The sequence below is a fragment of the Trichosurus vulpecula genome, chromosome 4, assembly GCF_011100635.1.
Source record: "Trichosurus vulpecula isolate mTriVul1 chromosome 4, mTriVul1.pri, whole genome shotgun sequence".
NCBI classification, from domain to species: domain Eukaryota; kingdom Metazoa; phylum Chordata; class Mammalia; order Diprotodontia; family Phalangeridae; genus Trichosurus; species Trichosurus vulpecula.
The window spans coordinates 306,118,343-306,262,521 of record NC_050576.1 but is presented as its reverse complement, the minus strand read 5'-3'; the positions used below and the strand labels follow the sequence as shown (position 1 = coordinate 306,262,521).

The following is a 144,179-nucleotide window of genomic DNA, read 5'->3' as shown; positions in this document are numbered from 1 at the left end:
CCACAGTGGGCATGCTTACTAAATTTTCAGATGACATAAAACTAGGAGACTGACTGGCTAAATCAGTCATCTGAATCCAAACAATGAATAATAATTTAAAAGTAAATATAAAGTCTTATACTTGGGTTCAAAAATCAATACCACAGGTATAAACTGGCAGAGACCTAGTTAGATAGAAACTTGTTTGAAAAAGATCTGGGAATTCTAGTAGACCACAAGCAAAATGAGTTAACAATATTATATGGCAGCCCTAAAGCTAATTCCATTTAGTGCCCTAGTACTCAAATCTGATTAGACCATGTCTAGATATTGTGTTGGGTCACATTTTGGGATGGATGTTGATAAGCTGGAAAGAATCCAAAGCAGGGCTACCAGGATGATAGGTCTTAATATCATACCTTGTGGTTTAAGAGAATTGGTCAAAGCAGATGAAGAGAAAACTTTAGGCTAAAGAAGAAAAGACTTAAAGGTTTGGGGGGTTTGGAAATGATACATGTTCTCCAGTATTGGAAGGACTGTCATGTAGAAAAGGGATGGAAGTTGTGCTACTTAGCCCAGAGGGCAGAATTTGGATTACTGGTGGAAGATGCGAAGAGCTTGATTGAGGTGTGATGTAAGGAAATTCTTCCTAATGACTAGAGCCATCCAGATGTGGGCTGGCCTGTGTGGGGAGATAATTGATTCCCTGTTATTAGAGGTCTTCAAACAAAAGATGGGCATCTTGTTCTTGGGTATATGGTAGAGAAGATTCTTGTCTGGGTATCTTTTGTAGTTGGATGGCCTCTGAAGTCCTTTTTTGCCTAACAAATAGAAAACAGCATAATATAACATACAAGCAAATGCTTGACCAAATGGTATGGATTGTAAATACTACATGTAAAAGAACAGCACATGCAAAGGAAACCTAGATATAGGAATAAGTATGGTATGTGTGGGAGACTGTGAGAAGGACCTAAGTGGAGCAGAGGGTTAACATCGGGGAGAATTAGAAAATCAGGTGGGTTGGCCTGGTAGAACCTGCTAATAGAAGACCTTGAATTCCAGAATGAAGAGTCTGGACCTTAACTAATAGGGAGCCACTGTAAGTTTTCTGAATGAGAAAATACCATGACAAAAGTAGTATTCTGGGAAAATGTGGGATTTTGTAGGTCAGGACAATGTATACTTCCCCCACTTTCCCTGCCTTATTCATATTACCTCTCTCGATTACTCTCTGATATTCAATATTCTTTCTGCTATCACTTACAGTACAAACAACGCTCTTGTACCCGAAGTTTCCTGCAAGAATCTCCTTCTTATGGTTACTGCACCTTCATTCTCTCTCAGTCTCCAGAAGTTGCACAGTGGCCTTAGGTTTTGTGTTAACAGTCATGTGTTAATTTATGTTTGCTAAAGTGTTATCTGTGACAAGTCTTTTTACAACTTCAGGATTAAAATAATCATAACGATTAATATTCATACAGTATTTTAAATTTTGCCGAGCAATTTACAGAGGTGGTCTCATTTGAATTACTAAGCATGAATTAGGTCAGGCCTTCTTAACCTTATTTCATGTTTGACGGACCTCCTTGGCAGTCTGATGAAACCCATGTAGTTCTCAGAATAATATTGTTTTGTTTTGTTTTGAATTCATAATTGAAGTAAATGATAAATTTTAGTTAAAGGTAGGTGAAAAAAAAAGATGCGATTTCTTTCCTATTTAAATTCATTGCCCTCCCTGATATCTTGTCTATGGAATCCAGGTTAACAACTCTTGATCTCTGTTCACTTTGGATTGATCTTAGATCATACCTTTGCCATTGACTTGTGACATGATATTTCACTTGGTATTTGTTAGACATTAAACCTCTGAGCACTTCATATTTTTTTTCCTTCTGCAAAATGAGCATAAAATATATTTTCTACTTAGGGTGTTAGTAAGAATGAAATATATTATAATTCCCAAACATATTGAGCTTCCTAAAAAAGAAATTCAATGAATTTATATCGTTTTCATTTTCCCTAATGTTATTAGAGCTCATGAGACCACCATGCTAGGCACAAGCTACATTTTTCTCCTATAAGTCAGGCATACTATATAACACAAAATATGATTTTAGTAGAATCTGGATACAGAACTCCTTTCTATCATATATACATCCTCAAGAATGTATAGCTCTCATTTGTACCACTTCTGATAGTAATAAGCAGAAGTGGGCCAATTCTTAGTACTTGGACTTACATTAAAATAGTTCCATTCCATTTCTAAAAGCATCTTATTTATTATTTTAAATCCAACATTCTTTCTATGAGAATTTCTTTTAAAATAATAGCCACTTTTTTGTGACTCCCACAAATAACAATCCTCTGTCTTCTTGCTGCTGACTCTGCACTCAAGAGTAGTTAAAAACACACCAGTTCCCAGGGCTCTCTTGACAGTAGGCAGCAATGTTAATATGACACAGGCCAGATTTTTTTCCTGTAACAAAGCATTATATGAGCTGTAGCCGTTATGCTTAAACAAACTCATCGACCTGGTTGGTGTCAATTGCATTTAAAAAATGCAGGAAGCTTCATATTTTCCAAGGGCGAAAGATATAATTATTGTGTGCTTACTTTTGCACTTTACCTGAAGGGAATTATACCCGGTGAAGGGTGCATGCATTGCAAGCTATAAAAGGTAACCGAAAGACTCTTAGGGTGAATACAACCATTAGTTGTAATAAAAACTTGATTGTTTACTTGTGTGTGTGTGTATGTGTTTAAATCTCTATTACCCTGATTCTTCCTTTGAACAAGAAAGTATGAGTTGTTACAAAGCCATGGGTGGAAGGGACACTACTCTCCTATGTGGATTTATATAGCTGGTAAAGAAACCCTCCCAGAACTAGGCACCGTATGTGGGCATGTGAAGATGGGAGCGAGGGGAGGCTGCATTTCCCATACTGTCCCCTTCTGTGGTCTGAGACCGGTCAAGGATTAAATAGATTGCAAATTCTATTGCTGTTGCATTTCTGAAATAATAATGATTTGAGCCATGTAAAAGTAGAATTGGCTGCCTTAGGAGATTGGTTCTTGATCCCTGGAAGTCATCAGTTGGAGACTAGATAACCACTCATTGGGCATATAGTAGAGGGTACACTTGGGCAGTTTATGGGTTGTACTGCCTAATCACTATAGTTCCTTACAACTCAGAGATTCTGTTGTTCCTTGGACATACCACTAACTGTTGGTATGCTAGTTGTGTTTTGCTGCTCACAGCTAAGAAATGCTCTGCCCTGGATCCTAACTGGACCAAGGATGAGCCAGGTCCTCTGACTCAGATTTGCCTCCAAGGGCAAATCTGAAACCGGAGTCAAATGGTGATAGTCAAAGAACCCAATCGCTCTCAAGGTAGTCTTATGGGCCTTGATGACCCAAGGCTGTAGTGAACCTCTTGGGGCTACTCCAGACTGAATTCTCCTCTGCAGGCCACCCCAACAGAAACATCCACACTCAAGACTGCTCCAAAAGCAAACCAACCTCTGGGGGTGGCTGGGATGCTGTTTGACTAAGTGCATGTTTTAGTGGACTCAGCTCACATAGACAGAGCAAGTTCTTTCTCATGTTATTCCTGGAAGACATAATCTTGGCAGACAATCACCATGAGTGCTTTGTGGTCTCAGTTTCATTGTCTACTAGCTTACACGGTTTTCTTTTGTTTTTTAGGATTAACTGCTGTATGATCCAAGAGTTGACATTATACTTTCTACCCTGGAGAAGAGGGTTGCCAATCAAGAAGCCACACAGTAGCTGCAACAATATGATGGTCCTGGAATGTAAAATAATACTAGCTATCAAATCCCAATATTTGCACCATCAAAACTAGCTACACTTTATCAGGTATTTTTGTTTTTTGTCTCTTCAGAGAATAGAGGACAACCAAGTTATAGACTTAGAGACCTCGATAAAACTCGTGCCCGGTTTGAAAGTATCTTGATTTCCAGAGGGTTTAGTGTCAATTACCATCCAGGTCCCCTTCACTCTATATGCTTCTTTAGGTTTAAGTAATTCTGAACCTCATAGAAAGTATTCTACTGTAAATTATAATGGCACCAAAGTAGTTGCTTCACTGAAGTAGGAAAAGACACAATGTAGCTTGGGCTCCTGGCATGTACTCCATCTAAAATGCCTTCTGTCTGGTTTACTCAGTATATGTTGCAAATGAAAAAGAACATGTCCATGATATGTGTATATTTGGTTTTACATACAATCTTTTTTATTGTTGTTGTTAGCTTTTCCCTGGCATCCTTCCAAGATATCTTACAAGTTATCAATCTTGCCAGGACAGGCAGAGTTGTCTGACCACTTCCTCTTTGCAATTAAGGACTGTAACCACTCGCTTACGCACAGACTGAGACCATTATCCCTAACCCCAAAGGAGGCCAGAAACTCCCAGAAATTCCCACTGAAGGAGGGGGACCAAGCTGAAAACAACATACTGTGTATTTTAAGGTTGAAACTCAACACCTTGCTGTCACTTCCTTGGACTCCAATAGTTATGGAGTATGGAGTATAATTGCAGCATGTTTATAAACATTTTATCTATATGTTGATTTTTTTTCACAGGGCCATATTTCTAATATTTATTGTCAAATCACTAGCCTGAACTGGAGCAAAAAAACCTGAAAAAACAACTCCTTCCCCCAAGCTCCCCTAAAAAAAACCTCAAAGAAACCCAACATCAACAGCAGCCTGGATTTATTTTCAGTGAGACCAACAAATAACCTGGGTTGGTGTTGGTTGCCATGAAGGTATATGTTTCCGGCCTTGTTCCTAGAGTTGGTTAGCTGCCCCACGAATAAAACTCGCTCTAAATGCACAGTGGGCAGGTTTTGTTCACATAGGAAACCTGCCAATTTGGTGACATAGATAAAAGCCAGGTCACTGTTGGTGTGGTGAGGTTTTTTTCTTTTTTGAGTTTGTCTTTTATTGTCACAGAATCTTAGAATGTTAAAAATAAGAAAGAGCCCTGGGAAATCACGAAGGTCAGCCTTCCCTTTTGTCCTCTCTCTGTGTCTTTCTCTACTGCGTTATCCTTTTCTAGGTTGGGAGTCTGAGTTAAATCTCCTAGATTACTGCATCTTTCTTTCTTTCTTAGTGGTTTTAACAAAAAATAGGGAAGTAGGACAAACATAGAGTAATGCCTATTGTGGGTACGAGAGAGCTGAGGAGCTGGGGTTGATTTCAGTTGGAGATAGGAAGGTCAGGTTATACTGCTTCAGGGGCAGCTAACCAGGCAGGAAGACACACACACACACACACACACACACACACACACACACACACACACCCTGCCTTATTTATAGAGCTGGAAGGGACTTTGGAGGTCATTTAGCCTGATCCTGTCTTTTTACAAATGAAAAAACCAAGGCCCAGGGAGCTAAGGTGTACTGTCTAGGCTTACATGCCTAGTTAAGGTAGACCTGAGATTCAAACCCAGTTCTCATTCTGTATGCAACGATTTTTTATACCTTGTTGCTTCTTTTGTTATACCCCTTTCTACCTCTTGGACAAAAATGAAAGCTTTCCAAGGTATAGTAAGAGAGAAGCATTAACTAGAACCAGTACATGGAGTGTGGGATATGGCCCATACTATAACTGAATGTACAGTATAGATAAGGAAGACACTTTCACTGTATTAAGATAGTTTTGAGGTGTCTATGCTATTTCTGAAGTAAGTTATAAACTCTTTGGAATATGAAGACTATCTTCTCCATGAGAGGGGATTTGAAGTTTAAAGAAACTAAAAAAGATTGGAAAAGAGAAGGCTGACATTCATTTCAAGAATATGAAAAATGTGCGGTATGGTGTTACATACCTGTAATCCCAGCTACTGAGAAAGCTAAGACCAGAGGATCTATTTATCTCTGAGTCTTGAGCTGAAGATATGTCAGTCAGATGTCTGCATTAAGTTCAGTATCAATTTGATGTGCTTCTGGGAATAGATGGTCACCAGGTTGCCTAAGGAGGGGCAATCCTAAATTTGCTTTAGGTCAGAAATTAATCAAGTCAAAGCTACCATGCTGCTTGGTGGTTGGACTGGGGAAAGTAGCCTCTGTACTTCCAGGTTGGGCATAATAGAGAGACTAAATCAGAAGGAGAAAGAGACAGAGACAGAGAGAGACAGAGATACATAGACAGAAAGGGGGTGGGGGGGAGAGAGAGAGAGAAGGCTATGATCTTCTGATGGTTGCATATAGTTCTAAAAGTTTGACTTACAGCCTGAGGAATTTAGGTTTACTATAAGGAAGAATTTTTGAAAGTGTTTTTAAATTATGAAATGAATTCTCCTAGGGAGGGATAAGTGGGTTGGGAGGGAAAGGTTAGAAATAGGATACACATTTATCTGTCTGGATGATATAGGACTAGAGGGTTGGACACTACTGGACCTCTGAGCACTGTGGGTTTAATAAATAGTAATTAAATAGACGGATCAGGGTGAAGATAAGCAATGGTAAAATAGCCCAAAAAAGGGAAACTTTTACCATTTGTCTTACTCTGAGATCCTGCACAGTATCACCTTCTCTCTATTTTCACTGTCACCAATCAAACACTAATCATCATGATTCATCTGTTTGGATAATCACAGAAATCTATTAACAGTTATTTTCACTGCTATACTGTCTTTCCCTTTTGATCCACTTTTCTTATTGTTGCCAGAGAAGTCTTCCTGACATATAGATCTAGAATTATCATTCTTCTGATCAGCGTGGTGTAGGAAGGGGAGAAATCTGCTGAATTTTGGGGTCTAAACTTGGAGTCATTGAGTTTGAATCCTGACTCTGTCGTTTGCTACTTGTGTGACCTCAAGCAAACCATTTAACTTTTGGGGGCCCCTCATCCGCAAAATAAGAGGATTTGACTAGATGACCTCTAAAGTCTCTTCCAGATTTAAATCTATGAACCTATGAATAGATGTACTACCTGCCTATTGGGTAGAAAGAAAGCACTTTGTAAACTTTCAAATGTTATACAGTGTTGCTGCTCTTACTACCAATCTTCAGTGGCTCTCCAATGCTACTAAGTAAAGTTGAAACTACTTAGCCTATTATTCAAAACTCCATCTTAATTCTGTAGGCAATCTGTGTGTGGATTATTTTGACTGACACAGGTGATTTTATGTGTTCAGAAATTCTGGGCAGTTTTCTTGTGTTATTTCTTGCATGGCTGTTTAAGGTTCAGTAAGTTTTGCTTGTATAGAGATGATGTTTTCTATCAATATTATTGATTATTTGCTTCTTTTCTTCCAGATTGTCTTTGGCTTGTGTGCATTTGGATTCCCAATCAGTTGTTCTCTTTTGTTTCTTTTATGAGGTTTGCCACCATGGAATCAAATTTTTCTCGATTATTTCTGCTGTGTAGGCCATAAATTCTGCTTTCACAATTCTTATTTCTCTCTTAAACTGTTCAGGAACATTCTTCTATGGTTCCATTCTGTCTTGATTTTGGGTAATGGGACCTAGTTATAAAATGGCGGGAGAACCAATTAAATGGGGTCTTCCCCTTCTGGTAAAATCTGAGTGCATGTGCGAACATGAGGGCATCTGAGTCAAATTCCACAGTCTATTGCTCTAAACCAGGGGAGGGAAACCTGCAGCCTCGAGGCCACATGTGGCCCTCTAGGTCCTCAAGTGTGGTCCTTTGACTGAATCCAAACTCCATAGAACAGATCCTCTTAATAAAAGGATTTGTTCTGTAAAACTTGGCCCTGGTCAAAAGGCTGTACCCGAGGCCCTAGAAGACCATGTGTGGCCTTGAGGCCTCAGGTTCCCTACCCCTGCTAAATCTTGGACAGCCAGACATGGAGGAAGGAGTTATGGTGAAGCATCTGGGTCACAATACAAGTGGGGATTTGAATCCCAAGGGCTCTTAAGAGATGTAGTTTGCAAAGTGTGGTCTTCAGACCACTGATGATTGGGAGGCTAGCCATCATACATTGTTATTAGGACAATATGGCAGATTACAAAGGAATACAAACCATTCATTTCCTCATAATCTTTAATAAGAATAATCAGATATAAATTAATAATAGTAATAATATTAACAGCTAGCCCTTATATAATGCAAAAAAGTTTGGAAAGAGCTATACATATTTTGTCTCATTTGATCCTCACAACAACTCTGTGAAGTTGTGCTATTTTTATCCTCATTTTACAGATGAGGAGTTGCCCAGGGTCACACCACTAGTAAGTATCTGAGACTGGATTTGAACTCAAGTCTTCTTGACTCTATATTCAGCATTCTTACCTACTACATTACCTGGTGGCAGCATCATTTTTCTCAATAGTAAATGTAGTGAGGTTTTGTTTTTAATGTTGAAAAATTGGAAAAGGAGAGATAGATAATCTTTGGGGGTCCTATATTCTTGTCAAAAATAATGCCTGGCTTATAATTAAGTTTCATCTCAGTTTCTTGGGGCCGTCCTAGGACAGCTCGAATCTTCTAAGATTAATCCATAATATCCCCTTTGAAACTGGGTGTGGTCCCTGTGGATGCTGCAAGGCTCTGATTGCTTTTTGCCATGACCAGTGTGAATTCGTTTAGGTAGCCCAGTTCAATCCTTGGACAGAAGAAGAGCAAAGTGTTTTGAATGACTCTGTTCTTCTAAAAGCCTTGTTTCCATTGCAGTGAAGGATGAAACATCATGTCCCCATTAAGCAGGCTGTGGCATCACAGAGGAGGAGTCAGCAAGTGGGTGACCAGTTCATTCCAGACCATGGACCTTGCCAAGATGGTAACATTGCCACAGCCTCTTTTGGTTTTTTAGGGACTAGGTGTCCTCAATCTTTTTCAAAAGAGGGGAGGGGGAAAAGACTTAGGAAGAATCCAGGAGCAACTTACCACACTTTTGTGCAGATACTGTTTGTTCTCCTCACCCATTCCCAAGAGAAATCTGGATGAATGATCATTCTACTAAATGTAGAAACAGCAAAGTCTTTCAATTCTACCATGGGTCTAAAACAATTTGAAATCATGACACTGCCCAGTCTGACTGGGCAGTGGAGCCCAGTATTTACAGTGTATCACAATTATATTTATTTGTCTAGACTCTCTTTGGTGTTGCAAAACTGACCTCCATGGAGATTTTTTTTTAAAAGTGAGACATTATAGCTTTATTCATTTCGCTATTCTCTGTGGCTTCAGATCTTGTGGTGAAGAAACTCAGCCAGACTGCAAGAAAAACCCAGCCATGGTGGAACTAAGCCGGCAGATGCAGAATCCCACTAGAAGTGGAGTACAGTGTGGAGTGGTCACTAAGGGCCCTCCCTGCCTCAACTGGATTTCCTTCATGCAGCTATTTTATTATCAAGATAGGAAGAGTGTCTGAGTCACCTGGGTGGAAAGGATCTTCACCTATGAATGGCCTTACAGGGTAAAACTACTAAAGAGAGAGGGGGAAGGGTGAGGGAGAGAGGAAACAGCACACACAAGTCTTTCCTAAATATCTTTTTCCCCTGCCCAGACTGTGGTAAAATAGCATGGAGACCAGCCAGCCAGCCATGTTTGTCTAAGCTATTGACTAATCTCTGAGTTCATGTGGTAAGCTAGTTCATGAAGTTCTTGAACTTTTATTATCCTGGGGCTTCTGGCTGGGTGAGAGTGAGATAGGAAATTGGCGCCAAATGAAGAAGGGGACTTTTAAAAAGAGTCAGTGTGGCCTTGGAGATTGAGAGATCTGAATTTTTCTCTCCAACTCTGCTAAGAACTCTCTGAGAGAGCTTTCAAAACCACTTAGCCAATTTAGGCCTCACTTTCTCTGTTCCAGAAATGAAAATAAAATCATTTAAGAAGACTTGGGGACCCACGCACATATATTTCTGCTCATCGCATCATATTCACCCTTTAATATTTAACTCAAATTTTACCTATTGCACTGAAACTTTCCCTGATCTTTCCAACCAGGTATAATTTCCCTCCCTCTCTTAAGTTCCAAAAACTTTGTTTAATACTACTTTTATAGCATCTATAGCACTCTGCCTTATATTATAATCATTTGTTTACTTCTCTTATTTCTCACTAGAGAGGTAGGTAGATAAAGCATTTATTAAGCACCTACTATATGCTAGCCACTGTGTTAATCATTACTAGAGTGTAAACTCCTTGAGAGCAGGGACTGTCTTTCACTTTTGTACCTTTTCTAATTCTTTACATAGTACTTTTCATGTATTGGCTGCTCAATACATATTTGTTAAATGAACAAATCAAAGAATGAAGTATTATTGACATCAATTATTACACTGGGTTATAAGGCACTTAGGTGTGTTTGGCTTTATGTTAAATGTCCCCAGACTACTATGACTTTCAATAGAGCTTTTCTTCCTAATCCCCCCACTCTTAGCAGTACCTCAGTGCTTACAAGTGTGAACCTTTTTGGTCAGTATGACCTTCCTGCTCCTAATCTGGTGCCTTTATTTTTTTTTAATTTTGCACACCATTGCCTGGGTAAGGGCTTGGGAGTGTTCCTTCTACCAAGTAATGTTCACAGTCTTGGTGAAAGCTGTTCTCCATGATACTCAATGTTTTTCTAAATTAATTCCTACTCCTGGTTGTGATTAAAATAGTCTGTAAATAAAAACAAACACTTCTTCCTAAACCCTTGAGGAGTCAGGAAGGATGAAAATGGTGCTGTCTTTTGGTGCAGACTCATTTGAGGTTCTGGTTGTTCAAAATTAACCTGCTTCCTGTTGTCACACACTAAGAAAGATCATAAATTTTAGACTCAGGGACCCTAAAAGAACATTCCCTCCTTCTTAGGAAGGATGAAGTTCATTTGGCTTAGATGCTTCGGATCTGCTTTTGGTATTGCTGTCAGAAGTACGAAAGGATTCACCCTCATTATAAACTTCTTGCTTCTGGACTTTGATGACTCTGGAAGAGAGAGTGGGGCTAAGTGGTTTTGCAACTCTGCCTCACTTTAATCCAATTCATGTGTAGTCAAGACATCACCTCACAATGTCATGGGTCCTCTTCAAAAATGAAGAACAAACAACAGAGCTCTTTTCACTGGGAGATTCCCCTGAGTCTGGTGTCCCAGAAAGTAGAACTGTTACTATATGTTTCTACCATTTTAAGACAGTAAGAGTGGTTTGAATGTGTGAATATTCAAAAAATATTTGTTGAAATGAATCAACCAGAACCTTCTTTTGAGGGAAGCCACTGATCTTCATCTTCTGTTCTGAATGTGAACCTTTGGTGTATTTCAAGAATATATATAGGGAACAATATAAGGAAGTCATATGATAATCCAGTCAATGTTTCTGGATGAGTGTTAAGCAGCTACTAATAGTCTCACATGCACGTAGGTGCTTCTTAATCTTGGCTTGATTATGATGTTATCTTGTAAGCTTATTGATTCTGTAAAGTTTTTGTTCAGTAAGAACCTACTCAGCCTGTTCCTATATCAGAATTGTTGGTCCAATGCTTTGGATCCAAAAGGACCCCATCTGTCACTACTTAATATGAGACAAGTACATAAAGAAGCTTAATATTTCATGATCCTTTTTATTTTTGGAAAACAAAACTGATCATCTCCTAATCACCTCTCTGTATATTTTCTTAATGTTTCTTCTACTTTTCTCAAGACTAGGCTAAACAAAAATGGCTGGTGAAAGTAGCTGCTTGCCCTGGATAAATTGGCAGAGTCTTAACTCCTCCATCAGTCTTCCATGATTACTGAGAAAATGGGTGTTGTAGTCTTGAAGTGGTGTCAAACTCAAATAGAAATAATTCCATCATCTGCATATTGACTTAAAAAGTACAACCATTTATCTACGTTATATTGTATTTTTATTTATTTTGTTAAACATTTCCCAATTACATTTTAATCTGGTTCCTACAGTTCTCTGGAATTTTGCTAGCCCCAAACAGGGGCTGTAAGTTTGACACCTCTGGTATAGTGGATAGCATTCTAGACTTGGAATCAGGAAGACTTAGGATAAAATCCTGTCTCTTCCTAGCTGTATAGACGCAGGGTATGTCATTTAACTTCTGTCAAGCTCGGTGTCCTTATCTGTAAAGTGGGGACAAAAATAGTGTCTACTGCAAAGGGTCATTGTGATGATCAAATGAGAAAATATGCTTTGTAAACCTTAATGTTTATACAAAGTATAAATATATACAGCAGATCCTGTATATATGTAAGCTGTTTTTATTATTATTATTATCTCCAGAAGTTCTCTGTTAAATACTTCCCAAAGGGGTAACACACTAACAAATACTTTAGTTTGGATCGCATGTATGTGTGTATGTGTATGTTGGTGTGCGTGTATATGTGCATATATATTTTACATACACATACATACATATGTGTGTATATAATTATGTGAGCAGCTAGGTGGCACAATGGGTAGAGCTCTGGGCCTGGAGTCAGGAAGACCCATCTTTATGAGTTCAAATTTGGCCTCAGACCCTTACTAGCTATGTGACCCTGAGCAAGTCACTTCACCCTGTTTGCCTCTGTTTCCTCATTTGTAAAATGAGCTAGAGAAGGAAATGGCAAACCACTCCAGTATTTTTACCAAGAAAACTCCAAATGGGGTAATGAACAGTCAGACACGACTGAAACAACTGATGAACAAAAATGTAACTATGTCTATATATAACTATATATGTGTATGTGTATATAGTAGGAATGGTTGACTTACAGCAGAAGTAAAAGGCAAAGGGAGACATGTGCTTGTATATGCCCTCAAAGGAGACCTCAAGTGTCCTTCCTGAACCTCAACTTGCCATGCTGAGGGGAGAGATTTTGAACTTCTTAAGCAACATGAGCCCAGAATTGAAATGAGAAAGTTCCTATATAAGACTGGCTTTAACCCTGTGGGTAACTTTAAGATTAAGACTTCCCAAATTTTTGAATTTAGGCTCTGGACTTTCCAGAAAGATAAGACTTACTATTCTTTGGAGAAGGGAGAAGATAGGTCACATGGTTCCCTCGCAGCATCCTGCTTGGAGAACAAAGCCTCTTAATTACTCACACAGTGCAGTTCTGATGATAAAGAGGTTGGATTATTCAGTAAACTCCAATATTTATGTGCAGGGGATTTGGCAGGAGTGGAGGAAGGGAAGTCTCAATGACAGAGTGCCACAATGAGTGCCCTAGGGAAAGGGGGATTCACTGGAACAAAGAAGATTTCCTCTAACAGCAACCACAAGTTAGGTTCTCTTGGGCTGGGGGGTGGCGCAAGGCTGAAGAGTTATTTGATTGCTTTATGGTTCTGTATTTGTTCATGAGCTCTGATAAGTCCTGAGCATCTTGTACATTTTTTGTGGAACAGCATTGTCTGCTCCATACCCAATAACCATAACATATGCTGAATGCTGATTTGGGTATGCTCTAGATATAAGCTGTACCTAACTTTTATTTTTAAGGTTTCTCTGGAATTTTTCTCTAAGTTTAGGGCAAAATCAGAGAGAAAAACCTGACCCTCTTTGAGTCAGGCCCCCTGGAATGGACCTAGGTATGTGTGAACCCCAAACCCAGAACCTCATGGCCCCCTGGGCTATGTTATCTTAGTGAACACCATTAATAATAATAACTAATAATAATTAATATCACATCTACATTTCACTTGTAAGTGTCATCTGCTTTCACACGTATTATCTCCATTCCAGTTCAACTAAATGACTAGCTGTTCTCTTATCTAGTCCAACTAAATAACTAGCTGTTCTCTTATCTAGTCCAACTAAATAACTAGCTGTTCTCTTATCCCATCCTGCACTCTCCTACCTCAGTATGTTTGCCCGATTCATCCTCTATTGCTGAAATGAATGAGGTCAGTCCACATCTCTACCTTTACATAGGCATGGAGGGGATCTTAGAAATTATGTAGTCCACATCCTTCTCACTTTATAGATGAGAAAATGGGCTGATATAAGTTATGTGGCTTGTTCCAGGTCATACAATTAGTAAATAGTGGAGCCAAGATTTGGACCTGATTTTTTTTAAACTCCAAATCTGTTTCTCTTTCTGCTTCATCACATAGGTGCAGTAACACTGTCAATTCAGGGTAACCAAATCCTATTGAAACATTGCTCTTTCCTATTATAATAGGGCTCAGCCAATGGCAACATTGCTTTTACAGAACCATGGAACAAATGACTCCCAGTGAACTGTTTTACCTAACACAGTATTTTCAAGGAACAAATGAAGTGTATCAGTCAGGATATGCTTTCAGTTCATTACGAGTCTTTGGTACATAGATCATGGGGCAGCTAGATGGCACAGTGGATAGAGCATCGGGTGTGGAGTCAGGAAAACCTGAGTTCAAATCCAGCCTCAGACACTTACTATCTGTATGACCCTGGGCAAGTCACTTAACCCTATTTGCCTCAGTTTTCTCATTTGTAAAATGAGTTGGAGAAGGAAATGGCAAGGCACTCCAGTATCTTTGCCAATAAAACCCCAAATGGGGGGTCATAAAGAGTTGGACACAACTGAAATGACTGAACAACAATAACAAAACACAGATCATGGAGTTAAGAAGAGACTCAATGTGTCAAATAGTCAAACCGACCCTTTTTAGAGATGCTCAAGGTCAAAAAGTCATTAGGTGTCAAAGCCAGATTTGAAACCAGGTCCTATAACAATAAGTCCAATACCTTTTCCATCATATCACTTTGCCTTCCAAGATCTAAATAGACTCTTTATTGAAGGAACCTCTTTTTATTTTTTATCAGTATTATGTAGCTAGTTAGTTCTAGGGTTATTTAGCAGACGAAAATAATACACTATATGAGGGGGTGGATAGTTGGGGAGAGAAGGAGACAGATAATAAATATTTAATCATAAAACCTAGGCCTTAATGAAAGTTTGTCAAAAGTTAGGATTGAATCGGGCAATAAGAAAAAATGACACAAGGTTTTGTCCTATTTCCTGTGAACTATAGATAGTTCTCCAAAGAACCTCAAAGGCAGAGACTTTTGCAAGACTCACATAAAAGTAAGAGTAGCTAAACTCTTCTCTAACAACCAGAGCAGAACAATATACAAAATCCTTTAAAATAAGGAAGTCTATGTGATGCAATACATGTTTCCCACAGAAAATGCATAAGATTCATGTGCATATTGTCACATTACAAGCCCAATGTGGGATTAATTTATGATTGATTTCATTAATTTATTAGTGACATGTTCCATCTGCTTCTATAATTGATTGGAAGTATCTTTCGATTAATTAAAAATATCTAAAAGGAACCCAGGTTTCTGGGGTCAAATCAGAGCATGGGTTGTAAAACAGAAGAAAAAAAAACTTTATAGATTATGAATACATACACAATAAACTTTGTGAAATCAAATGTGAATCTTTATGATTAATTTTAACCTTCATATTGATAATATAAATAATGTAATAATAAATAAATCATTTGCTTTTTTGTAAAAGTCTCCATAATCTTGTTCCAAGCTATCTTTCCAAATTTATTTTACATTTGTCCCCTTCATGTAAGCTGTGTTCCCACCAGACAGTCCTACTTTCCATTCTCCAGACTCAGCTTTCTGTCTGTGATTTCTGTGTCTTTACACAGGCTGTGCTTCATGTCTAGAATGTACTCCTTCCTCACCTCTATCTCTCAGAATTCTCAGCTTCCCTCTAGGTTCAGCCTAGATTCTACTTTTTAGAAGAAGCTATTCCTTATACCTCATTTACAATTGTTCTTCAAATTAGCTTGTATTTAATTAGCTGCTTTCACATTGAATCCCTCCATAGAATGTAAGTTTCTAGAAGACAGGGGTTATTTGGCAGCTTCTGGTTTTGCATCCCCACACCCTACCGTAGTATTTAGGGCATGATAAATGCTGAATTAGATTGAAAAAATATGAATGGAAAGTATGGAAAATACTAACAACTTTCAAATAGGAATAAATGCAAAAGGCCCTTTAAGAGCCACTGAGTTTTAGATAATCTTTTGAAATGTAAGGGTTGAATAGATTTTTTCCTACTAAATTACTAAGATTCTTCATTTACATTGCCACTAAAATCTGATATCTGAATTGCAATGTATTTTGTGAAACACCAACACAAATAGAATGTTTTTGGTGATTGGGGCATAATAGGACAAAAAAAAATAAAAAATAAAGGTTAAGCCAAATATCTTTATTTCTTTCCTGCCTCTCCCCAAATCATCTGTCAAATCACAAACATGGAAATATAAGAACATATGTTAAATCCTTGACAGAATACACACGTACACAAGCTAGTTTCCCTGAAGTGCTCTGGCATTAAAAACAATGCATATTGAAATTATATTAAGCTGATGAATCAATAAGCTTAGAAACTGAATATTGGAGTTGATAACTCATATAAAGAGAAGAAAGGTTGTAATATCAATTAAGGTGGGATTTTTTTTGCTGTTTTCTCTTTTAGAATGCTAAAGTAGTCAAGTGCCTTTGATTAAGTCTTACTAGGTGCAAAGCCCCAGGCCCACACCCTTTTGCTGATTAGGTATGAAGCCTTCTGAGCTCTAAGAAAGCTTTATAAACTCAGAGGTTAGCATTTTGTTTGGGACTCTCACTCACTGGAAGGGTGTTGATGTGGAGACTCTGGGTAGCTGCTGGAGCCTCTGGCTTTGAAGAAAACCCAGATGTTGTTTCTTCTCTTTTTGGTAACTATGTATGTGATGTCTTCATCAGACAAAGCCTGTCTGTTGAATTGTGTTATTTGATCTGTTGATATTGTATTTGTCTTGAAGTTCAGGGAGCTGGCTTTTCCTCCTGAACTAAGTGAGTTATATATGTATGTTTGATTAAAGTGAGATTGTTAACCCCTTAAAGTTGCTTTCCTTAGAAAAGCAGATCAAAGGACCTGTGCTGACAGCTCTTGTTGCTGGTCTTGTTGGTTCTTACACCCCCATAGCAGCTGCTAGCAACATTGTTGTTATGCATGGTAAGCAAGAATGCCATTCTGTTGTCTTTATTGAATAAGCCTAAAAGGAAACCAAAATATAGCTGAGTGTGGCGGTTGCTGTTGTTGTTTTTATTGTTGGCAGTCCTTCTTTATCAAAGAGGACCAATGACCTCACAGGTGATATCTTGACTCACTTGTGAATTGGGTTTAAATGAAGCATAGTTGTACAAGTTGTCAGACTCCCTCTTTCTTCCTGAGTTATTGAAGTCCAGTGGCAGGACAAAAGTCAAAACAACCGGCAATGTCCCTGGCATCTTTGATGTCTGACCAAACCCTAAGTGCCCCTCAGTGCCTTCTTCAGCTGCCTTCATGGTGTTGGAGCAAAATGTTCTCATCCACCCATTCTGCCGGGGGAAGTCTTCACATGCTCAGGATAACATGTGAACTATCTCACCAACACATTTGAGGCCTGTCAGTTACCTTCAACTTGGTTTAGCCTATCTGCCAAGAGGGTTTTACCAGGGTGTGGCTGCTACTCATGCTACAGCTTCTTGGAACCACTTGGTGAGAGGCGGACACCAAAGATAGATGAGCAGCCTTGAAAAGGGCTTGGCAAACCCTCAAACCAGAGGTGCTAGTGCTCCCTTACCACCCCATACACCTTGTGTAGTAGTATATGCCTGTCAGGAATATGAGCTGAGCTAGTGGATTGCTTGAGCTCCAGAGTTCTGAGCTGTATGGCTCAAGTCAAGCTGGTCTTCACACTAAGTCTGGCACTAATGTGGTGAGCTCCTGGAGGTAAGAAGCTATCAGGCTGCCTAAAAAGGAAGAATAAATGCAGGTCAGAAAGAGAGCAGATCAAAGGCTCTGTGCTTATAAGTAGTGGGGCTGGGTCATGAGTAGCTACTGCATTTCCAGCCTGAGTGAGATACAATTGAGAGAGACAGAGACAGAGTGATAGAGACAATGAAACAGAGACAGACAGAAACAGATGGAGGCAGAGAGACAGAGACAAAGAGAGAGAAAGAGAAGAACAGACAGACAGATATTGTATTAAAAGGCAGCATGGTGTATTGGGCAAACAGATGACCTCTGAGTTAAGAAGACCTAGATTCAAGTCCCACTTCTGACACATATCTCTGTGTCTTTGGGCAAATATGTCAACCTCTCTGTATTCTAGCCAACTCTCTAAAGTTCCATGTCATATGGTAGCTGCCTCTCTGCTTAGCAAGAGAATATTTACTCACTGGGTATTCTCTATATCAATAAAATCACAGACATAGTAAAAGAAAAAGAAAAAATAACAATAATAACTTATTTCATACAGTGTTGTAGTGTTTGTAAAGCACTTTGTATATATTATCACATCTGAATCTCCCAACAACCCTGTCAAGGAAATACTACAGGTTTTATCCCACTTTAGAGATGAGGAAATAGCCTCAGAAGTAAAGTGACTTTGACTGCAATTTTGTCATACAGTGGCTGAGCTGGGGCTCACCCTCAGGTCTTATGACTCCAAATTCTTCTAGTGCACTAACCGACCAAATTAGGATAGCTTGCTGTTCTTTTAAAAATATTAATGGAGGGCTCACAACATGTTGGTTGGTATGTAAAGCATATATCAGGTACGATCTTTGCTCTCTGGGAATGTATAATTGGCTCTTGGTAGTTCCAGAGTTCTGTTACATTGGCAGCGTATTATCAGGGTCCTATAACCCTTGACTGCCAGGTTCTGTAACCATTTAGTATGTCATTTAGTCATTTATGTCATTTAGTTAATGACATAGAGATACATTGGCCCATAATTCCCTTGGCAGTTATTTCTTGGAGGAGGTGAATCAAGTGCCTATAGGTATGCCCCAAATGGGTAGGGAACAAGCTTCAAGATTATGATGAAAAGCCTTTTCCGCAAATCTCATCTGGCTCTTGAACTTGCTCCATTTACTCTGCTGTTTTTAAACACCGTGGCCATAGCTAAAGGCTGATGTTATCAGCTGACCTGGCCAAAGCTCCTCTCAGTAACTAAGTCACAGTGGAAGTCTCCTGGAGATGTCTTCTATCCTGGCATTCCATAGGATTCTACCTATACTTTCTTCCTCCTCTGTTGACACACCCAATAAAAAGATGCCCCAATGGAAACTAAAGAGATTATAAAAGGGCACAGGCCTCTATAGTTCTCGAGATGCTGTTAAATATCATACAATATATTTAGTGTAATCACCTCTATTAATGTCCTATTTCAATAACTCGGGGGCCACCTCCAGTCTTCCTAATCTCTGTCTTGCCACTGGACCCAGATGGCTCTGGAAGAGAAAGTAGGGCTGGTGACCTTGCACAGCCCTCCCTCACTTAAATCCAATTCACTTGCAAATCATAGCTTCATCTTCCTGATGTCATGGTCCTCTTCAAGAACAAAGAACAAACAACAACAATATTTCAATGACTCATGGTGACACTTGAAAGCTATTCCAGTGGGACCCTGGCAGAGCGCATCAATTTGGAAAAGCTTTGTGTATTGGCCTGGTGATCGACTGGATGTCTTTCATCCAAAGAGCAGCCAGGGTGAGTTTAGAGAAGCCAGAAAGTCTCCAGAAAGTTTGCCTCAAGCAATGATTTCTTTTTTCCCCTTGCACAAAGGTATAGAAGGGTTGCAGTGAAGAAGGGATAGCGTGTGATCATGAAATCCTTGATCTATGGAAGTTGAAGTCTTGGACAGAGACTAAAATAATCCCTCTAACAAGATTTCTAACAAGGGGGAAAAACAGTTGCTACAGATATAGTGGACAGTGCAACAGCTACCTTATCAAGACAACAGGGAAAGAACACTGACATAGCACTCAAGACCAAACCTAAAAAGTTCAAAACAGACATTTCCCTCCAATTTGTTCACAGAAAAGGGAAGCATGCAAGAAGTAGGACGGTGCTTTCCAGAACCCAAGGAAGATGCTAGAAGACCCAAGAAACTGAGAGTTTGAGTATAAAAATATTGCAGCTCTGGGTAGACAGAGGAGGAAAGGGTGACCATGAAACAAATCTTCTGTCATTCCATTTTGTAATGAATTCATTGCCTGTTTGGAGTAAATTTTGGGCAGCACTTTTTGATGCAGTTTTGTAGATGGGGAAATATGAAGTCCATTATGCTATTTGTGTAATAAACTTTAATTGCTAAATTGTGTTTTTTTATCATCTATATTTCCCCCTGTATCCCTTTCCTTTCCCTCTCTCAAAGTCATTTCTTATAGTAAAGTTTTTTTTAAAAACCAGGAAGAAGAGAGACAAAAAACCGATAAGACATATCAACACATGGAAAAATTCTTGACTATTTGTTTTCAAGGGGGATTAGAAGCCAGTAATAATGGGTGCTTTCTATTTTGGAACTGATCATACATTTTGGTGGGCATTATGTTGAAGACATATTAAATAGCAAAATGATACCACATGACCCCAAACTATGCAATAAAAGGAAGAAAGATCAGATTACTTGGTCAACTTGAGAAAATACCAAAAATAGAAAAAATAAAAAGGAATGATGGGTTGCTCAAATAGCTGGAATTAAAGGAAAACATTTTCTTAGGACATATTAAGGAATGATTTTTGGTTGACATTGATTATATCTTAGGAGTTATTTTTGAGTTCGAGAATTATAAAAATTTGTCAAAGCCATTTATTAACACATCCATTACTCAGCAAAACTACTGAGAATTCAACAGATCACAGAATCTTACTTGCTAATTCCTCAGAATCCTGTTTCCTTTTTGACACCTATATCTTCCCTTCTGCTAGATTTCTTGTCTGACCTTCTTTAGACCTATGGCCCATGATCCTTGCTGTATCCTTTGTCACTCCTGTGGACTAACTCTTTGGCTACCTACCATGATCTGGAACTGGTAAATGCATCAGCCAATCCTACTCTTGTCTTTTCTTCCACAAACTGATTCCTGGCAAATATCAGGACTTGGGATTCAGCACCAGTGAATTGACCATTAGTCTTAGTAGTGGCTGGGCCCATTCAGCTCATGGTAAAGCACAAGAATCTTTAGCATTTCAATAGCAAATGCTAGGTAGAAAGAAGATAGAGTTCCCATGAGGAAGATGATAAAGATATCCATGCCATTTTCTCTAAAATCCATTAACAGTACAAAGTATTTTTTTCCTTGTGGAAAAGAACATAGATTCAAGGACAAAGAGAATGTGATTAGAATAAAGAGAAAGAAAGCTTCATTTTGTTAGAATTTACATCATTTTATAGAATTTTAAAGTTAGAGGGACTTGACAAGGTATAAATAAAAATTTGTTTTTACAGAACCTGGAACCTCACACTTAAGTGATTTTTCAGGTTTAATTTCATAGATGGTGATGGTGATTTTATTGATGTATATAATGGTCTGTATTGTAGTGTATTTCACCTCAAGAAGGTTACTGCTAAGACCATGAAAGTATTTTAGTATAACCAAGTGATATTAATCTATCTCATGGAACCTAGACTTCTCACTATGATAGCAGATTGGAGTGTGTGAGGCAATCCAGTGAATGAGTAGGTGTCTATATGTCTAGAGGAGAGATGTAAGGCTGTGCAAAATGGGAGTAACTGTTCCGCCTGAATTATATTCTGAAAGCTTGTCCACTGGTAATCTCGCCCCCCCCCATTCTATGACATTTACAGGCAGCTAGGTGGTGCAGTGGATAGAGCATTGGGCCTGGTATCAGGAAGACCTGAGTTCAAATTTGAACTTGGACACTAGTTATGTCATCCTGGGCAAGTCACTTGATCTTTATTTGCCTCAGTTTCTCCATCTATAAAAAGAAGATAATAATAGCAGCTACCTCCCAGGGTTGTAGGAAGCATTAAATGAAATATTTGTAAAGTGCTTAGCATAGCACCTGGCACATAGTAGGTGCTCTATAAATGTTAGCGATTGCTATTATTTTTAGTATGGGAGTTTTTTTGAGGTTCCCTTTGCATGGAAAGGGCAGCTAGGTGGTGAAGTGCATAGAGCACCAGAGCTGGAGTGAAGAAGACCTGAGTTCAAATCTGGCCTCAGACACTTACTAGCTGGGTGACCATGGGTGAAGCACTTGACCCTGTTTGCCTCAGTTTCCTCATCTGTAAAATAAGTTGGAGAAGGAAATGACAAACTACTCCTGTATCTCTGCCAAGAAAACCCCAAATGGGGCCACAAAAAGTCGGACATGACTAAAAATGAGCGGCAACAACAACATTGAAAGGAACTCATTGGAGAGAATTTTTTATTTGGAATTCATTGAACACTTGGTGTCTCAGGGATCAGGAAAGTTAAAAAGCACAAAGACAGGAGATGAAATACTGTGCATGAGGAACAATAAGGAGGTCAGTATGGCTGTACCATAGAGTGCATGGATGGGAGTCATGTGTAAGAATAAAGAGCCAGGTTGTGCTAGCTCCCCTTCAATAAAAACTCCTATGTTTGACATTTAAAGTTCTTCAAAACATGGTTCCTTCTTATCTTTTCATTATATTTGCAGATGATTCCCCTCCATGTACTCTATGGTCCAACTATACCTGGCTGCTTGCTGGTCTTCACCCATGGTGCTCTAATTCCTGTCTCTGAGCTTTTCTACCATCTGTTGCCCCATTCACAGAATGCACTACCTCCTCACATCCACCTCTTAAACTCCATGGTTTCCTTCAAGAACCAGGTCAAGCACCACCTTCTACCCAAAATCTTTCCTGATCCTAACAGCTACAGGTGCGCTCTTTCCCCAAAGTACTTTTTGCAGCTTTGTATATATTATGTACATATGTGTATGATATATGCACATATACATGTAATATACATGTAAGTATATGTTTTATAAATTTACATACACACATATAATATATATATGCTACTTTCCCCTTGAGGGAGCTGTCACCTTTCCAGCTTTCCAGTGGCCTCCTGGTGGAGACTGTTTTTTTTTTTTAACCTATGAGCCATAAGGCCAATACAGTCAAAAGGCAGATTGTATATGTTACTCTCACCTTTTTTTTAAGATTCCTTTTTAATATTACCATTTTAATAAATGGGGAAAAGAGAATAAATAGAATAATAGAGAATAAAAGAAAAAGAATAAGGAACTAATCTGAAGTTTCATCTTTCCCTCTTAGAATTATGAGAATCATAGTATGAAAGGGCAGTTACCTTCACAAAAACTAGAAGAGAAGGAAAGGGAGCAGTTTGTGAAAAAAGATAGCAAAGATGCAATAGTAGGGATAAAAAAGAGGAATGGTAACTCTCAGAAACTGAAAAAGACTATTTACAGTTATCAGCCTGATATTAGTTTATGGGAAGCTCAGTGTTGAGTCAATATCATAATGTGTTTGCAACATATAAGATGTGATCGTAGCCCATGTTAATAAATGAATGGATAAAATACAGAAGGTTTTTCATAGCAGGACTGCTTTGGGTTGGCCAAGGGCCCCTGAATCACTAAATGAAATATCACCCCAAAGCACCTATCATCAGGATCTAAATGGCACCTAAAGAATATTTCATATGCTAGGTTATAGTACATTTCTTTTTTCTCTCCTTTTTTATTCCATTAATACATATTTATGGAATAAAAAAGCATTTCCAAAACACAGTATAATTAAAAAAGATGATTGTATGTGAAATTGTCAATCTACTCTGTACAACTTGCTATTCCTTTCAAATATAAAACATAATTATCATCCAAATTTCTTTTTTTTTCTTTTTTCTACCCTCTCCTACCCCACCCTGGAGATGGCTACCATTAGACACAAATATGTACATTATATAAAGTATATGTACATATATACAGTTATATTATATATACGCACATATACATAAATATATATATATATATATAATTATTCTATATGTACTTCTATTTATCTGTTCTTTCTCTGGATGCAGATAGCATCTTTCTTCATATGTCCTTTGTAGTTAATTTTGATATTTATAATAGTCAAAATGTCTTAGTTACTCAAAGTCATTCTTAAAACAATATTGCTATTTCTATATACAATGTTTTCTTCATTCTGCTCTTTTATTATTTCATGTAAGTCTTTCCATGTTTTTCTAAGATCATTGAGTTCATTATTTTTTTTTTAGTTTACAACACACGGTTCTACATAATTTTGAGTTTCAGATTTTCTCCCCTCCCTCCCACCTCCCTCCCCAAGATGGCATGGAATCTCATATAACTACCACGTATAACTTTGCATTGAATTAATTTATACACTAGTCAAGTTGTGGAGAAGAATTATGACCAATGGAATGAATCATGAGAAAGAAGAAACAGAACCAAAAAAAAAACCAAACAAAAAAACCCCCAAAAACAAAAACAAAAGAGAAGAAAAAAGGGGGAAAAAAGGCAAGCATGAAATGTGCCTCAATCTGCATTCAAACTTCGTAGTTCTTTCTCTGAATGTAGATAGCATTCTCCATCGCGAGTCCTTTGGAGTTGTCTTTGTACCTTGTGTTGCTGAGAAGAGCGAAGTCTGTCAGGGTTGGTCCTCACGGAATCCATATATCTGTGGTTGTGTATAAAGTTCTCCTGGCTCTGCTCCGCTCACTCAGCATTATGTCGTGTAGGTTTTTCCAGGTTGTTATGAAGTCCATATCATCCCCATTTCTTATGGCACAATAGTATTCCATTACCTTCATATACCACAGCTTGTTCAGCCATTCCCCAATTGATGGGCATCCCTTTGATTTCCAATTCTTGGCTACCACAAAAAGAGTAAAGGCTGATACTATAAGTAATTTGGGAGAGCAAGGAATAGTTTGTTTATCAGATTTATGGAAAAGAAAAGAATTCATGACCCAACAAGAGATAGAGAGCATTACAAAATGCAAAATGAATAATTTTGATTATGTTAAATTGAAATGTTTTTGTACAAAAAAAAGTCAATGCAACAAAAATTATGAGGGAAGCAGAAAATTGGGAGAAAATCTTTACAACTAGTATCTTTGATAAAGGCCTCATTTCTAAAATATACAGGGAACTGAGCCAAATATATGGGAATACAAGCCATTCCCCAATTGAGAAAAGGTCAAAGGATATGAACAGGCAGTTTTCAGAGGAAGAAATCAAAGCTATCTATAGGCATATGAAAAAATGCTCTAAATCACTACTGATTAGAGAAATGCAAATCAAAACAACTCTTAGATACCACATCTCTCCTGTCAGATTGGCCAAAATAACAAAACAGGAAAATGATAAATGCTGGAGAGGATGTGGGAAAATTGGAACATTGTTACATTGCTGGTAGAGTTGTGAGATGATCCAGCCATTTTGGAGAGTAATTTGGAACTACGCCCAAAGGGCCATAAAAATGTTCATACCCTTTGACCGAGCAATACCACTTCTAGGGTTGTATCCCAAAGAAATCACACAAGCAGGAAAAGGACCCATATGTACAAAAATATTTATAGAGCTCATTATTTCTTATAGCACAGTAATATGCCATCACAATCATATCCTACAATTTGTTTAGGCATTCTTAATTAATACTTTTCTTAATAATGTAAGCTCTTAATAATGAATAGCTTTTTAATAATAATAACTCAATAATAAAAAAGCTCTTAACCCAGGGGGTTATTTAAATCCTATCTAGACTCTGAATAACTGATATATTTAATGTGTTTAAAGTTTTCAAGGCACTTGACTTATTTTGTGTGATCCTCATAACACTTCCCCTTTTACAGATAAAAGAACTGAGTCAAAGAATTTAATTGATTTGTTCAGGTTCACATAAGTAGCAAGTGTAAAGGACTTTGAACTTAGGCTTTTCTTGATTCCAAAGTAAGGGCTCTTAGCACTACACCATAATGCATCTCAAATTTTAGACTAACATGGTGGCACACATTTCTAACTCTTTCTGTAGGAGAAGCTGAAACTGGAGATCTCTTGATCACAGGAGTTCTGAGTTACAGTGGGCTAAGTCGTTCAGGTGTTCTCACTAGTTTCTGTAATAATATGGTAAAGGCCAGAGAACAGGTAACCACCAGGTTGAGTAAGAAGGCACAAACTATTTCATGGCAGAAAATGGTGCATGTTAAATTTCCCATGCTGATCAGAGTGAGATTAGGATTATGGGTGGCCACTGCACTTCCAACATAGTTGCAGGTGATACAGGATCACCCAAATTTCAAACAAAACAACCCCTCCCTCCTCGAATAACTAGGGAAAATCTTAGCTCAATACAAAAAAAAATCATTCAGTCTATGGATAAGAAATTAGCACTAACAGAGAAATCCTCAGAAGCCATTCATATCTTAAACATTCATTTAGAGAAAGAATTTAATTGGATTATCTTGTCTTTATGCTGTATAAATTTGCATGTGTATTCTTTTCCATGTTGTCTCACTCAATAGAATTTAAACTTCTTCAGAACTGATTTTTGTCTTTGCACCCCCAGCATCCAACACAATGCCTATAAACTTGTTGAGTGATCCTCTGTAAATTTCCCAACCATATCCAAGCAGACAGATGCTTCCAACTTCAAAAAGATGTAGCTGTAGTTCTGTGGAGGCAATAGGTCTACCCCCTTCTGTGTATATGTTGCCCAAATTTTATTACCTCAGGACATAGAAAAGCCAAAATGATTAAGGAAGTAGCATCCTCCCCAGGGCTCCGCTCCACTCAGAAAATGCACCCTCACTCCCTTCCACTCCAGAAATAAAAGAGTGGTGTGGCCTCTCCTTCAATTTTATATTTACAGGAATAAAGGCAATTCTGTGGAAATTTAAAAGTCACATGCATGCTCGCTATCATGATCCATGTTCACTATCTTCCTCATCTTCTATTCCTCTAGCCAGATCTTATTTCAGCACTTCCAAAAAGTTACAAAAACTGACTTTGAAAGTCAAGCACCCTCTAAGTAATTAGTAATTAATAATGAATTTATTAATTATGCTAGTAAATAATAAAAAAAGAGAAAGTCAAGCACCCTGAGGCTTGGTACTTGTAGTTTCTCACATTCTTCATTCTCTGCTAAACTGGTAATTAACATTTTGTTTGGTGATACTTTCCCTTCAACAGATGCGACATCTTGCCTTTCTCCTCTCTCAATATCCCTTCTCCTTCTTCCCATCTTTCTCCTTCTCATCCAGCACAAAGCTTGGTTTTATAAATATGTCAGGTACTCAATAAATACTTGTTAAGTAAATTAAGGAAAACATGTCAGAAGAAAGCAGACTTTGAAAAAAAATCTAAATTGAATGAGAGATCCTCGGAAAATTTATAAAATTTGTGATTGTGCCAGGAAGAGGTGGGGTTGCGATAGAATTGCTTACTATGAGAAACTGTCACATCAAATACACTTGAATACTTGATACAGAAATTTTGGGAAACTTTTGTGGGATATAGTCAGGGGTGTGCTGATAAATGTTTAACAATGGCTTTCTAAGAAAAAAATGTACCGGACACTTTCAAATTTAATCTGCTTTACTCACCTTTTATCTATTAGTTTTAAATGTCTAGACAATTAACAAAATAATAAATCAAGCCCTGGTTAGTAACATTTGCTGATTTCTAACATGCAAAACTGAACACTGAAAATTTAGCAATCTGCTCTCAACTACTTCTGAGTGGGCTCCTGCAAACCTATGGATATAAGAATCCAAAAATTAAGAGGCCTAAATGTAATGAAGCTGCACATGTATTGTTCTACACATTTAATTCGAGATGGCTGTGACCTAGGATCACAGAGACTTTCTGGAGTAGACAGAATACTGGAGCTCGAGAGGGTCTGGGGAGAGTTCAGTTTCTCCTCTGTGTCTTGTGCTTTTTTTAGGAGGAAGCTTAGTCCAACTTTGAGATGGCAGAAAGGGGAGACAGAGAAAAAAGAGAGACACAAGCAGATGAACACCTTTATTGAAGAGTGAAAAGACAATAAGAAATAATGGAAGGAAAAGATTAGAGCTGAAAGCAGTTAGAAAGATCTTTCTTTCTCCCTACAAGGGGCAACCTTATTGTGAGCTCTACCACAGCCTGGGTCTACTGTACCTTTTTAAGACTGTTTATTTGTGTCTTTAAATTATTTGATAATGCTACTGAATTACATGGTCATTGAGTGATTTTTGTTTAGGATGGAGAGAAATTCACAATTAATTTGTAGGTCGGTTGTTGTCCTTTGTTCTCAAAGAGGACCTTCACTATGTTGGGGTCAAGGTACTGTGTGCTCAACTACGGCTGATCAGACAATATTAACTTAGAAGGCCCTACCACAGGTTGGGCACAAATAGTTCATATAAACGTTTAGAGGGGAGATGGCTCTAAATTTGGAAAAAAACAAATTGATAAAATGGCAAGGATGATGTCTTTTAATTCATGCATGAATGGACTTAAATGAGGCAGAGTTAAATCTTAAGTCTTCAGCCTCACTCTGTTTTCCAGAGTCATTGAAGTCCAGTGGCTCCCCAAAAGTCAAGATGACTGGCAATGGCTTGGGATGTACCTTGGCATCCTTGATATCTAACCAAGTTCTAATCACTCCACAGGGCCTGCTTCTGCTGCCTTCATAGCCCACTGGAACAAATTGTTCCCAGTCTGTGGGGAGAAGTTTTCAAGTGCTTGGGGGAGACAACACCCCTACCAACCTACCAACTGGTTTGAGACCCCTCAGTTACCCTCATCCTGGTTTAGCCATGCGCCAAAATGGGATGTGGCCCCTATGCATGTTGTAGCTTCTTGGATCTACAGGTGAGAGTTAGTAATCATGACTGTGAATGCAAATGGGATGAGCAATGCAAGCAGATAGCAGAATGGATTAGAAACCACAATCTAGCAATATGTTGTTTACAAGAAATGTGCTTGAAACAGAGGGACACACAGAGTTAAAATGAAGGGCTAAAGCCGAATCTAATATGCTTCAGCTGAACTTAAAAAAGCCAGGGGTAGCAGCCATCATCTCAGACAAAGCAAACAGATCTAATTAAAAGGGATAATCAAGGAAACTACATTATTCTGAAAGGTACCAAAGACAATGAAGTAATATTAAAAAATTTTACAGCCTCATTTCTCAAATATATACTGAGTATACAACTGAGTCAAGTTTATAAAAATAGGAGCCATTCTCCAATTGATAAAAGGTCAAAGGATATAAACGGGCAGTTTTCAGGAGAAAAAAAATCAAAGCTATCTATAGTCCTATGAAAAAATCTTCTAAATTACTATTGATTAAAGAAAAGCAAATTAAAACAATTCTGAAACACCACCTCACACCTATCAGAAATAACAAATGCCGGAAGAGATGAGGGAAAATAGATACACCCATAAACTGTTGGTATGGTAGTAAACTGGTCCAACCATTCTGGAGAATAATTTGGAACTATGCCCAAAGGGCTATAAAAATGTGCATACCCTTTGACCCAGCAATACTACTGCTAGAGGGTGCTCATCAATTGGGGAATGGCTGAACAAGTTGTGGTATATGATTGTGATGGAGTACTATTGTGCTATAAGAAATGATGAGGGAGGTGGTTTCAGAAAAATCTGGCAAGACCTATATGAATTGATGCAAAGTGCACAGTAACAGCAGTGTTGTAATGATGACCAACTGTGAAAGACTTGGCTACTCTGATCAATGCAGTGATCCAAGACAATTTTAAAGGACTTATGATGAAAAAAAAAATGATATCCAGATCCAGGGAGAGAACTGATGAACTGAGCGTAAATTAAAGTATAATTTTCTCACTTTCTTCATTTTTCTTGCTTCTTTTTGAAATATGGCTAATACAGAAATATATTTCGCATGATTTCACATGTTAAAAAAGTGATTTTGTTTATGTCTATAAATTTGAGATTGAAATTGAGAAGAGGAAGTTAACTTATGGGAGGAAAAAATCCTCCAGTTTACTGCGGGGTGGGGGCTGCTTCAATTAAAGATCCTATTTCTGCAATTTTAGTAATTCCAGAGCAAAACCACCAGACTATTTTTGAATCCAGAGAGATAAAAATTAATAAGAAGATGAGTCAGCAGCACTGAGTAGGTTGCAAGTTTGCAGAATTTTCTTTGAAAGGAGAGGAGAAACCCCACAACGCAAGCCTAAATACTACAAAGGCTTAGACACAGTTACGGCAAAAGAAGATGGTTTTAATGTGTTTCTAGGGAATCAATAAGCAAGAGAACCAGAGAAGTTTTCCTGGAGGAGATGACATCTGCAATGGTGCTTGGCATAGAAAAATGTCAATTTGAGAAGGGTAAATCATCATATTGTTATTTTTTTCTCCCAAACCAACTAACATTTATTAAGTACCTCCTCTACCAGGTTCTAGGGATACAAAGACATGCAACTCTAAACAAAAAGCACTATAGGATAGCACTTACAATCAATGTTTTAAAATAAGGCTGATACTTTGAAAATAATTATCAGAAATGATGAAATGTGAAATAAATTAGTAAAAAAAACCCCAACGAATATTCAACTTCCAAAGATTAAATGAAAACAAAAAGAGTAGTGAAGGGCATCAAGCAAAAAAGACTTATTCAATATTTGAATATTGTCCTTTTGAAATTTAATTTTCTCTCCTGGCATACTTAAGAAAACTAAAGGTGTTCTCTGACATTTGAATAAAGTATTATATTTGTATTATGTTTTGCTGTCCAGTGCCTTGTTACTATTCTTGCCTCAGTGTCCAGGTTAACATGCCAGTTTTTGATAAAGAGTATCATGAAGGTGGAGAAAGTGCTATCTTTGGCCTCTATTCAAATGCATACCACAGTGTCAGCTACAGAGCAGGGCTATAATAGTAAGTGCTACATAAAAAATGCTAAGCTTTGTTCAAAATGGCCCTAGGCTTCACTTTCCTCACCTGTAAAACACGAAAGATAGAGTGTTAGATTAGATCTTTAAGGTCCATTCCAGCTTTAGCAGTTTAATTCCATGAGGTAACATGATTTTAAATTAGCTAGCCTGTAGGATTAGCCTAGGAGTATGCCTCATATATCTTTGGTATCCTCAGGTTTCTACAACATGTTCTTTTCTTCAATAACTTTAACATGTGGCTTATAGACTTTCTCTTTGGGCCCTATTATCCTTGGTGACTTTAATATTTGTATTAATGGCCCCGTCTTATACCTTGGTCTATCAGTTCTTTGAGCACCTCGACTCTTATGGCCTCCTTCTGCACTCATTCTCAGTCATCTACATGGGATGACCACAATGTAGAGTTTACCATCATTTGAAAGTGTACAACTCCTGAGAATGAAATGCCTTTCTCTTACCACAGTCTACTGTCATTTCGCCATTCTCACATGCCCATTCTTCCCTCTTAAACTGACTCGCATTCATTGTTTCTCATCCTCTACTTTTTTCTTCTCCAAGCCCAACACCCTTGTTTAAGCTTTACTTCCTCCTTTCACAGACTTGACCCTCTGCTGAGTCATTTCAATGATATACATTTCTCTACCCTTGAACCTACTTGCCTTCTTGATCTTCCAATATTTCTTCAATTACCCTTCAGTTACGTCTAGGAGGATGACTCCCACATTTGTATTGCCAATCCTAACTTCTTCACTGAGCTCTAGTCCCACATTTCTAACTTCTGGTTGGACATCTAGAGATCCTCACCAGGATGCCCCGTCTGTACCTCAAACCTAATCATTTCCAAACTCAGTTAATTGAGATTTCAGCTGGGCATTTAAAAGAAGCCAGGGAAGACAGAGGTGAAGACGAGAAGCATTCCAGATATGGGGAAATGGCCAATATCGGGAAATGGGGTTTCTTTCTGATCATCTTCCTCACTAAAAGTCCCTACCATCCCATAAAACGCACTAATCATTTTTAAAATTTCCTTCCGTAGCAGAGGAAATAAAGCCTCTACCTTTGTCAGTGGTCCTGAGTGGGAGTGAAATCAGAGGTATGGTGCACGAGGCTATCTCCTGTGGACAGAGGGATTATTGATGACAGGGGAATCTCACTAGGTAGTTCTTTTCAGTCACTGGCGATTCCTCTATAGCTTTCTCACAACTTCACCTCTGAGGAATTTATGTCTTACTCCATAAGCAACAGGGAGCTACTGAAAGTTTTTGGAGTAGAAGGAATGCCAGCGTCGTCGGGATAGCCTTATCACTGGACCAATATAACGGCAGTAGAGTGAGGAGGCTGAATTAGAGAGGTGGGTAAACCGGCAGAAAGAACTGCTGGGGAGGGGGCTGCTCTGCCAGGAACAGGAAAATTCTTAGCCTCTGGTGTTGGGATTTACAGTTAAAGTGGCCCCAGGCGCGGAGGAGGGTGTGCTCGGGCTAGGGAGAGGAAGGGAGGGAGGAAACCTGGGGAGATCAAGAGGTGGGAGTGGAAGAGGCAACTTCGCCCGGGGCTGATTGGCTGCGAGACCCAGCCCTCTCCTACTAGTTTAAAAGAGTTGGAGAAGCCAGAGCTCGGGCTGCCTGTGCCCAAGAGGAGGAGTCGCGGACCCCAGCTTCTCCGGCTCCCCGGCTCTCCTGTGACCTAACCCCCACCTCCACTCTCGCAGTTGCTTTTGAGTTTGCCGCCGAGGAGGAGGTAAGAAGGGAGGTAAAAGGTGGAAGCGGATCGCGGAGCCCAGAGTGTCATGCGCCGCGCCAGCCGAGACTACACCAAGTACCTGCGAGGGTCAGAGGAGATGGGCAGCGGAGGCTCTGGAGCCCCCCACGAGGGTCCCCTGCACCCCGCGCCACCCCCCGTCCCGCACCAGCCCCCGCCTGCCTCTCGTTCCATCCTGGTGGCCTTCATGGTCCTGGGGCTGGGCCAGGTCGTCTGCAGCGTCGCCTTGTTTCTCTACTTCAAAACCCAGGTGAGTACCGGTCTGCACCCGTGCGCCCAGAGAGCGCGTCCCGGTGCCACTCGGACCCTCTGTCTCATTCCACCACTACCCCGCCTCCGATTCCCCAAGGGACTGAAGCGGCCCCGAAAAGGGGTTTGTTAAATCTCCCCGCCCCCACTTTTTTTGGTCTTTTCTCTACTACTGTGTTGGAATTCAACTTCTGTCTGAGCTCCACCTTTTTCTAATCTAGGTAGTGTTGGACAGAGGACAAAGTTGCAGTGACTTCAAAGTCAGCTGTTGGCCACTGACTTCTGTATGCTAGGAGCCTGAGCGAGGAGGGGGCTCATCATTTCCCCATCATTTCTCCCCGTACTACCTGTGTCCAAGGGCTAAGATTCACCTGGTTAGAAAAGTCCCTTCCTCCCTCCCCCTCACTAATAGGAAGTGCCCCCCGCCAAGATAACCGCAGACTTTCATTTTATTACCATCTTGGAAAAAGGACCAGCACCTAGCAGAAGGGCGAGCCTCGCCTCGCTTAGCCTCCAGCTCGTCGCTGATCCAGGTTTAGTGGGGATGTCTGTAGTTTGGGTATTAGGTTTTCTTTTCAGACACCCCTTGAAGATCATAGGGTTCCATCCTGGGTACTCGAGAAACAGCTCTCTAGCTGTATCTCGGAGCGGAAGTTTCAGTGGTGCATGAAGCACCAGCAGGCTCTTGAAGAATGGCTCTTGTTTAGGGCTGGCGTCTTGCGAAGGTTTGATGTGTGCAGAATAGGGGGGGAAAGCCCATTATCCTTGTTCCCTTGCCCAAAGTTGATGTTCCTGGTCTTTCTCATGAGCCTTTGCATGCAATGGTTTCACTGGACAATACAAGTGCCCTCTGTGCCTTCCAGAGTGAAGGTGAACAGTGAAGGAGAAGTTTGTCCTCCCCAGGGGACAGTCAGCTTGCAAATCACAAAAAATCTAGTAAATAATCTCCCTCTCTCCTCCTCCCCCAGCTGTGTGACCCAGGACAAATTACTTAACCTATCTGTGTTTCAATTTCCTCATCTGTAAAATTAAGGATCTGGACCCCATGACCTCTGATGTCCCTCCTAGCTCTAAATCTGGGATTTTGTGATGCAAGTATTGCTCTATGCATCAGAATTGTAAAAAGGCATGGTTAAGGCTGTAACATTATGCTTTCTGGTGGTTTATTCTTTTAAGTCCTTGTTTTCTTGGAAATTGCAGTGCAGCTGGTTGGATTCATTTAAATCCCCTTGTCTGTGACTCTAAACTCTTTCTCAGAGGAAGTTGGGGGCTGACTGTGCATTTCTTTATGGGAAAAGAAAGAAGGTTGAAGTTGGGCTTCTTTGGCTTTCAGGCTCATAGAAAGGTGATCACCAAGCTGGGGTGCACTAACTGGGGGAGCTCTGTGAGTTGCTGCAGATGACTGGCAGGGTGTGTGTATGTATGTATGTGTGTATATGTATATATGTACATATGTATGTATTTGCAAGTGTGTAGGGCTGAAAAGAGGGCAGTAACTCTTGGTTTGTGGGATTTTTGTTGAGTGTTCATTGAATAGTCTGTCTGCAGAAATAGCTTTTGATTGTCTCTTAAAGGGAAAGTAGTTTTATATACGTTTATATATATGTACATGTATGTGTGTGTATGTGTGTGTATGTGTGTGTGTGTGTATATATATATATCATGACACTCAAAACAGCAATATTTAGAAGGTACCAAATCGGTCACTTTATGTTGAAGTAGGATACATTTCCTTAAAGACAACTTTTAAAATATTTTACTTGAAATGTAAGCAATTGATGCCTTGATCAAAATCATTTTAGAATGCAATTCATTCATTGGCAGACCCTACTAACTAATACATATATTGTCCTAGTTACCCATTCAGTGGTGGCTTTTTATGTTCTAATACAATTTATTGAGTGTCTATGCTGTGTATCACTTAGTACTACCAAGTGATGTGGGATGAGAGTTCAAAATGCATCATTTAACAAACATTTATTCAACTTTTAGCTATATAGTAAGAGTTGTTGGGGGATAGAAAGTAGAAAAACATATGAACCTTGTTTACAGTAACCATAGGGCACAAATTCTCTATGACAGTCTTAATTTCATAGAAATAAAATGTACTTCTAAGGAATATCCTTTGTCAGAGAATTTGTTCTGATTTTTGGTTCAGTTAATTGGGTAGTCCTCCAACCTCAAGGAGCTTACAATGAAAGATAGCCCCTCCCTCAAGGACTCTAAAATTCAAACAAAATAGATCGATATTCAAAAAATGGATGGGAAATACAAGCAAGATACCTATAAACAAAAGTAAACAATCTGAAGGATCTTGCATTGGTTTTGAAGAGTAACCTGATTGAAGATTTCCTGAGATGAAATTATAAAGTGGTTGTCACATAGGGGAGGGGGAAGTTGAGGGAAGACAGAGAGTAAGGAGAAACTCAGAAGACCAGTTAAAGCAGGCTTCTTTGTTAGGAACAGAGTAAGAGTGGGCTGAGCAGTAACAGGAAATAAACATGGCAAGGTGGGAGGAAAAGAGCTGGTGGTATGTTGCTATCACTGATTTTTTTTTCCTAAGATAGTAAGTCAGATTAGAGATGGTTGGTGGTATGAAACTTCCAGCTGAATGAAACATTGTTTACTGTAAGAGTAATGTCAGTAGTATTTTTAAAAAATAAGCAGCTTTATGTACCCTTCAAAATTCAAAAGTACCACTGGGAAAAGAATGATTCCCCAAATCTTTTTCTATAGTATGCATGACTGTTGGTGAGTCAATGCAATTCAGCAAATGAAAGTTTGCAAAGTACCTACTATGTGTAAGAAAAGCCATAGACACTTTGAATACAAAGATGAAAAATAAGACAGTCTCTGCCCTCAGAAAGCTGATGTTCTGTGTATGTGTGAGGAGGTGGTTTGAGTGGCCATATAGCAAGCACAGGGACAAGTGAATACAAGGCATTTTGAGGAGGAAGAGAATATCAGGGGATTAGGAAAGGCTGGCTGGAGGTGGCATATTGGTATAGCACTGAAAGTAGATAAAAACATAAGTATAATATATAAAAACGTATTTATTATATAAATATATTTATAATATGTAATATTACACATATAATATATAATTAATATATTATTATATATAATATATATGTATATTTATTATATGTAATATATAAATATAAAATACATATATAAACTCCAAGAGGTACAGAGAAGGAGTAGTATATTCTAGTTTGTGCAAAAACATGGAAGCTGGATATTTATAGGAAACAAGTAATATGTCAGCTTGGCTCAAATATATATGTTTAAAATTTTTATTTTATTTTTCTTGATTACATGTAAAATTTTTAAAATTTGTCTTTTTAATTCTCTCTGTCTTTCCTCTACCCCCATCTTAAGAAGGCAAGCAATTCGATAAAGATTACAAATGTGAAGTCATGCAAAACATATTTCCATATTAGCCATGTTGCAAAAGGAAACACAGAACAAAAACAAAACAAGAAAAAAAAGTAAAAAAAAAAAAAGGTATGCTTCTACCACCATTCATACTTCAGCTTGGCTCAAATATAAAGGGCACTGGTAAAATAATATTAACTATGACTGGGCAAGTTGACTTCAGCTAAATTGTGGAAGGTCTTAATGCTACACCAAGTACTTTTTATTTTATTCTAGGGGCAATAGGGAGTCATTGAAGATTCTTGAGCAGGGAAATGACATGACTAGACTTGAACATTAGGAAGATTATTTGATCAGCTGAGTGGAGGATGGATCCAGGAAGGAAGAGACTCCAAGAGTTGTGAATGGAGAGAAGGAGACAGATTGGAAAGACAAGATTTGACAACTGATTGGATATGGGAAGTAAGGGAAAGGGAAGAGTTAAGGATGATTCTGAGGTTACCAATATGGGTGACCAAGTAGTTGATGATACTCTCAATGAAAATCCAACAGGATTAGTTTTTAATGTCAGTCATCCAATTACTGATGGAAAGATTTCCTAAATGTTGTAAGGACTTGTTTTTCCATTGTACTTTCATGGAAGAATAAATATTCATCACATATCATGGACATAATGCTATGCTACATCATAGTAACATTTTACAAAGGTCATGTCCTAGGGGACAAAACTCTGGCAGCAACTCATTTAAGTGAATACATTATGGAATATGTTTGCAAGTACTTTATGTATCTATGTAGAATTTCTATTTCAGTATCAGTAAACATATGGCTAATATGAGACCTACTCTGAGATTTTTGGAGGAATTTTGTATAATAGAGAATGCCAGAGCTGGAAAGAACCTTAGAGATCTCCTTGTTCAGTCCCTTAATTTTATACATGAGTAAACTGAAGGTCAGGGAGCTGAAATCCCTTGGCCAACATTTCAAAAGTAATAAATATCACAGCTAGACCTTGAATACTTCAATGCCAGTGAATAGAGTGCGGGGCCTAGAGTCAGGAAGACTCATCTTCATGAGTTAAAATCCAGTCTCAGACATTTACTAGCTGTGGGACCTTGGGCAAGTCACTTAAGCTTTGCTTGCCTCAGTTTCTTGAACTGTAAAATGAGGTTAATAATAGTACCTGTCTCCCTGGGTTGTTGTGAGGATCAAATAAAATAATATTTGTAAATCACTTAGCCCAGGGTTGAAACATAGTAGGTTCCAGATGAATGCTAGCTACTACTTCTACTGCTATTGCTGCTTCTGCTACTATTAAATTTATGCTTCTTTTGGAATTTGCATTGGAATGTGGCACCAAGTAAAAGACCAAGCATATATTAGTTTCCATTGAATTTACTTGTTTTGTGGCTTAATTAGTTGGTATTTCCAAATCCATATTAGTAGCTAGTATTAGATAAGACATTTATGATCAACAGTTATATTTGTTATATACAATACAATTTTTTTGCTCTTAAATTTTATATTATAGTTGTTCGTGTGTGATATGTTCAGTTACTGAATTCTAAGTTGCATTTGGGTAGAGACCTTGTCTTATTTAATTTTATTTCTGTATACTAATGCACAATGCTCTACAATAAATGTTTGTGGTTGATAGGACAATGAGGAAAGGTACTGAGTATTGGTATTCTGGGTTTGTTGTTGTCATTTGGTCATTTTCAGTTGTGTCCAACTCTTTGTGGCCCGATTTGGGGTTTTCTGGGCAGAGATACAGAAATGGTTTCCCATTTCCTTCTCCAGCTCATTTTACAGATGAGGAACTGAGGCAAACAGGATTAGGTGACTTGCCCAGGGTCACACAGCTAGTCAGTATCTGAAGCCACATTTGAACTCAGATCTTCCTGAATCCTGGCCAAATGCTCTATCCACTGAGCCACCTACCTGTCTTCTACACAAACAGAGATTAAATGACTTGCCTGGGGTCATGCAGCTAGAAAGTGAGGCCAAATTTGAACTCGAGAGGATGAGTCTTCCTGACTCCAGACCCAGCACTCTGTGTTGTATGGTACCACCTGGATGGTATGAATCACAGAATAGAAGAAATTCAGAGTTGGAAGGGACCTGGATGGCCATAAAGTTCAACCCAAACTGAAAGGAATCCCTCCTTTAACATATCCAACAAATTGTTATGTCTTCTTCATGAAGACTTGTGAAGACATGAAGTCTCTTCATGAAGACTTCCAATAAGGAAGAACCCAATAGTTGATCAGACCATTTTGGACAAGAAGGCTTCTCTGATTCAAGCCTAAGTTTCATCTTCTCCTAACATGGACTCAGGGCCCTTTGCATCCTGAGTTTGTCAGCCTTCCTGAACTGTGCCACCCAAAATGGAGCACAGTACTCTAGACCTGGTCTGATCAGAGGACAAAGGGGTCATTACTGGATGTGGATTCAGAGGATGTGGGTTCAAATCACAGCTCTGTCGCTTATTGGCATGTGACATGGGCAAGTCAATTGATCTTCCTAGGACTCAGTTTCCTCATCTGTAAAATGAGAGGGTTGAACTAGATGACCTCAGAGGTCTCTTATAAAAAGGTCCCTGTGAACTCTTTGAAGCCCTTCCTCTCCTAAGGCAGACCAAGATGGCATTTGTTATGTTGGCAACCATGTCACACCACTGACTCAGGGTTTATAGGGATATTCAAAGAAGAGGAGTTTAACATCATCTATAATTTGTCAACCTCAGCTTGACAATTCATTTAAAGTGAATTTAAAAGTTATTTCCTTCTATTTTCATCATATGAACATGGTTTGAATATACATTTCTTGAGAGTAGGAATTATTTCATGCTTTGTACTTGCAGTCCTAGCATAATATTGACACATAGTAGGTACTTAATAAGGGAGCAGCTAGGTGGCCCAATAGATAAGAGCACTGGGCCTGGAGTCAGCAAAACTCACCTTCTTGAATTCAATTCTGGCCTCAGGCATTTATTAGCTATGTGACCCTGGGCAAGTCACTTAACCCTGTTTGCCTCAGTTTCCTCATCCGTAAAGTGAGCTGGAGAAGGAAATGGCCAACCACTCTGGTATCTTTGCCAAGAAAACCCCACGAAAAGTCAGCTACGACTGAAAAACAATTGAACAACAAGGTAATAAATGATTGTTTATCGATTGATTGATTTGAATAGTAAAAAATGAATTAGCTTTAATGGTTTTTGTGCTATTCCAATATCTAGAGGAAAGAAAGCAATGTAAAGCCATCCTTTACTGCCATTCAGAAGGAAAAATAAAGCTACAGTTACACATTTATTGTTCATTCTTTAATATACAAAGGGATACGATTCTTTCCAAATGTTGCTTGTAAGTGAAGATGCTATTTCTATATCTCCATAGGTTTGATTGAATGCTCAACTGCAGCTGAAACTTTTCCAAACCCTCAAACTTTTTACCTATTCGGTATTGTCCCTTCTATGCACAGACCCACAGGAGTGCTGTGAACTCACATAAAGCTATCTGATGCAGTGGTGTGGGGGCTGCCTGTTTGAACTCAGAGATAATGTAGTGGGAGAAATGTCAAGCATCCTGCCTCACTTAACCCCATTGAGTTGAATTAGAAAGTTTTTTTTTTCCTGGTTATTTATTTGTTTAATATTTTTAGTTTTCAGCATTAATTTTCACAACAGTTTGAATTGCAAATTTTCTCCCCATTTCTACCCTCCCCCCACTCCAAGATGGCATATATTCTGATCGCCCCGTTCCCCAGTCAACCCTCCCTTCTGTCACCCCACTTCCCCCCATCCCCTTTTCCCTTACTTTCTTTTAGGGCCAGATAGATTTTTATGCCCCATTGCCTATATATGTTACCTTCTAGTTGCATGCAAAAACTTTTTTTTGAACATCTGCTTTTCAAACTTTGAGTTATAAATTCTCTCTCCTCTTCCCTCCCCACCCACTCTCCCTAAGAAGGCAAGCAATTCAACATAGGCCACATGTGTATCATTATGCAAAACCCTTCCACAATACTCATGTTGTGAAAGACTTTATTTTGCTCCTTCCTATCCTATCCCCCTTTATCCAATTTTCTCCCTTGACCCTGTCCCTTTTCAAAAGGGTTTGCTTTTGATTACTTCCTCCCCCTATCCATCCCCCTTCTATTTCCCCCCTTTTTATCCCCTTCATCCTTCTTTCCTGTGGGGTAAGATACCCAATTGAGTGTGTATATTATTCCCTCAGGTCAAATCCAATCAGAACAAGATTCATTCATTCCCCCTCTACCCTCCCAACAGAATGGCTTTTACTTGCCACTTTTATGTGAGATAATTTACCCCATTCTATCTCTCCCTTTCTCCCTGTCTCAATATATTCCTCTCTCATCCCTTAATTTGATATTTTTTAGATATCATCCCTTCATATTCAACTCACCCTGTGCCCTCTGCCTCTCTATATATGTATATTCCCCTCAGCTACCTTAATACTGAGGTCTCATGAATTACACACATCATCTTTCCATGTAGGAATATAAACAAAACAGTTCAACTTTAGTAAGTCCCTTATGATTTTTCTTTCTTGATTACCTTTTCATGCTTCTCTTGATTCTTGTGTTCGAAAGTCAAATTTTCTATTCAGCTCTGGTCTTTTCTCTGAGAAAGCTTGAAAGTCCTCTATTTTCTTGAAAATCCATATTTTGCCTTGGAGCATGATACTCAGTTTTGCTGGGTAGGTGATTCTTGGTTTTAATCCTAGCTCGATCGACCTCCGGAATATCATATTCCAAGCCCTTTGATCCCTTAATGTAGAAGCTGCTAGATCTTGTATTATTCTGATTGTGTTTCCACATACTGAAATTGTTTCTTTCTGGCTGCTTGAAGTATTTTCTCCATGATCTGGGAGCTCTGTAATTTCGTGACAATATTCCTAGGAGTTTTCTTTTTGGGATCTTTTTCAAGAGGCGATCTGTGGATTCTTTCAATTTCTATTTTACCCTTTGGCTCTAGAATATCAGGGTGTTCTCCTTGATAATTTCCTGAAAGATGATATCTAGGCTCTTTTTTTGATCATGACTTTCAGGTAGTCCAATAATTTTTAAATTATCTCTCCTGGATCTATTCTCCAGGTCACTGGTTTTTCCAATGAGATACTTCACATTGTCTTCCATTTTTTCTTTCCTTTTTTTCTGTTTTATAATATCTTGATTTCTCATATAGTCACTAGCTTCCACTTGCTCCAATCTAATTTTTAAGGCAGCATTTTCTTCAGTGGTCTTTTGGACCTCCTTTTCCATTTGGCTAATTCTGCCTTTCAAGGCACTCTTCTCCTCATTGGCTTTTTGGAGCCCTTTTGCCATTTGAGTTAGTCTATTTTTTAAGATGTTATTTTCTTCAGTATTTTTTGGGGTCTCCTTTAGCAAGTCATTGACTTGTTTTTCATGGTTTTCTCGCATCACTCTCATTTCTCTTCCCAATTTTTCCTCTACTTCTCTAACTTGCTTTTCCAAATGCTTTTTGAGCTCTTCCATGGCCTGAGGGGAGTTCATGTTTTTCTTGGAGGCTTTTGATATAGGCTCTTTAATTTTGTTGACTTCTTTAGGGTGTATGTTTTGGTCTTCTTTGTCACCAAAGAAAGATCCCAAAGTCTGAGTCTGAATCTGAGTCCATTTTTGCTGGCTGGCCATGTTCCCAGCCAGGTACTTGACCCTTGAGTTTTTCATGAGGGTATGACTGCTTATAGAATAGAGAGTACTTTGTCCCAAGCTTGAGGGGCTGCACTGTTGTTTTCAGAGCTATTTCTACACAGCAAGCTCTGCTGCACCAGTGCTTCTCCTCCCCCAAGAACCACCAACACCGACCAGACTCAGATCTTAAGCTGGCTCTGCACTCCCACTCAGATCTGCCACTTGTTTCCTCCCACCAGGTGGGCCTGGGGCAGGAAGCAACTGCAACTGTAGCTCTGTAAGCAGCCTCAGAGCTGCATCACCTCCGCTGAACTGGGAACTCCTTTCACTCCTTGCAGCTTTTCCCACTAGCCTTCTCTGTTGTCTTTGGTGTTTGTGGGTTGAGAAGTCCGGTAACTGCCACAGCCCACTGATTCAGGACACTAGGGCCTGTTCCGCCTGGCTGCCATTCTGGTTGGTCCGGGCACAGCCCAAGCTGGGCTCTGCTCCACTCCACTCCCAGCTCTGTGCGTGATAGACCTTACCCAGCGACCATCCAGACTGTCCTGTGCTGGAGCCCTGCTTCCCTCTGCTATTTCGTGGGTTCTGCAGTTCTTGAATTTGTTCAGAGCCACTTTTTATAGGTTTTTGGAGGGACCTGGGGGGGAACACACGCAAGTCCCTGCTTTCCAGCCACCATCTTGGCTCCATGAATAAGAAAGTTTTGATGAGACATGAAAAGATTAGTTCATTTTATAGGAAATATGGAAACAGGTAATTGTCATGTTAATATATATATATATAATATATTATATATATAATATAATATATAATTATATAATATATAATTAAGATACAAAGCCATCCAATACTGTGCCATATTTTAAACATGGCCGGATGTAATTACTTTGTACTCATTAGACATTACCGAGGTTTTTCAAATAATTTACCTAAAATAGCAAATGATCTATTCCTCACACAGAAATTGTATGTTTGACAGAAATCCATTAATTGATTACTGAGTAATTAAACATAACAAGAAGCATGGACTTTTTAAAAATTGCTTTTTGTTGATAATCAGCCTTGTAAATCATGTACATAGAGGCTTAGGGGCCAGAAGTGAGTGCTGCTGGGTGGCTAATGCCTTCCCTCAGCTTAGACCCTTTCTTTAGTGTAGTCACCCTGACTTAGAATCATTGGAATGTAAGTTCTCCTCCATACAAGCCTGCACTCTGTCTTGGCCTTTATTTTCAGGAGGGCAAGAGCTGCTGGGTTGTAAAGGCAGTAGGTGGAGAAAGTTGTAGGTTGTCATTTTTTTCAAATAAAATAAAAGTCTATGTTCATGTCTAAATTAGAGTATTTTAATTTAATTCTGAAAATATTTATTAGGTGCCTACTTTGTATATTTATTAGGTGCCTACTCTGACCTCAGTGTAGAATATCTGGATTTTTAAAAAAAATCACATGATCCCTGAACTCCAAGAGTTTATTAAAGGAAATAGGATCTGCCCATTTATTTTGAGATTTTAATAAAACTCTGTGAACTCTTGTGACCTAGGTACTCCCTCCAATAAGGAAGATGTCTACAAATCCACAGTGGCTCTTGTTCATGTCTTCCCATCAGTCTGAAACCAGTGGTTTGCTGAATAAGCCAATGGACCAATACCATGCCATGCATATCTTTAAATATCTGTAAATAGAATGAGTTAAATATGTTTATAAAAATTATTTTATGCGTAAGAGCACAGTATTTTTGTTGTTCACTCATTTCTCACTCTTTGGGACCCTGTTTGGTATTTTCTTGGCAAAGATACTGGAGTGGCTTGCCATTTCCTTCTCCAGCTCATTTTACAAATAAGGAAACTGAGGCAAACAGGGTGAAGTGACTTGCCCAGGATCACACAACTAGGAAGTGTTTGTGGCCAGATTTTAACACAAGAAGTCTTCTTTACTTCAGGTCCAACATTCTATCAATTGAGCCATCTAGCTGCCCACTAGAACATAGTCTATATCTATATATCTATATCTATATTCATATCTATATCCATATCCATATCCATGTCTCCATCCCCATCATCTCCATCCCCATCATCTCCATCCCCATCATCTCCATCCCCATCATCTCCATACGCATCATCCCCATCATCTCTATCCCCATCATCTCTATCCCCATCATCTCTATCCCCATCATCTCTATCCCCATCATCTCCATCCCCATCATCTCCATCCCCATCATCTCCATCCCCATCATCTCCATCCCCATCATTTCCATCTCCATCATCTCTATCCCTATCATCTCTATCATCTCTATCTGTACCTATATCCATGTCTATTAGCTTATTTAGAAACTTTTTCTTTATTTTTCCCTCCCAAAAGATATAGATACAGACATTTTCTTCTTTGGTACAAATTATAAGTCATCCATGATTTTTTTTTCCTCCTGTCTAATTTTTGTCCATATTCTTCTACGGATACTCTACAGAGGATCCACTTACTATGCTGGAAGGCTTTTTCTAAGTGCATCACTAGCTATCCATCTGTTATCCATTGTTCTGATCATGTGACTGCCCCATCTCCTCATCCCAATCATACATTTCCTCAATGAGCTTCATGGGAAATAGGCTAGAACTTATCTCTGCCCTTCATCATCCACTGGGTCATCCTCAACTTTGATTCTTATGATATTGCTGAATTGTAACATCAATTACATCCATCCAGCATCACCATGAGAGTGTTGTGTTTCTCCACTTGGGTCTTTTCATGAGTGTTTTTGCAGCATTAGTAACATTTTAAATAAGTACTGGCCCTAATATTAAATTTCCATTAAAAAAAGAGGAAGATGGCTAGATTGTCACAAAAACTAACTCGTATAAAATCCCTATTTTGTAGGAAATTATGCACATGGTAGTACTTAATAAATGCTTATTGACTAATACTGTAATCTGTTGCGGTCATTTGTTTCCCGTGTGGTCACCAATAGATAGGCTTCTGCTTTCATTTCCAGTGATATCCAAAACTACAAAACCATTGTAATGGCCACCAAATACAGGTAACTCCCCCCCCATCCTTCCAACACCCATCCTTCTAGGCTTATATGACATCTAAGTGTGACTTATAATCAGTGTTATTTGTTGTTGTATTTGTGAACATAAATGCATTTTTCCTTCAAAGAGATTTAATATTAGGAGTTCTAACTATATTTGGAGATAGTCCCTTTGAAAATAAAAAAAAGAAAAGCCTGTTCATTTACTTTGTGTTGGAAGGTCATATTGCTGTAATGGTATTATCTCTGGTGCCAAGTTTTACATTGTCAGCAAGAATTAAATTTGACTAATATATGAGAGTGCACTACACACACTGGCATCTGCCATGTTTGTGTGGTGGTACAGTTTCCAAAAATTATGCGTACTAAGTTCTCTATCTCTGATACTTTCCCTAGTATCGATGCATAACAATCTTTTGAATTTGTTGTCAAGGATTTTTTTATTGGAAGAAGGGGGAGGGAAGTTATGAAGTTCGAAAAAAGCATTGGACTAAGTTAGGAGATCTGGGTCCTAATTCCGCCTCTGATGATTACTAGCTGACTGACCTTCACCAGTCACTTCATTTCTCTCTGGGCTAAGTGGTCCAATGGGTAGAGTTCTGGGTGTGGGATCAGGAGGAAGACGTAAGTTCAAATCTGGTCTCAGACATTTTGATAGCTGTTTAACCCCAAGTTAGTCATTTAACTTCTGTTTATCTTGTTTCCCCACCTATAGAATGGGGATAAAAATAGCACCTACTTCCCAAGGTTGTTGTAAGGATCAAATGAGGACATATTTGTAAAGTGCTTAGCACACTGTCTCCACATAGTAGGTTAATAAATGCTTATTTTTTCCCTCCCTCTCTCCTTACTTCATTCCTTTGTTTATTCGTTCTTTCCTTCCTTCATTCCATTATTTTATAAAATAAATGACTGCACTAAGTTATCACTAACTTCCTCAGGTCCTACATTCTCTGACTTTTAAGTCACACCTCATAAGTAAGCAGTTGTTACTTATTAGTCAAAGAATTTCCTCTTGAGCAATCCTTGTATCTTCTGATTCATGTCAGTTATTTTAAATGAAACATGAGAAATAAATATTGATCTTACACCATTGCTTTCCATGTTCCTCTTTCCAGGTAGTTAATCTGTTACCGATGGAGATAATTTTCATATTTGCAAAGTTGAGAGAAGAAAACCCATATAAGTGAACACAGTTGTACTCTTTCTAAATTAGACTTTAGTTTTGCAAAAACTCTGAAGAACCTCCCGAGCCATTACTGTTGGAATTGGCAAACTAACCTTTGCCCAGGGGGCTATCTCCAATCATCCTGCTCTGTATCTTGCCACTGGACCCAGATGGCTCCAGAGGAGAAGGTGAGGCTAGTAACTTTGCACAGCCCTCCTTCTCTTGAATCCAATTCACTTGTAAGTCATGGCATCACCTTCTTGATGTCCTGTTCCTCTTCGAGAATGAAGGACAAACAACAACAGCCTTTTCCCAGGACCATAGGATCATAGATTTAAAGCTAGAAGGGACCTTTGAGACCCCTTGAATACATTTCCCTCAAGAAGTTGTTACTTTCCCAGGGCCATTACAAGAGCTCGTGTCTGAGGGAGAATTTAAACTTGTGCTTTCTTGACTCCAATTCCAGCATTCTATCACCTGTCTCCCCTAGCTGCCTCTTTCCCCACTTGAACTGTACTGTTATAAGTTAGGAATGAAAGTTAGGAATTTAAAAGAGTGAAGTGTTCAGAATTCCTTGGAAGAAGAATGCTATTGGTATCATTGTCATCATCATTCCAGTGAGTGACAGTCACTCCCTTCTGTTCCCTTAATGTCCCTGATCATGCATTTTTCCTTTTTGTTTAAAAAAAAATTTCTAGATAAAGATGCTAGGGATTTTCTCACTTTTCATAAAGAAATTTATTCTGTCAGCTACTGATAGAATTCCTTAAAATTACTGCCTCAGGCTTTTGGCAAGTGAACTTGAGTAGTTCTGAAAAGCAATTGTTTGTTCCTCCTCTACTAATCTGTTCAGTCTGGTGTCCGCCCCCCCCCCCTCCACCGCCCCCCTTCAACAACTATTTGAAAAGCAATGTGGTGTGAATTGAAAGGGTGTGGAGTTGGAGAAGCAGGGTTTAAATCTTGCTTCTGCAATTTTCTACTGGTGGGATCTTGGGCAGTTCCCTTTGATGGGTCTCTGAGTCCTCCTTTGTAAAATGAAGAGGGTTTTTTTGAAGCTGCCTCCTAAGTATTATCCCTCAATGTGAAGTCAGAGATTGCAGGCTAAACACCTGGATCTGCTTTTTGCTCTCTGGGTGACCCTGAGTGGGTCAGTTAAATTCTCTGGCCCCTCAGCTTCCTCCTCTGTAAAAATGAGGTGTTGGACTCAATGACCTCTAAAGTCCTTCTCAATTCTAAATCTGCAATTCTATGATCCTGAAATGGTCTTTGCCCACAAGAGGTTTACAATCCCTTTAGAAGAAGTTCTATACCACTTAATGAAAGCAACACTTTCTAGGAATAGTTTAATTTCTACAATTCTTATTGATTTCTAAAATTTTATTGAGCCATTGAAATCTGAAAATAAAATTTAAATCAATGACGAGTGCCTGGAATGTAGTAGTTGCTTAATAAATATTTATTGATTGACTGAATATTATCCTGTAACCATAACTATGTTTTATTGCAATAGACTAATGAAATTGCTTTTTAAAACTTTAGAGAAAATGCTGCTTTTTGGATTTTTTCAAGTTGAATTTTCTGACATTTCTTTCTAAATCAGATATCACTTCTTTAAAAAAAAATGAGTTGATTCTACTTGCATTCCTGTTAACTTTTTTTATTTAACTCTTGTGCAACAATTTCTAATATTTCGTTCTTTCCAATGTAGCTGGTGCTCCTTTCTGGGAATGGTTGGTTAGATTTGGTGAGATTAAAGGATATGAGCCTTTATTTAGCCTTTGAAATTACCATCGTTTGTTTGAAGATGTAAATATATGAGTTGCCTCCACATTTAGATAGTTGAGGACCTCTGCTTGAGAGAGTATGGGGGAGAAAGTTGGCCTGGTATTTGTTAACTCATTTGCATCTCATTGAGAATAGTTGATTGAGTCCTGGTTATAATGGCTCTTTGGACTACAAAAAGGAAGAGGTAGATCAAAGGGAAAGAGCAGATGAGCCTGAACACAAGCAAATACACAGAATCAAGACCTCTTGGTTAGGAGTAAAGTCTTTATACTTGCACAAAATCCCCTGGGGAATTGTTCCTCTTGAAAGTTGGCATCTATAAAGAGGCAATAGAACCTCACAGCTGGAAACATGGTAACAGATAGGGGAAGTAGTGGGCTGCTAAGAGTTCCTAGACCTAGCCGCCTAGAAAGAAGAGAGGGGATTTCCTCAACAACACCAACTTCTTGGAACCAGCCTGTTGGTCATAAGAGGGTCAAGGACATGACCTCAGAGGTAGAGGACCAGAAAAAGACAGAGCCACCATGTGGAATAGCAGACTAAGACTTTATTCTCCATTACCACTATGAATTATGTGGTCTCTGCAAGTCTAATTGGAAAGGGGTTGCCTAACAATACCACAGGCAAAATCCCCTTTTTGGGGAAGCCCCAAACCTTAGTGCAGCACTTACTGTAGAGGAAAGCAGGGCTCAGCAGACAATAAAGGATTATTTCTCTACTGGCCTTTAGAGAATTTCTTTCTTTTGGACATTTAAATCGTTGAGTTGTACTATGAGTCTAGAGGACATTCATCTTGAAAAGCACAGAACAAAAATGGCTAATGGCGATTTGATACCTAATATAAATATAGTGATTATTAAGAGAGCACCTAGCTGCTTATGATGGATTCAAATTAAATCTCTCTCAGATGAACAAATCCACATGTACTGAAAATACTGCCACATGTGATTGCTGACTTAAAAGATTGTGGAGAATAGGTATGAATGTGAAAGAGTGAATGTCTTTATTTTAAACAAATGAGGGAAGAATAGAGTATATAAACTATGCTCCATTTAACTTGATTTCCATTTGGGCAAAATCAGAGAACATATTATTAAAGAGTTGATTACTGAATATTTAGAAAAGCTGTGATTATGAAGAGGCAGAAGAACAAGAATAGGTCATGCCAAACTAGCCCTTTTAATTTTTTTGGACAGTGTTCCTAAGCTGGCAGATCAGAGGAATGATGTAGATTTAGTTTGTTTAGACTTTAGTAAAGTATTTGATAACATCTTGTCATTTAACTGGAAATGAGGGAAAGATACGGCAGAGATAGAGTTGGGATTGATTGAAAGATAGCTAAACTTTTAAAAATAGTCAAGAGTATTTCAATGTCTGCCTGGAAAGAAATCTCCAGTGTTGTGCCCCAGCGATTTGTGCTTGACCCAGTAATATTTAATATTTTTATCAATGACTTAAATAAAGGCTTATAAAATTTTCAGATGACCCAAAGGTGGGGGAGGGATAGTTAATACAGTGGATGATAGTAAGGTTTACAAAAGATCTTGATATTTTGGGCTGACATATAAAATGGATGAATGTGAAGACTAATAATTGTCTTTAAAGATTGCTTCAAAAATTCAGGATGGGGATTGTGTGGTTACAGTTCATGTGGGAAAAAAAGACCTGGGGGTTTAATGAACTGTAATTGGAATATGAGTCAATAGTGTGAGATAGTAGCTAAAAAGTCAAATTCTAATGTTATTGGGTTGTGTGGGGAAGCTTAACTTCCTGGAATAAAGAGGTAATAGTCCTATTGTACTCTGTTCTAGTCAGAACATACATGGAGCATTGTGTTCATTCTGGGCACCACAGTTTAGGAACGATATTGATGAGCAAGAGAGTTATCAGAGGAAGGCAACCAGGATGGGGAAAGGACTTTAGTTCACACTTTATGAGAACTAGGGATGTTTGGCCTGGAGAGGACTAGGAGTCACGTAATAGCTGTCTCAAAGTATTTCAAAGAGCTAGACCTTTCTCTCCTCCTCCTCTTCCTCCTTCTCCTCCTCCTGCCCCTCCTACTGCTCCATTGTCATCATCGTCATTGTCATCTTCTTCTTCTTCATCATCATCTTCTTCTTCTTCTTCTTTATCTTTGTCTTCTTTGTCTTCTTCTCCATCTTTGTCTTCTGTTTCTCTCTGTCCCTGTCTCTCTTCCTCTAAATCCGTTGTGGATCATTTCAATTTTTGATAACGTGGAATAAAATCTGTGACCTCTATCACCAGATATCATCCAAATGGATGAGATCACAGACTCATTTGAATATTGGGCTAAGAAAAAATAAGCTGTTCACTATAAGGGACATTATTTGATTACTTGCTTGGGAGCTGAAGGACTTTTTAAAACCTTTCTCTCAGGAGACAGACACAATTATGTTCCCCTGTTTCTAGGGTAGACCCCAGATCAAGCAAAAATAAAGCAGATTCTAAGATTTGCAGGGGGAAAACTTGGATGGAGTGGGGAGGTGATGAGTCAAAGAGTGATTTATGGGAAAACTCTAAGATTGAACTTTATCTGTGTAAACCCAAAGTCTGGGTTCTGGGCCATATTTATGTTAGTACAAAAACTAAAGCATAAGCAGAATTCACCTTGCATGCTTCACCCCCTCTGCTGTGTGCATTTTGTTATCTATAATCTTGAGAAGTAAACGTGTTATGGCTCACTATGAGTTACCTTCGCCCTATGTAGACATGGTATTTCCCCGCTGATTGCTGTTTGGTTATTATTAAGAGGTAGCCTGAAGTTGTGAAAATAACTGATAAAAGGAAAAGGAAGAGGGATTAAGTAGGTATTTATACCAAGGTTCTACAAACATGGAAGTTATACCACCAGCTCCCTCTTGCTACTTGGAAGCACAAATCCTCTCCACCTCAGCTGTATTCTTTACTAAGAAAAATGCAGAAACTATACAAACAAATATGGTTAGCTAAAGAGAAATACTAGTAGCTAGCATTAAAGTAGTGCTTTAAGGTTTGCAAAGCACTTTACAAATGTTATCTCATTTGCTCCTCACAACAACCCTGAGAAGTAGGTGCTATTATTATCCTCATTTTACATGTGAGGAAACCAAGGCAGGCAGAAATTAAGTCACTTGCCCAGGGTCACAGAGCTTATAAATGTCAGAGAACAGACGAGCTCAGGACTTCCTGGCTCCAGGTCTAACATTCCATCTCCTTTGCCATCTAGCTGGCTTGTTACAAGGCTTGCATTCTATATGCTACTCTGTGTATGTCCAGCACATCTTCAATTCACCAAGCACGCATTTACTAAATGCCCTTTATGGGCAAGGTACTGTGCTATGTGCTGGGGATGCAAAGACGGGAACAAAGGTTTCTGCCTTCAAGGATCTTATAGTCTAAGGGTGCCACATGGACATAGATATTGAAATAGAAGAGAATGTGAAAAATGAGAGAGCAGAGGATCAGGGAAGGCTTCCAGTGGGAGGCTCTTCCTCATCTTCTTCCGGAAGGATGCCAAGGTTGCTAATATATGGAGATGAAGAAGGGAATTCATTCCAAAAACAGCAGAAAGTCTGTGAACAGATATGGATCCAAGAGCTAGGATCAGGACAGCGAGCAAGCCATTTTGAACACAGAGCTTTGAACATGTCATGTAAAGGGGAATAGTATGAAAAAATGACTGGAAAGGTCAGACCGAGCTGGCCTGTGAAGAGATTTAACTGAGAAGCTAAGGGTTCTGCATTTTATCCTAGAGGCAATAAGCAGTGAAAAAACGTACCCTTTCCCCCTTTTCACTTGCTATGCAATTAATTAATCCATTCGTGCATTCAACCAATGTTTCTCAAACACCTATGGCCAAGATGGTGTGTTAGATACTATGGGGGATACAAAGAAGACATGGTTCCTATCCTCATGAAGCTTCCAGTCACTTTGTCTTGCTGGTAATATTAAGATCTTTAATTTTATGGCAAAAGATACTTAAAGAATTTTACTTTTGTTTAACACCTCTTTGTGGAGAGTGTGTAATCACCCCTCAGACCAAAGCGAAGCAACTTGAGTTATATTGCATTGGGTTTTTAGTATGCTTCTGGAGAAACAAGACATCTTGAAAGAATACCTTTGTTGTACCGCAGTAACACTGTTAAATAGCAGGATGAATAACAGCCACTCTAACATCCTTTAAAATATTATTTCAGATGGACCCTAACAGGATTTCAGATGATGACACCTGTTGCTTTATAAAACTTTTCAAACTTCACGAAAACTCAGATTTGCAAGACACGTCTCTGGAAGGTCAGGATGCAAAATTAATGTCTGATCCCTGTCGGAGAATCAAACAGGCCTTTCAAGGAGCATTGCAGAAGGTGAGTGTGACCACCTCTCTCTGTGGTTGAAGGGTCCTTGGGGGTGGTTTGCTTTCCCAGTCTTCAGAATTAAAGCCATTCAAATACAGTTGACTTTGGTGATCCTTTAAGAAAAACAAAATCAACTGTAAGAGAACCAAGAAGTATTTTTGTGTGAGTCAACATAGAAACATATTGGTATCACAGAATCTCAGAACTGGAAGGAGCTTCAGAGGGTGTCTATTCCAATCTCTGGCTAGATGAGAGTCCTCTTCACAAGAGATGCCACCGATGGTCATTAACTGGTCCTCCAGTGAAGGAGAACCCACTCTTTCCTCAGTAAGCACATTTAGTTTTTGGATAGCTTTTTTCTTAGGATGTTTTTTCTTGACATCAAACCCAAGTTGCTTCTTTGCTACTTCCACCCCCTGTTCTTGGTTCTGCCTTCTGGGGCCAAGCAGAACTAGTTTAATTCCCCATTTCCTGTGATGACTCATCAAATACTTGATAGTCCTCAGATTAGTTCTAAGTGGATCCTCCCATCTCCCATCTCCCCTCTCCCTTCTCCTCCCCTCCTTTCCTCTTCTTTTCTTTTGGTTTTTAAAAAGATGAATTTGAATTCATTCTTGGAGGAAATACATATTGGTTTGTGGTGAGTTGTTGGGTCAATTTGCTGGCTTGAAACCACTGACCCAGAAATTGTTGTCCCATTTAATGACTTCATTTCCTTTACATAGGTATAAATTTTTTTATAATAGATTTTTCCCCTTTCCAGTGAGGATAATCATAGCCTACACTTAAATACCACTTTAGAAAAATTATTTTATTTTTAATTCATGGAATAAAACAAGCATTTCTGCAATGTAATACGATAAAAAGATAATTGCACATGAAACTGCATGGACAATTTGCTATTCCCTTCAAACATACAACAAAGTTATCATGTAAACTTTTTTTTTCATTTCCCCTTCCCCCTACACTAGAGATGGCCACCGTTAGACACAAATAGGTACACACACACACACACACACACACGTAAAATTATCCTATTCATACTTCTATTTATCAATTCTTTCTCTGAATGCAGATAGTGACTTTCTTCATATGGCCTTTATAGTTAATTTGGGTATTTATAATAGTCAAAATAACTTAGTCACCCACAGTTGTTTCTTGAAACAATATTGCTGTTACTGTATACAATGTCAGAAAAACAAGGAAAGATTTACACAAAATAATTAAATATCACTTTATAGTTTAAAAATGCTTTACAGCAGCTATGTGAGCTAGGTACTACAGATAAGAAAACTGAAACATTGCAGAATTGAGTGGGAAGAGGAGGAGCTGAAGTGACTTACTGAGGGTTTCATGGCTGGGAAGTGCTAAAGTCATGATTTGAACCCAGGTGTTCAGATTTCATCTCCAGTGAGAAGACTGTATTCAGTGCTTGGGTTAAAATTAAATGGTTAACAACTAGGATAGAAAATGATAGAAGATGAGGATTGGGAAGAAGAGAGAAAACTAAAGAAAAAAATTTGTTTCCTTTTCTTTTAGGAAAAGAAAATAGGGAGGAGTATAGGGATGAGAAGGGAGAAAGAAAAGGCAATGATTAATGACATCACTTTTACAAAATAGGAGGCATTGAGAAATATGGAATCAATCATGGATGATGAGGGTAGCTTTGAAATTTACATGGTGGATTAATTATATTTAATTTATATTTAAATAGTTATTATTAAAAAGAAAAAGATTAAATTGTATTTTTAAAAGATGAGCAGCTGCACAGACTTGGGATTTACAGTTTCACTAATAACCCTCTTTTTCTGTGCTATCACATGTGTAGAAATGTCCATCTTACTTAGTGTTTCAGTTCAGAATAAAAATATTTTTAAAAAAGAGAGTCATAGAATATTTTAACTTTAGAGCTTTAAGGTATCTTAGAGATTGTTGCTTAGTGGACAGAGCACTGGACCTGGAGTCAGGAAGATCTGAGTTCAAACCCAGGCTCAGGTACTTATAAGCTGTGTGATTGTGGGTAAGTCAATTAACCTGTCTGCCTCAGTTTCCTCATCTGTAAAGTGGAGATAATAATAGACCCCACTTCATAGTGTGATTGTTAGGATTCTAAGAGATTGTATTTGTCCTGTGTTTTGCAAACTTTGAAAGTACTATATAAATGCTAGTGATGATGAGGAGGAGGAGGAAGAGGAGGAGGAAACTAAAGCTCAGAGTAGGAAATAGACTATTTATGGTCATGTAAAACCAATGACTTTTCTTATACTTCTAGGAATACAGTTAAGGAATTTTTTCACAACTGGGTCTTTGCTTGGACCTATAGCAATATATCCCAGTCTTAATTTTGTGGATGTTCCCCCCAGCCCCAAGGTTTCTTCTGTTCATTTCATCATGAAAGTTATCAACAAGTCCTTGAAACAAAATTAATACTTAAAAATTCCATCAGTACTTTTGGTTGGGTGTACATGTTGGAAGGTCGGGAAGACGGAAAGAATCAAAGTCAAAATCAAGTCAAGGTATCTCCGCAACTCCAAAAAGTTTGGGTTTTATTGGTCTAGAATGTCTAAGTGGAAAGTATATTGGCAGTGGAAACCAAAATTTTCAACCACATGGGTATGTTGTGGTATTTTATTTATAGGGTTCTGTACTAACCTGAAATTTATGTTTTCATACTTGGAAAATCGATAAGACTTAAGCACATCAGCAAGTTCGTTGGCTTTGTGGCTCTTAGCAAAATATGTAAGCTAACATTGGGAACTCGCAAGCATTTAGGGGAAAAATCCCCTCTATAAAATTAAAGAAGTCATTAGTTCTCCCTGCCACACACCAAAAAAGTCATTTTTCTGAAAAAATAGACCACAAATATCATTAACTTCCTTTCCAAGTGACTGCTGCACTACAGAAATATACTTCTCTTGTGGGAGGAGCTTGAATTTGCAACACTCTAATCAGAACAAGGGCTTAATTCATTACATGATAGTGCTCAGTTATCTTTGCCCTTTCTAGATGTCTTCCATCATCTGTCCAGTTTGGCTATCTCTTCCAAAAGTCATTGAAATTCTAATTGTCTTCCAAAGTTTTGGCCATGCTCTCATTAGCTTTTCATGTAAATATTTTAAATTTCTCCCACATCCTCTTCCTGGTGTTTTGTATTATTAGACTAAGTGAACTCAGGCATTTAACTAGAGTAAATACAACAAATTAATCTCCCCACTCCAAAAAAAATCCCTGAATATTCTTATGTTTCCTTCCTAAACCCTTTAAGTCTATTAACTATTTCTTACTTTCACAGTCACATTTTTAATGGGTAAAGCCCATGATAATGTGCTCTGGTGCCTTGCTTTTAAAATATAGTGATAAATTTTTTTGTCCGACATATAAGATTATAAATTCCTTGAGAGGAGGGACTGCTTCTGCCTCTCTCTGTATTTCCAGTACCTGGCACAAGTAGGGCCTTAATAAGCCCTTGTTGACTCGATCTTAAGAAAGAGCGTCCCCCCCCCCAAATCAGTTACTTTATGGATTGTTAAATAAAGCAGAGATGAGTTGTTTACTTCTAGCAGCATGATACTAATATGGACTAGAATTTTGTTACATCTTCATGTTGACTTTATTGGTCACTTTTACACAGTCACTGTGTTCTAAGCCTCATTTCCTTATCCATAAAATGAGGCCAATTATAGCACATGCCTCAGAGGGGTGTCAGCAAGTTCATGTGAGATTATGTATATAAATCCCTTTGTAAACCTAAAGGGTGATATCAATCATCTTTGATCATCGTCAGTTATTAGTAGTGAGCCACCATCATCACCATTTCTAGTAGTGTTACTTTCTTCATGTTCAGTTGTTTTTCAATCATGTTCAACTCTTCATGATCCCTTTTTGGGTTTTCTTGGCCAAGATGCTGGAGTGGTTGGCCACTTCCTTTTCTAGCTCATTTTTGCAGATGAGGAAACTGAGACAAACAGAGTTAAGTGACTTGCCTAGGGTCACAGAGCTAGTAAGTGTCGGAGGCCAGATTCGAACTCAAGAAGGTGAGCCTTTCTGATTTCAGGACCAACGCTCTGTGCCATCTAGCTGTTCCTTGTAGACACTGGTCAATATGTTAGGATGGGTATAGCAGCTGTTTGGAAGAGGCTTTAGGCTGTTCGCTCTCTCTCTGCTTAGTAAAAGGATATGAATGTTCACATTTGGAAACTCATTCAGTGGCCTGATTCAAGAGACTGGGCATGGAAATGTTTCAACATTACCCTCTAAACACATTTGTTAAGCTCTAACTTGTACTTTGCACTGAAGAAAGTGACTTAACTAGACATGAGCCTTCTTTAATGGTCTACAAAGTAAGACTGATAATGCAAGAGCAGGTAAACAGGAACTGTTCAAACAATGGAAGAAAAATATTGAACTATTAATAAACATTACAATATAAGTACATCAGAGACCTGGTATGTCATTCTACTTGCGGTCTTCACTGAAGTATCATGATTTAGGTCTTGTAAGGAGTTTCTTATAATAATAACTGAAATATTTTAGACAGTTTGCATAATCATCCCGTTATTCTAGGATGTTGATTATATGTTTCATCAAGCACAACTTGCTATTAAAGATCAAATGCTAGAAAATAACTAAAGCACAGAAGAACAATCTGCAAATGCATTAATTGAAGTGTTATTTATAATTCTAGTGCCAAGGCCAGATATTTGTTTAAACAAGACATACTATCTTCATCAATGCCATTTGTGTCCATGAGTCATATCAACAGATTTAAATTTCCATATACCTTATATTTCCAAGTTTAGACCAGAGGCTGCAGGTTTTCCACCCCTGGTTTAGACTAAGGTCCAATGGTTAGTTTTAGGTACTATTACATATAATCAGGTCTGGCTCTGAGAAGACTTATTAAGTTGGCCAGTGTGTACTGTTAAGTTGACTAAATATGTCTTCAGTGTCCTCTGACCTCTGTCTCTTGCTCAGGGTCTCCCTTCCCCAGATTCCCTTATATGTTCTGCTCTTAGGTTTCCAGGGCTATCTCTTCACTATTTAGAGACCCTATTATTCTTTCCCACTCAGAGCTACTGTAAGCCTTTCCCTTCCCAAACCCCAGTATCAAATCATGCTTGTTCTATGTCCCATTTCTCCTCTTCCTTGCTAAGGGACTTACTAGTGATAAATTTGTATTAAGGTGTTAAAGGGGTATCCTTAAAAAGAAATTGCGAGTCCTTAAAATATTGAATTGTAAGAAAGGTACAGGTGATAATGACTTGGTAATATATAACATTTGCATTTAAACAGAGCCCTTTGGGAGACACAGTCTAATTCTTTCCTTCAAAGGAATGACTCTAGTGCTAAGAATTTGAGATGCTATAAGTCAGTGAGGAGAAATTTGGAACAGGCAAGACTTTTAGATTCATTCATATCATACTATTGGTAATAAAAGCTTAAGGTCTGATATAACTTACAAATGATTATTCTTTGCAAGATAAAAGACATGTTTCTCAAATTTGCTAATTTTTGTTCCTTGTATGGTAGTTGTCGTTAGTCCTTTTCTCATAACTAATAAACAACATGGGGCAGCTAGGCGGTACATAGATAGAGTGCCAGGCCTGGAGTCAGGAAGACTCATCATGCTGAGTTTACACCCAGCTTCAGACACTTACTAGCTGCATGACTCTGGGCAAGTCATTTAATCCTGTTTTTCTCAGCTCCTCATATGTAAAATGGCTTGGAGAAGGAAATGACAAATCACTCCGATATCTTTGCCAAGAAAATCCCAGGTGGTGTCATCAAGAGTTAGACATGGGGGCAGCTAGGTGGCTCAGTGAGTAGAGTACCAGCCCTGGAGTCAGGAGACCTGAGTTCAAATCCAGCCTCAGACAATTGACACTAGCTGTGTGACCCTTGGCAAGTCATTTAACCCCAATTGCACTGCCTTCCACCCTTAAAAATAAACAAAACAAAACAACAACAAAAAAAGAGTTAGACATGACTGAAAAGGCTGTACAGTATATAACAAGGGTAAATTCTTTAATGGGGCCAAAGAGCAAAGTGTGTGTGTGTGTGTGTGTGTGTGTGTGTGTACTTTGGAAATCCCTATTCCTAAACAGAAGGGCAACAGGAAAAAAAACATCTCCTTTCTTCAACCAAAAAACTTGCTTGGAGGAGGTCATTCACTCAGTCAATAAGTATTTATCACCCAGCACTGTGCTATAAAGAGTTAGTGATGCTAACTCAGTTACGCCTTACATACTGCCACACTTATTTTGCGGGATAGTTATTACATTGCATGAAACTTGGCACACACTTTGCAAAACAAGATTTTTCATTTAAAAAGCCTAGGCTAAGTTCAGAGTATACTAATAATATCATTAGCCGCCACATATCACTTTAACAAAACACTTTGCTATCTCATTTAATCCTTACAACTATTCTATGAGTCAGGCAATGTAAGTATTTTTATTCTTATTTTAGAAGGGAGGAAGCTGAGGATCCAGGAGGTTAAATCACTTACCCAAGATGATATTTCCAATAGGTAGAAGAGCTGAGACTCAAACCCAGCTCTTTCAGTTCAGTGTCTAATGTTCTTGCTGCTTGTCTACCTCTCCGGGATATTCAGGTCTGTGTCTTTACTTTGGTTCTAAGTGTGGATATAAAAGTAATCCTCAAACAACATTAATTTGGGAGTCTGAACACAGGACAGTTGCCTCAGACATCATGAAGGAATCAAACCGTTCACTGGAATCAGACACTGAACACAACTTTACATCGGATGTGCTCATGAAAGAGTGTTTACATAGCACATCTTTGGTCAGACAAGTAATGCTGTTTTCTCTTTTTCTTTTTCACTTGTGGTTGGTTTTTCTTGGCTTTTTTTTCCCCTTTAGCACAGAACCTTAAAAACCTCTTAGTGATCCAACCTTACCAACTGCAATTTATAAAGTCTACTATAACAGTCTATGACAATTAAAAAAAACAACCTAGTACATATCTGGCACCCAATGTATAAAGTTATTTCATTTTTCCTCCTTGTTTCTAGCTTTTGGCAGTATTCCCAGGCCTTGCTGTCTTGGGGAGTGAAGCGGCCAACTTGGGTTTGAGCTCAGGAATCCCTTGCGCAGCAACAAGAACACTTGGCCACCAGACCTCCCTCTCGCCCATCCTTACCCCTAGTCTTTATAAAAGACCATTTGTTTATTTACTGAACAAATGTGGAACACACAGGGCTGGTGACAAGGTCAAGGTTATGAGTATGCTGGCTAGAAGACTATTCCCACTTGTATTTAGAGTGTTAGGCAGTGAGTTGTTGTTTCCACATTGGGTAACACCATTGGGAAACAAACCCTTCTTGAAAGATGGAGTGAGAGAAATTTAAAAGGGTGGTCTGTACAGGGGCCAGGATCTCACAGTTGCTTAGCACTCTGCATTGTAAAGATCCTTGATTAGTGAGGATGGCATCTAGGGGGTGCCATGTATTGTGCTCTGATTAACTTCTGTCTTTTCTCATCAGTAAAATTGGAATGATAATAGCATCAGCCTTCTAGGGTTATTGTGAGGAACAAATGAGATATATGTAAAGTTCCTTATAAACCTTAAAATCTTACATAAATAGTAGCCATCATCACTGTCATTGGAACCTGAGGCTTGTTGGACTGACTTAATTCTTTTCACTTGCAAAACTGAAGCTAAAGTAATTTAAAAAAACTGTATGAATCCATATCACACCTAGACGTGTCCTAGTGTTATTACTGCTAAGAGCAGTGGGCACCAATAACCTGTGTAGGCATTCAGCCCATGTTTTTTCCAACTTTTGTTAACTATTTTTGTCCTCGACCACTCCAATCTAATCTGCTGAGACCATGTGGAGTGTATCCACTGTGGTAGATAGGTGTTATATAAGTCTCCAGATGTTGAAAGCCCACTCCCAACCCAATGGTGCCTTTGTACTAAGTTGTATTATCTCAGGCTGGTCCTTCAGCATCATTGGGTAGGTGGGTTGGGCTATCTGCAGGAAATCTTCCCTCCTGCTTAGGTCCATCTAAGACCTTTATTAGAGGCAATAAGCGTCAAAATATACTTAGAAGAGAATTTGGAGGAATTTCAGAGGGTCAAAGTTATTACACAGTGAAACCTCACCTGGAGTTTTTTTTTTCTTCATTTTACTTTTAGGAGAAATAGGCAAATAAGAATAGAGCAGAGATTTAAACAAAATAAAGACACTAAACAAACCACTATGAAAATCTCAAAGAGCATTGGCTTTGGAGTCATAGAGTCTGGGTTCAAATCATTCCCCCCTCTCACTTAACATCAGAAAGACCTTGACCAAATAACAACTTCTGCAGGCCTCAGTTCCTTGATCTTTAAAATGAAAAGGTTAGACCATTCAGCTTTATCTCCTGAAACTTCTAACGTTCTACACAATGATGACTGATGAATATAAAATCATGACCTTCAGAACTGGCAAAATTTTCTGTCATCAAAAAAAATTCAATAATATTGATTTATACCCTACTTGCTAAGTCAGGAACATGGACCAATATATTTTTCAAAGTTTTTTTTTCGCAAGAGAGTTTGAAACACAAAGGATTTTCTGCTAAATCCTGAGTTAAGCTTGATAGTTAGTAAGTCTTTTTATCACACAAAGGTTAAAGAAATTCTGTACATCATAGGACAGGAAAGACTTAGGGTTGATTTAATAACAGCATTTAATCTTAGAGATTCTCAAAAGATTCCTTTTGGACTTATGCATTTAGAATCTCTATGTATTCTTTGAGAGTTACCTGCATATTTTGCCTTCAAAAATTCAAGTTTTGTTGGATTTTGGAGCTTTAAAATAAACACAAAACTAGAAATCAATCAAGTAAAACTTTTTGCTGCTCTTCATTTGTACTGATCACAGAATCTCAATCTAAACTCTTCTAAGAAATCTTTTCCCATTTAAGCAAGCTTCAGAAGTGAATAAGAAATTAATTAAATTTTGGAAGGTATAAAATGTTTTATATAACTTGATCGCTTCTGTGATTCTAATGAATGAAACTTTAAGATTCAAACCATTTCTTTTTTCTATATAGTTAACACACACATATACACACACATAAATAAAGAAAACAAAGTATTCATTTTTGTTGTTATTCTCTTAGCATACACAGAGCATACATCCCAAGGAGGTTTCTTCTAAACCCACAAGGAAACTTGAGTTTCTGGGGCCCTGGTGTTCCCAAATCAAGACATTAGTCATGTAGTGGTTTTCTAATGGGATTTCATTGTCGTTTGCCATAACACTTTTGGGAACTGCAATTCAACACCAATCATACTTAGCTTTTTGTGAAAGCTGTCTTTATGGGAAAGCTGAAGCAAGACCCACATTTTTTCCCTACAAAACATCTACCACCTTATTGCCTTTTGCCTAACATCATGGCTGTGTGGTGCCCTGCATCTCAGTAGAAGGCTGAGAAGACAAGAGCATGTGCAAAAGGTGTATGTGGCAGGCACAGTCTTGGGTGGGCTTGTGAGTGTGTGTGTACATGGGCAGGGGTACAGTCATCCTGATGCAACAGGCAATAATCCAGGGGAAAGGAAAGATATACTGGGTTAAGGTTTGAAGAAAAATGGGGCACACAGAAATGGGGAGTCCTGGGAAGCAGCCAAGGGTGTGCTGGTAAATGTTTCACAACCCTCTTTCCAAAGCATGACACACTTTCAAAATCAATTTGCATTATTAAATCTTCTCCATCACTTTCTTTCACCTAAAAATGAACAAAACAAGCCCTCATTTGTAGTATTTTCCAATTTCTGAGCAGTTAGGTGCTGTAGTGGGTAGAGTGCTAGTCCTGGAATCAGAAAGACTCATATTCCCAAGTTCAAATCTGGCCTCAGACACTTACTAGCTGTGTCACCCTGGGCAAGTCACTTACCCCTGTTTGCCTCAGTTTCCTCATCTGTAAAAAAAGCTGGAGAAGGAAATGGCAAACCTCTCCAGTATCTCTGCCAAGGAAACCCCAAATGAGGTCACAAGGAGTCAGACAGGACTGAAATAACTCAACATCAATAAGAGATGTAAATGCTCCCTCTAGAAATTTAATAACCTGCTCTTCTGAGAGAGGTGACTCCAGTGCCCCTTCTCAATGCAGCCTAGATCTCTTAGGTTCAGTGATGTGCCACTGAGGGATGAGCGCCATGTTCATGGATGGGATGGAATATTCTAACTGTGATTCATCCTGGAGAGGAGTGTAGTCTGTGAGGGGAATAGCTTACAAAACTTGGAAACCAAATATTCAATATAGTGGAAAGGGCACTATTAGTCCAGGAAGTTAGGAGCTATGAATCGACCCAGCTCCACAATGAACTCACCATAAGAAATGAGGCACACCATTTCAAACCATCAATGTGCATTTACGAAGCCCCTGCGTGCCAGGGACTGTGTTCAGTCATCCTGCTGGCTTTATGCAGTCTGAGATGAGGTTTGGGATTCCAGAGTTCAGTGCGGGGAAGGATGGGGACATGAAGAGACAGAGGGAGCAAAGAGGAAGTACAGCTAGAAAGTTTAATCAAGGGGAAGTATTTACGATAAGAAAGGACAGGTCCATGGAGTTGGTGGGGCAGATCAAATTGGGCATGGGTTTTCATAGGGTTCTCAACTGGGTCCAGTAGGGTCAGGTACTAGGAGAAGGGAGCCTGGATCTGGGGACTGCTATGGATTCATGCTTGGGAGGTGAGACTCCTGGGGATTTGTCGGCTAGCGGATACTCCAACTCCCCACCATTCAGAGGAGGCTTTGGGCGGTGACTCTGACAGGGTGACTCAGGGGTTTTGAGCTTCCTGTGGCTTTTTCATTTAGCAGGGTGGGAAGGCTAATTCCCAGTCATTAGTCATTAGCATTTATACAGATGTCCCATTGTGAGTTGTCTTGGTATATTTTTAAGCTATTAAAGTTTAAAACTGTACTAAGACTTTGGGACACCTTGTATGGTACTTTTATTCTCACAACCACCTGGGAGGTGGAGGCTGTTATTATTCCCATTTTATAGATAGAGAGGATGAGTGACTCACCCAGGGTCACACAGCTGGGTGAGCATCCGAGACTAGATTTGGACGTAGGCCTTCCTGACTCAAGGCCCAATAAAACTAGTGTATTTTCCCTTTGTACCACAAAGTTGCCTTTTCATTTTACTGAAGTATTCACACTTGTCTCATTTACCCTTTGATAGTCTTGGTTCTTAAATTGGCTTCCTTAGTGCTGTGCACAGGACCCTCCAGTCTACAGACCAATGCCTGATAAGGAACTGAATCACTTCTGGAGGCCATAGAAGAAAATGGATAATTAGTAATGTTGGTCTCTGTTCTCAGTGTTTTCTAGTAAAAGGTGTCTTTGTGGCCACATGTGGATACCTTAGAAATGTTATGAAGAGCTCATTCCGGATTGCGTTCCTATTCCGGGACACAGTGTTCTTGTCTCTCAGAGAGGACAACGTGTCTCTTTTGGAACAAGGATAAACCAGGTGTGTTAGGATGACTTTGTTGGCCTAAATTTGGGGTGCAAAGAAACACTCTTGTATAGAGTAAGGTCACCTTGTTTGCATAGTTAATTGATGTGGATTCAAATATTTGTGCCCAGCAAAAACGTGAAGAGATAAATACTGGGAGAAAAATACTGATCATATCTATCATTTGCATAGTACTTTAAAGTTTGCAATGTATTTTACATATATTATTTCATTTGATCCTGCAAGGATAGGTGCTATCATTATTTGCCTTTTACAAATAAATAAACTTGTGAGAAAGTTTTAGTGACTCATCTAAGGTTCTACATCTAGTAAGAGTCTGAATCCATGGCTTCTGACTCCATAGAGTCAGGATTTGAACTCAGGTCTTCCTGACTCCAAGTCAAACAGTGTATCACCTAGCTATCTCCATTTAAATGATTAAGTACTGATTTAAATAAGGCAGAAATTCCACCTGCCATTCCACCCAGTAAGTGTATGCCACAGGAATGAGGGAATCTAGGGATGAGGACATGAAAGTTCTTCCCAACCCTGCATATGTTGATGCCCACCTCCAGTGGATCCTTGCAAATCTGAGAAGTGGAGGTGCCTTATCTCTAGGTCTTCAGCCTACCTTTAGCCCGTGTGACTCAGCCCTCACCCTCTAAGCTTAGAGCCAACCTTATCCTGGAGTTTCAAACCCTACTTATTGACTTCCTTCATGTATACTGTTCCAATGGGCCAGTGGCTGTTCAAGACCTCCTTCAGAGAAAAGGTAATTTGCAGGAGATTTGCTAAAAGAAAACAAAAACTATGCACAGATTTTAGAATCTAGTGCCCCATATATGGTGCATCCCCCCCATCATATAAAGAACAATGAACTTGGAGAAAGAACACATCAGTTTGCATTCTGCTTACCTTTGTGTGACTGTTACCTTCTCTGTGACTCAGTTTCCTCATTGTGACATAGGAATTGGAATACTGGTGGGTCAGAGGTAGTATATACAAAATACTTTGTAAATGGCAAAGCTCCACAGGTATTTTAATTATCTCTATTGTTACCTACTGCACAGAATAACCGTGAATAGAGTGCTACATAGAGTGAATTATTTTTGGAACTTTGGGAACTTTGGTTGTACTTCTGGTTCTTACTAGTATTAGTTTTAGTTCTGTGACTTCAGGGAAGACACTGTACTTCTCTGGACCTTGGTTTGCACACCTATGGAATGGAGAAATTAGATCAGACAACTCTCCTTCAGATTTAAATTCCTTTGGTCTTTTAATGATAGAATTGTTTTTTTTTTATTATGTGCTCTGCATTCTCTAAAGTTAGCACTCCTACCCCATCTCTTTCTGGTTTCATGTAGCCCATTATCACTTCTTTGTTATTGTTGGTTAGTTGTATCTGACTCTTCCTGACCATATTTGGAGTTTCCCTGCCAAAGATACTGGAGTGGTTTGCCATTTCCTTCTCCAGCTCATTTTTACAGATGAGAAAACTGAGGCAAACAGGGTTAAGTGACTTGCCCAGGGTCACATAGCTAATAAGTATCTGAGGCCAGATTTGACCTCAGGAAGATAAGTCTTCCTGATTCCGCTGCACCAGTTAGCTTCCCATCTATATCTTTTTCTCAGAGCAAGATTCTAGGGAGCCAGAAATTTATCTCTCTAGAAACTGACTCCCCATTCAGTTAGCCATTCTGTCAAGTGTCATATGGAGTCTAGAGATGGGAAATAGTTAGACTTAGTTGCTAAACTGTAGTTATTCTGCCTAGACTTGAGATTAGTCTTTTAAAAGAGCATAGTAGCTTAAGACATTTTTAAAAATTGGGCTCTTTATGAAGACTAATATTGCTGTCATAAGCCTACTTTATGAAAGCTCAAGGGGACCTTTAACTGTAGCAGAAGCTTCCTCATTTAAACGATGAAGGTTAAACAATAAAAACTAATTTTCTATTCCCTGCTTGCCCATAGCACTGCCAAGAAGAACATCATGTTACCTTATGAAAACAGGGCTGCAACATTCTTCAGCCCTTATATGTGCATCAAACATTTGTTTTGAAAGATGCACTTTTAAATCAACAACTTTCTAGCTGAGAAAATAGTGCCACCAGTAATCACATTCCAAGTATATAACACCTAGTCTGGAATAATTCTTTACTAAACATGTTAATTTGTGTGCTATCTCTCTGGCACCTCTTGGCAAGAGTCCCTCATGGAGGAGGCTATACTTAACTAGCCAAACAACCAGATGTTGGTGGGTCATTTTTAAAGCCATAATAGTCTTGGGCATGTGGGGCCAGAAGCAAGCAGTGAATCATTCCAGGCCGAAGAGTGAGCTGTCTCAAAATAATGAGAAGGTAAAGGGCTAGAGGTAGGAGATACATCTGAGAACCTAGTGTATAGAGCAGAAAGATATTGATGGTGAGATCCAAAGCACAAAACAGGAAAACACTAAGTCAAGCAAAAATGTAAGAAACTGACTTAAATAGATTTGAACTTATGCAAAAGTGAGTTCAAATTTGACTCAGTGTTATGACTGCCAACATCCTAGTGTTTGAAGACAACCTCAAGTTACTTGATCTAAATGAGCTTCAGTCCTATACAGTTCCCCACTGTTGCTAATTTTTCCCACAGGGCAAACAGCTATATTTGTGTAGCTCTGGAGGTTATGTAGATGTCAGATTCATTTTAGAAAGGGAAAAACTATTTTGAGAAGAACCTGGCCTTGTGTTGAGATAATTCCTTAATTCTTTGTATTAAAATATAGAACTTTGATTAACAAATTTAATACTAGAGTTGTAACATCAGAAATGACTCACCTCAGGGAAAGGGGTAGGTCTATCTTTTACATTACCAGAATACTTTCTATAGATCTATTTTTCTTGCATATATTCTAAGAATATTCATAACTGTCCTTTTTTTTAAATCCAGGAATTTAGTGCTCTTAAGTTTAACTTGAAAATAAAGATGTATATATTTATCAAGTATAGGATTAAAGTATACCCTGATTACTTCAGGCAAATTTTAGCTCTGAGACAAATACAGAAATATCTTTCTTCCAAAGTGGAAAATTGGTCCATCCAGTTAACCACTTTGAAGAGGATCTTAACATGGGAATTTCAAATGATCTGTGATTTCATCAGTGAGGGTACTTACTACCAATGCAGGTTGCATCCCATCATGGGGTATGTTTGAGGAACAGTCAGTAATCAAGTTTAACTACAGTGCAAATTAATTCAGGGAAAGCAGTGGGAGATAAGGTTGCAAATGCTTATGTTGTGGTGGGTCTTGAATTCCAGAGCAGGAAACCTATTTTTTTGTTGTTGTTGTTCAGTCATTTCAGTCCTGTCCAACTCTTCATGACCTCTTTTGGGTTTTCTTGGTAAAGATACAGGAGCAATTTGAGGAACTGAGGCAAACAGGTTTAAGGGACTTGCCCAGGGTCTCACAGCTAATAAGTGTTTGAGGCTAGATTTGAACTCATGAAGATGAGTCTTCCTGATTCCAAGCCTAGTGCTCTATCTATAGTACTGCCTAGTTGCCCCAGAGACTATTTTTACTTTATTCAAAAGGAGATGGGGGACCCAAAGAACATTTTTAAATTGGGGAGTGACATGATTGGAACTGTACTTGGGAAAGATTAAATCAGTAATTAGTGTGTAGTTTGGTTTGGAGGGAGAAGTCTTGAAGATGGGGAGACCAGTTGAGGAGGCTCTTTCATTAGAGCAGGTAAGAGGCAATGAGGTCTGGATTAGGTTGGTGTTAAAGGGAATGTAAAAGAGATGATGAATGGCAAAGACATTAGATATGAGGAATTGACAAGGCTTGGCAATTGATTGGATATGAGGAAGAGAAATGAGTTCAAGATGACTCCAAGGTTTTGAGCCTGGGTGGCTAGGAAAGTTCTGGTGCCATAGAACCATCAAGAGGAAAAGCTAGGAGTTTTGGGAGTAGAAGTAGTAACTAATGAAGGAAGAATATGAATTCATTTTTGGATGTGTACTTGAGATGCTAAGAAGAAATCCAGCTAGAGTTAAATAATTTGCACTAGGTTTTTGTGAGGATCAAAAGAGATAAATATAAATCACTTTACAGACCCTAAAACACTAAATGCATGTCTTGATGATGATGATGGTGGTGGTGGTGGTGGTGGTGATGATGATGATGATGATGATGATGATGATGATGATGATGATGATGGAATGCTGTACTAGAACTCATGACAGAAATCAGGGCTGGAAACAAGAATTTTGATGTCATCTTCATAAAGTGATATTTGAAGCCATGCTGATGGATGAGAGCGTTGAGGGAGAAAGTGTAAGTATAGAAAAGAACATGGCATTAGGAAGAAGGAATGTCAAAATGAATGAGATGCTCTGTAGCATCACATGTCTCAGGAAGATTGAGAAAGGTGAAGACTGAGAAAAAAACCATTGGATTTGATGATTGGGTCATTTGGATCCTTCAAAAGTGCAGTGTCAATTAAATGTTTGGGGTAGAAGACAGATTTCAAGGGACTCAGAAGTGAATCAATGGGAAGGAAGTAGAGACGGTGAGAGTAGGCTGTTAAAGAAGCTTGAAGTAGGAATGAAGTCAGAGATGGGAACCGACCTTGGAGTAACAGGATGCAGAAAGGATGTTTTTAGGGTAGGAAACATCCAAGGTTGTGCTGGAGGCAGCTTAGATTGGCTAGAGAAAGCCTGTTGCTAAATTTTCAGTGGGAGCATTTACCCTTGAGAATTCAATAAATGTTACAAATCAGAGCTTGATTTTTGTTTGTTTGTCACTAGACTTAAGAAAGTGATGTAAAAAATGTTAATGCAAATTAAACTCAAGTGTGTCAAATGTACATTTTTCCCACTGAAGATCTGGTTGTTAAACATTTATCAGCACGTTCCTCTAGACATCTGAACGTATTTGTAGTTAGGGGAAGGACAAGTAGAGAGTAAGACCGGAAATGTAAATGAAGGAGTGAATGATTGATAGAATAAGCTTTCCAAGGGCCATCAGACGGCAAGGGATCAAAAGGCACAATGAAAGTATCTTGTCACTTGGCTCAAAAACCATTAATGTTTCTCCACTGCCTACAGAATATTCAAGGCCCAGTAAAAATGTGCCTCCCCCACGTTCCTTTCTAGTCCTAGCAAGAATAGGAACAATTTGTCCTCAGATACAGGAGCAAAAGGGGAAAAAAAGGAAAGGAAAGATATAGAGAAACTTGAGATGGTGAAAAGGGTAACTAAGGGAGTTTATGGGACCTTCCAAGGCAGTAGAATATAAAAGGATTAGACTCAGCACCAGAAGATTGAGGTTTGAGTGTTGGACTGGTCACTATGCGACCTCTGACAAGTGGCTTATATTGTGAAATGAAGACATTTAATTAGATTTCTCAGGTCTCTTTCAGCCCTAAATTTATGATGATCTGTATAACAACAATGTTGTTAGCAGCTGCTGTGAAGGGGTAAGACCAACAACACCAGCACACAGGAGGGCCGCTAGCACAGGTTCTTTCATCTGCTTTTCTAAAGAAAAGCAACTTTAAGGAGTTAAACAATCTTACTTTAATTATACATATATCATTCACTTAGTTCAGGGGAAAAAGTCAGCACCCTGAACTTCAGAGCGAATAGAAATAGAAATTACAATCAGGAAAAAAAATAACACAAATCAACAGACAGGCTTCTAACTGTCTGCCTATAGCAATACATACAGTTACCAGAGAGAGAAGCACCAATATCTGGGTTTTCAAAGCCAGGGGGCTCCTTAACGGCTACCCAGAGTCTTGTCTGGCCAAATCATACTGAACTCTCTTCCAGTGAGTGAGCCCCAAAGCAAAAGCTCACCTCTCCCAATATATACTCTTTTGGCTAATAGGCTCAGAGCCAGAAGGCATCACAACTTGACTCATTGCCTAATTAGCTTAGTACCCAAAAGTGTGGAAGCCTTTCTTCAAGCAAGCTTCCCCTAATGAAGAAGCTTCCACAGGAGGCTCCTTAATGGGCGGGGAAGATCTGTGAGCCTCGGTATCCTCCTCTGTAAAATGGAGGTAGTAATGCATGTATTCTCTGCCTCACAGTTTGTTGTGAGAAAAGCCCAGTTATTGCAAATGGGAGTTATTAGAATCATAGGATTTCAGAGCTGAAAGTGGTTATCTACTTTAATCCTCTCATTTTGCAGATGGTGAAAGTGAGGGACTTTGCTTCCAGTCATAAAATTGGTTAATGGTAAAGCCAGGGCAGCTAGGTGGTGCAGTGGGTACAGCGCCAGGCACGGGCTCAGGAGGATTCATTTTTTGTGAGTTCAAATCTGGTCTCAGACACTTCCTAGCTGTGTGACCCTGGACAAGTCAATTAACCCTGTTTGCCTCGATTTCCTCATCTGTAAAATGACCTGGAGAAGGAAATAGCAAACCACTCCAGTATCTTTGCCAAGAAAACTCCAAATGGGGTCATGAAGCATCAGAAATGATAGAAAATAACTGAAAGAGGGCCTCAGAGCCAGAAATAGAATTGAGTCCACGTATGACAACTTTTATTATTTCCCTCATTCTCCTCCCCTTCCTCCTCCACCTTCTCCTCTTCTTCCTTCACTTCCTCCTTGTCCTTCTCTTCTTCCACATTCTCCTTCTCTTGCTCTTCCTCTTCCTTACTGGCTGTGTAACTATGGCTGTCATTTGATAAAGAGTCAAGAGTTACACAGCTTGGTCTGCCCTTCCTTCAAGGAACTTACATTCGTCCTGGTAGAGACAACATTTTGTTGTTATCGTTCAGCCATGTTGGACTCTGTTAACCCTATGGATTTTGCCTGTGAGGTTTTCTTAGCAAAGATACTGGAGTTGTTTGTCATTTCATTCTCTAGTGTGTGTCCATTTTACAGATGAGGAATTGATGCAAATAGGGGTTAAGTGACTTGTCCAGGATCACACAGCTAGTAAGTATCTGAGGTCATAATTGAATCTTCTTGACTCCAGGCTCGGTGCACTACCCACTACACCACCTAGCTGCCCCACAAAGAAATACAAAGGAATTTCAGGAGTGAGAACACATAAACAGCTTGAGTTGAAGGAGGAAGGTAGACTGTCTTTGCAGGAAGCTAGGTATACGTAAGAGGTTGAGGCAAACGGAATGTATTCTACTCACGGGAGGCCACTTGTTCAAAAGCACTCAGTCTCTCTGATACTCGGTTTTCTCATCTGTAATTTGGGGGCTAATATTGTGCCTACTCCACAGAATTATTGTGAATTTCAAAGGAGACCATGTGTGTTTAAACTTCCTTGAAGGGGCAGCTACATGGCACCAGCTCTGGAGCCAGGAGGACCTGAGTTCAAATGCGGCCTCAGACACTTGACACTTACTAGCTGTTCACACAGCTGAACAAGTCATTTAACCCCAATTGCCTCACCAAAAAATAAATGAATGGATAAATAAAGTTCCTTGCATGCCTTCGAGTGTTATGTAAATGTTATTATTATTCTTTCACTTCTAAAGCATATATTCCCTCCAAACCTCTGGTTTGTTTTTCGTATTTTTATAAAATGACAGCAGCATTGGGGGCTTCTATCATAGCAGGAGAGGAATTGGGGAGTGTGGGAACCCAGTCGGTTTCTTTATTTGGGATATTTGCCTGATGTTTTTTTTTTCTTATTGGCCGTTCATTTTCAGAAACAACCAATATGTAACAGTCATATGCTAACAACCCTCAGTTGATTGGAAATCTTAATACCCTAGGCTTGTCACAGGGTTGTAGAAGAATTAGGGATACGGCCTCATTAAGATGTTAAAATGAATGCATTGCATATGTTAACAAGTGGCTGCACCCTGTGATATATCTGGCAATTGGGGTGTTAAATCCTAATTCATCTAGCCAGATGTCCCTGCAGCTGCTGCTGGTATTGCAGAGGGAGGCAGTCACCTGAGACCCCAGCTATGAGCTATGAGCTAGTGACAGTGGCTTCAGCAGCATCTGGTTGTACAAATGACTTTCTCGAGACTCTGATTGACAGGTACCAAATGGTTTGTGCATGTCCTCTGTCACCATGAGTATATTGGGATTTTTAGATAGATAAACCCAATTTGCAGACTTTAGGCCCTTGACCTTCTTAAGTAGGAAAGTCCCCCAGTTGTGGCTTAAACCTGTTTACTTTATTTTGTGTCTCCAGAACATAGCGAGAGCTTATTAAGATCAATTGAATAATATTCACTGCCAAATTGGAAGAGTGTCAGAATTTTGTTTTCAGACAGTGATACAGCTGAGTTTGCAAAGGGAGGTTTACAATTTACTGTAAATGTTTAAGTGGCCTGCAGCAAAGTTCTTTGTACTACTCAGAAGAAGGGAAGGTGTGTGGATAAATATTTTGCTATAGTTACACAGTATAACTTTTTTTTAATAAGGCCTTCGTGTATCCAGATCTAGTTTGCATAAAGGGAACTCTTTCCTCTCCGTCCCTTCCCCCAGTCAGGGTATGCTCTTGACTCCCCTTGAAACTTAATTCATGTCAGGGCCTTACATTAATATGGGAGTGGTGGGCCACCAGGCTGTCTAAGGAGGAACAAGTCAGCCCAGTTTGGAAAATTGAGCAGGTTTAAATTTCTTCATTGACCAGTGTTGGAAATAACCAGTGTGTTGCTACTATATTTCCAGACTGGGCTAGATAGGGAGACCTAGTGTTTAAAAAAAATCCTTGTGGGTCATTATATTCCACAACAATCCACTCTGCTCTATTGGGCCTTGCCAGTTCCTGCTCCATGTGGTTTTCCTTCAGATTTTCATATATTTGAACTATTCTATCCCAACTCATTTAGAATATGCAACTGAGCATTTTTCATTGTATTTTGTGGAGAATTAAGTTTAAGTTTCTTGGATGTCAAATTAGGAACGAATCAATGAAAAGGGGCTAAGAGAACACAGTGACTTAGATTTTTTTTTGCACTTATTTACTAGAGGAGAAATTGTAAAATCAAAATATTTACATAGGCACTAAATAAATTTAACTTTGAAAAGAAAAGGTAAAAAGCAAATGTTTGGGCTCCATGTCAGGACCTAGTGATTAAATGGAATTATAAGCAAAAAATCATGAGATGAAAAGTTAATGCATCATAAAGAGGGAAAAAAAAACCCCAGCCACTGCTATACAAAATCTTTCTTGCTCCCAGCACTCCCTAACTCATGAGCATTTTGTTAGACTCTGGTGATGGGGGAGGGAAATAGATTTATAAAGCTGGAGAAGGCAGCTCATTTATTCCAAGGCCTTAACATAATACAGAACTGCCACAAGATGGCGGTGTGTCAGAGGAAGACTTGTATTTTTTTGACTTGGCAGATGTTTTCTTAGGCCTCCTGCCAAGACACTATTTCTATCAGATTTTTAAAGGTTAGGTGGACACTATCATAGCTTAGTAAACCAAAATTATGCCTATTTTTTTTTAAAAAAATGGTAATATCCTTCTTCTTCTCCTGATGTTGCCAGTCATGAAGTCGAGCACATCGGCAATTCTATCTATATATAGCGTGTCATTCATTCCCATTAATTTGCTGGAGGAATGGCTACAAATAATGACGCCAGTTTTCTTGGGAAGCTCATGGGAAGCTATTGGCTTACTTGATAGTCACACCTGGGCCAGGCTTAGTCTCTTGCGTATCATAGAATAGTTGACAAGTAGGCTGTAGTTGGGAGAAAGTGGGAAGCCTTATCTACCTGGATGGTAGGGCACTGTGGGCAGTTTAGCAGTGGCAGTTGTATAGGGGCCTTCGCCAACACAGGTGAGACAGCAGGGTGTGTTGTTTGCTTGGCTTCCTCACCCTGGAAACTCTCCTTTTCATGTGCTGGAAGCTATTTTCAGGGTCCTGTTTTAAAGGCTACCTCCCCTACTTTATGCAAATTTATAGGAATTAGGAACTGGAAGAGTTCTGATCTATAATTGCACAGGATGTTTAACAAAAAAAAAATAAACTGACCATTTTAAAAAGTTATTCACAGTTGGGTATAAATAAGGATGAATTATAGGCATTTTTTCTCTACCTGAATATTTATTCATAGGGAAGGAAGAGGTTGGAAATGTTCTTTGTGGCATTTCCACCTTCTTCTCTGCCATATAAAATCATTGTATTTAAGTTGAATATTATTCATTCAAAGACACCTTTCAGAATTCAATGACAATACCTAAAATATAATAATAATAAAACTTAAAAGAGCCCTGTGATTAATCCAAGGGCTGGTTTTTAACCTTTTTTACATCATGGATTCCTTTGGCTGTCTGGTGAAGCCTATGGACCCCCTTCTGGGAATAATGTTTTTAAAAGCATACAATAAAATACATAAGATTACAAAGGAGACCAATTATATTGAAATATAGTTATCAAAATATGTTTTTTTTAAAAGTCCTCAGACCCTGAGTTAAGAATCCCCACCCTATCTGAAATCCTTCATAACTATTCATTGTGACCACCACCTTTTTCTACCAGCAACTATACCAAGTGATAGAAATACAAAAGCAAGGCAATCCCTGCCCTTGATGAGCTACATTCTCGTAGAATGAGCTTAGCTTTATAAGGAGTATCTATAACCAAAGAAATAAAAAAAAAAAAAAGATCAGGATGGAGATAGACAAAAGGAGGCCGAGGCTTCTGCCATTCATTTCTCCTCCTTTGTATTAGTCATAAGAGCTCAAAATTTCTGTGGCATTTGAAATACCTTCCTCACAACAATCCTGGGTTGTTGGTAAGAATCTGCTTGTAAATGTTTAACAACAGGCTCTTTGGAAAAAAAATTGTACTTACAGCTTACTTTTAAGTTTAACACACATTGTTAATATTTTCTTCATCATTCTCTTAAGTCTAGACAATCAATAAAACAATAAATTAATCCCTGATTCGTAGCTTTTTGTCACTGAAAATGTAATAATTGGCTCTTAGGATTAGGTTCCAACCACATCCTCCAGCACACACCCCTGGTCATAGGTACTACATGTGTCTTCTTTTAATAAAATTATATATAGAAACAGGTTGGTTTCTCATTGTACAATTTGTTTAACTATGAGCATGTCTGGATCTCAGATGTAGACTACAATCGTGATTCTATAATTATTGGTATACATGGGGTCATGGTAACTGTCTCAATGGCATCCTGTTCTGCTCTGAAAGGGGTGGGATAGACAGCAAATCCAGCTGAGTGTTTAACCTTTGGAAATTCTGGACAGTCATTTGTCCATTTTCTCTAGTCAGAAAGCTTGGGAAGTGAAGGGTTATTTGTTTTTCCCCCTTTAAAGCTGGTTCAGTCCATTTTCATAAAAAATATGTATAACTGGGCATTGATACTGAAATCTAAGGATCAACAACCACAAGGTTTGAAAATGATATTGCAGACCTACTAAACTTTCAGTTCGGGCTACTAAGTTTAAAAGCAGCCTGGGCCTCGCTTTGCCAGTATTCACATTACTCTGTAGGGATAGAGAAAATGTTGCTGTTATTTCAGTCACTGGAAGGATTTTTGTAAAAAAGTCAGATTCCCGTTTCCTAGAGACCACCATCTTTAGAGTTTAAAAACATCAGTTTATAAGGAAATGTAAAGATACATGCCTTGTGAATGGTGGATGGTCACCAACAGAGCAAAGCTTACTCTTTAGGGGTGTGGTAGAAAAGGCTTTGGGCTAATGAGGGGGGTACACTGGAGGACCCTTCTAATTCTCAAATGTTATGATTATAAGTTAGACCTGAGTCCCTCTGTTCTATGCTGTTGAGTGTCTCAAGATTCCTGATTCACACTTTGTTTATTTATTTGTGCCATCAGCTAAAGATGGACTCCTGTCACCATTCTCTGCAGTCCATAGGATAGGGTTGGGACTAGGCGCTGCTGAAGACCATCGTTCTGGTTCTTCTCCCTGCTCCCTGTTCCAGGGTGTGAACGAGTTCTGTGTGACTACTCCATGTCTTTAGGAGCATCCACTAGTCTCTTCTTTCTAGTTATTATCTTACTGGACTTAATATGACTATGGAATGTAGACTTAACTTGTTGGAAAAGGAATAGAAATTTGGGCCCTCTGGTCAATAAAACTCAAATTTTTTCCCTTGCCTAGTCCCACCCATTGTTTGATTTGTCATCTCTAAGATTTAATATCCAACAACATATGGAACATAGCACATAATTATGTTCCAATAACCTGTACCTGCAAAAATTTAGTGCAAAAGCACAAATATAGTAGAATATTATAAAATATGAGAATTGTCCCCAATCCAGTAAAAAGTAGTCTTAGAAAAATATTGGGAACATTCAGTGTTAACCATCTATTAAAATGAGTGAGAGAGATTACTAAGCTCATAAAGAAAGGATATCAGGGCACATATTGGCAATATGTTGGTAAAATCTCAGGTCATAGACACATGGATACCTATGTTTTAAATAAAAAAAAAAGATTTTTTAAAAATTTTCCTTAATAAAACAATAGAAGACTAACTTTACTTTATGATGCCTTAATTGAAACCCTTAATTAAGCTGGAGTCATATATGCAGTAAAACTTTAAATTGGTAAAAAGTAAGAAGAGTACTTGGCAGAATTTTTATGAAATTACCAAATAGAGAATCCCACATAGCTTAAGGTTTCATTAGGACATATTCAGTATAAGATAGTCCCGTTCTGAAAGTAAACAGAAGTCTTTTTAAAAATTCATATTATGCTGTTATATGGTTTACCTGAGCTACAATGGATATTGCCTTTATTTTTTTTCAGTTAACAAGCATTCATTTTGTCCCTCTCTCTCCCCTTCATCCTACTACTAGGAGAAAGAAAAACAAAATTCTTTTAACAAATATGCAGTCAAAAAAATACCAGAAATGACCAAATTTCCACATTGTCTATGTATGTATGTATATATATATGTACATATATGTCTATGTGTATGTGTATGTATGTACATATGTATGTGTATGTGCATATATATGTGTGTATGTGTGTATATAGATATACACACACATATATACATACACATACATACACACATATGTGTGTCTACCTCTCTCTATCTCTGTCTCTTTCTCTAACTTTATCTCTATCTTTATCTCTATCTCTATCTTTACCCTGAGTCTCTCACCCTTGTCAGAGGGTGGGTAGCATGCTTCATCATTGGTCCCCTGGAATCATATATGATTGGATGTCAATAACCATCCTCTGGCTGGACATTGTATTACTCAGAGTTCTTAAGTCTCTCAAAGTTGTTTTTACAATGTGATATTGTATAGATAATTCTCTGGGTCCATACTTAAGTTAGTACAAGTCTTTCCAGGTTTCTTTGAAACCATCCATTTCATAATTTCTTGTGGCATAATAGCATTCTATTGCATTCATGTGTCATATTATCTTCAACTGTCTTAATTTCTAGTTCTCTATCACCATAAAAAACTACCATACCTGCTTTCATACATGTGGCTCTTTTATTTCTTTCTTCAATTTCTTTGGATTATAAGCCTAGCAATGGTATTGTTGGCTCAATGGGTATACATACTTTGGGGGTTATGGTTTTAAATTGCTTTCTAGTATGCCTATATCAATTTGTAGCTCAACCAAGAATGTATTGATATGCCTGTTTTTCTGCAGCCCCTCCAACATTTGTCATTTTCAGTTTTTGGTAAAGTTTGTCAATCTGATTAATGTGAGGTAAAACCTCAGAGTTGCTTTAATTTGCATTTTTCTAATTATTAGACGTTTGGAGCATTTCTTCATATGGCTTTTGATAGCTTGGATAGCTTGGATTTCTTCCCTTGAGAAGTACTCATTCATTTGCTGTCAATTAGCGAATGGCTTTTATTCCGGCACATTTGAATCAGTTTTTTATATACCTTGGAAATGAGACTTTTATCATAAAAATTTGGTACTCCACTTACATATTTCTCTTTTAATTTTACATTGATTTCATTCATACAAAAACTATTAAATTTTATGTAATAAAAACTGTGCACTTATCTTCTGTGATCCTCTCAGTCCCTTATTTAATCTTGAACTCTTCCCCTAGCCATAGGTAATCTCTTCCTTGCTCCTCTAATTTATGGTGTGACCTTGAAGCTTATCTTGGTATGTGGCATGAGATGTTGGTCTATACTTAGTTTCTAAAACATTTGTTTTCCTGGTAGTTTTTATCAAATACTGAATCCCTGTATCAATAATTGAGGTCTTTGGGTTTATTGAACCCTAGTCTCCTATTTCTGTTTGCTTCTATATATTGTATACTTAATCAACTCCACAGATTAAACTCTCCAGAAATTAACCAGTACCAAGTAGTTTCGATGATTACTGCTTTGTAGTATAATTGGACATCTAGTATTTCTAGGCCTTCTCTCTTCCCATTTTTTTCATTATTTCCCTTGAAATTCTTCTTCTAGATGAATTTTATTATTTTTCTAGTCCTATAAAGTAATTCTTTAGTAGTTTGGTAACAAATTGTTTTTGAGAATATTGTCATCTTTATTATATTGGCTCAGCCTTCCCATGAGCAATTAATGTTTCTCCAGCTATTTATAGCTGCCTTTACTTCCACAGAGTGTTTTATAGTTGTATTTGTATATTTATACATAGTTGTATATAACTATTCACACGAGGCAGCTAGGTGGTATAGTGGATAGAGCACCCAGCCTAGAATCAGGGAAGCTTGAAGTCAAATCTAGCCTCAGATACTTGCTAGTTGTGTGACTCTGGGTGAGTCGCTTACCTTCTGTCTACTTCAGTTTCCTCATCTGTAAAACAGGGATAATAATGGCACCTACCTTGCAGGGTTGCTGTGAGGACCAAATAAGATAATATTTTAAAAGAACTTTGTAAACTTTAAAACTTTATATAAATGCTAGTGTTGTTACTGTTACTGCATTATCTTAGTTAGCAAATTATCTTACCTTAAGGGGGCACATAATGATTCTAAAGTTTTCTAATTCCCCCTCTCCCCAACCTTGTCCATATTGGACGTACTATGGAGGTATTTTAGGTATTAAAATTTGTTATTTACCTGTATTCTATCTATTCTCTCTCTCTCTCTCTTTCTCTCTCTCTCTCTCTCTCTCTCTCTCTCTCTCTCTCTCTCTCTCTCTCTCTGTGTGTGTGTGTGTGTGTGTGTGTGTGTGTTTGGCTTCTAGCCCCCATTGAGAGGCTATAGGTCATGAGAAGGGACCCCTTCCAGCCTGAAATTTAGTCAATAACTTGACAGTATTGCTCTGTGTTTCTGTCTATTGGATACCTGTCCGCTAGAAACTAGGATAAAACTTAAGCCTCAATTTCTACATCTATACAATAAGGAGGTTGGGGTGGATGACCTCCCTTCCAATCCGTTCCAGCATTATGATTTTATGACACACTCAGCTCTTCCTACCTCTGAGTTGTCAGATGGTCATTATTTTTCTATATAATTCCCCATGTTAAGTGTGAACTTAAAGGTAGCCAAGAGATGAAAGACCAGAAAGTTTTGCTAGCCTTCTGAATCTGTCCAGCATGGAATGTTCCCCTGGACTTTTAAAGCACTTCTTAGCCTTCTGTATATACATCTGGAAAATGAAGTATCTAAAGGCATGTTAAATATAGAATGATTTGGTTTTTAATGGACTCAAGTGCAGTGGCCTCCCAAGGGTTATCCAATATGAAATATATTGATATGCATGAATTATGCCTAATTTCTAATGCTGCAACAACACATATAAGAGACATCATAAGTTAAGGAAGGAGATGTAAAATCAGTCCCTACAGAATTTCAGCAAGGGTCAAAATAAGGGAATTGTAGGATTCAGTGCCCCGTGGGGGCTGAGGGAAGAAGCTTGGGGACTATAGTGTGCCAGTAGAGCTTGCTAAAGAGCTGGGGAAAGGCTTAGATCTCAGATGGAGTAGGGCAAACCAGTGATTCAAAATGAGTCTCTTGACCTTAAGGTTTTAAAGTAAAATGTGTTTTTGATTCATCTAAAACACCTACTTAGGAAGACAGCGTGATTCCTCAAGAGGGGTCTTTAAAAATAGAATAGATTCTCATCTCTCTGAGGTGACATGGTATATTCCTGCCCAAGGTCAAGGGAATGGAATACATTTTTATTCCTTTGCCTATCTTCCAGCTTTGTAATTTTAGAGGATGTAGTCATTGCTGATGCTTAATTATGCTGTTATGTTAGGATGTTTTTTTCTTAGAGCATTGCAAAATATTTGACTAAATGGTATACATTCCCTCCTTTGAATGGACGTCCCTGCAAATAATTTACATGAGTTAACAATGCTGATTTAATAGACAGTTGAACTAAGTCACAAAGAGATTAAGGGCTCTCTCAAGATTATATAAGTCGGTTATAATTTAGAAGGTCTGGATTCAAATGGGTACTATATCTCCAGCTGCTCCCTAAAGGATTAAAACCACTACTTTCAAATCCACTACTTAATGACTTGACTAGCAGGGCATCCAAAAGAGGTCTCTGAGTGGCTTTGATGAAGTAGCAGCCTTGAATTGAGATGCAAATACCTGTCCTCTTTGTGGATACCAGTTCACTTCCCTTCTCTGGCCTGCATTTCTAAAGTTTTATTTGCAGCAATATTTTAAGTTAATTATAGGCATTCTAAAAGCTCCCACACTTCTGTGTAGTACTTTTTAATGCACTGTGATTAAAAAAAAATTAACCACTGGTTGTTGACCATCATTCTCTTCTCTGTGGGCTGCGCATAACTGGTATACCAGCCATGTGCTCTAATGAAAAGGATATAAAAAGTATTCCCCCAAAGATTTAAGAGAACCACATATTCTGTGTAATTGTTATTTTCCTGGTTAATCTCCTCTCCATTTGTGTACCTGCTGACTATTTTTAATTATGCTTCAATTACCCCATGTTTTATAAATAACATGCTCTTTTTTTAACTCTCTTATTAGCTTGGATAGTTTGCAATGCCCTATGTTGGTATGCCAGCATTGTATGGTTTCCTCAGAATAGCCAGGTAATTTCTGGTGGTGAATTTATTCAGTCAACGATACAACTAGTCATCAATATATAAGAACTAAATCACCTAAAATAGTATGATGGGAATGAAGCATTTCATCATTGTGCCCTTGCATTCTTGTAATCTATCCACTTTATGTAAAAGATGATCATGTTCTGTCAAGTGAGTAGCTGCTGGTATCCGAGATTGTGGTGAAGACCTAATGAGATAATGTACTTATGGAAAAACACTTCAAAGAGCTGTGAGACATTGCATCAGTGTAAAGTTTAAAACGTTGTGTTCTTTTCCTTTTCATTTTAGGAACTAAAGCTTATGGTTAGGACAGAGAATACAAGAGCAGAGAAAGGTGAGCACTGGCCAATATAAATATTTGACATCCTGATGGATTGATGTTCTTGGCTCTAACGTGACTTCTTTCATCTCCAGCTATGATGGACCATCCTTTGTTGGATTTCTCCAGGAAAACCCAGCCATTTGCTCATCTCACTATTAATGGCACCAATATTCCCTCAGGTAAGTTCTCTGGGCATCCAGCCAAAAACGCATTTCAAAGACTCCTATCAGCCCTTGGAATACTTAAAGCTACCAACCAATCACTAGACCACTGCAAGCTCTTTGTCCCACTAAAGGAAAGATCATTTGCTTTTAAGAGGACAAACCATTGAAACTCTTCCTAGAAATCAATTCTTAGCTTTGCCAGAATATACCTTCCTCGAGTAGTCAGACATATTGCCAATAGGCACTTATTGATACCATCGTGGTCCCTGAGCCTTCTGTACTCACTCAAACTAAAGTTCAGGCATTCCCATTGTTGAAGAAGGTAAGAGTTGTCTTTTGGGAGTTGTTTGGGCTCTTTCAAGGGACCAGATTTTTGTTGACTTAGCTCCCTCATGAAGCGGTCTTGCTGGAGTCATGAGAAGCGTGTTTCTAGCTAGTGAAAAAATTTGTGCCTCTCCTAAGAGTGAACCAGTTACTTAGTCAGGAGACTCATCACTTTACATTGCCATTGCCGTGTAAGAGGCAATGTTTTACATGGTTTCCATAAGGAAGATTTAGTTTAAAAACCTATGGATTCGAGCAGTGTTAGATAATACACAGGAGGCACTGGAGGTTTGGACTCTAGCCTCTAACAGGTTCACTCTTGATTTGGTCAGACAGGAAAGACAGTTTCAAAGGGGTTAATAATAAGCTTTGTTCTAGTCTAGTTTTCTCTAACAGTATTGTTGATAACAGAAGCACTACAAACTCCTACAGTATTCCCTAATCACTCTTCTCTCAGGGTCCGGCAAGAAGGAGGGGCAACTACCCCTATGTCTCTGTGGGGACAATTGTGACAGGCACAACTTGTGCATTCAACCCTAAAGGGTTCCCCCAAATTCCAAGCCTCGTTGGGTGCCAGTTGAGGCAAACCCAACTTCCCCGCTCCTGGTCCTTGATGGGGGCTGATCAAGGAGTACAGAATTCCGACTTGTACATTCAACCATAAAGGTTACCCAACTCACTGACCACTGACCACCTATTTTATAGGGTATCAGACAAAGAAGGCATATTGCCAGCAATAGTCTCACAAGTTTACATCACCTCATCCCTATATCTCACTGTGCAGTCGCAGTGGATGTTTACAGTTTCAGCACACATGTTTATATTATTTATCCTTATATAATGCTGTGCAAACGTGGTGGAGATGTTTTGAACCATGAACCTGGGAACTTATATCTAATACCTGGGAAACAGAGATAGTTATGGCCACGGATCCTGGGAAACTGAGGTTGTTATGGCCATAGATCCTGGGAAACTGAACGCTAAGAAATAATAACAAAAATCCACTTTACACACACTAAAATCTACCTTACTTACACTAAAATTCACCTTACTTACAGGCAGCTAGTTGGTACAGTGGATAGAGCACCAGCCCTGGAGTGAGGAGGACCTCAGTTCAAATCCAGCCTTAGACAACTGACACTTATTAGCTGTATGACCCTGAGCAAGTCACTTAACCTCAATTGCCTTAAAAAAATCTATGGATTCTACAAATCAATTTTTTGGAAAATGGGAGGGTCGAACCTGAGATATCAGCATAGGGAGCTCCTAGTGTGGAATCTCCCTCCAATGGTACAGATGCTCAATTAATTATGTCTTCTAGAATTGCCTGGGGGCACTGAGAGTTTAAGGGAGCTGCCCACAGACAGACATATAGCTAGAAAATGTCAGAGCCAGGACTTGAACCAACCAGGATATTATATTAATAATAAACATATTACTATATCTAGATTTTTCCACGATGGTTATATAAAATCTAATAACAAGAATGAGCCTTGGCTAGCTAGAACACTCAAGAAATGAGTTGTTCTACATGGCTACAATTTCCAGGCAAATGAGAATTTATTCCTTTAGTTACCAAAACTTCAAAAAAGCCAATTTTGCATTGAAACCTTTATAACATATATATTTCCTTGCTGTAATAAGCAAAATATACTGAATGTCATTTAAACTTTTCTTGGCAACAGCATCATAATGATGAACACTATCACTACTGCACTGACATCATCAGGCCTATCGTGTATACTAAATGGTTTGATTTTTCCATGCTTTTAGTACTCGTGTCTGTTTTTCTATCATGGTTTCAGCTTCCACCTCTCTTTGCTGTCAGGAATAACCTTCTTCCTACTTTTATTTTGTTGGCCCTCATTTCCAGTAGATGTAGAAACCAGAAACCTGACTCATTAGAAACATGCCCAAAATAAAAGTGTGGCAAATAGTCTCTGAGTGAGGATTTGAGGTGTTCTCCTTTCAGTAAAGTACATGGGCTTTATTTAGCTAGCACAGATCTTGTAACATCTGTTTTAGGTTGAGCTGAACCTTATTATCCTCGAGCTCTTGGATGTTACCAGATAAATGAGGCTCCCAGACAGCTGTGTTACAATTAGGCAAGGTATTTTTATACTTGAAACACTAAATATCTGGCTACTGTTGAGCCCAATTCTTTGGCTCAGTTTCTGAGATTATGCTGGTATAATTGGTGCAGGAAAGTTTTCTGTGAAATACTCTGGGATGAGATAATTTGGTAGCAGCCAATGCAATATTTCCTTTGAGGGTAAGCTTGTGCAATTTGTGGTAGACTATGAAAATAGGGTTCTTTAGTTTCCATATGATCTCCTTACCAATGAAACGGGTCCTAAATATGTTTCATCAACATATTTTATCTTTAGTTCTCTACATTTCCAAAAGAACTATACTAATTTGCTCTAATGACTGGAAGACTACTTTGCATATTGGCACATTTTAAATGCAATCAAATTAATAATGAAGCATCACTGTGTACAATATGAAAATACTACTCTATCTACATTTATCTTGTCAGGTTGTTTTAAATAACCTCAATAATATGCTGAAGTCAATTTGGCAATAGCAACCATACTTTTAGGTATAAAAATCTCTCTACGGGCATCTGATATAAAATCATTGCTGAAAAAACAGGGCAGAACTCTTGGATATTTGTGAGGTTTATTGAGTTTGTGCCTGAGTGAAATGAGTTAGTGCACTTTACTGTTTAGGAGAATAAGATTCACTCTTCTGACACAGACCATTTTCCCAAGCCCACTTATTTCTTAGTTTCAATGGCGGTCAATAATCATCTGCTATAGGTAATTTTTATTAACTTCTTGGGGCAATGAGAGGCAACCTGGGGTAGTAGATAGGGTTGGACTTAGAATCAGGAACACTACGGGTTCCAATCCTGTTGCTGATTCTTACTGGCTTTACAATTATAGGCAAATCACTTCACTTTTCGGAACCCTTGGCAACTCTCCAATATTCTACATATGAGATGGGCTATTATTTACATTAATGAAGAGAATTTCCACCTGCGGTATCCCTGGAGCTCCTAGGCCAGCAGAATCATAGGTCCTTGGATGATGTTCTGGGGCTATATTTTGTGTTATGGGACAGCCCCAGCTATGCATATTATTACAAAGAGAAATGAGAACCCAGCTCACTGACTGTCAACAGCAATGTAGAAGTCTTGGGCTTCAGGGGACATAAACATCACTTTGTCCATATAATATTCATTGCTTCATTTGTGGTACTCAGTCTATTGATTTCCATTGGCATCATCTCAACTTGCTTTCAAATTTGCTGCAGTTACGGCAGTGGTGGTTGAGATGAAGAATCCGTCAAGCCCCATTAGTACAAGGTTCCTTGGCCAGGCATTCCAAGTTCTTTCTGGCCTGGACTCAATTTGTCTCTTCAACCACCATATTGTCTGAACCCATTTCTTCAGCCAGACTGATCTACTTAATATCCCTCTAACTTGCTATACATTCTTGTGACTAGACCATTGTTCTTACCCTTGGCCCAGGCTGGAAAGCTCTCACTCCCATTCTTCTCCACCTCTCCAAATTTCATGCATCCTTCTCAATGAATCCTTTCCTGATGTTCCTATCTCACGGTGATCTCTCCTGATTCTGGATTCCTCCTCTGCATCTACCTAGAGTGCTTGTTTAACACCAATGATATTTTATTGCCTTCTACTGCAATGTAGTACAGTAGAAGGAACATTGAATTCACGTTCACGAGTGGATTGTGCTACTTACTAGTATCGTGACCTTGGACAATTCTTTTTAACCTCATCCAAGACCTCAGATAATGTATCTGTAAAATGGGGATAATGTGACCTGCCCTGCCTACTTTATAGGGTTGTTGTGAGGGTCATATGTAAATAGACTTTGCAAAGTTAGAAGTTGCTATGAAGTGAATGTGGAAAAAAAAAATCAGTTAACTTTTCCTATTTCTCTGTCTCAGTTGCCCAGCTAAATTTAAGTTCACTGAGGTTAAGATGCCTATTTTATCCCCATAGTGTATTTACAATATATTGTTGTCATTGCTGTTTGGTCCTGTTCAGTTCTTTGTGACCCCCTTTGGGGTTTTCTTGGCAAAGACATTGGCGTGGTTTGCCATTTCCTTTTCCTGCTCATTTTATAGATGAGGAAACTGAGGCAAACAGGGTAAAGTTATGTGCCCAGGGTCACACAGCGAGTAAGTGTCTGAGGCTGGATTTGAACTCAGAAAGAGGAGTCCTCCTGACTCCAGGCCCTGGGTTCTATCCACTGTACCACCTAGTGCAGCACCTATATAATATATATTTGTCCAATAAAGATGGAGCCTTCTATAGTCTTTGGTGGGAAGAAAAACTCCCATTGGACTAAATGTACATTGCAGGGATATTGAGGCTCAGTGATCACCTTTTGCCTTCTCTACTTAACTCCCTTTTCCAAAGCCCTATAACTTAGATCTTCAGGTCTGTGTTGACTTACCCTATACGTAGAGAAAAGAAACTAGCTTTTCCTTTAATGTTCCTAATGCCTCTTGCCCATTTGACCTGGTGAAGCATCACAGAGAAGGGGATGTGGCATTCATTGTGGTTTGTTGTTATTCGTATAGCCTTACTGTAGTATGTCATGTCAGAGTAAAGTCCTTCTCTACTCTTCCAGTCATGAAAAGGAAGGAACCCTGATTCTCAAAGGCTACCTCAACAGAACACAAGCTTAGGATAAATTCTACCAAGCCAGAAAGGCTGGTGACGAACTGTGTCTGTTACCCAAATGCCAGACTAGCTAAATTCCCAGTGGCTCCTCACCAGAAAGCTGACTAGCCCCATGACTATTTTTTTCGGTCACAACTAAGCAGACCATCTCTTAATATGGACAGTGGGAGGAGCAGGGCACATCCTGCATTTGTCAAGGAAGCACCCACAGATCTTTTGAAATAACAAAGAATGGCAGGCTTGATCCTAAGGAATGGGTTGAGCAGATGAGATGAAAGGAAGATTTCAGAGGAGTGAAATGCCATAAATTCCTTTCAGTTTCTTCAGGGCACTATGTTGCTATTTGCAGTCCTGGAAGAATTAAATATCCAGGAAGAAATGATGACTAGAAAAATTTTCACCCTCATTTAGCTAGTTTACCTTAGGACTTTGATCCTAAATTATAAGGAGTTCGTGTCTGGAACTTAAAGAGTTGGTCCCGGGCAGCTAGGTGGTACAGTGAGTAGAGCACAGGCCCTGCAATCAGGAGGACCTGAGTTCAAATTCTGGCTTCAGACACTTGACACACTTACTAGCTGTGTGACCTTGGGCAAGTCACTTAACCCCAATTGCCTTGCCTTCCCCCCTCAAAATCCCCCTCCCAAAAAAGATTGGTCCTGACTAGGAAGTATTAATGTGAATCAGTCCCTTTATGTGTTTTTTTCCCCTATCCCTTCTCTCCCCCTCACTTTTTCCCTCACCCTACCCCACTGTAAATTGTTCTGATTCTGTAACAATAATAACTGACATTTACAGAAGGCTCTAGAATATAAGTGTAAAATGTGTTGTATCTACAGGGGCATTCCAAAAATCTCATTTTAAGCTCTGATAGTTTAAAACTTCACTAAGACTTTTGGAACACTCTGAATTATTTCATTGGAATCTCACCACCACCCAGTGATGTAGGTCCTACAGATATTAAAACTATTTTATTAGAGGTGAGGAAATGGAGATTCAGAAGGATTAAATGATTTATGCCTTAGTAACACAGTAAATATCAAAGGTGGGATTTGAATCCAGGTGTTCCTGACTGTAAGTCTAGCAATGTATTCCCTCCCTGACTTTTCTGTACCTTGCTCTTTGGCATCGCTGGGCAACAAGACCACCAACTCATAGCTTAAATTTAAAGGTGGTTTCCTGCAGAGTCTCTCAGCCTGAAGGACTTCTGTGGAGGAACATTGGTCTTATAAATCTCTGAGTGGTTCTGTACCAGTCTGGAGAGCCAGTGAGGGTATGGAGCCATCAGGAAGTCATTGGGTTTAACAGAACTTGATCTTATGCTTTAGAGCTACTTCAGATCCTAACTGAAATGACCTGATAATTGTGAACCAACTCAAAAACATGGTGAACCATAATGGAGGCCTTGGAACTGTACTTTAAGTCTAATTAAAATCTTTGGGAGGGGTGGTGGTTAGCAGCACCAATATGGTAGTATACAGGCAGCAACTCAGCTAAACTCTTAACATTTCCCTTCAAACAGCTTTAACTTCACAAATCAAATTTTGGGTTGGAAGAGCCAGTAGAAGGTCAGAATGAGATATTTTCCCTGCCTTAGGAGGTCAGCAGGAGAGGTCTGTGACACCAGGGTGGGGGCCAGACCAGAGTGGCATGGCAGCAGGCAGCACCAGTAGCAGCTGCAGGTCTTGGAAGCAGCTGTGACAGTAGAAACAGAAGCTTTTGGATCTCTTAGCCCAGACATGATGGTAAGGGGGTTATATAGATGGTCAGAAAGAAATTACACGGGGCACTTTGCTGGCACTGGTTGCAGTTTACACTAATTGGAAACTATTGCCTGTACACAGTTCTGGGTCATAGTTCTAGGGTGGAGAGGAACACATGGTCAATCACAAAGGAGCAGGGGCTCTTGTTGCAGTCCCAAGGCAGAGAGGAGCATTAGCACTTGGAACTACAGGAGAACAGAGGCCCTGGTCACAGTTCCAGGGCCAAGAGGAGGGCTAATATTTGTGGCTGCAGGAAAGCAAGGTTTTCCTATTCAGACCAGGAGAGCAGTGACCACATCTCTCCCTAGATCATACCATCTTTGACACATCAAAAACTTGTAGATCTCCAGAACTAGCTCTGAAAACAGCAGCACAAAAGAGCCTGAAGCTTGGGGAAGTGCCTCCTCATCCCCGGGTGAGCAGAGTCCAACCTTAACATAAAGTTCTATGTCAACTAAGAGGCTGGAAAAAGAGCAAACAACAAAGAACTTGACCTTAAAAAGCTACTATGGTGGCATGGAAGACCAAGACATAAATTTAGAAGAAAAGATAATGTGAAAACAGCTGCAACCAGAACCTCAAAGATAAATACTAATTGGACCCAAAGCCAACAAGAATTTCTGGAAGAGTTAAAGAAAGAAATAAGAGTGGCAGAGGAAAAATTGGGAAAAGAAATGAGAGTAATGCAAGAAAATTGTGAAAATAGGATTAACAGCTTGGTAAAAGAGGTACAACAATTAACTGAAGAAAAAAACTCCTTATAGAGAAGAATAGGTCTAATGGAAAAAGAGATATAAAAATTCACTCAAGAAAAGAAATCCTTAAAAAGTAGAAGTGGCCAGATTTAGAAAAGAAATACTCACGGAAAAGCTCACTGAAGAAAATAATTCCTTAAAAAGTAGAATTGGACAAGCGGAAGCTAATAACTCCATGAGACATCAAGGAACAATCAAAATCAAAAGAATGAAAAAATAGAAGGGAATGTGAAATATCTCATCAGAAAAACAACTGACCTAGAAAATAGATCAATGAGAGATAATTTAAGAATTATTAGACTACCTGAAAGCTATGATGAAAGAAAGAGCCTAGACATCAAATTTCAAGAAATTATAAAGGAAAACTGACCAAAATCTTAGATCCAGATGGTAAAATAGGAATTGAAAGACTCCACTGATCAACTGAAAGAGATCCCAGAATGAAAACTCCCAGGAATATTAGGGCCAAATTCTAGAACTCCCATGTCAAGGAGTAAATATTACAAGCAGCCAGAAAGAAACAATTCAGATATCTTAGAGCCACAGTCAGAATCACATAGGACTTAGTAGCTTCCACATGAAAGAAACAGAGGGCTTGGAATATGATGTTCTGGAAGGCAAAGGAGCTAGGGATTATAACCAAGAATAACCTACCCAGCAAAATTGAATATAATTCTTCAGGAGAAAAATTGGATATTTAATGAAATAGAGGACTTCCAGGTATTTGTGATGAAAAGACCAGAGCTGAATAGAAAATTTGACATTCAAACATAAGACTCAAGAGATGCATAAAAAAGTAAACATGAAAGAATAATCATAAAGGACTCATTAAAATGAAAACTGTTTACATTCCTATTTTGGAAGATGATACGTGTAACTCCTAAGAACTCATTATTTGGGCAGTTAGAAGGAGTTTACATAGACAGAGGGCATGAATATGAGTTGATTATATTAGGATGATCCCCCCCAAAGAAATGAAGGGATAAGAAAGAGGGATGCACTGGGAGAAGGAGGACATCTTCCCCTTATACAAGAGGTGTGCAAGGAAGAGCTTTAATTGTGGAGGGGAAAAATTGGGAGTAGTGGACAATGCTTGAACCTCACTCTTATCAGAATTGGTTCTAAGAGGGAAGAATATATACACACACTCAAATTGGTATAGAAATCTATCTTATCCTAAGGCAAAATAGGAGAGGAAGGGGATAAGAGATATGGGCTGGGGAAGAAGATAAAAAGAAGGGTGGATTAAGGGAAGCAGTAGTCAGAAACAAAACAGACTTTTGGTGAGAGACAGGATAAAAAGAGAGAGAATAGGATAACCAGAAAAAATGGGATGGAGGGAAATACATAGTTCATAATCATAACTATGAATGTGAGTGGGATGAACTCATCGGTAAAATGGAAGTGGATAGCAGAATGGATTAGAAACCAGAATCCAATGATGTATTTAAAAGAGACACACTTGAAACAGAAAGATATACACAGTTGAAATGAAGGGCTGGAGCAGTATCTATTATGCTTCAGCGGAAGAAAAAAAACAAGGGTAGCAATCATGATCTCTGACCAGCAAAAGCAAAAATAGACTTAATTGAAAAAGATAATCAGGGAAACTACATTTTGCTACAAAGAAAATACCATAGACAGTGAAGACACATCAAAAAATTTTATATTTAAATTTCTCTGATAAACTTCTTTCTCAAATATATTGGGAACTGAGTCAAATTCATTAAAATAAGATCCATTCATCACATGATAAATGATCAAAGGATATGAACAGGTAGTTTTCAGAAAAAGAAATCAAAGCTATCCATAGTCATACGAAAAAAATATTCTCACTAGTGCTTAGAGAAATGCAAATTTAAAAAACTCTGAGGTACCACCTCACACCTATCAGAAGTGACAAGTACTGGAAGGGATTAGGGGAAACAGATACACTAGTAAAATGCTGGAGTTGTGAACTGATCCACTCATTCTGGAAAACAATTTGGAACTATGCCCAAAGGATTATAAAACTGTGCGTATCTCTTGACCCAGCAATACTATTGCTAGGTCTGTATCCCAAAGAGATCATAGAAAAAGAAAAAGGATCCACATGTACAAGAATAGTTTAGCAGCTCTTTTCTTGTGGCAAAGAATTGAAGATTGAGGGGATGCTTTTCATTTGGGGGAATGGCTAAACAAGTTGTGGTATATGATTGTAATGGAATACTATCGTACTATAAGAAATGATGAGGGAGGTGATTTCAGAAAAAAAAAACATGGCAGGACTTATATGAACTGATACAAAGTGAAGTGAGAACTGGGAGATCATTGTGCGCAGTAACAGCAGTGTTGTGATGATGATCAACTATGAAAGACTTGGCTACTCTGATCAATAAAATCATCCAAGATGAGGGGCCTCATGATGAAATGTTCTCCACCTCCAGAGAGAGAACTGATGAAGTCTGAATGCAAACTGAAGTACAATTTTCTCTCTTTCTTCATTTTTATTTTTTGGTGATATGTCTGATATGGAAATATGTTTTTCATGATTTCACATATGTAATTAATTGATGTCATTTTACTTGCCTTCTCAGTGAGTGTGAGGGAGAATTTAGAACTTAAAATGTAAGAAAAAAAGAATTTAGAAATAAATAATAAATTTTTTAAAAAAGGTTTAAGTATTCAAGTCTGTTCTTTCTCTCCTACTTCTCTCCCCAAACTGTCTCAAGTTATAGGGTTAACTGGCAGGGAGTAAGGAGATTCTAGTAGTCACAGAAATAGGGCTTTCTGGCATAAAGCCTAAAAGACTAAGGAATTGTTCTTGTATTGTCTATTTTGGTGATATAGATGACTATCTTAATTGAGCAGGATGAGAAATTATGGAATGGGATGGAATAAGAGTTTAGACTTTGCACTGTGAACTAAAGGGAAGTCTTCTGCAGTTGAGCAGAATTTCTTATACAGTAAAATCTTTCTTATTTGACATGGTTGGCATTTGGTTGTTTTGCTTAATTATTTCTGGTTAATGTATGACTTTTGGGGGGGAGGCTATGATGTAGACTGATGATGTTATTGGCATAGGCAACTCCAGTAAGGAAATTTCCTCTTCTAATAAAAATTAACAACTTCTACAAGTTACATAGATAATTGACTTGGGACACTCAGAGGTTTAGTGACTTGTCCAGGGACACATAGTATGTGTTGGAGGTCATACTTGAACCTTGGCCTTCCTAACTCTATCCACTATCCCTTAAGAATCACTAAACTGTTTGTTACTCATGAGTTATCAACTTGTAATGAATTTTAATATAATAAAAATAATCTGAATATAATTTTGTCCTTAATTTAGCAAGCATTTCAGACATTCTATGAGTATCAGTTATCATTATACAAATAGATGTAGGGAATTGTTGGTTAGTATAAAGTTTGAACTTTATATATATATGTATGTACATATAACTTTATATATATGAACTTTATATATATATGAACTTTATACTTATATGAACTTTATATATATATAAACTATATGTGTATGTATATATGTGTGTATACTGACCACTGGACAGTAATGACTAACATTTTTTGCCATGTACAAATAAATGAATTGTTCTGATAGGCTATGTTCTGAGTAGAAAACGAATAAACTTAAAGGGTTCATGTGATGTTTAATAAAATAATAGAAATTTATGACAGAAAGGATCCTTAGAAAACTAGTCTAATGTCTTCCTTTTGCACACATGGAAACTGAGGTCCAAAGAGGTTAATGGTTTGTCCATTTTCACACAGCAAGTTAGTGTTAGAGCCACATCCCCCCAGTCAAATACTGTCCCTAATATACCCTATTGTCTCTTTGTTGGGTGCCAAGTAAGTTTTCTCCTGTGTTGACCAGTAGGTCTTGGATATGAGTACAAGTTAAGTTGGAAAGAGGAAAAAAGGGGAAAAGAGGAAAGGAGATTGTAGGCAGCAAAGTGCCTGCTTAGAGCCACTGGAATCCAGTTTCTCATTTCCCTTTTAGACACCTCAAATACCTCTTCATGAATTGAAAGTGAAGGTTAAGATGATTGAGATGTATAAGGAAATGAAACTGTCAATTTTGGTGCAAGTTATGAGGTTCAGTTACTCAATGCTTTGGAGTACTCATTGGTGATTTGCTCCCAAGCTCAAAGACCTGTTGAATGTCATACTCAAGAAAGGAACTAAATTTTAATTGTTTTTCTCTCTTCTGCTCAGGCTCCAGAAAAGTGAATCTTTCTTCTTGGTACCATGACAGAGGTTGGGCAAATATATCAAATATGACTTTCAGCAATGGAAAACTAAGGGTCAACCAAGATGGCTTCTACTATCTCTATGCCAACATTTGTTTCAGACATCATGAAACTTCTGGTGGTCTGGCCACAGAATCTCTTCAGCTGATGGTCTATGTCACTAAGACCAATGTGAAAATCCAAAATTCTGATACTTTGATGAAAGGAGGAAGCACTAAATACTGGTCGAAAAAATCAGAGTTCCATTTTTACTCCATAAATGTAGGAGGATTTTTTAAACTGAGGTCTGGTGAAGAAATAAGTATCCAGGTATCCAACCCATCATTACTGGATCCTGCTCAAGATGCAACTTACTTTGGGGCTTTTAAAGTTCGAGATATAGATTGAACCTCAAGTTTCACTGTTAGTAATTACACATTTCCTAGGGCGTGTTAATTTTTAAAAATATGTCAGAAAGATGTTTCATAGCTGTGTCAGACTACTAGGAGACATGACTTAGAGCCTTCTGAGCAGAATTTTACCCTCAGATGTGTGCATTTGACTCTGTGTGTACACGTACAAAGGGAGCATCTGGATTCAAGATATATTCCAACATACAGGCTTTATTACACAATGGTTTATATATTTTGTAATAAATTCCTAGAATTAAACTGGAGTGTGGCATTTATGGTTACCTTCATAAAACGCTACATTTGGGCTATTAGAAGGGGCTACACTTGACTCTTGGTCTTGCTGCAGTTTCATGCCACTACGAGGCCAAACCTGATAGGATTTTATCATAATTGCAAGAGGGGGATCATCTGAAGAGTTGAGTTCTTTTGAATTGTTACATCATGCTAGATCCTGCAAATAATTTTTTTTCTAAAGAGGAAAGAAAAAAATATGTATTTTTATATAATATCTAAAATTATATTTCAGATGTAATGTTTTGTGCAAAATATGTAAATTATATTTGTGCTATAGTATTTGATTCAAAATATTTAAAATGTCTTGCTGTTGGCATATTTAATGTTTTAAATGTACAGACGTATTTAACTGGTGCACTTTGTTAATCCCCTGGGGAAAACTTGCAGCTAAAGGAAAGAAAGATTGTTTGCTAATAGCAAATGTAATATATTTCTTTGTTCTTTTTAACTTAATAGATTTTTCAGACTTGTCAAGTCTATGCAAAAATTAAACGAATTCCATGAATAATGAGTAGAATGTTGGTCACCAGGTGCCTTTCAAATCCAGAAGCTAATTGACTTTAGGAAGCTGACATTGCCAAAAAGAATACATAATGGGCCACTGAAATCTGTCAAGAGTATTTATGTGATTATTGAACAGGTGTTTTTTCTACAAGTGCTGCAGATTGCGGATTTTGGATTTCTTTTTTAAAGTGTAAAGTTATCAGAGGCATATTGGCCAAAGAAACCATCTCCAATTTAGTAGGAATAATTTTATACTATACAATAAAAATATTTCCTTTTTTCTTTTGGTATAAAAATAAATTTATATGAAAAGATGCTTTGAGATGCCGTGGTTTCCTGTTATACTTGTTTTTCTCTGTGATCCTTTTCTCCTCGCTATACTGTTAGGTAGTTTATAGCTCTTCTCAAATTTTATTGGGAGAAATGTGGATTCAATTAAAAGTAAGGAACAAAGTCCATTAAATTAACGAACCCTTGAACTCTGATAAAATAAATGATGAGAGATTTGCATGTGTGTTAGTAATCACAAGTCAAAGAGGCTTTGCAAGTTAAAAAGGGGGGACCTATACTTACACTGAAGACCAAATATACTTAACACCAGGTCAGAGTACCCTTGGGGACAATCAGCCATTTGCCCAGTGACCTATGGGATCACCTGCCATTTTTATACTTTTTTTCTTTTCCATGTGGAGGAGGAAGCAATGAGGGCCTCCTGGACTAGCATCATGGGAGTTTGCCTTTGGGAAGCTATTTAATGCTAGTGAACTAATTAAAGGCAGATTATATAAGAAAAGGAGCCACCTGATAAAGATCAATTTGCAATAATTATGGTGTGACCTTAGCACTAGAAAGACATAAAGTCCTGATGGTAGTGACAGGAAGGAAAATTATGAACAAATGCTATCAGAAGAAAGACTGAGTTTTGCCATACATAGAAGTAATGCTAAGACCCAGATCATACCTAAAATATATCTACCCAGTTTTATTTTTTTTAAGAAAACAAACTCTAGCTCTTTTCTTCAGAGAAGCTCAACACATGCTCATAGAAAATGTATGAGGTAGATGGGATCTAGTGAAAGCCACCCAAGGGCAGGGACATGTTAGTCACTTTTGTCTTTGCATCCCTAATGCCTAGAACAGTGCCTGGTACATAATAGGAGCTTGGTAAATCCTCATTGAACTGAGATGTTATAAAAATTTTCTTCCAGTAAAATGTAATGTAAATTAAATGTAAATAAATGTAATCTCCTTGAGGGCAGGGGCTGTTTTTAAGTTCATCATTATGTCCCTAGTATCTAGCACAGTGTATTGCATATATTAAATGATTGATAAATGCTTGTTAGATTGGATTGAAAGTAGAAAGGTGTTTTTTTCTCTCCAGAAATGATGCTTAGACAAGCCTGACTAGGGCATCTAAAGTGCTGCTTGCAACCCGATAATATTGATCCCCCCTTTTTATCCCCATCAAAAATTTCTTTGTTTTATTCTCATTCGATTTTTTCCTTCCTTTGAAAATTTTTCTTTCTCTTCTTTCCTTTGTTTTATCCTTTCCTCAAAGGGCTGGTGTAAAGGAAACATTTTGCAAGCTGAGTAAAGGAGATTATTATTCTCCTTGGTCTATGCCTTAGGATTCTCATGGGCATGAATGGGCATTGCTTCTCCACACAAGGAGTCCGAAGGCTAGTCTCTGAGGAGACGCTCAGATTGGGTCATGGCAAAAACTGGAAGCCAATTATCTAAGAAGTTTAGTTACGGTATCGGGCACATACGGGATGAATGCCAGAAAATGAAAGCCTGCTAAGTCTTGTGACAAACAGAATTTTGTCTTTTCCTGGCATAGCGGAATAAGTGTTGGGTCAGAAGTCAAAAGACCTTGGATGACACTAGCTATGTGACCTTGGGTAAGTCACAATGTTCATAGCTATAAAATGGGGATAATGACTTGTGTACTACCCGTCAAAAGGTTATTCTGAAGAAAGAGGTTTGTAAAATTCTGTATAAATGTGAATTCTTGCTCTTGTTACTTTTCTACTTAAGGGAGCTCCTCAGTTAAGTTCAACAAACATTTGTTAAGCCTTTGAATCGTGGCTGTATCCACATTGCTGTGCTAAGAACACTGACCTCTTTTTTCCTGAACAAGTTTCTGTAACATATATGTTCCAAGCTGCTGAATCATTTATGATTATGGAGAAAGCTCAGTCTTTTCTATTTCTTCCTTCTCTTTTCTTCCTCTTTCCTTCTTCCTTCCTTCCTTCCTTCCTTTCTTTCTTTCTTTTCTTTCTTTCTTTCTTTCTTTCTTTCTTTCTTTCTTTCTTTCTTTCTTTCTTTCTTTCTTTCTTTCTTTCTTTCTCTTCCTTCCTTCTTTCCTTCCATCCTTCCTTCCGTCCGTCCTTCCTTTTTTTCCCTTTTTTCTTCTCTCTTTCTTTTTCTTTCTTTCTCACAGTACAGAGTAACTTTTCCTTTCTTTCCTATAACACCTGCTCATTTCATAACCATAGTAAAAGGGAGTTCCATTTCTCCAATTTCGCAAGCCATTATTTGACCATCTTTTGCCAATTGTTTGTGTTGTATCGATAGCTTTAGTTTGGCTTAAAATGTTAATTATTAGGGGGCAGCTAGGTGGTACAGCGAATAAAGCATAGGCCTGGAGTCAGGAGGACCTGAGTTCAAATTCAACCTCAGACCCTTGACACTTACGCTGTGTGACCTTGGGCAAGTCACTTAACCTCAAATGCCTTGCCTTCCCCTTCAAAAAAAAGGATGTTAATTATTGGTCATATATTTACATTTCAATTTTATTTTTACATATTAAATTTAAATTCCCCTATATCACCAAGATTGTTCTACTAGAAATACCAGAAGTCTTTGACAGAACCACTAATATAAATATTCTCTTAATTTTCACCAGAATCTCAGTCTTGTGTAATTGTAGGATCTTTAAATGTTTGAGCTAGTGACCAGACACGTTATACGCAAATCACACAAACATACAGAAATATACATAGTGATTTTTCTTTGAAAATTCAGGTTGATATTTATCAAGCACATAGAACCAAAATGTATGTTGATTACTTTGGAGAAATTTTAGCTCTAAACCAAATACATTAATTTACCAAATAATATCTTTGTATGGGGAATCTTAGCTCTAATGCAAAATCCTAACCGTATTTTTATATGAAGACACATGCATTCAAAAACATAGAGAAACGGATTATAGTTTTCCAGAATTCTGATATTGCATTTGATTTCATGATACAGGGTACTAGAAATGCCAACGTTACCAAGCATGGGGGGTGGGGTAGGGAAGAGAGACAAAGACAGGCAGAGAAAGGAGACTAAAATTAACAAATAGAGACAGTTGGAAGCATTTGCCTTCCAAAAACACCATCTTAGGTGAGTTAAAAAACAGAGAGTGTCTTGCCGGGGACCTGGTAAATTATTTCAGCTGTGAAGATCTGCTTCTGACCATTGGCATTCATAGAGTAGTGGGCTGGGTGTGCGGGAATACTCAGCTCATAATTTATGTAGAACTATGTTTCTGACCCCGAGAGAGCAAGTATTTTGCAAGGAACCAGGGAAGAACAAAAAACTAAATTAGTGGGATCAATAAAACAAAGGGCAATTTCTAGTCTGGCAAAAGTCACATTCTTCCATACTGTTGTGATGTTGCTCCTTAGAGGATTAGACCAGCAGAGGAGAGGAAGAGCTTAATCAAAATCCTGTAATTTCACTTTTCTTCTCAATAGCCCATTGTTTTCCATTTGGTAATGGTGGCAGGGAGTTGATATTGCACTTTTTGCCTATATTTAGGTTTCCTTAAATCATCAGGTTGGCAGTGGGGGTAAGGTGTACTGTACCTGTTGAAATTTCAAAGTCAGTTGAGATCAGAGAAAACCACCTTACTAGGTACAGAAAGCAGTTTCTGTATTCAGAGTCTCATCAAGCTAAATTTGCAAGGAAACCCAGTGGTTATCTAATTGGGCCTCCTCATTTTACAGATGAAGAAATCGAGATCCAGGAGGTTGTGACTTGCCCAGTTAAGTAGCTAGCATTAGAGATGGGAGTTGAACCCAGGTCATCTAACCCCAAAACCTTTTATCTCCCTTTGCTCCAATGATACTGCCTGAGTAACCCATTTTTACACATTTACTCAAGCTCAATTTACCACTCCTCCCCACCCCCACCTCCCACAATGCATGCCCTGTGAAGTAGCTAGAACTCAACAAGGCACCAGTTACTTCACTGGCATCCCACCTGTGGTAGTTACACGGCACATGTCAAGAACAGACTTCTTTTTGCTTTGGGTCCTATTAATCAATTATCCAGCTTCACTGCTATGAAATTGAAATATGTCTCCCTGTAGCTGCATTTATAAATGTTAATTAGTTATTGATTCACATTATTATGATTTAGCCTTGTGTCCATTTTTACAATCAACGTTGTGTATACAGTGAGTGTTAGATTTCTGTTTTATGTCTGAAAAAAATCTATCTTGTCAGAGCTTGTGATTAATAATGTTTCTAGGATACCCCTACTCTTTCTAATTCAGTCCCCCCTCCCTCTCTTCTAGTTCCTAATCACTCTGTACCCTGATAGATGATTTCTTTTTACAACGACGTGATGCAGTTCCATATTGACCACATATTTTGGCTAACCATAGTATCAATCTTGTTGATATTATCAAAATGTTGCAGTTATGACATTGCTAATAGCTTTCAACAGCCTGCTGAAGGAACCCAGACGGTTTTCCCTAGAAGGATTTTAAGAGACAAGACATTGGGGGCGGGGGAGGGGATGAACTGAATCAATTGCTATCTAATGGGGTCTTATTTGCAGCAGTGAACATTGATAGTCCCAATAGAGGCTCCTTTAAAAAGTTGGGGCAGTAATAAATAAACTTTGCTTTTGAGTAAATGACTCTCAACTAGGTGGCCCAATGCACAGACCGCTGGACCTGGAATCAGGAAAATCCAAGTTCAAAACCAGCCTCAGACATTGATTAGCTGGGTGTCCCTGGGCACTTAACCCCTGTCTGCCTCAATTTCCTGGATGTGAAATGGAGATAAAAATAGCACCTACCTTACAAGGTTGTTGTGAGGTCTAAATAAGGTCTAAATCATTTAGCATCATTCCTAGCACATAGTAGGCTCTTAATAAATACTTGTTTCCTTGCTTCTGTGAACCATGGAAAACTTTTTTCTCTCATGCCTCCTCTTGGGGTTCCATTTCTGTTAAAGTCTATTTTTTTTCAAAAGTCTAGGCCTGGTTTAGACTCTTTTTCTCACACTATTCCATCCTTTTCTAGGTTCTATTTCCTTTGCATTTATGGCAAATCTAATTCAGCCTCCTTTCCTCCTAGTGACACAAACTAGTGCCTCATCTTATAGGTTTGTAGCTATAGTGCTGGAAGAAACCTTGGATGCTAGCTGTTCTAAACCTTTCATTTTACAGATGAAGAAACTGAGGCCCAGGAGGGTTAAGGGACTTGTCCAAAGTCACATAATCATGAGAGGAAGGACGTGAACCCAGATCTTCTGACCCCAGATCCAGTGTTCTTTCCTACTCTATCACACCCTAGGCACGACTAAGAAAAGACCATTTTTTTCCAGGTTGGACCTGATTTGGGGTTAGAGAGAGGGCATGGTCTCGGGAATCATTCAGAGAAAGGGTTGGAAAAGGTGTTTGAGGACAATGATATTGGTAAATGATAGCATTGTTTAAAAATAATAAAAGAAAATAAAAATTTTTTAAAAGGAATTCAGGGTGGGGGAATTTTTTTCCTTTTAAATGAAGACGATGAAAATTACATTCTTAAGAGCATCCAAATGAAAACTGAAAGTCCTGATTATTTTGCAGGGGTGAGAGGTGAGAGTGGTCAAGTCATTTAGCAAATAGGACATAAGCTCTTCATGCAGCTTCTTCTTCACTTCCTCTCCTCTTGTCTCCTCTATTGTCTGTCTCACTCTTTACTCGTGGGTATACAGGACTTAAAATCAATCTGTTCACTTAACATTGTATGTTTAAATGCTAAAAAGACCTATGACTAGTCAATAAGAGTTATTAACTTTTGAAACAGCTCATCCAGGGCCTGAGGGAAGGTGAGTCAGCATGAAGAATGAGAATTGTGGAGAAGCTGCTTTCTTGGCACCTGGAGAACTGACATCTCCTTGTTCACTGCTCTCTACTATTTAAAAGCTTTGGTTAAGGTCAGATTTGGTCGACTAATGTGGTATAAAGTCAAGCAGAGAGTCAAGAACTTCCCCCACGTTGTATTTCATTATACATGATTTTTCCCCTCTAAGCTTTCTCTTACCCCCTACTTCTGTTTGCAAAAGAGATTTCCTGTCCCTTCACCCTCTGGAGCCAACACATGTTGAATTCAGACCAAGACCTCAAAGGAGGCGGCTAGAGTTGAAAAATACTATGCACGCTTGGGCAATGACTTTTACACCAACAAGCAGGTGTGCAAGGAGATCACCATCATCCCCAGCAAGGAGCTCTGCAACAAGATCAAGGGATATGTTACTCATCTGGTGAATCAGATCCAGAGAGGCCCTGTGAGAGGTATCTCCATCAAACTGCAGGAAGAAGAAAGAGAAAGAAGGGATAACTATGTCCCTGAGATCTCTGCTTTGGATCAGGAAATCATTGAAGTGGACCTTAATACTAAAGAAATGTTGAAACTCCTGGCCTTTGGCAGTTTGTCCAAACTGCAAGTTATCCAGCCCATAGTTGGGATGAACTTCAAAACACCAAGAGGAGCTGTTTAATATTTACTTTTGCCTTCTTTCCAATAAACACCCCCCCCCCCGGGGGTAATCTAGCTATGCATCCTTACTGTTCTGTAAAGTGGGACCACTGATTGGAGAGGATTGCTATAAGAACGAAATATGTAAAAAAAAAGAAAAAAAAGAAATTTCCTACATTGGCCATTCAGGGGAATTTGGAAGAGTGGGATTGATTATGACCTTGGTGAGAAATGTTTCTGCTAATTCTTCTCCCACTCCTACTCCCAAAAGAGATTTCCTAGGGCTATTCAAGGGAATTTGGAAGAGTTGGATTAATTACTTTGGTGAGAAATGTCTTTCCTAATTCTTAAAAAAAAGAGAGAAATTCAGGGTAGGGTTTTTTTTGTTGTTGTTGTTGCAAAGTTGACTTGACAGCTTATACACCTTGCTTCTTGTCATCAACAAGGAATTAAACACATTAGACAGAAACAAATTAATTGAAATGAATCCTAAACATGCAAGCTGCCTGGGCAAAGACTGTAACTGCAAGGTGTGACTGCTTAATGAAGCATAATTTTATTTCATTTTTTTCATTCTTTATTCATCCATCCATTCATTTACTTGTTTGTTTTATTTTCAAAGGCATATTGGAAAGGAATTCATACAGCCAGAAAAATATGAGAGAAATGTTTGTTTTTAAAATAAAATTTTTGCCCATTTGAATCTAATAATGTGGTATGTTTGCCTGGCGATTGGCCCCACCAGCGCTGACATGAATAGAGTGCTTATTGCCATGATAGGTGGTTAACCTCTGGACCAAACACAGGTACTAGCCCAAGTGTGTCACTAAAGAATGCCTCCTCTAACTTACGGCTGGCTGATTAATGAGACAGGCAAGTGAGATGTGAACTAGCTCACTATGATCTATCTACCTTTCCTACTACTCTTACAATGAATTCTTTTACCATTCTTAATTAGTCATGAATGTTAATGGAACCACATCATTAATTATTCAGACTACCCTCAAGCAACTCTAAGAGCTCAGTGAGATTCCTCAGTCAACAGTGGACATTAGAAGGAATGTGTTTCCAAACTTTATAGGTTGAATGCATTTCACAAAACTATGTAAGAATGTCTATATATTTCAGTCAGGGCTTCCAGAGAAAATTATTTTGCTTCCTACTATGGATAAGGGTTTTAAATTGTCCAAAGCACCAAGTCTAATGAGAAGTCTTGTCCACTTTGTCTTGGGTGGAAAAAACATGTGAGAGACATCTGACTCTTTCTTTTCTCCGTTAACACTCAGAGTATAGTGTTGCTATCAAAATTAGGAATAATGGCATGCTTTTGGTCCCCTTCCTTTCTTGCTGCCCCCAGTAACCTTTGCTCATGCCAAACCCTCTTCAAAGAATTCTCCCCCTACTTCCTACAGAACTACATTTCTATCCATCTAAGGCCCAGCTCAAATCCCACGTCTTTTACCAAGCCTTCTGTGACTACTATAAACCCCATTCACCTTTCTCATCTCTAAATTCACAGCACTATTTGAACCAGTTAACATATATGCTAGTAGTATCCATATGGATATTATTCTCAATAATTCCCTCAATATTTCTAGCATCTTTTAACATCTTGCCTTCCTATTTGAATGGTAAGCTCCCAGAGGGCACAGACTGTGTTCTATATTTTTTCATATAATTTTCCTATTCCACATAGGTCGTAACACAGTAGTTCATGTGGTAGATGCTCGATAAATATGCATTGAATGGATGAATGATTTTCTATTTTGTAGACTTTGAGCAGCTGCCACACAAATATATTGTTTATTCTGCCAGGTCCCTCCCACCTGCTCATCATATCGACTTCTCACTCAGACAAGTCAAGAACTGATTATGTGCAAGCTAGGCTTTTAAAAACCCTGCAGGAGCCATGTATCTCTCAACTCAAGTAGCAGCATTATGTATGGTGTGGTAGAAGAAAGTGCTGGACTACAAGTTAGGAGTTCTGGGTTCTAGTCCTAGTTCTTCCTTTATCTAGCTATGCATCCTTTCTGATCTGTAAAATGGGACCACTGATTGCAGAGGATTGCTATAAGAACAAAATATGTAAAGGGGCTTTGAACAGGCTAGAACATCTCTAAGCCACGTGAACAACAGTGAGGGCAGGGAATGATGATAATAACTCATATTTATACAATGCTTCAAGCTTTACAAAGTGCTTTCCTCATAATAAAAGCCAGTTGGGCCAGATTTTTCACTCCCTACTTCATTCATTTATAATAGCCTAGGGCTGTCTTTTCCTGTCTGACCATGAACAGTGATCATTTCAGGCCTAAAGGGTTGGAGGGTTTCATTGAGGTCAATTCATACTCTGGTCTCTATAGCAACACAGATCCTCAAATCAATTTTACTTTTTATTTGAAATTTTAAATGGTTTTGCTCCTAGTCAAGTTCTGGTCTGGCATTCAGGAGGCTAGGATCATCAATTCCAACCTTTCTTTTTTTTTAAAGTAGAAAAGGGAAAGGCAGAGGGGAAGTACATTTTAATAACAGTTGCAATGGTTCACCTTCTTTTTATTTCCTGGAGGCAAAATAAAAATGTCCTTAACATGGTAATGAATTAGGATCTCAGGGTCAAATCCATCTTGTTCTGCATCTTCCCAGAGCACTTTTGTTCCTTCTTTTTGCCTACCCAGTGGATCTGCTTTAAAGCATTAAAAAATCATAGCAAAATTACAGAATCCAGAAGGATGTAAAGAAAAAAAAAGGAGGCTGAATGGGGGTGGGTGGGACAGAAGTTAGATCTGGCGTCAACAACAAACAATTATGAAGCATCATAGCAAGCACTTGGTGAGAATATTTTTTAAGTTCAGATTAAGATACAATCTAAGTCCTCGAAGTCTAGTAAGAGGGAAAAGATATCAGCGCAAATGGCTATAATATTCATTATTGTACGATAAGTGCCATAAGGGTTTCATTCATAGATCTTAGTCATTTCATGGGCTGGTTGTGTCTGTCTATTATCATTTTCATTTAATGAGTCCAGTAATGTATAACTATTTTCCTCTTTTACTATTGTTACATGAAGTGGTGTCTGTTCAGGAAATATTTCTATAAAAATTTAACCTCTTTATCATGCAGTCTGAGGATATCTATCAGTTTTCTTCCTCCTTTTTGACAAGAAAATGTTATTCTTTCTACAGACGCCTTGGGGTAGTGGACCCTGTGTTTTCTTAATATTGTATGAATTTTTGTTTGGACACTTCCTAAATCTGTTTGTATCCATTTCACTATTTTAAAGGTATGTTAAGACTGGTATTGTGAAGGTATTAATTGCTCTTCCCATTGAATTTTGACTTTAGGATGCCAGTAAATCCCTTGACACATAAAATGAATCCTTTTGCCATTCATAGCTTGGAGAGGTTAATATATTTTGCCTGGGGAAGATAATACATGATATTTATAAGTTATATGTTTTGCCCATTGATTCTATTGGAACTCCTGATTCAAACTCAATGTTTTCAGTGTCTTTTTTAAAAATTTTATTCACATTGTGAGTTTTATATTCATTGAGTCCAAATGACATTTTGGTAATATTGGAGAGATTTTGTTTTTGATGGAACCATACAATGTGTCATCCATCTATATCAAGTGATTAACATTGATATTCTCAAGATTTGATATTCTTCTTGCTTTGGTTTGCAAGCTATGCTAAGTTCTGTTCTAAATTATACAGAACCATGGAAAGTTTAGGCTGTTTCCCTGAAAAATCCTGTACTTCAAGTCAATTATTGCATTGGTGGTATTTTCAAACACAGAACAGTTTTCTATATAGAAATCAGTTACTGCAGTATTGTCACTATATACATGAATAAGCCATGAGTGCAGAACTGAGTCTAATGCTTTGTAATGACAACTAAAGGTATTACATATGTTAAAGTGATTTTAGCAGGCTTACTCAGTAATTATCATCAATAATAAGTTGCAATTTACATCCCTAAGAATTTTTGTTCCACCTTTTTTGATCTTCATCCAGTATATTGCTTCTTTGTATTTTAAAAAAAAATGTTTGTGGGTGATACAAGAAATATATTCTTTATATAGACTAGACAACCATATAATTGTCTCATATTTGAAGGTAGCACTGGTATTTCCAACTTTTGCTGATAGGTATGTGATACCTTCTTTTGAGAAAGATGGGATTGGTTTTGAGTCTGAGATGAAGCTGGTGAAGCATTTTGATAGAAATTCATTTGCCACTTTGAAACAGTAATGCCAATAATTATCAATTTTCTCTGGGCCTGCTAATTTCAAGTTTTGCAAAAAAAACTTGTCTTTGGTCATCTTCCTTGATGTAAAATTTCTATTATATTAAGAACTTCAAAACTATTTATTTCACATTTATCCAGATTGTGTTTTCAATGGGCTTGGTGTCTTCTACAACCACAAATATTTTCATATCTTCCTTCTTCAGGGATACTTTCCTCTAATTTCCTTGCTTCTCAAGTTTGTATAGTAAAGGTTTTGGTTGAAATTAAATTGTTTATTTTGTTCTTTGTGCTACTTTGACCTGCTTCTTTACTTTATGTTTAAATGACATCAAGCATAAAAGAATAGGAAGAATGGTATTATATTTTTTATGGAAAGGAAAAGCTAGACCTAAGATTTCACTTTCAATTGTTGATTAAAGGAGGCTAGAATCTGTAGTATGCTTTGGTTGACCATGTTTCTTTTTTGTTGCCTTCAGTTGGGTAATGTGGTATTTAAGTTTGTACAGTAAGAGCTAGTGTGATATTCATGTAATCTTCCAATATCTTTCTTCAAGTCTTCAATAGCTTTCTTAAGCCACTTATGGTGGTGTTTGATATCTGTCTTTGGGAGTGTTCCTTGGAGACTTCACCTCTCCTCTTATGGTCCTTACCATGGCAACAGATGCAGCATATATTATTATGTGCAAATCCTGAATTGTTTTCACATTTTTTTGCCAAGTGCTATGGAAGAATGCATTTATTTGTAATGGTTATTACCAACTGCTCTGCTTTGGTATGTTTAAACCTCCATTTGGGTTCATGCCATCAAACTTTGGAAAGGATATTTCAAAATTCCAAATCTAAGTGGAGCCACCTCCTCTAACACATCATTTGAGATGTCAGTTTTATTTTTGTGATATTCATATATAGACACACAATAAACAGACATATTCAAAATATACATATGTAAGTGTATACATATAAACATATATGCATTTAAAATGCATATGCAACACATATGTGTACATATATACATATATGTATTTTTTTACTAAGTGAAATTTCTGGAGCTAATGTTAAATGAAGGTTTTCAGTGTCTTCAGATCCTCTAACTTTTTACCTTCCAAATTTGAGTGATTCTTGGGTTTGAGCTTTTATTTCATTCATTCTGGACTTATAGCTGAAATAATTTTTTATGATTACCCTTCATTGATCAGCAATGCATTGCTATAGATCTCGAAACTGAGGTCAATGGTGGCATAAACAAACAAACAAATAAATAAATAAAGTAAATAAAAGCAGTTTGCAACTCTTGCCTAGAGCCACATGCTGCTTCCTATTTTGTTGTGATAATCGTGCATAATAGTGGCATTTCATGCACGATTATGTTTTAGCTGCTTTAGTGATTATTTGTTATTAAAATTGCTATTGTTGTTACCAATATTAATTAATAATAGTAGGAAGTCCGTGGGGCAGTGGCAAACAACCAGGCCAAGCTTAGGCATAGAGGAAACAGAAATCAGAATGGGGCCAATGAGCTGGGAGAGAAGAGTCCTTCTTAGCACATTCTTCTATTATTGTCTTGTAATGAACACTCAGGAAATCCAGGTGATGTCATGGAATATGCCAGCCCTGGATTATGAAAAGCAAATAACTCTCATGCTCCTTTTGTTAAAACAGAAAATTCCCCAAACTACACTGAGATGTAAGTGCGGAAAACACGAGAGGTATATGACCATCCTGACAGTGGGTTATAAATCAGTTCAAGGAACAAGAGCATTTTAGCAAGGTGAGTATTCGAATCAGTGGAGACTTATTTCACCCTGAGCATCATAGAATTTCAGACTTGGAAGATGTCTAGTTCAACCCAGATCTGAACAAAAATCCCTTTGACTCCATCCCTGACTAGTTATTATAACCACCCTTGCTTGAAGACAGATTCCAACCCACTTTGTGGTAACTTTTATTATTAGGAAGTTTTTCCTAGTATCAAGGTGGAAGCTGCCTCTGTAGCATCCAAGTCAAGGGTTCCTAGGTCTGCTCTCTGTGGAGGGACAAGCAGACCAAGTCCAATCCCTTTTCCTTGTGATGGCCCATTAAACACTTGATGACTGCTATCATCTTCCACTTTTGGAATTCCCTCCTTTCACATGTCTACTTTACGTACATCTATAACTTCTTTTAAGAAGATGCTCAAGCACCTGAAGCCTTTCTTTACCCACCCCCCTTTCCACAACTTCCTTCTTCCCATTGATGCAGGCTTTCCTTCAGATTTCTTTTTCTTTAACTACTTTATATGTACTTGTATTTATTCACTTTATATTTATGCTATGTAATATATCATATATACATATCACATAATATATTTGTTATATATATTTGTTGCCTATCTATATATTTATCTATTTGTTATACACACATTTGTTGTCTTCCCTATTAGAATGGAAACTCCTTGTGAGTAAGGACTGTTTAATTCTTTGTATTTGTATTCCCAGCCTCTAGTATAGTGTCTAGCATGTAGTAGAGGGTTAATGAATGCTTACTGGTTAATTGATTGATTAAAATTCCTCCTAGTCTCTTCTTCATCCTAAATATCCCCAATTTCTTTACCTAATTCTCATCAGTGACTAAATGGAAAACATGCTTTTGAGTTCATGACTATTTTCATTACCTTCCTCTTAACCAATTCCATCTGGTCAATGTGGCACTCATAATTGGCTACCAGATATGATCTTACTGTAGTAAAGCACCTCTCTCTGGACATTAGTTTCTGTTGTATTTATTCAATGTCTATTTTGTGCAAGGTCTGTAAAGATAACTCAGATTCAGTGCCTTCCCACATGGAGCTCTTAATCAATAGGATTTTCTTTCTTGTGGTTCCTCACTTAGCTCATTCCACCACCAGACCCCAGGCTTTCACAAAGGGTATCCTCCATACCTGGAAAGCCTTTGCTATTCTCCTCTGCCTCTTGGAATCCCTGTTTTCCTGCAAGGCTTGGCTCAAGTGAGACATTCTACATGAGGCCTTTCCTCATCCCCCGAAGTGCTAGTATGTACTTTGTATACATTTTGTATATGTATATATACTTGTAAGCCTGTGTGTTGTTTCCATTGTTAGAATATAAACTCCTTGAGGGCAGGGACTAAATTATATTTGTATCTCTAGTACCTTTCCCATAGTAAGCGAATAAGGAATGCTCCTTGATTGATTGTATACAGAAGGGATCATAATAAGATTTATGAGAGAAACAAAATACCAAATGAGGGCTAAGAAAGGAAAGATTGTATTTTCAGCTAAGAAAGATCAGGTACTGCTTCTTGGAAGAGAAGCAGTCATTATAGCTGGATCCTGAAGGACAGGCAGGATTTCATGGAACAGAGAAGAGGGTGGAGAACCGAAAGACACCCAAAGCTGAGGTGCCAAGCGTTGCCCTTATGGATCAGACTTTGCTGATATGTCCTGGGTGTTAAGGAATTTTTTTCCCCTTACTTGTGAGCCACTCCCCTGAAAGTAGAGATAAGGGCCCATGAGCCATCCTGTCTAGTATGCGGAAAACAAAGAGGTAGTTAGAAATAAGATAAGAGGAAGGACAGATGACCAATGTCTATTGGTCCTGGTGAGAATTTGTCCTCTCAGTCCAGCCAGGAAAACGGAGGTAGGGATGGGGGCCAGGGAGCACAGTACCAGAATCAGAGATTGTCGTTCTGATAGGGAACTTTGCACTTAGAACAGTTCTTTCTCTGTGGAAAAGCCAGGGCTGGCCAGGAGAGCAGAGATACCAGGCCTGTGGAAAAGGACAAGTTACTGTGCCCTCTCTTATGTAGGGGACCCAGACACAGAGGAGGAGTGGTGTTAGCAAGAAAGATCAATGAAGTACACCAATAAGCTACTTCCTGGTGAAAGAGTAGAATGACCCATCATGGAATCAAATGGTAAGCAAATACATGTATAGGAGAATGTTGGTTATGTATGAAATACTCCCACCACTGGGATTTTGCTGTAGTGTATATATGGAGAAGAGTAGTGAGAGACTGACAAAGCAGAAAAAGTAGAGATCTGTCTCCTTGCAAATAGTAGGTGTTTAATAAACATGAATTAAACTCAATTAAATGCAAAATTCATCTTGCTAGATCATGCCTTCCAATCTCTAGGATGGCCTCATGTTCTGATATTACCCTCATTTGATTATGGGAGTGGATGAAAGAGCTGAGTGAAAGAAAAGATGGAAATATGCCATATATCATTTGAGCCCTTCAACTCAAACCAGAGTTATGCATATTTTGTCTTTGACTCACTGGTCCCTAGTCAGTGCCTGCATATAGATTCACTCAACCCTAGGCAAGTCACTTAATGGTGGTGTTGGACTTGATGTCCTCTGAGGTCCCTACCAGCCCTAAATCTATGATCCTGTAATATGTGTTGACTAATTTACTGATTGATTTACAGTACCAGAATATCCAAGCAATTGATATCTTCTTGCATTTAAAAAATGCATAAAATCTGACCACTCTCATTTGTCCAATCCTGCCTAGACCCCTGGTTACTTTGCTTCAGCCCTCTTGCTGTTTATCTTTTCATCACTGCATGGTTTGTGCCTTTCCCTGAGGGTGGGGCATAGCAGTGGTTAGAAAGAGGAGAAATATGAATTAGACATTTTGGCTTCCTGTGAGAAAGATTTTTAAAAATAGTGGGCAGAAGGTTTCTTTTTTTTTTTTTAATTGCTTGTGGCTGACAAAGTACCTAGCTTACTCCCCACTCCCCTATCCCCTGCCCACCCTTTCCTCTTTCCACAAAAAAGCAGAAACTGGATTTACTCTCATTCCCTGCAGTAATCCTTCAAGAAAGCCATTAGCTAGTTCTTAAGGAATCTTATCATCCCTATGGGATTAAGCAAGTGGAGTCTCTGGGCAGAACCAGCCTTATAAAGTAGGAGGGGGGATGGTGGAGGAAAGAGAAAGTGGATACTCAATTGCTGAAGGGAGGAGGGGAACACCCACAGGAGAGGAAGGAGAGAAGTTGGGGACACTGAGGACATACTTCTGACTTCATGATTATTCAGGAGGTTGGCCCTCACTCAGTGAGACATAATTGCTTTCACTTTTCCTAATATTCAGTTGTAAAGTTTCAGTGTTTTAATGTAAGAGAGACCCTGACTCTCCTCTGTTTGCTTAAAAGAGGTAGGACTTAATCCATCTTTGGTCAAGTTTTGTTTAATTGAGAAGTATCTCTGAGACATCGTTTCATTCACCATGTTTGTATGTTTGGATCCACAAATCTAGCATAGTGCCTAGTACACAGGTGCTTAATAGATACTTATTCCCTTCCCTTTCTTTAGTAGGTGCTTAATAAAAGCTTGTTAATGGACTGATTGATCCCAGGTCATTGGTCCCTATACCCCTCTCCTTTCCCTCCAAAGGAAGGAAAATATGAAAAAGCTCCCCTCCTCCCATCATTTAGCACTCAGCTTTTGCTAGTGGAAGGACATGATTGCCACCACCCTCTTTCCCCAGTTTTGAAGTGCAAATGCACTTAATAAAAACACCGTGATAGTAACAATAACCATCCTGAGCTCAAGCCAGAGGCCTTAGAGGACCCAGATGATGAAGAGAATGAAGTTTAGTAAAGCCCACAAACTAGACTGAAGTTGGAAGCCAAATGAGGGCAGAGGGAGCAATCCTCCTAATTGTCTCCAGCATGGAAACCTCAACAAGGACCAGAATAATGCTGACAATACGTTCTCTGCTCTTTTTCCAAGGAGCTCCGGCGGTCTGGCAGACCCTTCTATAGCAAAACTCTTTAGTGGTAATCTACCTACAGCTGAGTGACCTTCACCTGAACCTTTCTCACTGGGTTTATCTGAATTAAAAGCAACGTAATATATTTCGGCTGACTTTACAGTCAGAATTCTGCATCATCACCATCATCATTATCATCGTCCATTAAGTCAAAACATCCCCTAAAATTTTCCAGCTATTAATCAACCTTCTGCAAGCACAGGAGAAAGAAATCCTGGTCTATGATTCCTGGGCATTTTATTTTTAAATCTCAAGCTTGTCTTGAATGTTTAGAGGTCATAACTTTATGACCAAAAACACCAGACCTCAAATTATGTGGTGTTTTCTGGCTATCTAAGCATCCAGATTGGACCAATTGCATGACTGATCCAAATGACTCTGTAGAAATTGGCCATTAAGATGGCAGAAAAACTTGTCAACAAGCAGTTTAAGGACAGTATGTTTGACATGGTCACAGTGCCAACCAGTTAACCTTATGACCCCTATTACACATACAGACATACACACACACACACACACACACACACACACACACATGCATGTGCTAATGTTGGCTAGAACCAGGGACAGCCCAGAACTAGCTCATATTAGCTCTCAAAAGTCAATTTTTAGATTTTCAGTGGGAGCATTTATATCTTAGAAATTGGCGAACCAGAAAACAACCAATCAGGGCTAGATTTATTGTTTTGTTGGTTGTCTAGACTTTAGAATGTGATGGGGGAAATGTTAATAATTTAGACTAAACTTAAAAGTATTCCCTGAATACATCCCTGCCCCCCAAGAGCCAGTTGTTGATCTTTTTCATTATTTTAAAATTTTATTTATTTATTTTTAATTTATGGAACAAAACAAGCATTTCCATAACATTGTGTGTGTGTATATATATATATATATACACATATACATGTACATATATACACATATATATGTGTGTATGCATACATATGTATATAAAATGATTACATATAGATTGCAAATCTATTATGTACAACTTGCTCTTCCTTTTAAATATATAATAAAATTATCATGTATTTGTTAAGCATTTACCAGCAAACTGCTGGATAGGAGCACACATAAAAGAAAATATTAGGAAGTGGAAGAATCTGTTAGAACCTGTTCATAGTACAACAGGAAGTTTTTTTTTTTAGAACAACTGCTGTCTCCATGCTTCCCTTATCTTACATATGTGAAGTTGACTTTTTTATATTTGTGTGCAAGACTCTACATTTATGCCTATTGAATTTCCTCTTCTTACGTTCAGCACAATTCCCAGCTTTGTATCATCTGTAAATTTGATGAGAATATCATCTCTGCCTTTATCTAAGCCTGGGATAGAAATGTTAAAAACCAGAAGACCAAGCTCAGATTCCTGAGGCACTCCACTGTAGACTTCTTGTCACACTGACAAAGAACCATAGACAACTACTCTTTTAGTCCAGTCATTCAACTGGTTTGGAATACATCTGATTGTATCATCACCTAATCCACATCTTTCCATCTTGTCCACAACAATAGTAGGAGATGCTTTATCAGAACCTTCACCAAAATCAACGTAACCTATGCCTACAGCATTCTCTTCATCTACTACTCTAAGAATCCTGTCAAACAAGATTTTCCAAGGGATTCCTTGGCTCAGCTATGAACATGTATGCTCTATATTCAAATCTCTTCTCTCATTCTTGGAAGTTGTCCTGTGTGTGGTCGGCTTCCCCTCCCCCCAACTCCCAACTTCCTTGCCCCTAATCCTTTCTCTGGGGCTTGAACTCCACCCATTGCACTTAGATTTCATCATGACTCTTGTTTTCCTTCTGATTTCCTTATCTCCAATGATTACAATAAGCAGTCTCCCCACCTCCTCCCCACCTTCCACCTGCCACCTTCATCCCCTCTTCTCCACCAGTCTCTGGGCAGAGAGATAACAGTGGTCTTATCAGGCTGCATTCCCCTCACTCTCTGACTCTGGAACTGTGACAAATTCTCTGTGCAAGAAACTCAAGTGAAGTTCTAAACTATTGAGTTAATTGATGGTATTCTCCCACTGATCCCCTTCTTTGATTAAAAAATGTCTGACAAGTACAGCAGATAAATAAATCTTAGCAGTATTTATGGAGGACTGAGACCTCTGGGTCCAATGCCACAAAAAATACAAACTGCCTTTGTCCTAAAGGCCTTTGGTGTTACGCATAGAACCAGAGCCATATTCTCCCTGTCTGCATCCCTGGAAGTTCATGTTATAAATTGGGGTCTTTTTCTAATCCAGTGATTTGGGATGTTTTTCTACATCACAAAGACATTCTTGATGTGTTACAATATTTGAAATTTCCTCATTATTATTTAACATCAAGGGAGGAGAGAGAAGACAGGATGGCTGGATGTAGGTTTCTGTGGAGATACGATATGTGAATAAAAGCTGAAGTAGGATGGTGGATTTATGTAAATAGATGATTATAGTAGAGGTGATGCCTCCCTTGTATGTCTCAGAAAATTCACAGGTGTGTGGGGTTACGATTTCACTGAGGTACCAGTTGAAGAAAATATTGGGAAGTCTAAGAAATCAGTGAAATGTCCCCAAATGCCTCATTACCACATATTGACTTACAGAAACCTCAGGACTCCAATAGCATGCTTGGTCCTAAGTGTAGGAGAAAACTGAGTGTTTGGTATCAGTGGTTACTTGCCTTCTGAATATTTATTCTCTCTAAATGAGCGTACTCTAAGTCAGTGCTTCCAAACCTGGGATCTGTAAACTTTAGAAATATATGTATTTCAAAAACTTTATTTCAGTATAATTGGTTTCTTTTCTAATTCTATGTATTTTATTTTACATATTTAAAACTGTGATTCTGAAAAGGGTATAGAGACTTCACCAGATGGCCAAAGGGGTCCATGGCACATAAAATATCTAAATAATCATCTAATGGCTAAAAGACTGGTAAAATGAATACTATGAATAAGAGTGTGTGGTGTGTGAAGAACATATATTATATGAACACACACACACACATATATATACACTTACATATACTTATATAAACATATCTATATGCATATGCACATTTATAATAAATATACACACTTATTCATGATTTATTTTAGTTTTAGCCATTAGGCGATTGCTTAAAGCAGGTATTCTTAACATTTTGTGTATTATAGACTTCTTTAGCAATCTGGCACAGCCTATAGATTCCTTCTCAGACTTATTAATTAATTAAATGAATAAAATTAATAGAAACACGGTATGACAAAAGAAGCCTATTCTATTGAAATGATCATCCTCTCTATCAACTGTCTATGTTACTCAGTTCAAAAGTCGATGCATCCTCTGTAGTACAGTAATAAGCGTTAGAATAATTATAAGAAAAATAGCTGATATGTACATAGCTCCTTATGTTTTACAAATTGCTTTTCACAGAATATCTCATTTATCTTCATGATAACCCTGTGAGGTAAGTGTTATCATTATCCTCATTTTACAAAAAAAAAGGGCACTAAGACTAAGAGGTAAAGTGACTTACCCAGTGTCACACAGCTCTTAATTAGGTGAGATTCCAGAACAGGTTTTCCAAGTCTAATGCTCTACTTATTAGGAAGTAGGTGTGTCTAACACCTTGTTCCTATATCACTCATTTGGCACTTAGCATATGTTGAACCTTATTTTATAGGGTTTTCTGTGTGTGTGTGTGTGTGTGTGTGTGTGTTCATCTCACCTACTGGAAGATAAGTTCCTAGGGGTCAGGGATCCCACCTTACAAATAGTTCTTTGTAGACTTAAAAGTGGATAAGGTGCTGGACTCAAGTCAGGAAGTCTTGACTGTAAATACCATCTCAGTCCCTTACTAGCTGATTGACCCTAGGCAAGTCAGTCAGTCAACAAACATTTTTTAAACATCAGGCACTGTGCTAACAGCTGGGGATACAAAGAAAGTCAAAAGATAGTGCCTACTCTTAAGAAACTCACAATTTAATGGAAGAGATAACATGGAAAAAACATATGCAAAAAAGATAGATACAGGATAAATTGTAGATTTTCAGAAGAGTGAAAGCATTAGCAGGAAGGGGGGATCAGGAAAGGCTTCTTATAAAAGACAAGGTTTTAACCAGAACTCGAAGGAAGTCAAAGAAGCCAGGATGCAGCAATGGGGAGGCAGAGCATTCCAGACATGGAGAACAGTCAGAAAAAATTCCCAGAGTCTAGAGATGGAATGTCAAATTTGAGAAACAGCAAGGAGGCCATTATCACTAGATTGTTGACTGGATCATTGAGAGTATAGAGGGGGATAAGGCATAAAATTGGAAATGGGCCTAGAATGTTTTTTTTTAATTTCATTTTTTGTAATGCTTTCCTTTTTGGGTTTTAAACAGGTAACATCAACTCTCCCAAAACAAAGCGAACAAGATCTGGTCACAAAGAGTTAAACACAGCTCTGAGGAACAGTGCTCACAACAGGAAACAATGTGGAGGACACTTGGGAAAGACTAAGCTGAAAAAGCTCCCATGAACTTCTTCAACATAGCCAGGCCTTGACTCTTTTTCTTTTCTTCCCCTGCTCTCTCTTGAAGATGGGCTGAAGATGGAGAATTGCTAAAGTGAGTTCCTGCTCTCTATGACGGAGTTCAAGGAAGGGACTGTGGAGAAAAGCTTCCCAGGAAATGCATCAAGTACTCCCTTATTACCTGAGTCACATGCTCTGAAAGTGTCCTGTGGTTAACTGTAAAATCACCTTTGGTTCAAAGCTTCTGTACACTATTAAATAGAGTGAGTTTCTCACCAAAGTGCACTTTTGCCCAACAATTTTTTTTCTTCTTGATCACAGGACTAGATGGAAATTGGATTATTCCTATTTCTTCCCTCACTATTTCTAGTCTCTTCATAAAGTCTTTTCTTCAATCAATGATTTCCTCTATTGCCAAAACCTCCATTCAGAGAAAAACTGAGACTGAAAAAGGTAGCACAGGATTTCATCTAAGGCCAAACCCTCGTCAATTCAACTTTCTTTCTTTTCCTCCAATATGATGTTCCATTCAAGCTCCTTCTGGCCACTGAAAAGCTTTGTCCATATAACTTCTCTTATTCTTTTAATCTTATATTGACCTGGTACAGAAAACTGAGCTTGCATAATTAAAATAACCATGATTTATAAATTATTAAACTTTATAAATATACTTCTAAACAGAACGGGCTGATTCCTACATATAGTATCTGTGCAGAGTAACCCACCATGACAGGGTGCTGATTTTTCTCCACGATTGGGGAAAGAAGGGGAAATATGCAACTTGCTTCTAAACCAAAATCACAATTTCAGCAGCTCAAAATATTTCACTGCCAATATGGCCCTGGTAGAAATTGTATGTATGTAGTTTTACATACATATATACAAAAGCTTTACTTTTTTTTTAAAAAAAAATGTTATTTAAAAAATTACAAAGAAACTAAGTCAATTTGGAATGTGGATTCTAAGCAGAGAGCAACTCAGTTCACACTAAAAATTAAAAAGAAAGAAAAACAATAAAAAAAAAACATAATTGGTTTCAAGTATGGTGCAAAAGGAGAGGAGTGGTATGGGGAGCCCCTGCTTTGGTATGTAGTATCACAGTCCCTTGACCTTGACCAGGACTGGGAGTAGGCACAGCTGGTGCTTCTTTCTGGATAAACTCTGCATAGGAAGTTTCGCCCTCATGAGAACAGAATTTGGAGTTGTCCAGTCCAGGAAGAGCGTATTGCAGAGGAACTCAATTACCCCCATGCCATCTTTCTGCACAGCTTGTAATGGCAATCAAAGTGGGACTTTTCACTGTATTTTCTTTTGGAGTGCTTCTCAGCACTAAGGCAATCAAGTATCCTTGATGGAGCCTTGCCTTTGATTTAATCAAGAGTCTTTGATGACCTGCTTAAGTCACAAGAAAGCCTAAGTCACGTGAGTTTGAGTCACATGGTTGTGATGCCCTCTGACTCTGAAGAATCATGTATATATACTTAGAGGTTAGCATTTTGCTTTGGGGGCTCACTGATTGGAAGAGTGTTCCTGTGATTTGGCCAGACGAGACTCTGGGTAGCCATTAAGGAGCCCCCAGCTTTGAAAATCCAGATGGTGGTGCTTTTCTCTCTGGTAACTATGTATGTATTCCTATGGACAGATGGTTAGAAACCCTGTCTGCTGATTTGTATTATTTGTTCTATTTATATAATTTTTGCTTGTAATTTATATTTGTGTTTTCTCTGAAGTTCAGGGTGCTGACTTTTTCCCCTAAACTAAGTGAATGATATGTGTATGTTTAGTTAAAGTGAGATTGTAAACCCCTTAAAGTTGCTTTTCTTAGAAAAGCAGATCAAAGAACTTGTGCTAGCAGCCCTCCTGTGTGCTGGTGTTATTAGCCTTACACCTCCACAGCAGCTGCTAGTAACATTGTTGCTACAATAGCCCATTTTCTTTTTTATTCACACCCATATTTCTATGATAAAATACTATACATTGCATTATCCTTCATAATTCTTGGTCTTTAGTAATGTATTGTAGTCTTCTTCAATCCCCATGTTTCTCTTCTCCATTGCCTTTTGGGTCATCCTTAATTTCAATTCACTGGAGATTCTGCTGTTCCATAATTCATGGTAATATAGAAGTATTGTTGTTATTTGGATTTTCCCTTTACCTGTCCCCACCCTAGCATTAGCACAGTGCTGCACGTATGTTAGGTGTACTAATGATGTATTAATGATGAAGACAAATTTGCCCAAGGTTTGCCCTCCACTCTTGTTCTTGGGGAAAATATTTTCTCATTCCAAGACAATAATTACAACTATATAGCCTGTTGCAAAGTGCTTTACATGTGTTATTTTGCTTGATATTTACAATAATAGTGTTAGCTCAGATTCTCATTTTACAGATGATGAAACTGAGGCTGAGAGGTCAAATGACTTGCCTGGGTTCACATAACTAATTAGTGTCTGAAGCAGGATTCAAAATACCTGTCTTTTCAGTCTTTCTGATTCCAACTTTAGCACTGTCTCTACTACCTAGGTACATCCAAAGTGACTCCAAGTTCGGTGACATTAACCTTCTTATACAGCTGAAATTGCCAAGTAGTCATTAGTAGCCCAAGACAGCATTCTAGCCTTGCAGCATTCATTTTTCATCAAGAATTCTGAAGTTTCACAAGGATGTCATGGACCGTCACCCCCATCATCCTTATCACCAGCAAGAAGTACTTAGGTGTCTTTCTGCCCAGTGAACTGTACCAGGCTACATATAGTACAGAGAATGTTAAACAGGCCAGGACTTTGCCATTTCAAAATTCAGAATCTAAAAGTGTGATGAACAAATGTATAAAAGTAAACACCAGGACACAGAGAGAGAAATAGCTGTGGTCCAAAGTTGTTTTTTTTTTTAATATAGTCACAATATATGCAAACAAAGGGGCAGGCATATTTTGTGAAGAAAGAACAATAGCTTTTGCAACATTTGGACAGGGTGAGGTTTTTTCGTTTGTTTTTTTTTTTTTTTTTGTGGTGGGAGGGGGCAGTTCTCCACCTGGCTTTATTCTATACCACCTGTTCTGAAGGGCCCTCATCTTCAGCTGGTGCTGAAGTGACCATGCTCCCAAGGGAGCTAAATAGACACAGCCCTTAACTGCAGTTAGCCAAGGAGGGACAACATGGAGCCAGCCAGAATTAAGGAACATATAGTATAGACAAGTGGTAGAGTTCCTGTGGTCTCGAGGCCATATGTGGCCCTTTAGGTCCTCAAGTGCAGCCCTTTGACTGGATCCAAATTCCACAGAACAAATCCCCTTAATAACAGGATTTGTTCCGTAAAGCTTGGACCCAGTCAAAAGGCTGCACCCAAGAACCTAGAGGGCCACATGTGGCCTCGAGGCCATAGGTTCTTCACCCCTGGTATAAACAATTGAGCTGATATTGATGATGGGCACAGGCTCAATAAGCAAATAATGGAATAAGTCCTTCAGGGAGAAAAGAGGAAGAGAGGAAGTATGTAGTGGTGAATGATTTGTCAGAGATGGATGAATGATTCAATATGAGGTTGGCCAGCCAGCTGGATTAGGAAGGATTTAAGAAGAACATAGTTATAACAGATTTTTTTTCCTTTAAAGAGTAACTTTAAAATAGACCCTGCCATAATGTTCTGATTCAAGGCCACCCACTGCTCCATCCCTGTGCTCACTCTTATGCTGTTCTTGAAAAAATATCTTTTTCCAAGTCTTTGCTTTCCAAAGGGAAATTTTGATGTCTTGCCTTTCCTTCTAGCCAAGCACATGTTGACCAATTGACCTTCCAATCACATTTCTGGAGACTTGGCTTTCTACTGTGATATTCTCCAGACTAACTGCTTATATTCAACAGAAATAAGCATAAATCACCATCAATTCCTTTAACCAGAACGCACTCTTCAAAATTTTTTTTACCATATTTTGTTCAGCCATTTCCCAACTGATGGGCAGCCCTTCAGTGTCCATGTTTTTGATATTGAAAAAAAGAGCATTGAAAGAGTCAAAAGCCAGGGGGCAATGCTTGAACCCAGCCTCTTGGAGAGAGGAGAAAAAGTCCTAGTTCTGGGATCAAGGTTGAAGCAGAACCAAGAAACATGGAGGGAGGGGGCCACAACACAAATGAGCAAACCTAGATCTTGCCCTTCATTAAGAAAGGTGAGGCAGTGAGATGGAATAGCAGATAGAATGTCGAATTTGTTGTCAGAAAGACTTGGGTTTGAAGCCCACCTCAGACACTTCTTAGATGTGTGACCCTAAGCAAGTCACCTAAACTCAACTCAGTTTCCTCATCTGTAAAATATTGTTAGTAGTACCTCACAGAATCGTTGTGAGAATCAAGTAAGAATAATGTACCTAAAGCATTTTATAAATCTTTAAGTGCTATGTAACTATTATAATTGTTATTATTATTTTATTTGTAAAAATGAAAACATGTGAGAACCTAGAGAAACACTGGACAATTATGTGTTGGGGCTGAGCATAAGTGCCTCAGTCACTCTGCTATGGAAGTTCTAGAGCATCACAAAGGAATATCAATTTGGGGGGTACCTACATACTGTGATGAAGGAGCTTGCATAGGATTTTCTACATTACCGTGGACTCTTGGGTGGGTCCTGGAAAAGATATTCAGCAAAAGAACAATTACTGTGCTCAGTGAGCATAGGGATACAGTGAAGCTTTCACAGGTCCCAAAAGACAGATGCAGAATGGAGGATGCAGGTCAGCGATCTTGAAAAAAATTTGGTGTGATTTGTGGGGACTTTATAGAGGTTGAAACCAAGAATAGCCTGGTCAATTTAACAAGGTTAAAGGATGAGGCCTCCTTGATGGGTCTGGCCATCCCTACTGATAATATGTTCGGGAGCTTGGCCTCTCTTATATCCTTGGGGTATGAAGGATATCCTTACCCTGAGGGCTTGTGGACTCCCAGAGGATGATTTATTGAGTCAGGTCATTCAGAGATAATTGACCAAGTTGTGGCTTTTGTAGATCTGTTCCACATCCTTATATTTAGCTTTTAAAAGAGAGCAGACAGATACAAGAGAAAGTTGAGCTGGAACCATAAACCAGAGCAACAGAGCTGAGAGCAGAGAATGAACCAAGAGCCAAGTTTAACTTGAATTTGGGTCCTTGAAAAAGAAAAGTCTGTTTGCCCACCAAGCCCTACCCAGAAAAACAATCAACCCAAGAGACAGCAGCCAAAGAGAAGCAGTAATAAGAATTCTTGGTCTCAGAGACAGAGAGTGGCAGTGGCATGGTGAAGAGGTTTCCAAAAAGGCAAAGCCACATGGGCCAAGAAATGGGAGCAGATATCAGCAGCTGGGGAATGACAAGGATTCCTAGATCCAGTCCTCAGAGAGAGGAGAAAGATTTCAGTAGAGCCCTTGAGTCCCTCCTTTGGAGGGAAGAAGAGTAAACATAAAGCCCTGAGATTCCCAGGGAAAATGCCAAGTGGGAGCATGTTACAGAATCACAGGATTTTAGAATTGGGTGGAACCTTACTTGCCATATAGCCCAATTTATATCTGTAAAGGAATCTCCACTATAACTTACCCAACAAGTAGTCATCTGACTTCTGGTTGAAGACCTCTAATTAAAGGAAACCAATCACCCCTTGAAGAAGTCCATTTTCCTTTTGGTTAGCTCTAATATCAGGAATGTCAATTGACATCAGTTTTTTCTGATATCCAGCCTAAATTTTAGGACAGCTAGGTGGCACAGTGGATACAGTGTCTATCGTAGAGTCAAGAAGACATTCATAATCCTGAGTTCAACTCTAGCCTAAGATGCTTACTAGCCATGTGACTGTGGGCAAGTCACTTTACCCTGCTTGCCTCAGTTTCCTCATCTGTGAAGTGAGCTGGAGAAGGAAAGGGCAACCCACTCCAGTATCTTTGCCAAGAAAACCCCTAATGGGGTCATGAAGAGTTGGATGAGGCTGAAACTGCTAAACTATAACTCCCTAAATTTGTCTCTTTGCAACTTCTATGTGTTGCTCCTAATTCACTCTCTCTGAGGCCAAATAGAACTAATCTAATCCCTCTTCTATGTAACAGCCCTTCAAATAGTTGAAGACAGCTTTCATGTCTCCCCAAGTCTTCTCCAGGCTAAGCATCCCCTATTCTTTTAATTGATCGTATAACATGGACTCAAGACCCTTCACCATCGTGGATACTTTCCATTGGATGCTCTACAAATACCCAACATAGTCTTTTCTGAACTGTGATTCTCAGAACTGAATACACTAGATGTATTTTGACTGGATGAGAATACAACAAGATTATCCAGGATTAAATCCTCTTATTCCTGCAAATTCATTGTTGTGTTTGTCCGTCATTTTTGAAGAGGACCATGACACTAGGAAAACGATGACATGGCTTGCAGTTGACTTTGATTTGAGTGAGGGAGGGCTGTGCAAGGTCACCAGTCTCATTTTCTCCTCCAGAGCCATATGGGTCTAGTGGCCTGATATTCATCAGGACAACTAGAGATGGCCCAGGATGCAATGGGAGGCCCTGGCCCTTTTAGGCTAAGGCCTTTTCAGGTTCTCACTTTGAGTGAGTGAATAGGCCTCTTGAAGAAGTGAGCCAAGGGATAGAACCTTTAATTAGAAAAAAGAAAAAAAATCAAACTGGGAGGGGAAGACCTTCAGGGTTCCTAGTCGAAAGAGAAACAGTTACCATTGACATTCACTCTGTGCCAGGAGGGCCCAAAATATAGCCATTAAGTGGAGCTTGGGCAGGGACCTATTGTGGTCCCATCTATGAACTGGAGAGAGAGGAGAGGGAGAGAGAGAAGGGACGGAAGGAAGGAAGGAAGGAAGGAAGGAAGGAAGGAAACTAGGTAGTAAACCCAAGTTAACTGGGGAGCTTCCAGACATCAAAATTTACCTTCCTTTGGAGAGGAGAAGGAGAAGGATTTCTCCTTTTATTCTCCCTTTATTTTCTTTTTAAGTTTTCTCTTATGCAGAGTGCATTAGCTCTTTTGGTTAGAGTATTATGCTTCTACCTCATATTGAATCTACTAAAAGCTCCTGGATTTTATTCAGACAAGCTGCTGTCTAACCAAGCCTCTTTTCCCAACTTATACTTGTGAGGTTGATTTTTTGAGCTCAAGTGTAGTTTCATATTTATTCTTAACAAATTTCACTTTAATTCTAGCCTGTCAGTTTCATTTTAGATCTGGACTCTATCATCCATTGTGTTAAGCTATCCCTTTCTTTCAGCTTGATACCAACTGAAAATTTGATAAGCATGATATCTAATCTTTTTTATAGCACATAATTGTGTACAGTAAGTTCTGATAATTTTTTTTGGTTTCTTCTCTACTCTGATTGCAACTCAGTTTTGTTTTTTAATTTTGATAATTTGATTAGCCTCCTGCTTTTGATCAGATTAATTAAAGGTTTATTAATTTTTGTTGGTCATTTTAAAGACTAGGCTTTTATCTTTGTTTATCATTTTTATACTTAAGAACATTCTTCCTCTAATTTCAAGATGTTCTCTTGTGATTTTAGGTTTATTTGTTGACTGCCTCCTGTGAGTGTATGGCTTTTTTTTTCTTTCTTCTCACTGGCAGAGGGCACCTCTTAGAACAGAGCCAAAATACAATCTACAGAATAGAAAATGCAATCAAAATACAATAGGGTAGCTAGGTGGATAGAATGGACTAGGTGTCTATCCTGGAGTCAGGAAGACTCATCTTCCTGAATTCAAATCTGGCCTTAGACACTTATTAGCTTTGTGACGCTGGGCAAATCATTTAACCCTGTTTGCCTCTGTTTCCTCATCTGTTAAATGCGCTGGAGAAGGAAATGGCAAACTACACCAGTATCTTTGCCAAGAAGACTCCCAATGGGTCATGAAAAGTCAGACACAACTGAAATGACTGTACAACAACAACAAAATACATTTACTTGGGAATCTGAGATCTGGGAGTCCTCTCTTCAGCAGACAAGCAACCTCTAAACACTGCATCCAGAGCACACCAAGGGAGCAGATAAAGTACTAGGACTGGTGAAGGCAGACAGCTCCTGTGCCCTTAACCTTGCACAGCCTGGCTAGCGGCTGGATGAAGCAAACATTTCTTGAGTGCTTACCATATACTACGCACTGTGCTAAGCACTTTACGGTTATTTCATTTGATAGTCACAACAACCCTTGGAGGTGGTACTATTATTATCATCCCCATTTTACAGATGAGGAAACTGAGGCAAATAGAGGTTAAATGACTTACCAATGATTACACAGCTAGTTAGTATCAGAGGCTAGATTTGAATTCAGGTCTTCCTGTCTCCAGGAATAGTGCTCTATCCTCTGCATCACTGAGCTGCCCCTAGTACATGTTTCTAGAGTTCCCCTCCTCCTTCCCTACCATACCCTCATGACTGCTTTAGCTCATCCTAGATATTTTGTTATGTTGTCTCACAGTTATTCTCTTTTACATAGTTATTTTTTCTATGAATTTTTTTCTTTGACTTGCTGATTTTCCAGTATGCTGTAATTAAGACTCCATTTCAATCTGTATCTTTTTCTTGCGTTTCTTGTATTAAATTGCTATTTTTATTGTGATGTGCTCTATAAATGATGCATCTATTATTTCTGATTTTTTACATTTAGTTACGTTTTCTCTGAGTTTTAGCACATGGCTAATTTTTATAAAGGTACTATAGGGTACTTAGAAATGTGTATTTTCTCTGCTATTACCATTTATAAGGTCCCATAAATATTTTAGGTCTGCCTTCTCCAACAGTATATTAGTTCTTCATTTCCTTTTTATCTTTCTGCTAAGTTGTATTAGAATCTAATACAATTGCTACATTACTAGCCATATGTGTTTTATATCCCTTTATTTCTTTAGATACCATGTTATTTGGTATATACATACATACGTATATTTATATGCTATTGATATTGGCTCATTAGCTATGTGTCCTTTAAATATAACATATTTTCCCTACTTATCTCTTTTGAAAACTGTCAGCTTTTACTTTTGCTTTGTCTAATAGCATGATTGCAATGCCTGTTTTTGTAATCGCCCTATGCATAGCAAAGTTTCTTCTGGCCTCTCATTTCCATCCTATATGTATTTTAAGTTTTCAGACGTGTTTCTTGTATACAACAAATTGTTGGGTTTTGTTTCTTATCCGTTCTGTCACTCTTGTTTTTCTGAATTACTCAATCCATTCACATTTTGAGTTATGATTATCAAGGTTGTGCTTTCCTCCATTTATTTCATTTCTGTTGATTTTATCTCCTTCCACTTTTAAATCAGTACATTGTTGTCATGATTAGTTTTGCTTCTACTCCATCGCTGCCATGCTCAGGGATCTCTGACAAGTGATATAAGCAGGGCCATTTTGATTCTCTTACCTACAAAGTAATTCTGAGGTCAGAGGAGATGTTGGTAAGACAGGTAAGGCTTCTTAGAAGATGCTCTAAAATAATGAAGATGACTAGGATGTTACCTTTTCGTGACAAAGCTTAGGCTTTAGGGAGTCAGCTATGAGATTCCTGTGTACTGGAGTTGGCTGTGGTACTTGGTTTGACCTCCCTGAGACAGCTCCAGTATGTGACTGTTCAGCTGAGTAGTGAGTCACTGACTTGTATGCCAGTCTAGAAATCATACTGTGAAAGAATAAACTTCTCAAATATGGTCCTCAGTCCTTACATCAATAATTTCAGCTTTGGCCCTGACAGACTCAATTGGACTAGCAGTAAGTACAGCTTTCCAGGAAAGCTAGATCTGGTTCAAGCAGTAATAAATCATTCAGGAGCACAAGGGAGCTTGGTTTTCTTCTCAGAGTCTGGTCTCAAATCATCTCGTACTACATGCCCCCAAACTGGCATATTTTAGCCGACTCCCAGAAAAGAATAATATATCAGAAAGTCAATTTGCCTGTAACCTGCACCCAGTGATGAAATCTGTGCCTCTTACCACTCTCATTTGAGGCCTGAAGGAAAAAAAATAAATGTTAACGGAAAATGCAATAACATAAAGATCATTCAAGCAAGAGAATCCCTCTTCTTACAGCCCCCACCCCCATAGGTCAGTTATCTCCCACCATGTTCCTACCATTCACAGCAGAAAGACCATAGATTGCAATTCTTTATGGTCTGGTACTTTTAGCTTTACCCTTCTTGTTCACCAGCAAAGAAGATAAATTTAAGAGATGTAGGAATTGTGGTCTGTTAGCAAAACCTTTATGGTGTCTAGATGGGGACTAGCTACTTTGTGGATTTTCTATGACCAGTTTCAAAGCCCAGAATAGTTTTCTTCTATTTCTTTCTATTTATTTATTATGCTTTTTTAAAAAATAAAATAAAATTTTACGACAGCTTTGCTTGTACGTCATTGTCATTTCTGAATATACCTGCCCCCTTGTAGATTGAACCTTTTCTTGTGACAGAAACACCATTCAGCAAAAACAACCAAATGCACTAGCCATCATCAGCTAGGTCATACAGTGGATAGAATGCTGGACTTGTAGGTGGGGCAGACCTGAGTTTAAATCCAGACTCAGATATTTCCTAGCTGTATGACCTTGGGTAAGTTGCTTAAACCTCTATCTGCCTCCATTTTCTCATCTGTAAAATGGGGATAATAATAGTATTGATCTCCCAGAGTTGCTGTGAAGCTAAAATGAGATATTTGTAAAACCCTTTGTAAAGACCATAAATGCTAGCTTGTTGTAGTTATAATAATAATTATTATTATTCTTATTATTTGATTTGATGAGATATGCCACGTTCAACTTTTGTAATCCCTTTCTTCTCTGAAGAGAAAAGAGAAGGAAATATACTGTATGCTTTTCCTCTCTGTTGGTAGGTGTGTGCTCAGAGATGGCAAGCAAATTCTAATTTTAAGTAAAGCATAATTGAGAAACAATGTGGCTCACAACAGATACACAGCTGGTCTGGGCTTGAGTACAGGAAATCCTGGGTTCAAATGATGTTGCTTACTCTTTCTGGCTATGAGACCGTGGACTAGTCGTTCAAGCCTCTCAATGCCCTTTTCAACTTTCTAAAGATCTAAGTTACAGACAACTTGCTGATTTGCACCTGTTGGTGGACTTTTCACTCCAGAAATTCCAAAATTCTCCCCCAATAGCCCTCATAAAACAAAAAAAAATTTAAATAAAAATAAAATTGTAGTTCAGATTCCAAACAAAGATGATTTGGAGACAATCTGTGCTGATGTGTCTTTCGTCAACTTGAATCATTAAGCGCTGACTCCACGTCAAGATAAGGTATTTGGAAGGGAGGAGACAAGGAAGCACTTTTGTGACCTAGGGCAGCAACTATGGAGTACTTCCTGAAATAGTGTGAATCATGATATAAGAGCCCTCATTCACCTCCAGACCAGGTACTATAGGTGACCAGACTATACTTGGGATAGAGCCTGAGCTGTCCCCTGCCAACCTCCCTTAATCCCAGTACCTAGTTGAAGAAGTACAGTTTCCTAAAGTGAATGTCCTTCTCTAGTGCTTAACCCCCTACCTCCTCAGGAGAAAGCCTATTGACCCTAATGTGCTTCATGCTGTAAGGATTTGGTCTCCCCTGCTGGGTTAATGTTCAGTGCAAGTGTGACCGAGTCTATGTGGGACCCTTGATGTACTTTGCCTTTCTTCTTTCCTACTTATGAAAATGCTTCCAAGCTTGCCTTTGGGCAATCCCAGATTTTCCTCTGGCCAGATCTCTCTGTCTCTATCTCTTTCTCCTTTCTTCCCCCCCTCCACCACCCCCAATCTCTCTTTTTTGTCTTAGTCTCTGTCTTTTCTGTTTCTATTTCTTTTGTCTCTGTCTCCTGTCTCTTCCCTTGTCCTGGTCTCTCTCTCCTGCTTTACCACCTCTCTCAGTAATCCAGGCAAGTATAAGGTCTTCACCTCTTGGGACTTCAATTTACCCATTGGTAACAGCCATGTAGTGGCAACAATGGGGATAGTCAGGGGGAGGGAAATGTTCCCCTGGAGATAGGTGTGCCTCTGCCAATGCAAAATGTGCAAAGGAATAAATGCCAATCTGCATTTCCTAGTTATCATGTTATTTGAAGCAGTGCAGATGAGCTCAGAGTCTCAGGGTGTTTGTTTTCTGATAAATATAAAGTATTGCTAGAAAAAATCCTTCAGGGCTTTGGCTGATCCATTAGCATAGGAGCTACACTCAGGCTTTGGGGATGTTAAATGCACCTTTGCAGGAGGCAGAAATTAAGCAGATCTGCGTCCGACACTGATTCCCTGAAGGGGTAATAGAGCTCACTCGATACAGCTATCAGTGTTTCTCAATGCCAATGTTCAAGACACGGCACTGAGAAAATTAGCTTCAGTTTGCCTTTTAACTAGGTCACACTTTTCATCCAGGTAGTTTCCTGACTTGTCTTAAGACAATATGTACCATAGTGCAAAATCTGGTCGACCTTTATAGTGAAGCTTTTCTACTAATAATGAACTAGTCCTTTTAAAATAGAAATAATTGATAACTTCAATTTTTACCATTACCTTCATATACAAACACATCCCTCTTACCCTTTCTATACAGTCATCCCTTGAGTCAAGGAATAAAAAGAGAGAAAATTTAAATAAAACAGTTTAGCAAAACTAGCCCAAACATCCAACAAGTCAGAACAGTATATGTGGTGTTCCACACCCACACTGCCCTACCACAGTAATGAGGGAAGCAGGCGCCATTTTCTCTTTTCTTCTTTGGGGCCAAGCTTGACCATCATAATTACATAGTGTTCAGATTTTGCTGTTATTTGTTATTTTCATTTAAAGACTTCTTTAAAACATTTTGGAATTTGGGGCAGCACTTCTTAAGAACCATGAAGCTGAAAAGGAAGCTATCAATCAATTAATCATTGTTTTAGCCTTCACTATGTGTCAGGTACTGTGCTAAGTACTGGGATACAAGGGGCAAAGCTATGAACATCCTTCTCTGTCTACTTCCTTAACACTCTTCTCCTGAAAAGGAAACCCTCTAAATAACTCAAGTGCTGTGTGCTGTGCATTTATTTGGCCCCACAGGGCTATTCCGATTCTTTTCCCTTATGTACAACCATCACTCTAGCACAGAGTTTGTGAAAAAAGGGAAAATTGCTGTTTGTGAGCAGGAAAAAAAAAAAACCAAATGCCACGTTCTTTGTCTCATATTTACTAAAAAATATCCAAAGAATATACAGTTCATAGGATCTCACAGTGGGAAACATCTGAGAGATCATTTCATCCAGCCCAAACTCCCTTCAAGGCTGCCGCCTACAAGAAGCTCTCTGTGATTACCCTAATTGTTAATGGTCTGTCCCTGAAAAATGGATTTACCAACATATATATTACTTACTTACATGCTCTTATTGGCTACGTATTTTGTCCCCCTGGTAGAATGTAGGCTCCTTGAGTATAGTCATATTTTTTATCTTTATATTCCTAGGACATAGCAGACAAATAGAGGACACTTCGTAAAGTCTAGTTGAATTGAATTTAATAAAATGGAGCTAAAGGTCTGCCTTGATGCACAGATTTTTCCAACAATATCCTCTGCTTTGGGATCTCTTTTAATCTGCCATATCATCCCGGAAACTTATGTCGATTTTAAAGCTGAAAGGAACCAACTCCCTCATTTTACAGAAGATGAAACTGAGGCCCTGGAGAGGTTAAGTGATTTTCTTAAGGTTGTAAAAGGTTTTAGGGTCAGAGATAGGAATTAGGTAGTGCAGTGGAAAGAGAATTGGATTTTGAATTAGTTGGTCTGGGTTCAAATCCTGACTTTTCCCCTTACTTCCTTTGTAACTTTAGGTAAGTCATTTTATCTCCTGTGGCTTCCATTTTCTCACGTGTCAAGTGAGAGGACTAATGAACTAAGTTCGTGTTGTGGTCCCTTCCAACTCTGAAAAGACATTAAGAGAAAGTGGCATCATCAGAGAAATTTATGACCAGAAAAAAGATGAACCAGTCACATAGGAGAAGTGAGAGATAACTAATGGACCGTCTACACATTCCATTGATGTTTGTAACCTGTCCATTAGTATCTATTCAATGTTGAGAGGAAGGCTTCCAGCTCCATGGATGATATGTGGGATGGGATGGGCAAGATCTGCACAAGATGAATAGATATGCACGGGTAACATTTTACATCATTGGTGGGAGTATCCATTGAATCTCAATGATGAGACTGCAAACCCGTCGGTTTCCATGTGCATTGACACCTAGCTCATGGAGCTCATTTGGATTTGATGGGAAATCTACATCATTATGATAGCCATAATTATCCAAGTTTTTGTTTCTTTGTTTGTTTTTTGAGTATAATGTAGTGGAAAGAGTTTTCTGTTTGAATGAGGAGAGACCCAACTTTACATCCAGGTTCTGGTACTTACTAGTTGCATGACCATGAGTCTCAGTTCTGCCTTCTACAAAATAGAAATGTACCACCCACCTCGCAGGGTGGTTTCAAGAAAGTGCTTTTTTAAAAATTTAAGGTTACATAAAAGGGAGTTGGTCGCCATTATTGTTGTCTTTATTCATCACACAGCTGTGTTCATATTAGTTCTCAGCAAGGGTGTGGGGAATAGCTAATGATTTTCACTTCTGCCTTCTCTTCTCTTCTCCTTTCCAAAACAGGCAGGAACTCCTTTCTCTCCTTCTGATGGTGAACAAGCATGATTTGACAATTCTCATGCTGACTCAATCACCAATAAAAAGAAGACCTAGGAGTCAGAGGAGGAAGAAAAAAAGGTGTCAGATGAAAGGTTTAGAGATTCTCTGCCCTGATTAAAAACCTGGCTCTCCATCAGTATCCAGAAGCTAGGGAAACATCTAACTTCTTGGTTTTTGGCTCCCAATTCTTATTTCCATGGAAACATATTCAATCTGTAAAAACAACTCAAGTGTTCTAATAGATCCCTACCGAATGGCTAAGGGAGGCATCCTTCCTGTTAATCTATATAATCTGTATTTCCAGGGAGAACTGAGAGTAAGAAATGTCATCAAGCAAGCAATGGGAGGCAGGACTTTGCTCTCTTAACTGGCCAAGAATGGGTAGCATCAATTTCCAATTATTTTCCAATTTTCAGCAATGAGTGAAAACAAAAAGGTCTATCCAAGAGGGAATATGGAATAATGGAAAAGAATCCTCTACCCAGGAAACTGGGGCTTGGATGCCAGCTCAGACATTTACCTGCTGTGCGATCCTAGACAAATCACCTCACGTTCTGTGAACCACAGTTGCTTAATTCATAAAAAGAAAATATTAATGCTTAGAGTGTTGTTTTGAGAAAACCGAAAGTCCCATGTAAAGAAAAGTGATTTATTTAAACTTCATAATTTACTTCTGAGTCATCAATAAGAAGCACTGACACCTCATTATCATTATCAATTAAATTTATTCAACAGCATTGTGGTGCTGCTTAATATAAATATTAATCACCTGCTAATTTATGAGGTGCAGACAATAAATCCTATAGGAACTTAGAGAAAGAAAAGATCCCTGTGGGCTAGAATGGTTAGAAAAGTCTTCATTGAGGAGATGCTTAAAATTTCCCTAATCAATGGCATTCTGGCATTGTAGAATAATAGCTTGTAGTCATATACCTCCCGCTTCCACAACAATGATATACGATGGGCAGGTATGTGATTTGTGATCTAGACTGGTGGTACCAACTTGAATAGAAACAGGCAACTAATCTCTACATATGCATCTCTGCAGGCCACATTTGACTTGTTTTCAAAAATGTAATGCTATCTATGCTTTGTTTATTTTGTTACATATTTCCTAATTATATTTTAATCTAGTTCAGGTTCTACATGGGAGTATTGACACTTCTGGTCTGGACCACAGCTCAGGACCAGTCCCAGGAACTTCTCACTCATTGTCTCTTTTTTTGATCTGGGTCCATACCTAGAATCTATACTCGAAACGACAGTAGATAGCACATGTCTAGGACTGTAAAGAAATGATTAAAGGGCCTTCAGCTCCCATACAAGCACTGAGGTTAACAATATACCAAATATATGATAGGTCATTTTCCCCTGATCACAAAAACAAAACATAAAAGACTTGTGTTGGAGCATATAAACAGTCAAGACAACTTTCCTTCTCTCTCTGATGAGCCCCACCTTCCCCAGGGAGCTGTAGTCTCTCTAGATTTACACTATGACCTCAGGGTTGAGTTTCCTTCTCACCTCCCTGCTCCCTTCAATTAAAGGGGAAAGTACTTGATGTTACTATAGAGTTGGACTTGTGTTGCTAATAGTAGTAGTATGGGTCTCAAGGGCTGGGTTTGTAGTTCCATATCAAGGCACTGTTTCTTATTATTCCTTAGCTCTGGCTGCTACTTGTACCAAGACTTCCTTTACTTGGTCCAGGAGCTTCTTATCATCCCAGAATTCCTCTTATCCCCTTTGCTCTAGAAATGAGCCTGCTGCCATCTCAGAGATCTACATGATTCCTTTTCTCCTGGGATCACATGGCTTCCCCTTAGGGACTGTGGAGACCCACAGGCTTCCCTACAGGTAACCAAATTCTACATGTGTTGGACCATGTTCAATTTTTCTATCTTAGCTCTGGTTACCTTAACTTTTTTCCGGAATCTGTGTCTATTTTCCTTTTTAAAGACCAAGTGTATGGTTCAAATATAAACTAGCCAAAAACTCGATCAATGAACATTAATGTGGTATTTGTTGTTTGTCCTTTGTTTTTCTAAGAGGACTGATGACATCACAGGTGATGTCTTGACTTGTGCGTGAATTAAATTTAAGTGAGGCAGTTTCACAAAGTCAAAATTTAAGTGAAGAAGAGTTTCACAAAGTCATCAACCTTACTTATTTACTCTTCCTGAGTCTTCAAAGTCCAGTGGCAGGACAAAAGTCAAGACAACTGGCAATGGCCCAGGAAGTAGTGGATGATCTTGGTGTCTTCAATGCCTTGCCAAGCTCTAAGTGTCCCACGACTCTTGCTTCAGTTTCCTTTATGAACATTGAAGCAAATTGTTCTCATATGCCCATTCTGAGAGGGGAAGTCTTCACATGCCTGGGATAGACATCTCCGTAACTTACCCATGGGTCTGAGGCCTACAGGTGAGTCTCAACCTGGTGTAGGCAGTCTGCTGAGATAGTTTTACTGGGGTGTGGCTCCTGTGCATGCTACAGCTTTTTGGATCCCCCAGTGAGAGTTGGGTAAGAAGGTAGACTCAAAAGATGGGTGAGCAGCCCTGAAAAAGGCTTGGCGAGTCTCCATACCAGAAGTGCCAATCATCCCTAAACACCCCATATAGCCCATATAACCCATTAATGTGGTGTTAATGGACCTGCTACTACCTAGGGCAGGGTACTCAATCAACAACCATTTATTAAGTACCTACTATATGTCAGGCACTGTGGTAGGTACAAGGAGTAAAAAAAAAATAATTCCTGCCCTTAAGCAGTTTATATTTGGGGAGTGGAGTGGGATAGAAACAACATTTACACATATAAATAGTGGTATATGCAAAGTAAACGAAATTTTAGAGGTAGAGGAATTGGGAAAGAAAGTAGCATTTGATTTCAGCTTTGAAGGAAGCTAAGGCAAGAAGCAAAGGTAAAGAAGGAATGTATTCCAGGCACAGAGGACAGCCAAAGTAAATGTGAGAGATAAAAGGTCTGTGTGAGGGACAGCAAATAAACCAATTTATCTGGCCCATAGAGGGCCTGCTGATGGGGAGACATGTATAATGGATCTGGAATTGTGAAGGAATTTAAAAAAGAAACAAATAGGGCAATTCGTATTTTATCCAGGAGGTCATTGGGAGCCAGAGAATCTGCTTGAGTAAGGGAGTGACTTGTTTAGAACTGAGCTTTAGGAGTATACTTGGGGAGCTGTGCTGAGTATGGATTGGAAAACAGTATGGATTGGAGACAGAGAGACAGGCAGGGAGATCAGTTAGAAAGCTGTTACAATAGTCTGGGTAAATGATGGGTCTATGAAGCACCACAAAATTCCAAATGTGGTGTCAGGGGAAATGTTTATATTCTTAATGGGAAGACATCTTCAACAAAATACTCTTTACAACCTTGTCAACATTGACCAGCCTCCTCCTAGTCATACGCTTTCTTCTTCAGGTGGTACAAACATTATCATCATTCCCATCTTATAGAAGAGGAACCTAAAGTTCAGAGAAGTCAATCAATAGACATGCATTTATTAAGTACCTACTGTATGTCAGTCACTGTGCTAGATACTGGGGGGACAAACATAAAAGCAAAACAGGTTCTTCCCTCAAGTGGCTTACATTTTTAAGAGGTTATGTAATGTGCACCTATATAGATATGTATAAAACACATACTCAACAGATATGAAGTAACTTTGGGGGAGGCACTGGCAGCTGAGAGGACCAGGAAAGGTCTCATGCAGAAGGTGGCTCTTGAGCACATTCTAGACATAGAGGATGACCAGGGCAAAGTCACAGAGATGGGAGACACAGAGTCAAGTGAGGAATATCAGGGTCAGTTTGGTTAGGCTGCAGAATTGTAAAGGAGAGGAATGTGTAATAAGACTGAAAAAGGAAGGAAGAGGTTGGAAAGATATGATAACAACAGTAATAATAATAATGATTTTTATTACTATCATAATAAATATTTATGTTGGGATTTAAGGTTTGTAAAGTACTTTTCAAATATTATCTCATTGGATCCTCATGACCTTTGAAGGTAGGTGCTCGTATTATCTTCCTTTTACAGATGAGGAAACTGAGGCAGACAGGTTGCTACAGTCCAGGGACATGGAGCTAAGTAAGCATCTGAGGCTGGATTTGAACTCAGGTCTTCTTGACACCAGGTCCAGTGTTCTATCTACTGTACCATTTAGCTGTCTCCAAGTTAAATAAAGTTTGTCAGGACCCAAACCCAAGATCAGTGCACTTTGTATGCTACTATATCACTCTCTAGTCCATTATACATGGATATAAAGACAATAGTTAAATCCACTAAACATTTATTAAATATCTACTGTGTACTAGACATTGTACAGATGGGGAAGCAGCAAAATGCAGGTAGCAAGTCAGTGATCAGATGAACTCCTATATGTAAATAGAGTGTGCGCTATCTGGCCACCTTTGAGTTGATTGTTAAATTTTCAGTGTAAGCATTTATATCTCAGAAATCAGCAATCACTATATATCAGTGCTTGATTTATTGTTTTGTTGCTTGTATAGGCTTAAGAAAGTGTAAATCATGCAGATTAAACTTAAAAGTGTGTGTGCATACATTTCTCCTAACCCTCCCTCCAGTCTGGTGGTTAACCATTTACCAGCACACCCTTGTATTGCTCTACAAACACAGTAGAAGGCTCAGGGAGTGAAGTCATCACCAGACTGTAAGCCTGGTGACTATAGGCTAATAAAGACTATTATTAGTAATAATAATGATAATGACTGGCATTTATACAGCCCTTTAGGTTTGCAAATTGCTTTACATTTGTTATCTCATTTGATTTTCACAAGTTGTTTGTGAAGCATTTTGCAAACCTTAAGGTGCTGTCATAGACCGATATCACTAGACTTGGTGTTAGGCTATACATTTCTGGCAGCCAGGAGCCCTCTTCATTTTTCCTAATTTGCTCAGCAAAGTGCCAATTTCCCATTATATGTGTCATACTAATTGGTGTTAATGGTGATGTCCCAACTGGTAAAATAAATACTGATAACCAACATTTGTACAGCAACTGAATGTTTGCAAAGTGCTTTATGCATATTTTCACTTGATCTTTGCGATACCCCTTAAGGTAGCGACTACAGATAAAATTATTCCTGTTTTACAGATGTGAAAACTGACATTTGAAGTGTTCGAGTGCAGTGGTTCCTATCTCACTGCTCTTAAGTATTGAAGGAGGGGATTTGAAACTTGCTCTCAATCTATCACTCTTTATATTACACTACAATGTCTCATCTTGAAACAGTTAAAGAGGATGTCCTGATTAAATTCTAACTAGAAGAAAGATTCTCCCCAGGAGGTGAGGTGCTCAAGCTCCTTTCATTTGTGGGCAATATTGTTGTATTGATCGCTGGGGCATTACAAGATCTCCTCTATGAGATCCATGGCCCCTCCAATGAGCTTGGCCTATTAATCCAGCTACAGGGGCTGATGGACTCAGTCAATGACGTGCTGTTGGATGGGCGTGCCATTGACTGAGTCCATCAGTGCCTGTATCTTGCTTCACAGATATGTCATTTGTCATCCTTACAACAACCCTGTAAAGTAGGTGCTATTACTATAATACCCACTTTACAGTTGAGGAAACTGAGGCAGACAGATTTAAGTGAGTTTCCCAGAGTTGCACAGCTAGTAAGAGTCTGAGGTCAGATTTAAACTCAGGTTTTCCTGGTTCCAGGCCCAGTGCCCTATCCACAACACCGTTCAGCTGCCTGTAGGTCTTTAAACACTAAAAAGAGGAGTTCACATTTTGTTCTAGAGGTGTTAGGAAGCCACTGGAGTTGAGTAAGGGAGTCAAATGGCCAAACCAGTGTTTAAGGAAAATGATTTCACTGGCAGTATGTAGACTGGACTGGAGAAAAGACCAATGAGAAGAATACTGTAATAACCAAACGAGGGGAGGTGAGGCCCCCGACGAAGGTGAGGGAGAAGGGGTAAGCTACAAGGGATGCTGTGAAGGTAGAAATGGCAAGATTTGGTGAGATTGGATCTATGAGGTGAGGGAGAGTGAAAAGAACGGATAATGCTGAGGTTATGAAGCTGGGAGACTGGTAGGAGGAGCATTCCTTTGACAGAGATGAGGAAGTTTAGGAGAAAAGAGGGTTTGGGGAGAAAAGATAACGAGTTCAGTTTTTGATGTGATGAATTTGAAATGTCTCTGGGATATCCCATTTGAAACATCAAATAGATAATTAGTAATGTGGAATTAAACTTTAGAGGAGAGACTAGGCCTTCCTTCCTCCCTGCCTTCCTTCCTTTCTTCCTTCCTTCCTTCCTTCTTTCCTTCCTACTTTCCTTCCTTCCTTCTTTCCTTCTTACCTTCCTTCCCTCCCTCCTACCTTCCTTCTCACTCTCCCACCTTCCTTCATTCCTTCTTTCCTTCCTTCCCTTCCTCCTTCCTTCCATTCTTTCCTTCCTCCCTCCCTCTCTCCTTCCTTCCTTCTTTCCTTCCTTCCTTCCTTCCTTCCTTCCTTCCTTCCTTCCTTCCTTCCTTCTTTCCTTCTTACCTTCCTTCCCTCCCTCCTACCTTCCTTCATTCCTTCTTTCCTTCCTTCCCATCCTCCTTCCTTCCATTCTTCCCTTCCTCCCTCCCTCTCTCCTTCCTTCCTTCCTTCCCTTCCTCCTTCATTTCTTCATTCTGTCCTTCTTTTCTTCTTTCCTTTCTTCCTTTCTTTTACCAGGGGGAGGGGGGGAAAGGTGGGAGAAAAAATGCTTTATAATTGAAAAACATTTTAATTTTTTTTTTAAAAAGCTCTGGTTTCTAATTCCAGATTTGCCATAGAATTGCTCTGTTTCCCTGGGGCAAGGTACATACTTCTCAAGTTTCTTCATCTGTAAAACCAATATAACCACAATGCCTTGCTTGAAGGAAAGCTTTGAATGCCTCTGCTACTTTGATGGACCGGTAATCTCATCATTTGTACACTCTCCACATGGCCCAGATCATAGCCCATGCCCTGCCCCCCCACCCCTGAGGAAAACAAACAAATAAACATTTCTCATCTTGATTTTCTATAACTTTGCCATGATGGATCTATCCAATGTTCTGAAAGCCTTTTTCTGTCTTCTAATATGTTGTAGATATCAGTACATTATCCCGGCTATTTAAATTTGACTTCTCACTCCCACTACATGGTTGGCTAGGTTCCCCTTTTATTTATACATGTCCTTTGAGTTTTTTAATCTGTTTCTCTTGAGTAAATGATCATTAGTTATATGCCCTTGTCTGCTTTGACCCAGGAGGCACCTTCCAACTGTCTTTTGGATCACCTGTAATTCCAATACCTTTCCAAAGGCCTAAAGCATAGCATTGAAAGGAGTCCAGGTCCTATGCTACATACATTCTCTAGCAAAGACTTCATGCAGCGAGGAATCTTTTCTAAGAACACTGGTACGAGTTGCCTCCGTGTAAAAGCAGAGCATGGGAGGCCCCTATCAATACTCCATAGGGAACACTTTCACAGGATGAATGAAGCCCTATTTTCCATGGCTAGATTCTTTGATCCCCAATCTCCTTGCATCAGTTCTAGGGATCAGAGATGGTTAGAAGAGTTCTGACTGATTGTAATGATCCAGGCTGTAGTTAACACAAAACAGATGAAATTGAAAGCATCTCTCAACATCACACTGTCAGGCCCCAGTTGTTATATTTGGGAAATAACCCCAGGCATGTGCTTTCATAACTACTTGTTGTTAAGAAGAGGTTCACAGAAATGTTTAGGCAAACAAATCTGCATCCTGTGCGGGGTGGAGGCTGCGGATGAAAATGATAACAATTTATTTTGGAGTTTGCTCTTTAATTCTGATGGATTTTCTAACCCAACAATCCTGAGCTCAGCAGCTGGTTGGCAAGCACTCTGTACCTGGCTGAATCAATCCTACTGCTGCCTACCGAGCAGTAAATAATATGTCTTGGTTAGTACAGTAAAGAATCCTCTATGTGTGATCACAGAGTGATGGGCCCAACTTGCATGTTACTGCAAATATTCAAATGAAGGGTTGGGGAAAGTCGGAGCAATAAATCACACAGGAGGGCCCCTGCGCATTTGCATGGATTCTTGTTGGTTTCAACAAGGGGGAATGGACCAAACACCAATGCACCAGGATTCAGCACAAAATGGGAAAGTCACTGAGGAATAACATTATTGATTCATGACAAATGTGGACCTGACTTGAGCTCTGGAAAATTTTGTGTACAGGCAGGAAGGCAGGAAGGCAGTGGTCAGACAACAGCTTAATTAATGAACAATGGTGTCATAAGGCATACTGTAGAGTAAATGAAATTATACTCTGGGGGAGCAGTAACAAGCAGGCAGCGAGTGCATGATGTCAGGGGAACATGGAAAGAAAACATAGCAACGGTAATGCCCCCTCCCCAATCTTTTTTAAGAGACATTCTGAAATCAGAAGGAAGCAGGATTTGTCAACAGGGGAGTAGGTTCATTAGGAATAAAGGGGGAAAAAAAGAGAAAAAAAGCCACTCGCTAGAAGAGAGAGAAAAACCATATTATTTTTGGTAGATTGGGTAAGCTGCCTCCCTTCAGACTGAGTTCTTGGAAAAATTTCCTCAACAAAAATGTTTAAAGGACCAAGAAGAGAATCATTAGGAAGAAACCACAGCAATGTCCAAAAGACAGAAGGAGAAACTCCTATTTCCCTAAACTATTAAACTATTAAAGGGTGGATTTTGTGACAGAGAAATATGGGGTCAAATCCTTTGATCTGTTGGGCAAGTCCTTTTTAGTTTCCTCAGTTTCCCAGCTGTAAAATGGGTATAATACCTGGAAGTCTACCTCACAGAATTATGAGGCTCTAATGAAATCAATCAGTCAGTATTCAATGCTTCATAAACTTTGAGGTGCTATATAAATGCCACATCATTATTAAGGTATACGATGTTGTTCTTTCTGTTAATCTCTCCAGTCTAGTCTTGCTGGGTATAACAGGGATGCTTCCTAAGTATTTTGAACACTTTCCACAGGAAAACCAACAATATCCTTGCTGACCACTGAAAACTGGTTTAGCTGGTATGGCCAAAGCCACCCAGGAGGCATGTAAGCCAAGATAATAAATGAAGGGACTAAGTATTAACCTCTTTTTAGACTCTTGTTGGAATGGCACCATTTGGGTGAAATTCTCTAAATCACTGCCATTTATTCTTCATTCCTTCTTCAGAAAATTAGAAAGTTCTCTCTCTTTACTGGTCCTATAGAAAACGGGAATACCTCACATGGGTACCGTGCCGGCTCTTTGTCTAAAATTCCACATAAGTTTGAGCCCTCGGGTGTTCAATGCTTTTGACTGGAGTGTGGATTATTCCTCCTCATATCTCTACTCCCACTCCTATTGCCTGCTGCCCACTATGGATTTGGAGGCTACACACTGAGCCTGTCCCCCATTAGCTATTCTCCTTTTGTGAGTAGCAATAAAGTTTGTTCAAAGTTCTCTCTATGCCAATGTCATTCTTTGTATGGATTCCCCTACATGACAGTCCTATTTAGAATTCCTTGAATAATCTGGTCAGACACAAATTTTTTCTAATGGATTATCAACCTTTGTTTCAAATAAGCAGATTATGAACTAAAAATAAAAAAAAGGAAAAAGAAAGTAGAAATGGATGCCAGGAGTCAATAAACATATTCTAGAACTCAAAATATTTAAATTTCTAACCAGTAAGATGACTAAGAATTGGTAAAACTCAGTATCTTCTCCATGTGTGGGTGCATGAATGTGTATGAATGAGGCAGAAACTACAAAATATTTGTTTTCTTTTACAAAGTTATAATTTGATTTGTAGCAATTCTTATGTGGTAAAACTGGAAACTAAAGAGGATGCCCATCAATGAGGGAATGGTAATAGAATACCACTGTGTGGTAAGAAATGATGAAGGGGAAAGCTTCAGAGAAACGTAGGAAGACTTATATGAACTGATTCAGAGTGAAGTGAGAAGCAAGAGAAGAAATTATACTTTAACAAGAACATTGTAAAGAGAAATATCTTGACAAGACATTAGAACTCTGATCAAAGCAATGATTAACCTTAATTCCAGAGGACTGATGATGAAGCATGCTACTCACCCCTTGGCAGAGAGTGATGGACTGGGCGCTAAATGAGGCTTGTTTTTTTTTTTTAAACACAACCAATGAGGGAATTTGTTTTGCTTGAATATGCACATATTTGTTACAAGGATCTCACTTTGCTTTCTGTTTTTCTAATGGGGGGGGTGGGAGAAAGAGAAAATTGACTTGTTGATTGGAAAATTTAATTTAATTAAAAAAGAAAGTTATTTGGAAATTTGGATATTTAAAGGGGTCATTGATTGGGAGACTAACTTGTAGCATTTCCTTTTCTGGCTCAGCATTAATGACATGCATTCTCCTATGGGATATAATGCAATTTCATGGCCGCAGGGGAAGAATCTGAAAAGGTTCTGACATTTAACAAGGAATCCTAATCCCCATTTTACAAACCACTATGCCTTAATCAGAATGCCTGGTCTGAAGTGCAGGCAGAGTCATGAACTTTCTTTCCTCTCCTCTCCCTAACTCCTTTCTTTATTTGTCTGCTACATATTCTCCATTTGGCTGTGATAATCTACCACCCTCCATCTGCTGATAGAGACAGCCAGTCACTTGCAGAAAGCAAGCCCATTTAGTTGTGTCCTTTCAATGGGGCAGGGGAAAAGATAGACTTTATTGTATATTGAAATCATCACATATAACATACACACACACACACACACACACACACACACACACACACACACACATACACACATGTCCTGGACATAAGATACAGTTTTATAAATGTAAACACTCTTATTTGAATTTCTACCTGGAAATTTTCTCTCCTAAACTGAAAGTCCAGTCTAGTTAGATTTGGGAATGTATATAGTAAATAACTGTCTCAGAGATATAACTTAGTGGGCTGAGGAAATCTTTTCTCTACCAAATTAAATTTACATAGAAAAAGGGGAGTATACATTCTAAACATTCCTAGTTTTCTGTGGTGTCTCCCTTCAGGAAATGGTCCTCAGATAGAGGAATAAGGCTTTGAGTAAATGTTCCATGTAAATTTAATTTATTCTTATTCCTACAAGAGTAAATACTTAATTTATGTATCTGTTTAATGTTTATTCATTTGTTATCTGTCTGAGTCACTGAAAATTTTATTGAAAATATCTAGAAAGTGGGAATCAATAGTTCGTCAAAAGTTTCCTAATAAAATATTTTTAATTATGCTGATTGGATATGAGGAAGGACTGAAGGGGCCTTGAACTGATGACGGAATCTGCTTACCAATCTGTCTTCAATGTGAATATATTTCATAAGATTAGGAATCTTAAATCTTGCCATTAGAAGGGTTCTCTCTGAAATGAGTGGATATGACACTGTCACATCCTAATACACCTTAATTAATACTCATTAGCATACTGATGTTACATCTTGACCAAGCCATTGAATACTGGATGTGTATGAAAATATTACATGCGTAAGCAATCTCCAGAAATAATGTGTCCTTTCAGTTTGCTATGAAGGAATGTTATTGGGGAAGAGTACTAGGGATATCCCTCTAGGGTCTTGTTTTATCAATTAATGGTATTTCAGCCTTGGAGTAAGCAATCTTAGTGAGATAGTCTCATGTCTCACTTCCAGATAGAATTTAGAACTAAGTGAGTCACTGATGAGATAAAGGAAAATGGCAAGATTGGTAGCTATGTTAGGAGATACAGGGGAGACTCTATGACAGAGTATGAAGACCCTTAGTCAAAACTAGGACCAGGTAAAAGGAGATTTGTTCCAGGATGCTGACAACCAGTGTGGCATTCTTACCTTTGAGACACACACTTCCTACATGGTAGGGCCAGCTTCTCCCACTAGTGACCATTGTCCCTCACACTGCAGGTCTCTGGCAGCTCATATGGTGATGTGATACAAGTGGAAGGTTCATAGTCCCTAGAGTCAGATAGCCTAGGTTCAAATCTCGTCTCTGATATTTACTACATTTCTGACCTTGGGCGAGGCATCCCTTGCACCCATTTCCTCATCTGGAAAATGAGATTGGATTAGATTACTTCTGAGATTCCTTCCAGCTCCACATTTATGATCTGATGTTCCTGGGATTCTTAGGCTGCCATCCCTAGGAGCCCATTGCTATGGCACCAACCTTGTAAGGCTTGCCTTTCCTCATTCATAAGGCAGATAAAGCCCAGACACTCATCTGAAAGATAGATCACCTTTCTCTTAACTTTTTATGCAATCATTATATCTTTTACCCTGCTCCTCTGCCCCCTTGCCACCATATCCCTTTCCTGATTTTTCCCCAGATGCAAAAATTTCTAGATATAGCTTTATAAAGAGCAATTTTTTTTTCCCACTCTGAGCTTGTGGTGAACTTGTTTCTGAGAATGCAGCTGTATGAAGTTGAGGTTTTATTCATCCTGAATGACCTTAAGACAAGCTGTTTTCTTTCTGTGTGTGATTGTGTGTGTGTGTGTGTGTGTGTGTGTGTGTGTGTGTGGTGTGTTTCTTGTCATCTTGAAATTTGATATGAACAGAAATCAGTGGAGGGATATGAAGGAGGGAGAAAGTGGATGCTGCCTGCCTTCCGGGGAAGTTAAAAGGCTCTGAAAGAAAATGTCTATAATGTACTTTGAGCACAATAAATCCATGGTATTGTTCTTGAGTAGTGTCCTTCAGGTGACTAAAGAAAAATGATGGTGCCAATCACACCCTTCTTCAAATTCCCATCTCAAGTTTTCACTGGCTTTCTCCCAGACCAAGAGGTGAAAGTTCATCTCAGTACAAAGTCCTGTCATTCACATTATGTCTCCCTCCTAGCTTCCCAGTGCCATATGCATTTTTAGTCTTTGATTCTTCATTCTGGTAAACTATCTTTCCAAATGTACTTTTCATATCCTCCCTTTATTCCAGGGTTTTATATTTCCTTTACAACATAATGCACTGACTTCTACTTCCAGTTCCTCTCTTTGCCTATCAAAGGACTCTTCTTTTCTCAAGAATCACAGATGGGAGAGAAGGAGAGGAAGGAAACACGTCTTTTTAATTTGCTCTACATGGAACATATGCAAACAGGTGCTTCTTAAATGCCCGTGAGAATGGCAATTGGCCCATATACTTCTGGGTTTTATGCAAGCTGTCCTCCAGGCCTTGGATGTACTCCTTCCTCATTTCTGCCTCTTGGAGACCTTTGCTTCAAAGAACAGCTCAGGTATCACTTCCTTCTCATGACCTTTCTAGTTCTTCTGGTTTTTAATGCTGTCCTTCAACATCCTGGCCAGAAATCAGTTTGTATATATTTTACATTTATTTACTTGCTTGTACATCCCTCCCAGTAGAATTTAAACTCCCTAAGATTAGGGGTTGTTTGTAGTTGTCTCTAATTGAAGGCTCAATCCTAGTTATTTGCATAAGACTCTCCTTATTGGTGGAGAGAATGATTACTCAGCTCCCTGGCATTAAGCATTGAAATAAACATCTCTCCCCCAATGAAGAGATTCTTGTGCAAATGTCCAAGCTTGAGCCCTAGGCTACAACTCTCAAGCCTCGGTGAGTAAGAAGCTCGATGCCTGGCACTGAGCAGGCATTAATGAATGAATATTGAATAAATGAAAGAACTCCTTCGCTATAAGACCAACAAATCAATCCATGGGCTGCAAGGTCAGGTTTTTCCTTCCTTTTCATATGGGGTGAATACATTTCTATCTCCTGATTTTTCTACTACAGTTTGGAATATCCTGATGGAAATTTAGAGGCTTACAGCTCTAACTAGTCTATCTTTATGCAGGCTGTACATACCTGACTCCTGAGCCAGATACATGTCTGCCTAGATTTGGAAATGAGCCTCCATTGGAAGGAATGTTCTGAGTTATTCTGAAAAATCAGGCAAACAAATGGCCACAGTGGCCTTTCCATGGAGACATTAACAAGGAAATCCGAATGCAGTGTTCCAGACAAAGTCAGCAGGTGCACGTTCCTGGCTATTTTTAACCTCAGTGCCTTAAGTTTCCCGTGAGTTATGGAAAGCTTGCCTTCCCTGGTGATTTACTAATGATAAACACAGTATCTAGCTGCCATCTGTGATGGATGCCAGTGTGTGCTGCGTCCCCGGACCCTCATCGATATTTATGTTGGTTGGGTATGCATGGAATGTGAACAGCGTCCAGAAGAGGGCACTGTTTGTTTATATTTCTGTGGGGCTTAATTGCATCCACTGCCCTTTGCTGGCACATTAATGAACTAAATTAAGACGGAGCTGAGATACTGTACTCTGAGATAAGTCACAAATCAAA

General features: G+C 38.7%; 2 protein-coding genes across 2 annotated transcripts; both read left to right on the top strand.

Annotated features, from left to right (window-relative positions):
* Positions 1–32,260: 32,260 nt before the first annotated feature.
* TNFSF11 (TNF superfamily member 11) lies at positions 32,261–94,115 on the top strand. The gene is made up of 5 exons (XM_036757561.1): positions 32,261–32,626; positions 51,848–52,015; positions 80,724–80,769; positions 80,850–80,936; positions 92,696–94,115. The coding sequence occupies exons 1-5, from the start codon at positions 32,405–32,407 to the stop codon at positions 93,115–93,117; spliced, it is 945 nt and encodes a 314-aa protein (XP_036613456.1). The 5' UTR covers positions 32,261–32,404; the 3' UTR covers positions 93,118–94,115.
* A 5,496-nt stretch (positions 94,116–99,611) lies between these two features.
* On the top strand, positions 99,612–100,714 carry LOC118847152 (40S ribosomal protein S17-like). The gene is made up of 2 exons (XM_036755739.1): positions 99,612–99,620; positions 100,304–100,714. Exons 1-2 carry the CDS (start codon positions 99,612–99,614, stop codon positions 100,688–100,690), a joined length of 396 nt encoding a protein of 131 aa, XP_036611634.1. The 3' UTR covers positions 100,691–100,714.
* Positions 100,715–144,179: the final 43,465 nt, after the last annotated feature.

Excerpts from the sequence above, each read along its gene's own strand:
- TNFSF11 (XM_036757561.1), top strand. The coding sequence starts at position 32,405 with ATGCGCCGCGCCAGCCGAGACTACACCAAGTACCTGCGAGGGTCAGAG. Across the intron at positions 52,016-80,723 it reads TTCAAGGAGCATTGCAGAAG|GAACTAAAGCTTATGGTTAG; the intron begins GTGAGTGTGACC and ends TTTTCATTTTAG. Across the intron at positions 80,937-92,695 it reads TGGCACCAATATTCCCTCAG|GCTCCAGAAAAGTGAATCTT; the intron begins GTAAGTTCTCTG and ends TCTTCTGCTCAG.